Source organism: Amblyomma maculatum, chromosome 1 (assembly GCF_055883805.1).
Source record: "Amblyomma maculatum isolate TAMU_Amacu chromosome 1, ASM5588380v1, whole genome shotgun sequence".
Lineage (NCBI taxonomy): Eukaryota > Metazoa > Arthropoda > Arachnida > Ixodida > Ixodidae > Amblyomma > Amblyomma maculatum.
The window spans coordinates 106,995,131-107,139,309 of NC_139344.1; the positions used below are offsets into that span (position 1 = coordinate 106,995,131).

At 45.7% G+C, this 144,179-nt stretch overlaps 1 protein-coding gene, 2 long non-coding RNA genes and 2 pseudogenes across 7 annotated transcripts; all 5 read left to right on the forward strand.

Moving 5' to 3' along the window:
- The first annotated feature begins 14,632 nt into the window (after positions 1-14,632).
- On the forward strand, positions 14,633-59,884 carry LOC146203449 (uncharacterized). 5 transcript variants are annotated; one of them, XR_014703870.1, is made up of 6 exons: positions 14,633-14,768; positions 27,376-27,414; positions 27,894-28,026; positions 28,595-28,743; positions 29,838-29,982; positions 31,257-32,381. XR_014703870.1 is itself a non-coding variant. In XM_084588776.1 (4 exons), exons 1-4 carry the CDS (start codon positions 14,690-14,692, stop codon positions 59,326-59,328), a joined length of 429 nt encoding a protein of 142 aa, XP_084444902.1. In that variant the 5' UTR covers positions 14,633-14,689; the 3' UTR covers positions 59,329-59,884. The 5 variants fall into 5 exon arrangements, 1 of the variants encoding a protein (XP_084444902.1); XR_014703871.1 differs by lacking the exon at positions 27,376-27,414; XR_014703873.1 differs by lacking the exons at positions 27,376-27,414; positions 27,894-28,026.
- A 3,717-nt stretch (positions 59,885-63,601) lies between these two features.
- Positions 63,602-70,851, forward strand: LOC146203450 (uncharacterized; annotated as a pseudogene).
- A 2,277-nt stretch (positions 70,852-73,128) lies between these two features.
- Positions 73,129-75,016, forward strand: LOC146203451 (uncharacterized). The gene is made up of 3 exons (XR_014702372.1): positions 73,129-73,280; positions 74,141-74,262; positions 74,928-75,016. It is a non-coding gene; the product is annotated as an uncharacterized LOC146203451 (long non-coding RNA).
- Positions 75,017-75,135: 119 nt separating this feature from the next.
- On the forward strand, positions 75,136-82,806 carry LOC146203452 (uncharacterized; annotated as a pseudogene).
- A 2,279-nt stretch (positions 82,807-85,085) lies between these two features.
- LOC146203453 (uncharacterized) lies at positions 85,086-86,974 on the forward strand. The gene is made up of 3 exons (XR_014702379.1): positions 85,086-85,237; positions 86,098-86,219; positions 86,886-86,974. It is a non-coding gene; the product is annotated as an uncharacterized LOC146203453 (long non-coding RNA).
- Positions 86,975-144,179: the final 57,205 nt, after the last annotated feature.

Here is a 144,179-nt window from a genome sequence, read left to right on the forward strand (position 1 = left end):
CAGCTGTGAAGAGAAGCTTGCTTGTATCGCAGTTATCCTACCAGCATCTCGGTACGTGTCAGCGAGCCACAATAAGGGTTAATTTTTGACACTCCATTATACCTGCGCTTATTATTTAATACAACAATAAATTTGAGCACGCTTTCTTGATGCTAGCTCAAGGGATTCACGGACAGCTTGTGGAAGGCGCGGCATGCGGAGGCAGTGCTGCGTTTGGACGACGTTTGAGCGCGCTGTTGCCGCGTGAGCAGCACGGCAACCCAGACACTGCGTTATAAATAATTAATGCAAATGCAGCTTCATTCTACCGATCATATTCATTTCGTTTGCTTTACCTAATTGGTAATTGCTGACGTAGCCGAGAGGGGTGGTGAGCTGTGTATAACAGTGAGCCGCGAAATGCGTTTTAATTCGGTATACTCGGTTAAGTGTAACTGTGGTGAAGCCAGCCGTGCAGCCGTGGTATTAACCTAATCAGGTGCCGGAACGATGACAGAACCACCGCGGACTTCAGTTGTGCTGATTTAATAGAAATCCCAAATGACCGCAATCCCTGCCAAGATTCGAATATACTCATCGGCATGCAAATCATCACTGCAAAACACAGCTGGTTCCAAAGGCAAGATTTTTTTTTTCTTTTCATGACAGAGGCCCACAGCGCCGAAAATTTCTTGTCATCTGGGAGACTATAAAGCACCATGTAGCCTGGGCCACCAAAGTTCACACAACGGAAAGCCGGGCTGATGGCCACCAATTGCTTCACGCACTCACAGGAATGCTTGTTTTCTAATGACGCAGAAAAAAAAAAAAAGAACTTTCGGACATTGAACAACGTTTATTTTACAACTGACCAAACGAAGCTCACTAGCCGGAGGGCGTTGAACAGCGCTGAGCGCCACTCCGCAACGGCTGCGTATCTGCTGGTTGACCTCATGGGATATTTAAACACGCGGAACCTTCAGCACAGAATGATAGAACTGGAGAAAACAAACGGCACCAGCAGCAGACTGCGCTGATCAGTAGATCCCTAAAGCCGGGACGGAGCGAAGCAAGCTTGTAAAACGCGCGGCCATCCTATCCTGCCGGCCGGCATTCCCAAGGTGACGTCACAGCCGCCTGATCCGCAGTTTCAACGCCCCGCCTCCACCGCTCCCGGCAGCGACGAGGGCGTGACCGCAGAGCGTTTTAACAAGCGATTTCTGTTTTTCTTATCAGCAGAACTGAAAAAACATTGACAAACATGATTAACAATACCACTTCTTTTCAACCACCGAATTTCATGCAATTTGAAAACCGCTCCAGCTTCCCTTTAACCACCACCTGAAGAATGACCGGTCAAGAGCTTTGACCTTCTCGAGAGCACGTGGCGTGACAACTCAGCCGACGGCCTGTTTTCTGCGGGATAACCAGGCACAGCATCGACATCGCCTTCAGCGGTGCTGACCCTCGCACTCCTCGGAAAAGCTGCGAGGGGGTTCTAGTGACGCCTCTAGCTGGCACCGGGGTTCTGTTGACCGTGCTTGCCCGCTGATTGCGTTCTCAACTGACCAAATGCGTTTCGTTTTCTTTAGGCGTACTTTGCAACTTGGCGGTGTGTGATGTTTTTGCTGCTTATTTAATTGCGGGTAATAATACCGGGTACACGACCGTGGTTGAACACAGCAAGTTGCCTGTACCCAGAATCATTGTTTATCAATTCGCAGTAAACAGTCGCAGTATCCATCATTATCATTTGCATTGCTTAATACTGATTTTTTTTTTATTTTCTTTCTTTTGAGGTGCCTACCTATACTGGCAGTCTCGCGTGCTTCTTTTTCTGAGGCGTAATGCGAAACAATGTGCGAGGTTTGTTGGACAGGTTTCTCAGCCGTGACGTAAAAAGGAGTCATTGAATGTACCCTTTATTTCGGTGAAAGTCCACAGACGCGAAAATTTGTTCCTCTGAAAATCTTCACCATGAGCGCTGGCCGCGGTCTCCGTTAACTCCGATGCTTAGTTGTGTGCGACTGTCAACGTACGCTTCTCACCACTTTTCATTGTTGCTCTATCAGGTGTTCGTCTGCTCGTTCGGAAAGTACAGCCGTCGTGAAGAATTCGTGTAAGCTAGTATTAATGCCAGATTGTCATTTCGCCATCTCCTATCCATACAGCCTTAAATACGTGCAGCCTAACTGTGATTGTTTGGGTGACCGAGTAAACAATTAAATCTTAGCCATTATATCTTGGAATCATAGAAATGGTAGTAATTGGAAAGGGTCGCTTGTGAGAGATGTGGCCGGGAGATGTGGATATGGGCGAGAAGCCCGCTATGCAGCTGGCTGCACTCGGGTTAAAATATTCTTTGGAAAGTGTGGCATTTGCCAGCAAGAGCGTTTCTCGCTGGGTTATATATAGTAGCATGTGCCAAGCTTGTCAAGGGGACAATTGGGCTTATGGGGAGAGTGGGTCTAAACACGGTGAAACTTTAGAAATCGTCAACTCCTTCTTTTTATTTACCGGTACTAAGAATCAAATACTACTTAATTGTCTCCCATAGCCCTGGCTGCCCCGTGTCACGTGGAAGCTGTGTCCTAGCCTCGGCTTTCAGAAGCACTCACCGAGTCTTCGGGGATCTCTGTGACCATGATTTCGGAGGAAGCCTGCAAAGCCCCAAGTGACGGGAGCTCATCGGTGACGGGACGTAGGGCTCCTCGCTTCTACAGTGAACTGTTGTTTCACCACTCGCCCGAACTCTGTTGGGCCTTTGATCGTAGCAGTTGCAACTCTGCGGGAGCGCGATCATTTTGTAGCTGCTCGGTAAGCAGGGTTGCATTACAGGTGGCTCCGATTCGTGCGGGAAGCGGTCTTTTTCCGGGGGACTAGTTTTTATTACCTAAAATACTGCGCCAAGCAGGCAGGGAAGGTATTTCATTTTTGTCGCCAAAAGCTCTTGGTTTTATTGTGTTGATTTGGTTGCTGATATTGTTCTTTAAAATGTTCGTAATGTCGTCAGCATGTGTTTCATAAGCGCGATACTGGGTGACTCTCAGAAAGACGTGCTTCTCGTTTACAACATCCATAAAAATATGAAATATGCAACTCTTACTGTACGGACGCAGGTAGACCCTAATCACTCAAACAGCAAGGGTGTAAGTTCAAAGCCAAAGTGCGCATCACTGATATCGATGTTCGTTAGAGTGACCTGAACTATAACGTTACCTTTTCTGCTCATAGATACAACCTTTACAAAGCACAAACCCACAGGTAAAGTCAAGCATAACTTCATTTTGGGAAGAACAAGAGAAGGAGGGGGGAGGGTAGGAATGGTGGTAAACACGTACCTCCGAGGCAACCAAGATTTCTGGCGACACAGGCCCACGCCATGGTTCGGGATTGGATGTCCGAGTCCTACGTCGCTTGCCTTTAATTAATTCCAAGTTTCCAGTGAGCGATTAGGTAAGCGACGAATTCTCGGACACCTAAGCGATAACTCGGGTTAATTTATGTATTAAGGAAATATGAAGTGATATAGGCAAATATCGCTTTAAAGTTTTTTCCACACCCTCTGTTCCTCTCTGAATAGTGAGCTGTGCGGTGATGGGTATGCGGTTCTCCCGAGTCTGCAGTGTGTGGTGCAATGGTGCTATGGTCCCCAAGGCGGCGTCCAAAGCTCGGCCGGGTTCTACTCGACCGCATGCGTGGGCACCCGCGTTGCCTGGATTAGTGTGCTGGAGCCCGTAGAAGATTGATTTCTCAGTTGCTCACTATAGGGCCAAGGTTTAGTTTAACCACTGAGAGCCTTCCTCGTATATATATATATCTATCTATCTATATATATATATATATATATATATATATATATATATATATATATATATATATATATATATATATATATATATATATATATATATATATATATAGTAAATCTATGCGGGTAATCTTCGCTTACTTCACAGACCCTCATGCACAATTAAGCAACGCACTAATACATAACAAGCCGCCAAAAATATAACAGATCCTTCAATCGCACTTCACTCAACGCCACAAAAAAAGTTTGATATCGATTTGTTAATGCGGCCTTGATCGAATCCTAATGAATGGAGCCGTATGCAAATATATGGCTCTTCGGTTTCAGTTTTTTTCTTTTTCGTATTTGAGGGAATGGGTTCGGGGAGAGGGGAGGGAGGTGAATGGTATTGGGGTGGAATTGTTGAGATCAAATGTGATGTGGATGAAATTCTGGTCCATTCCAGAAAGCACTCGAGGTGGGTATTTTTTCGCCTCACAGTACGCAGCAAAAGAATTTAGTACAAGCATTCGTCTGGTTGCGGGTCATAAAACGAGCATGACAAAATTGCTTACTTCACAGCGCAACGCACTACGCCATGTTCCAGGGCTTTAACCCTTTACGTTTTGTGTGGTATGCGTGTCCTTGCATGAAGCAATCCATCTTAATCACAAGTGTGAAAACCCTGCAAATATGCTTGTTTTCCCAAAAATTTGCCAATCAGGCACGAACGATTGATGTACTGAAAGATTACATTTGCAGCTTATGTTTACACCTACTGTTGTTCGGGGGTTTAGATATGTTCAAGGCTATTTTAATTGCATTTACAAATAACAGAAATTCAGAAGCTCATAAAACTAGATATACTTTCGTAATCACCGTGTTCGGTAGTGCAACTAAGGGGCTTCGTTCTGCCCAAGAAGTGCCCAGCAACAAAATACTTCAGCGCGTCGACGTAAGACTTGTTTTTAGCCATAGCTGACATGTAGGCTGTATTTGCTATCTCAGATCACTTAATACACTACCTCCTTTTCATAGCTTGCATCCGAAGCTTACCAAGCGAGGACCTGTGGAGCACTGGAAACCACTATGAGCGAGGGGTGAATTATAAGCGTACGGGAGAAATTTCAAGCCATGTCAAGACGAACCGGCCGGGGGTGAAAAAGGAACAAAGAAAAGCGGCCGATTGTTGTTTCCTTACATTCGACAGCTTATACTCAACCTCAACGTGGTGATTAACAGCTGGTGGTGGAGGTCATCATCATCATCATCATCAGCCTGATTATAACCACTGCAGGGCGAAGGCCTCTCCCATATCTCTCCACTTAACCCGGTTCTGTGCTAGCTGCATCCACTTGACCCCTGCGAACTTCTTAATCTCATCCGCCCACCTAACTTTCTGCCGCCCCCTGCTACGCTTTCCTTCCCTTGGAATCCAGTTTGTTACCCTCAGCGACCATCGGTTATCCTCTCTTGGCACTACATGTCCTGCCCATGCCCATTTCTTCTTCTTAATTTCCACTAGAATGTCGTTAACTTGAGTTATTTCTCTGACCCACTCTGCACGATTTCTATCTCTTAATGTTACCCCTACCATTTTTCGTTCCATAGCCCTCTGGGTTGTCCTCAACTTAAGTAGAACTCTCTTGGTTAGCCTCCACGTTTCAGCCCCATAGGTGAGTACAGGCAAGATGCAACTGTTGTATACTTTCCTCTTGAGCGATACCGGTAAGCTGCTAGTCATAATCTGCGAGTGCTTGCCAAATGCGCTCCATCCCAATCTTATTCTTCTTGTTATTTCCTTTTCATGATCCGGATCTGCGGTTACTACCTGTCCTAAGTAGATATATTCGCCTACTACTTCCAGTATTTCGCTACCTAATGTAAACTCCTGTTCCTTCCCGAGGCTGTTGAACATTACCTTAGTCTTCTGCATATTGATTTTCAAGCCTACCTTTCTACTTTTCCTGCCTCGGTCATCAATCATTATTTGCAGTTCATCTCCCGAGTTGCTTAGAAAGGCAATGTCATCAGCAAATCGCAGATTACTGAGGTATTCTCCATCTACCCTTATCCCTAACTGCTCCCATTCCAAGTCTCTGAATACTTCCTCTAAACAAGCTGTGAATAGTACTGGGGAGATTGTGTCTCCTTGCCTAACACCTTTCTTTATGGGAATTTTGTTGCTTTCTTTATGTAGAACTATGGTTGCTGTGCAGCCACTATATATATCTTCCAGCACTTTCACGTACGGCTCGTCTACCCCCTGATTTCGCAATGCCTGCATCACCGCCGAGGTTTCAACTGAGTCAAATGCTTTTTCGTAATCAATGAATGCTATGTATAAGGGCTGGTTATATTCCGAGCATTTTTCTATCACCTGATTGATGGCATGGATATGATCGATAGTAGAGTACCGTTTCCGAAACCCTGCTTGATCCTTTGCTTGATTGCAGTCTAAGGTTGTCCTGATTCTATTAGCGATTACCTTAGTAAATACCTTATACGTAACAGACAGTAAGCTGATTGGTCTGTAATTTTTAAGGTCCTTAGAGTCCCCTTTTTTGTGAATGAGGATAATGTTTGCATTCTTCCATGCTTCCGGTACCGTCGATGACACCAGGCACTGCGTTTACAGGGTGGCCAGTTTTTCTAGCACGATATCCCCCCCGTCCTTCAGCAAATCTGTAGTTATCTGATCCTCTCCAGCTGATTTCCCCCTTTTCATAGTTTCTAGTGGTTTCTTGACCTCGTCCTTCGTCACTGGTGGAACGTCTGACTGTTTTTCCCTACCGCCAATCTCATTACGGTCCTGACTACTTTGGCTACTGTAGAGATCTGTATAGAACTCCTCGGCTACTTTGACTATCTTGTCCATATTAGTGATGACGTTGCCCGCCTTGTCACTTATCGCATACATCTGGTTTTTGCCTATGCCCAATTTCTTCTTTACCGCTTTAAGGCTTCCCCCGTTCTTTACAGCATGCTCAATTTTCTCCATGTTATACTTCCTTATATCGGCCACCTTGCGCTTATTGATTAGCTTTGATATCTCGGCCAATTCGATCTGGTCTGTTGGATTGGAAGCTTTCATACTCTGCCGTTTCTTAATCAAATCTTTCGTCTCCTTAGACAGCTTACCGGTATCCTCTCTAACTATCCTACCGCCTACTTCTACCGCGCACTCAGTAATGATATCTCTGAAATTATTGTTCCTTGCCTCTAGGGTAATGTCGCCATCCTCAGTTAGAGCTGAATACCTATTCTGTAGCGAGATCCTGAACTCTTCTGCCCTCCCCCTCACCGCTAATTCGTTGATGGGTTTCTTTCTTACTAATCTACTGCGTTCCTTCTTCAGATTTAGGCTAATTCGGGACCTCACCATCCTGTGGTCACTACATCGAACTTTCCCGATTACCTCTACATCCTGCACAATGGCGGGGATTGAACACATTATGAAGTCGATTTCATTTTTAGTCTCTCCGTTAGGACTTTTCCATGTCCATTTTCGGTTCTTCCGTTTGCTGAAGAAGGTATTCATGATTCGTAAGTTATTGCGCTCTGCAAACTCAACTAGTAACTCCCCCCTGCTCTTCCTAGAGCCAATGCCATAGTCACCTACTGCCTTGTCTCCTGCCTGTTTTTTCCCTACCTTGGCATTGAAGTCGCCCATTTGTACAGTATACTGCGTCTTTACTTTTCGCATTGCCGATTCTACATCTTCATAGAAGCTTTCAACTGCCTGGTCATCATAACTACATGTAGGTGCATAGGCCTGTACAACCTTCAGTTTATACCGCTTATTAAGCCTAATTACGATGCCTGCAACCCTCTCATTAGTGCTATAGAATTCATCTATATTACCCGCTATATACTTATTGACAAGGAAACCTACTCCTAGTTGTCGCCTCTCTGGTAAACCTCGATAACACAGTACATGCCAATCCTTCAGTACAGTATATGCCTCATTCGGCCTCCTAACCTCACTAAGCCCTATGACATCCCATTTCATGCCCTCTAGTTCCTCTATGGTAGTTCCTCTAGTGGTGGAGGTAGTGGTTGATTTATTTATTTATTTTAAATAAACAAAAAGAAGGAAAAGAGTATTGCCGGCCGCGGCAACTGCTATCTAAAAAACTTAAGCACTTCAGCTGCGGCCGGCGGGAAGGAAAAGGGGATAGGGAGAGGATAGCGAGGGGAAGTAGAGAGGGGAGCGATAGGAAGAAACGACAGGGGAGCTTTGTACATTATTGACAAAGTACAGACGGTCAACGAGTTCTCATCGCTGGCGCGCAAGTGTCCGAGCACTGTGCACAAATGCCTGCGCGCGAGCGGCCACTGCAATTGTTTACGAAATATGTACACACACACACACACACACACACACACATATATATATATATATATATATATATATATATATATATATATATATATATATATATATATATATATATATATATATATATATATATATATATATATATATATATATATATATATAATACCATTGATGTATGCACATAGTCGCGCGCACGTAGCGTCCTGTCGCAGACAGATCGCGCGCGCGACACAATGCACCAGCTGCCGGGGTGGGGCGCCCGGCAGCATACGTCTAAGGTAGCACACACGGAGCGTTCAGGTCACGCACGCACTACCTGGCGAAGAGCAAGCGAGGCTTCAAGCCCGCCTGCTCGATAAACGCACAGAGGCTCACCATTGTCCTGTCACGGGTGCTCGCACTGCCTCGCGGCCACAGGAGCGTCTCGATGCTGTCCGGGATGATTCCGAGCGCCCTATAAGCCGCGAGCATCTCGCGACGTGGCTCTGCGGATGCGGTACAGCGAAGCAGCATGTGCTGCAATATCTCCACTGCACCGCGATCACCACACAGGTCGCTCGACGAAAGTCCGTGGCGCACCCGTCCGACGCGCACTCGAATGAGCATTGCACGCTGTAGGCGCGACAATGAGCGCGCGCCGACAACAGGGATGCGCTCTCCTCGCGTGATGCGTGGGTCCAGGTGTTGCTGACGGAGGTGGTCATAGACTACCGCGCGCACGTCCTCCAAAGCGAGAAGTTCGTCGCTGGGAGGGAGTTGATGTGCGGCGGTGGCGAGTTCATCGGCTTGCTCATTGCCGTGTGTGCCGTGTGTGCCGCAGTGGCCGGGCACCCACTGCGCGCGAATGCTGCACTTTCACTCTGCGAGGTGCTCGAGGCGCTCGCGTATCGCGCACAGCAGCGGTGTGCCACAGCCGGGAGTCTGCAGGCGGCTGAGGGCGGCGCGGGAGTCACACAGCAGTGCACACCTGGGTGGTGGCGGAGCAATGGTGAGCAATAGGTCCAGGCCCAGTAGTTAGGTCGGGGTCGAAGAGCCCAGGTGTGTCACTCTTTGCGGGCGGTGCAACTGCAGAGCAGGGATGGTGGCAGCTGCGGCGAGCGAGCAGCTTTCTCTCGCCAAGGAGCCGTCAGTGAAAACAAGCAGGTGGTCGCTTAGTTGCTCGTGTATGACGGCTCCGGCTAGCTGTTGCACCGCACAGAGTGGTGGGATTAACATCTGCAAAGTCAACGTTGTGCTATCAACCCTCTGGAAGCAGTTCCGCGTATGAACCATCACTACAGAATTATCAAAAGATGTCGCAAGAATCGTGATATATCTATTACTGAAAGCATCGCCGAAGATGGTAGCTATTGCGTTTCGGCTGCGGCCGTGGTTAACAGTAATACGAAGCTCCAATTTTTTTAACGCAGGAAAAATTAACTGAATACTCAAGCAAAAAATGCCCTCCCAGCCATAGGGCAACATATTTTAAAAATTAGGAGGTCGCTTAAATTTCCCGTTAAATGTAGACGTGATAATGCCTGCAATAGAACCCCTTCTTTCAGTGAATTCTTCTCATTGACTGACTGACACCGAGTTTGGTAAACACTTTTATGCCTTTGTATGATTTAATTTCGGGAGAAAGGGTGGCGGTTGACGCTTCTCAATTGACGCGTACACTCTCACTGACCGGAATTGGAGGTACGTATGTTGACCTTTCGAGTCCCTATCATAACTATAATCCAACTTGACTAACGGATGGGTGGTAAATAAGGTCATATATCACTAATGTTATACGTTTCACTTGGTTGCATTCATGCTTATTAACTTAAAAACATTTGGATTATTCGTTTGAATGTACATCAAGTTGTCAATACCAAGAAGAAATAAAAGCCGTATTTTACTTTTAGCTCACTTGCATCTGAGCAACGCCGAAGTGGCACTCTGGTTAAGGCGCTCTACTGCTGACCTGAAGGACGCGGGCCACATTTCCGCATAAAATCTGTGTAATCAAATTGGAATTTTTGTCCCCTTCACTCACAGTGCTCAAAAGGAAAAGTAATGCTGCTGACTTAACTCACGTTGTACAAAAGTGGGCTTCGACGGCCGGAGCGGCTGCAGGGACGCGCTGCAGGGACGCGCTGCGTCGCTGCTATCTTGCGCGGCTCGCTCGCTGCAAGAGTACCCGTCGTGACGCAAGAGTTTCCCTCGCTCTCGGTATGGCTCTTATCATGACTGACAAACTTCTAGTGTGGCATGATAAGCGCCAGTCCGAGAGCGAGGGAAAGAATTGCGTGACGCTGCGCACTCTCCAAGCGAGCGAGCCGCGCGAGATAGCAGCGACGCGGTGCGTCCCCAAAGCCGCTCCGGCTGCCAAAGCCGTGGTCTCCCGACTCTTGCGCATGATGATACATCGCAGGTGTAAAAAATAATGACACGCGATTTATCGTGCTTAGGCCGAATAAAAATTATATGCGTTACCACTTTGGATTTCACTTTGGAATTGGGTCTTATGGCAGTAATCAGATTATTACAGGACGTGGCAGTGCGTGGCAAAGCGAAATTCCCGCTATCTAACGACACGCGCCAGCACCCTCGCCCATCTCATGCTACTCTGTATCCGGGTCCTTGCCGTACATGGGCCGGGTATAGATACAGGAACTGACATCAGGTGAAGGTTCTACTGCTGGCGCACCAAGGTCCTTTAGGGCTAGCGCATGCGCCAATTACTGTGATCACTGTTTGGGCAGTTTCTAAGAACACTAGCAATGTGTTAAATTTATGTGTACGTTTTTTTCCTTCCTTGGCAAAATCCTTGACCTTTTACAACGTATTCCGCCCTGCTTTCAGCCTGAGTGTTGACTGACTGAGGCGCAGCACATCGTTTTTCTTTTTTTTGCCTGAGCTCGGCCTTCATATAACCTACCCGTTTAAACCAAAACTCCTGCAATCAGTGACTACTTCCAAGTCAAAGCCAACTTCGAGAACATAGTTCACAAAGCTATTTTCAAACAATACTTTCGCTCTTCCGTTCATTTTTAAAATAATTCAAATATTTGGTTTTGTTCTTCGGTTTTTCTAGGTACTCGAGGTGTCCTTTTTTTTTTCAGAGCAGTTTACTATCTCGTAATTGGAAGTCTCCTTAACATTTAGTCTAGCGAAAGCGAATCTTGAAAACCACGCCTCTTAAGAGCACGAGAACAAGCTGATAGCGAAAAATACACGCATTCAAGCTGCCTTCTTCCCCTTTGGCCAATAGATAGATAGATGGATTTATTGAAAGGAAAGGCAGTGAGGTTGGCCGGAATGATTAAAATCTGGTTTGCTACTCTGCACTGGGGAAGGGGAGAACAAAAGGGATCATGGTGGGTGACAATGTTGGATAAGGCATATGAAAGAATATACAGACACGACACTTCGCTTTACAAGCGCGAATCGAGTCCGGTGGGCACAAAAAACGATAAAGAGCCCGCACTGCCTGGACACCCTTCACCTTGTCCTGCCAAGCGCCCATCAACAACTCCTCCGACAGATGCCTCTTGTCCAAACGCTTCAAGCAAACGGCTAGCACATTTCTTTCCCGCGCATACAATGGGCACACCAAAAATATATGGTCTACAGTCTCTGGGATGCCACAAATTGAACATTCCGGGGAGTCCACCTGTCCAATTAAATGCAAATACCAGCGCGTGAATGCCACGTTTACACGCAGTTTATGTAACAAGCATGCATGATGGCGCGGAATTATACCAACGCACGTAAGCGTCAAATGGTTTGCATCTACCACTCCGTCTCGTGTGCAATGCACATATTGACCCGCTTTGATGGCATCTGCGGAGACTACCTGCATGCATCTTCAGTCACCATCTCAAATAGAAGATCTGATTACACCCTCTCTCAGTGAGCACTCTCGCTATGTTTGTGTACCTGCGTCAGTGTCTAGCATCGACGTGGAATTCGAGAGGCTTCGCGCTGTCAGTCGGCGGGCTGACAGGAAGTACTGAAGAACGAAATCCGCGTACGATCTCGCACTTTCTCGCCGAGATAAACGACAAGTTTTACGCCACCTGGAGAGGTTAGGATGACAACGTTAGAGACTGTTCTGCTCATCACTGGATTCCCGTAAGCCATTGTCGCGTATTTGGCATGTTGCGAGAATTTTGCGCTCACCTTCGCAAGGAAGGCACCCTTTTCGTGCCCTAGCCCTTCATCAACGCCCCAATGAAGTTGACGTAGCTGATGATTTCTGTAAAATGGTTTTGGGCACAAACCCTTTCGCGAAACTGTCAACCCTACTAAACGCAGCGCGTGGTATGTTTCGGCGATTACACTGGATAGCGCAAACGCTCAACATAGGTTGTCTCGGTGCTCAAATTATCGAAGCGGCACCTGATGCCACTTTCTAGTTGTGAACGGCTGGTTTACGGTGTGAGTGAGGATAAAGAGCTGCCTCGAAGTGACGAGAGAGCGGACGTTTGGCGTTAGGTGGCGTGAAGCGCAGGTATGCCATGCTCTCCCACGACCAGCAGTATTGTATTCGCGACAGTGCACACTCATTAGTGTGCAGTCGTAACTTACCACATTATGTGAAAGGCAAACCGACATCGATATGAGGCCCAATTTTAATCTATGTGTAGCGTTGGAATGGATATCCAAGAATCCCTATGGCTTGAATTCCCGTATCAAACATACTGGCTGTGCTGCCCGCTCCTGCCAATTCGGCCGTGAAACGCGGTTTTATGACGCCACACAAACCGCTGAGACAGGCGTGTCCCACGAGCGCAACTGCTGCGCGAGCTTGTATGGTTCAGGCATCACACAATGGCTAAATGATGTAAACATTTCTCTGATACCTACATTTTTGGAATCGCGAACCTTGAGGTGTTTTGTGTTCGCCCTCGTCTTTGTGTGTGATGTGTTTGCGGGCAGCATTCCACGCTCTTTCCTTTTTTTTAAATTTTGCTTTAGTATTAACACTTCGGAAAGGAAAGTAAATACAAGCTCTGGGTCATCAGAAACGCGGGAGAAGTGCCATAAAAGAGAGCACTTAAATGAGACAAAATAACTATGTACCACATGACCATACCGCGTCCGACGCGGCAAGTGCACATATGGCCTGCCTGTCCTTGTAGCCTCTTTGTAGCTTGTAAGCAATGGTACTGCCGCCACTGTGAGCGCAGGCCCTGTCCAAAATGATCGCACAACTAGGCATTTTAAAAAAATGGTGTCTCACGAGTCAGTGTACGAAATTGTTTCCATCTTTCCTATAAGTCCTGGTGATTCTGTTGCGTCACCGTCAGTGGCCCTGCCGCATTTATTTATGTCTATAACCCAGCGACCCACGACACGGCAGAAGTCTCTCGCGAGACGTCATTCAGCTAGCATAGAACGGGAGATGCGTTTCATAATCAATGCCGGGACAAGGGAACAAGTATCTGCCAATCTGCACGGATTCATGGGTTTTGCTTTGCTTGCCAGGGATTCTGGCTCAGCAGTAATGACCCAAACCAGGGAGCCGACGACCGAGACAACATTGGCCACGCTTTAACACTGACGTTGCTGTGTCGTAACAGTGTGAGTTATAGGAATCCTTCAGACAATTACAACGAGACGGATGACGTTTTTATTGAAAAAAGTTCTCTATCAGCAGCAAGAGTAGGAAGACATTTCTCGACTCTCGCCTTCCTTCTTTACTCCTTTTCGCCTGGTTTGACAACTTTGTGATGCAACCCAACACGGGTAGTTTTCTGCCAAGAAACTAGAACAATCTCTTACCGAATTGGCGGCGCATAACTCCACCTTATCGTACGTCCAAGGCCATTGTAACTATTTTTGACCTCGAAGTATGCGCGCTTGATTCTCCTGCGGCGGCAGGGATGTCAAACAGATCATTTCGTGCATTTCCTTTACTAATTAAGAAAGTTGGCATAGTTTCTGTGCACTTGGCAAAAAAAAATAAAATAAAGCCCAGCAATAGTCTTATGAAACGCCATCTCATCCTTCCCCCCTTCCCTCACCCAACTTTCCTCTACCACTGCTCTGTGTGCGTGTGTATGTATTTTTTAGTCGGTAAATAATGTTCCCTTTGCTATGAACAGGTATTTGTAGGGACAGGTTTCAAACCCACATGTGATTATGTTACTCTACGTTTCCGAACTTGCCACCACTTGTTTCTGCACGAGTAAAAATATCCCTTTACAATATACCGCTTTTTTTTTTTGTCATTAAAGCTACTCATTTTACTTCGCAGATACCTAGCGAGAACAATAAAAATATTTTCTATGAAAAAGGGTAAATTTTTTATAGCTTCTGTGACCACGCTCTCTCAAAATTGTTCAAAGCTTTCGCCGTCAAATTGTGGGGCCCAGCAACCTCTTTTATTGTTTCAAACGGCGCCCGCTTTTTCTTGTTTTGACTGGCCTTTGCCCGCGCAGCACGAGTGCGCATGAGCGAGATGGAAATCGTGGGGGCGCACTTTTATCTGCCGGGAAACGAAGGTAGATAAACGCATCGAAAGCGAGGCTTGTGGCTTTTGCCCGTCAGGAAGCCAGCGAGGAGCGGCCAGAAAGCGTCACAGGCCAGCGGAATAGGCCAGCGGAATGTGCACGGAGGACGGAACCAATACCTGCGAGAAGAAGACGGAAGCAGGGCCAACCAGGATGGCTTCGGCGGATTTGAGTGAGTTGCTTCCACGCGAGGAGCAGTTTCTTGTGCCGCCGTTAGCGCTTTGGCCCTGCTTGCCCAATCCGCGCCGCAGTGAGCTTTGTCTTGCCGCCGTTAAGCCCTGACCGTCGTTTTGTTTATCCGATGTTGTTTCCTTTAGCGCGAAGCGGTTTGGCGCCTGTTCCTACATTTCGCGTCGCCGTTGTACCTGCCACCACCGTTCGCCGCAGCGTGCGAAAAGCAAATTCCTATAAGAAAAGGAGCGGATTTTCATTCAAGTTCATTATTCGTATGCTGACAGGACGTTCACTCCCTGTCGGGTTTAAAGGCGAGTCTACTATGCATTTCTGCCAAAACCAGTTTAATTTCCGCTGCAGCCACTCAATTTCTTAATGTGAATAAGCGAAACCAAAAACAGAAATCTTGCTGGTACGCAAAACCTCACGTATTATATCGACATCATTTTCTTGCTCATGCACGAACAGACAAAATTTCCTTGTCAGTCTTTAGTCATGTAGGCTCTGTAGCCCCCGTCCTCTAGGCCTGCGTTCCGTGGTTGGGGAGTAGGAGGCCTCCATTTTCGGTGGACAAGTTGTTATCTATCCATCCATCCATGCGCTACATACAGTCATTACTATTTTTCCATGCCTGTCCGAGAAACATGATGAAATATCCTCCTGGGTACGTGACCGTATGTGTAGTGCGTGCTCTGCAGTGTCGTGTATAGGTGAACGCTAAAAAAAAAAGAGCTGCATTAATGGTCTACAGGCGAAGCCTGCTGTGTGGGCTCAGCATACCGCAATCTCGCAGGTGCTTTCACTAATTGTTACTGGGATCCAAGGCAATCTTTCGGGCAGCGCCTCAACTACGACGCTATAACGACGTTTGCTCTTAATGATGGAAAGCAACAAATAAAATCTTGGGAGACTCCATGGAGTAAGATAGACAGGAGCGCCGACTCCGCTTTTCGGAAGGGTGAAAGTTTGCTACATCGGAGAAAGCTTACTGACGGATCAGATAGATGGCGCTTGGGCTTATCACCGAAGTCGATGCAGGCGCATTCACTGTTCATGAAGCTCTGGAGTTTAGAGATGCAAGTGGCGGGGTTAATGAACCTGCGGTGGAAGATTTGTGGCTTAAAAGTAGAGAAGTACATAATGTTAGTAATGTAGAAACAAAAGTTCACTAAATAGAATGATGCTATAGTTAACCAATCTAAAACAATAAGATATAAGGGGGAAAATGAGCATAATAGCGACTGCTACCACCCAGTTTCAAAGAGCACGCTCTTGTATTGCATCCATCGATCGACTAATCATAGAAGCTGCTGAAGCGTGCCGCCGCCGCTCCGACGGTTCCGTGCTACCGCCGCGTTTGTCGTCTGCTTCATGTCGTTGTACTTGCAAATCGCCAGCATCGCCGCGGGAATATATCCCTTGAAATCGCGGTGTCTGCACTTAGGTGTCGTCTATTGTCTGCCTCATCGCTGGCATATGTCTTTCAGTCGCGTTGCACTCGCGTGCTTCATTCAGCTCGCCTGACGCGTCCCGCTGACTCCTTCCTATATGCGAAGATCGCCATGCAGACAGCGCGTTTCACGTCTGTTTTTCTCTCGTGTACTGTGGATGGAACTCTTGTGAGTATTACGTATGTGCACCGTCAAACATGCATCAAGGAAATGCACTGATAGCATTTTCTGCTGCCACTGGACCGCTGTCAATTAGGTTTTCCTGGAAGTGCAACAAATTTTGGTGACCCCTTTATCATAAGAATATTGTTTCGTAATTAGCAAGTCTTTCACGCAGCAGGAGGTAGAGGACGCAATTGATCATTTACCGTTCTCAAAAACGCCTGGGCCTGATGGCATTTCCTGTGAATTTTGAAAAGCTTTTGTAATTGTTCTTGCTGCTATCCTGCTAAAAGTCTTCGCGATGAGTATTGATGTAGAATCCCTTCTCGAGACTTTTACAATGTCACGCAGTCTTAATTCCAAACAATACTGGTGAAGAAAAATTATGAAGGCTATAGACCAATCACACTGGCAAATGTAGATTACAAGTTTTCGCCAAAATTGGATCAAATCGCTTACAATCCTCGAATCATGCTCCTGCTCTCATGATCAGGTTTCTTTATTCAGGTCAACCTCGTGAAATCATTTGATCGAGTTCGCCATTCATTCTTGTTTTCTCTTCTGTATCGAGCGAATGTTGGTTCTGTAGTACTAAAGGGGGGTGCAACTTTGCTATAAGAATTCTTCGACTCGCCTGATTGTAAATGGCCACATCTCAAGCCCCATACCAACCAACTGTTGTGTGAAGCAAGCCTGCCCGTTGTCTCAGCTGCTTTTTGCTCTTTTCTTGGAGGCACTTTGAGTGTTTTGCATAACAGTAGTATGCATGGCTTCCCTCTCCTCGGAAATGAGGTTGAAGTGCTTACACATGCGGATGATCTTCCGTTTTTCTGCACTGACAAACCAAGCATAGAAAAAGTGATATCCAGCATAGAACAATTTGGCATTGTTTCTGGTGCTCAGATGAATCGCTCCAAAGAGTTCCGGCCTTTGGTTTGGTTCGTGGGGCTCAACACCGCCCCTATATGCAGAAGTTTAATGGTCATGTGTGCCCCCTAAATATCTGGGCGTTCCACTGCCTGCAATTAAGTCTAGTGCACATTACTGGAAAGAGCGGGTTTCAGTCGTTCAGAGTTATGCTAATAAGTCTGTCCCCCATCGGCTTTCAATCTGCAGTCGTGCTCAGGCCTGCAACACGTTTTTTGCGACAAATATTTATTAGGTGCTTCGGGTCCTCCACTGTGCTAGACATTACATGCAGCGTTTCCATCGAATATTTGCGACGTTTAGTTGCTCATCAAATTTTGAACACATTCGCTGTGATAACCTATTCATACTTGTTTGTTCAGGGGGGCTCGGCTTAGTGCACCTGTACGTGAGGCAGTTAGTCGGCCGTTTCTTCTTCTTTCGTGATTGTTTACATCCGATTATTAGAGCATTCCTGCAAGTTAATTTCATGAATTTGCTTCTCAACTAAGTGGCTTCTTCAAATTTCTCTGACCGCCCACATTAACTACGATGTATGCAGGAAGTTTATGCTTCGGTGCAGTTTTTGACATTACGGTTCTCGAATGAGTACTTATATTCTGTTTTGCGCGAGAGCCTATATAAAGAATTGATAACAACACTTTTCACGCATCATTGTATCGTTCTTTATACTTTGGTATTAAGGGTCATTGTGTGCTAAAGAGGGTGCGCAAAATGCCGGTTTCTCCTTGCGCGAAAACATTTTTCTTTAAATTAAGCACTGAAGCTCTACCTGTTAACACATGGCTCCGTAGGAAAAAGATTTTTGTATCTTCTGCAAACTGTCGTCTGTGTGAATGCCTGAAACAATTGAGCACTGTTTCATTATTTGCTATGATGCAATTATCTTTGGGATGTGCTGCAAGGAACTCTAAAGAAATATTTGGTTCTTAATTCGTACAGCGTCCGGTATCTTGCTGTTACACAATCTGGTTCCGAACCATGACATGCTTTTCCTTATTGGACTTCATAGCTTGTGGAAGACACGCATGTTGGAACGCAACTCTGAACCTGTTGTTTCCCCTACAATCCGTTATTGCACAATGATGCTGCACCAAGGACATTTATGAAGAAAATGAGTTTCAACCTGACTGGTTTCCGCTGGTTACACGTTGTTTATCTATGCCTGCCTTTCAGTTGTTTTCTGGTGTGCAGCTCAGCAACGGCTGAGCGCTTTGTAAACAATATAGCCGCAAACGCGTAGGCATCCGCCGTCACCCACAGGCACAGGGCACGTCAAAACTGCCTCCGGGTAAGTTATTTAGTGCCTACTTAAAATAAACTCGCCGGCACCGAGCTTTGCGGCCGCTCCAGCCCGTATATCGACGGCCCACACGTGTTCAATCTTCGCGCTCCGTAGCCGGTCGACGCATCTCGTCGTGGGGGTGAGTTACAGCGCCACTCTCAACAGTGACGTTTTAGAGAACTAAAAAAAACAGCACAAGCAAAACAAACCTCCGGCGCTAGAGAGGCGGCGCACGCGCAGGTCGCCCATTATACAGTAGGTCGTGGATAGCCCTTTCTGTACATACCCGCGAGTAATACCATGTATGAAGAAAAAATGCGGTTTTGTGGCGGAGTGGTTGCGTGCTCGCCTCGCACTGCGAAGAAGCAGTGCTCGACTCCGCCGGTTTCCGCAGAACGTTTATTGTTTTATTTACTTCGGATTTCCGCGTTACACCCACGACGCCGACACCGGCTTTTCCGCGACACGGAGCCCTCAACAATATCGCTTTAAAATGCACAGCGCATCTTGGCGTAGTTACGGCCGAGGCGTCAAGCGTCCGACGGCGAACATGCTCGCTCCAGGGAAACGTTTTTCCTCCCAATTCTCAGAGTTACAATAGCTTCTCAATGTGAAAGCATTATTAATGTTATGAAAGCAAAAGCTGTCCGGCGTCGTCGCAGTCTGTGTGAAGCCTTCTACCCTGTCACGTGGCAGGTGAAAAAAGAAAACTCCTTCTCCACTTGTCAGGGGAGGGGGCAGAGGCAGGAGCAAGAATGACAGCAAAAAACGAGAATCGCTGATGGTGACTCGGAATAAAAGGAGAGAAGCGATTACGTATACAAATTTAAATTGAATAAGAATAGAATCAGAATAGGGAAAGAAAACGATTTCAATAGAACCAGAACGAGAATATATTGGTGAGTTAGTGACATCAGAATAGGAGTATAGATCACGATTTGTTTACCCGTTTGTCTATTCATTTGCCAGTGTACACTCACCGCCAGTTTGGAATGATGGTGAGAGAGTATATACCAAAAAGAAAAGATGACATAAGCAGTGTCAGCCACGGAAACAAGTAAACTTCGCATCAACAAGCAAGGGCAAAACTAAAGGTCAAAGATTCTCACACCGTCACAGAACTGAGTTTTTATTGTAAAATATAAAAAAATCATCATTAGACATAATACGAGAACTGTCTGAAGACAATTATTTCCCTTCGCGTATTGTTTTTGGCGAAAAAAAAAACAATCGTAATACATCAGTCTTTGATGCAATCTGCCGTATTTTGAAACTCTGATATACACGCTCAGAGATATAGAGAGATGATAAATATATCACCTTTTTAATACTAACAGAACAATGATATTTTTGCAATTGGAAATCACGCACCGATAGGTAATACCATTCTGAATTCGATGGGCACCGCTTAGCCACACAACTCAACACTGAGCTTCGTCTTCGTCCACATACCCAGACACTTCTTTCTTCACTTTCTGAATGCTAGTAGCATGGTATGCCACATAACATCACCCTCGCCGCAGAAGCACTGTCCCGGTGCGCTCTAGGTAAACGAAGCAGGGCGTAAATAATACGGCTTGAGTCATGTCACGTGCACAATGTTGGAAGCTCGTGGTGGAGAAGATTTCGGGTTCAAAGGTTTGATTTCCTATGCGACGTCGGTCTCAACCAAGATACGGTAGGGGCCTGTGTAGCGTAGTAGATGTTTTTCGCACAAGCCCACCCGGCGTGATGGGAGCCAGAGCAGAACGAGAGAGCCTGGGGCGTAGTGCAAATCGCGATGGCGACTGTTATAACGGGATTGCTTGGAGCCTTGGGAGGCAAACAGCCTGTCGCGTGTAATGTGGCGAGCATCATTAGCAGGGGATATATGGCATCACGAGCGTAAGTACTAGTGGCGGCGTCAGTAGTGGGTAGCGATGTATCGGCCAAAGAGCAGGTAAGCGGGAGAGTATAGCCAGCGGCATTATGACGAGAAGAGTTATCGGCAAATGCTACAAAGGGTAGATTAATGTCCCAATCCCGATGGCCGCCGGAGACATACATTGATAAAATATCTGAGTCCGGTTGAGGCGTTCTGTGAGGCTGTTGGTCTGGAGAGGAAGCAGCGACCACGATCCGTGAGCAGTTTACGAGGGGCACCGTGTTGTAGTATCGCGTCGTGGAGAAGGAAATCAGCGACGTCTGAAGCGCAGCTGCAGACATCGCTGATGCGACGCGTAGCATAGTCGATCGCAACGGCGATCATCGGGATTTGGACATTAATCTACCCTTTGTAACATTTGTAACGGTGGCCCCGGGAAGTGTTACGAAGAAGATCGGCAGTGGCGCAAGAGGAGCCCTCGCGCTAGGCCAGACAATAAATCATCGTTCATCCTATCGCCATGTTGTGCCGTCTTCTTGCTTGTCACCACGTAACACTATATTGAAAGGAAACCTTCAGTCGCCATTTACGTCGATGGATTTCTAAATGTTCTCATTGTAGTCTTTCCTTCAATGTTTCCTTTCCGTCAATGGCCGAAATGCTGTCGCCTTTACTCTGCATCAAATCAGTTGATCGCCCTAAAAACGTTCATTCTGCGGTTACCTATTCAGACAAAATTTTCCAACTCCCCGCAGCGGGCACCTGTTAAAGCAGGTATTTGTGTGTACTGTGCGACACCACGGACCCCAGCACCCACGCTTAGCCGTGCGTGGCATCGTCGTGTCTCGGGAAAAGGGGATCCTGGTGGTTGAGCCGATGCCGAGTGTTTGGACCTTTAAGGCTCCTCGATAGAGGCAACACACTACTTTAGCCCACGCTTCCCACAGACTGCTCCTCCGGGCAGACCCACCCGGGGGAAATCGGCAGTCTCCTTTTTCTATCCTCCCCTCCATCTCTCACTTTCCTATTTTCCATCATACAACTCTCCTGTGCTCTACTCCTTCTTGCTTTTCCTTACTTCCTGGCGGCAAGGGTTAACGGTGTGTGGAGTAACTACCCTGTGTTACCCCATATCAGGTTATAGTTACGGTGTACAGCTGGCGGAGGCAGGACTTGTTCGGAGTTTCCTGTCCCGTCCCCTTGTTGGGCTCCATGGTGGGTGGCTGGCACCATGGCCGAACAGCATACCTCTTTATAGATTCCTCCCCAAAACCAAATGGTCGCCTTAAAAAAAAAAGGCGGACCGAAGCAGTATCTGACTTTTTCGGCAAAAAATCAGAAGGGTTCATCTAGTTCCACATAATCCACAGTGAAAAAACAGCCCGTACAATATCCCCATTCCTTGTCTTTAAGACTCTTACTCAAACCCTAGGACGAGGACACAAAGTATCTAAACTAGCCTGTGGAGACCTTCTACTGGAAGTCCGAGACTATGTACAATGCGCGAAAGTTGCACAGCTTGAGAACTTTGGGGAAATCCCCATTGCAGTATCTGCATACAGATTCCTGAACTTTGTCCGTGGAGTGATATCCGAAAGCGTCTTCTTGAACCTCACAGAGGCAGAAATGCTGGAGGGACTACAAGAACAAAATGTGACTAATGTGCACCGAATCAAAATAAGAAAAGACAAGGAAATACTTACCAAACACATTGTCCTGACGTTTGCAACCTCCAAACTTCCTGTATCAATTGAAGTAGGTTACATCAGAGTAAATGTTCGACACTACATACCCAACCCTATACGCTAATTTAACTGCCAACGTTTCGGTCATGGCTCACAGAGTTACCGCGGCCGCAAAACATGTGCTAGATGTGCTGCAAATGACCATGTATCCGAAACAGTGGAGGCTAGGCTAGGCTAGGCTAAAGCTACCTTTCAACACCTTTGTAATCTTAACCTTTAGCGCATGCTCCATGAGTTGCTCATTAATACAGCGGCCAGTCTGCCCGATGACAAAGGTGTTCATCTCGTGTCCCATACTCTTGCTTGCAAGTGTGCACCGCGATTTGATGAGACGACGATTCTTGGCAGAAGCAAAAATTAACACGCGCGGTTGGCAAGTGAAGCCTTTCAAATAAAAAAAAAGGCGAAAACTATATTAGCGATACTTCTCTCTTTGTACGAATCCGAATATGAGTTCCTGTGCGTGCGACGTTACTAACTTGGATCAAACGACTTGCCGGTTCCTTGTCTGCTTGCACAAGTGTGGTCTGAGGACTATATATGCGTTGTTGCCATGAAGAATAAAGTAGTTGTTAGTTAGCGCCTGTCCTTGTTTTCTCTTCTCTGTGGATTGTCTTCTGTTTGCGTTCTTTAGTTCGTAGAAATTGTTGTAGTCCAAGCACTCGGACGCAGACATGCGACTAAAAACACTGAGCGCTTCGCCGCTTAAACACAGACTAAGGGTTGTGGCCCACTGGTTGCGAGGTCAACACTGACTTTCAGCGACGTGCTCGAAACACATGAGGTAAACGTCAAGGTCGTCCCTGTCCTCATTAAACACTGGAATCAGCTTGTGCAGGCTTATGCGTTCCGGCAGAGCAACTTGACCCTCCCCCGTTTCTGACCTTGTCTCTCCGGTGCTGTTAACGTCAGTTGCCGGATTACTCGGTAGATCTCGTCGGAGCATCAGTAACTCAGTTTCTTTCTCCATCTCTGCCATCCATAACTCTTTTTTTTCTCTATCTCCGCCATCCGGAGTTTAGATTCTAGTTCTGCCTCCTCTTTCCGTCGCACACGTTCCTCTTTGCGTTCCTCTCTGCGACGAGCTCGCTCCTGATCTACCCATTTGAGCAGCTCTTGACCTAAAAAGCCAAAAGTTCGGCCATAGTCAACAAGTCGTTCTAACTCTGCTTCAGCCATCTTAGGGGTGCAGAGTTATGCAGTGCTAGGACACAACACTAAAAAAAATTGTCTACTCCTCTCTCTCTCACCGATTTGGTTGACCCATCCTGTTCGCGGACGCCAATTATGTCACAAACTCCCGCCTTTACGGTCAATAGGAGGAGGAGGAAGATGAGGAGGAAAGGCAGGGACGTTAACCGGTAAAGGAACTGGTTTGCTACCCTGCACTGGGGGAAAGGGGTAGATGGGTATAAAAGTTATGGGTGAGAGAGGGATGGATGAAGACAGTACAGTCACATCAGAGATGTCACATCACATCACGTAACAGTCATATCACGTAACATAAAACATCATAACCTTTCGATCAGTCCTGTGCTTTTCATAAAGCGGAGCAGTGCCTGGGAGGCCTTTACCGCAGGCGATCGCCGTGGCCAAGGACCTAAGATCTTAATATCAGTCAGTGGGCATCCATCTAGACGCTCCAGCGCACGGCATAGACACTGTCTTTCCTCGCTGTATATGGGGCAGTCACAAAGAAGGCGGCCTATAGTCTCGTCGCACCCGCAGTTTGTACATGAAGGACTATTTTCCATGCCTATAACAAAACAATAATAGAATGCAAATGCTACACCAACCCACAGGCCGCACAGCAAAGTTTCTTCACATCGGGGTAGGCCAGGTGGAAGCCGGAGCTTCAGGTCAGGGTTCGGGGATTTTAAGCGGCAGTTCGCAAACTTGCCAGAATTCCATAAGGAGAGCGTGTGTTCCCGCGCAAGTGCGCGAAGTCTGCCCGCTTCGTCTGCCCTGGAATAGGGACTCAACACACAATCGCTGTCCTGGTGGGCTGTTCGTGCGACCTCGTCCGCACGTGGACTGCCCGCTATGCCGCTGTGTCCTGGAAGCCATTGGTAGATGATGTGATGTCCTCCATTTATGTCATAGCGATGAAGTTGTCGTATTTCCACGACGAGTAGCTCATGGGCTCCACGGCGAAGAGCCGCTTTTAAGGCTTGCAGAGCTGCTTTTGAATCTCTGAAAATAGACCATCGTTGAGGGCTTTGCTGAGTGATATGCCTAATAGCGAAACGTAGAGCGGTTAGTTCTGCTGCTGTTGAAGTACGGTGAATTGTCCTAACTTTTATTTCTGTTGTAATTGCGGGTATGACTATGGAGCCTGAAGAACTCACGGCATTCACTGAACCGTCAGTGTAGACGTGCATACGATTTGCATGGTACTCATGGAAGTATTCCAGAGTGATTTGTTTTAGTTCGGTCGGCGATAGCTCGACCTTCTTCCTGATGCAGAGTTTTGAAAGAAGCCCGTGTGGTTGATGCAGGCTCCATAGTGGAGAGGGTGGTCTAGATTCGGGTGTAAACTGGGACGGCAGAATAGCGCGATGCGCATCAACGGTCTCTGTAAACGATGTACGTGGCCTGGTAATAGGAAGACTGACCAGATTATGGCAGGGAACCCGGGTGGTGTGCCGGAAATGTGCCCTCAGGACGTCAACTGTTAGGTAGGTAGGTATTGGATGCTCGTGAGCAATCAAAATGGTAGCAGCCGTAGAGGCACATTTCGGCAATCCCAGGCAGGTTCGCATAGCTTGAGCTTGAACGCTCTGTAAAATTCTTAAGTTGGTTTTTCTGACATTTTCAAGTGCAGGTAAGTAGTACCGAGGGTGAAGTACTAAGCCCAATACTCTTCAATCTTACTCTTGTCGGGCTTGTTGACTTAATACCACAGTCGGTGCAACTTTCAATATATGCGGATGACATCTGTATCTGAGCATCAGGAGTTACGCGCCCACAGGTTAGAGCGAGGCTTCAAAAGGCGGCAAGTATAGTTGAGTCCTATCTCCACCTGCAAGGTCTGCAGATATCAACTGAAAAGTGTTCGCTAATTGCATTTAAACGCAAAAACATGTCAACTTACACCGTACGTATTGATGGTAAACCAATACCCTACGAAAGCAGTCATCGCTTTCTGGGAGTGATCATCGACAGAAATCTTTTGTGGACTCCCCATATTTTATTCATAAAAAAGAGGCTGACAGCAACTGCTCACATACTTGCCTTTATTGGGGGAAAGTCATGGGGAGCGTCCGTACGGTCGATGCTCCATGCATTATTTATGGGATTTCCAACTCCTAACTGCCGCGAGAGGTCGCGACGCTAAATGCGGAATTTAAGAGACTGGGATTTTTTTCTTCTCTGGGGTGCTGAAGTAACGGTATTCTCAAGTTGTAGATTTGGAATTTCACTCCCTTTCATTTCGGAGGTACGCAAACGGTACCCCGTTACAAACAGTTAAGCTGGTAGTTTTTCTCGCAAACGTAAGCCGATCCAAACGAAGAACAGGTCCTTGGCAAATTCAAATCATATAAAGCATGTGGCTCACAATTGGAGCTAAGAGCCATTATATAGACACAACCAGAACCAAGTACGGCGAGGCAACCAAGGTTCGGGACAGTAAGGATTTGGACGGGCGGAAAATCTATTGGCTAGTAAGGCGAAGAAGTCAAAACGACTGCCGCACAGGGAAAGAAGGGGAAGAAAGAGGATGGGCGAGGTGAAGAAAGGAGCCGAAGAGAAAACTGAACAGAGAAAAGAGAGAAAAAAAAAACGGGTGGGCAAGACATCGGACTGGGAGCAGCAGGACGAGTTGATAAAGAGGTTTTATATATATTATTTACATGTCAAAACAGGAAGACGAACTCTGATGAGAGGAGCGGAGCGGAGCTGAGCTCTTTAGCTACCAAGCTACTTCTTATCTACTCGTGGATACAGGTCCACGCATTAATAAAGCGACCGCAATCCCCAGTTTGCTAGCTGGGGAAATAAAGTTCAGTTGGGCCAGTGAAGCTTGACTCGACGGCGCTAGTTGGTATAAGACATTGCCGAGTTCGGAAACATAAGTTTTGGCTATCCCTTATTCTCTTCACAGAAAGTGAGAAGTGTACACTGTCTTTAATCGCGACAATAGAGCACCTATCAGTCTGCATATCATCATCCCTGCAGAAGGCCTAAGACCGGATACAGCTTCTCTTGTCGCTGCTAACCTTTCGCAAGCCTCAAAATAGCAGCTCGCCCGGAAGGTAAATTACCCTAAAGGAATAACACATGTTCTTGACTTGCGCAATTATCTTTGTTACTCCGTATATTTACCACACTGCAAGACGGGTATTCTTCAGAAAAATGTATTACTATTTTCAATGACCCGTTATTTTCCTGATATTTTCAAGCCCCTACCTCACGGAAGCGTAGATTTTCATATCGCTGCCCGCATGGCGATGTACGTTCCAGGCCCTTGATCTAAATCTCAGGAAAAATCAATATGAGAGATAGTTGTTCACATCAAAATAAAATAATTACGATCATGCACAAATACGCACAAGCGGGATTTTTGAGGACATAGGCGATGAATATATTTTTTATCATCATCATCATCAGCCTGATTATACCCACTGCAGGGCGAAGGCCTCTCCCATATTTCTCCACTTAACCCGGTTCTGTGCTAGCTGCATCCACTTGACCCCTGCGAACGTCTTAATCTCATCCGCCCACCTAACTTGCTGCCTGCTACGCTTTCCTTCCCTTGGAATCCAGTTTGTTACCCTAAGCGACCATCGGTTATCCTCTCTTCGCACTACATGCCCCGCCCATGCCTATTTCTTCTTCTTAATTTCCACTAGAATGTCAGTAACGAATTTTTTCTCTGACCCGCTCTGCACTCTTTCTATCTCTTAATGTTACCCCTACCAGTTTTCGTTCCATAGCCTTCTGAGTTGTCCTCAACTTACGTAGAACCCACTTGGGTTAGCCTCCACGTTTCAGCCCCATAGGTGAGTACAGGTAAGATGCAACTGTTATATACTTTCCTCTTGAGCGATACCGGTAAGCTACTAGTCATATTCTGCGAGTACTTGCCAAATGCGCTCCATCCCAATCTTATTTGTCTTGTTATTTCCTTTTCATGGTCCGGATCTGCGGTTACTACCTGTCCTAAGTAGACATATTCGCCTACTACTTCTAGTGCTTCGCTACCTAAGGTAAACTGCTGTTCCTTCCCGAGGCTGTTGAACATTATCTTAGTCTTCTGCATATTGATTTTTAAGCCTACCTTTCTACTTTTCCTGTCTAGGAAAAGTTATGTTATGCCTCAATTCGAAAAATACTATGTAAGAAACATAAACTAAATGTTTTAGTAACAAAACATTTTGAACACATTTTAATTGCCGAGGAGGAACCTGCAGACAGAGATCAAGAAAAATTTTCAGTTACGACGCTTAATTCTCAAATTACATCCGGTCTGTAGACTCATATTGAGGCGTTGTAGGTTTATTTCTTCGTGAAGTTTTAATTTGTACCTTGCCCCTCGTAATTATATCATGCTTTTCTTTTCAAAATGTATTTTGGAGTGAATTTCTTCGGGCATAGGGTGATTATTCTGAGCGGAGCGCGGCACGTGTTTCACGGTACGTGCTGCACGTGGTATCAGCATACGACGAAAAAGAAGCGCCGCGTGCAGGGCGGAAGGCGAACGTCCTGCAAAGGCTGCGACGAGCGCTGTCAGAGAATGGAAAAGGTTAGACCCTAGCGACGCAGCAGGGAGCTGAGCTGCGAAGGCCGCCAGGATACCAACTGGAGTCTTCGTGTCTCAGGTAAGGCGCTACTTTAAGCCTCGCTACATCGCAGCATTCTGCGGGAGTATAGAAAGCTCGGAGCATGTAGCTGCTGTTGAATTCAGTCGCAGAGTATACCCAAGTTTCCCGTAGAAGGGATGTTGCTGCAGAAAATTTGAGGCAGACTGAAATTTCTTTGCGCCTTTTATACTCCGCGAATGTGAATCAGGGCTGCGGTGACGATCAGTTGGCAGCGAAGCAAGCGGCCTCAGCAGAGGTCTACGCATCCCCGCTGACTTAACTTATAATGCGAAACTGTCTTCCTTGAAGGAGTACAAGAGTGAAATTTTGTTACATGACGCCGAGTGTGGAGCTATACCGCGCGTGTGCCTGCCATTCGCCCTACAGATCCTGCCATCAGTGCCGGAAGAACCCAATGGAATAAAAATGGCATGCGCAGCGCTTAGCGGGCATTGTATCAGTTCTCGCAGTTTTCAGTAGAGGAGGCCAGCTATGCACTTCTCATTCAACTGGACGGGTTACTTTGGTCCTGCCTGCTAGCTCAGTTCACATCGATATCAGTTCCTTTCATTGGCCTCCGCTGCAGAGCGAGTGCGAGCAGTTATCCGTGGGCTGCCTGTGTTCCGGGGCTGACGCAGCGGCCAGCCTCTCCGAGTGGGCTTTCAGAGAGCCCGTGGTCATCGCCATCGAGACAGGTGGAGCAGCGCGGATACGCCATGCCACTTCACCCTGACTGTGAGTGCGTCTGCGTCTTTGCTAACCCTCCTCCCCTCCCCCTGTATGAAGAAAATAAAAATTAACACGCCTAATTAGGGCTGCCTGCATGTACCTGAAGCCTACTACATGCAGTTTTCCAATTCCGGCGGGCATTTTCCAATTCCCTGTGGCCTTAGTGAATTAGCACTATATATTGTGCATTAGTATGGATGTATTTTCCGGTCTCTTTAAGGGGCCGGAAACGCTGCATAATAATGTTTAGCACAAAATAAAGTTAGTACGAAGAAACCAGGACGAAGCATACAAGCCCGTACTTGCTCCAACTGCAGAATAAGTTGGTTTTTCAGAAAAGGCAGCCTACATCCACGCAGCGAAGTACACGAGCAAAGGAGCAGAGGAGTTTTGCAAGGATAAGATAATATAAAGCCTTTACATGAATAAGGACTAAAATATGGCCGATGATACGCGCAAAAAATCTATTTCTTCAGCACAAGGTCACAGGATGGCTTTTCACGCTTGTAGAGCCCGACTATTTGATATAATATACTACAATTATTGCAAGTGCAATTTCTTTTTTTATTCTGCCGGTGAGTTTTGGTTATCAAACGACAGGGAACACTTTCAACATTCACAACGTGTGGCCGTGCGGCTGGCGATTTCCAATTCCTACCAAACTTTTACGTCACATGCCTGTGTCGTTGAGGCATAGACCTGCATGAGTATGCGATCAAACCTATTCAGCTGGACACGTTACAGCTAGACAAGTTATGTTTCTGTTCAGCGCTTGACTGTAAAGAGTGTTTTTATGGCGAGAGCCTGCCTTTCTAGGCTTATGGTGCGTCGGCAGAAAGTGACCGCCGTTCGTGACCGCCGGACGCGTTATCAGGAAATGTCCGCCGTAGGAAGACAGATTAAATATGAAAAAATGATTGATAGTGACGGTTACTGATTATTGAGGTTATAATAAAGATTGGTAGAGGTTATATTGCCCAATAATAACTAATGACTTGTAATGCCCATATGTCTAATGGCGAATTCTAACGAATACAATTGATTAAAAATTACTAAAATACTTAGTAATTTGTTGTAATGACTAAAATGACCTACTATAGGCACGAGTCCTCAAGCAGGAGCTGATGATCCAGCAGAGTGTGCACAAGGAGCAGCAGGACAGCCCCCCACGGCGAGAGTCCCGACCTTCTGTCTGCATTCCCGGACTGACCGATTCCAACTGATTGGACACCGAGGGAGCAAAGGGTCAGTATACTTCTGAGTCCAGCTAGATGTTTCTTGTTGTATATACGGTCACTGACCGTTGTTTTTGTTTGTTTCTTTTTAAGTCAACGGGACTCTGGAAATGGTGCGAATAATCCAACAGTCTTTTTTCAGAATTCTGGGTTTCGGCGAAGGACACTGTGACGTGTTCCTGATCTAAATAAGTGTTTATGCTTCGGGTGAAAGTCTTACTTCGCTAATTTACCTTCTTCATGAATTATCCATTTAGTTTACTTGTTTGATTTCAAGTGTGGTAAAAGAATGGTTTTCTGGCAAACAAAATCTCTTGGTGTTTGGCATCAGTGTGTTATTATCGTTTATTCGCTGCACGTACATTCCTGTAATGTGTGTGCCTCAAAATAGTTGACTTGCCCAAACCAGCATCTCACTTTATAATATGTACCTGCTGCGACATTTACATTATTCAATAGCTCACCACGGCCGGTTGATTGGCTGTCCCAAAATGCCAGTGGCCACCAAATTCTCAACTGACAAAATTTATTTACACTGTTTAGCACCTGATGATGCAAGTATTTTGATTATTAATTGCCCTTTTTTGCAGACAACAGCCGCAGCATCCATAGCGCTTATGTGTACTAAACAATACTGAATTTTTGTATTTTCTCTACCTTCAGAGGCCTGCAGTACTGAGAGTCCCGCGTAACATTTTCCACACAGAGCGTCCTGAGGACCAATGTCATATGATGAGAAATTTCCTTCCTCCGAAAGTAGTCGACTTGAGCGCTGACCCCAGCCTTCGTGAACCTGCAATCGACATAATTTGCGGGGCAGTGAACATACGCTTGCTGTATCTTTCCATTTTTGTGTGAGGTGTGTTCGCATGCTAAATTGCAACCTACAGCCATAGTCAACCCTCCATGGAAGGCAGTGTTAACGTGAGACTTTCATTTCAGGGTTATCTTTCCTGGCACCCATGCAGGTCTGCGGTTAATGTGTTATTGTGCGGACTATTAAACGAATGTGCCCTGTACAGAAAAAATGAAATTCATAAGACATGGCCATCATTTTTAGAGATGGTCGTTGTATACGCTGGGCGATAACAACTGAGTGTAGCTGGCTGCCATCTGGCTTATACTGCACTTTGGAAAGAGGGACATTTGCCTTCCTTCGCGTCGATCACCGACTTTGCGGTTCAAGTAATTTCACCAAACTTCTCAAGCGACTATAGGGAATATGCGGCAAGTGTGTCTGCAAGCAACAAATGTTGCAAATCACCAACGTCTTTTCATTTACAGCCATCAAGGACCGAGTACTCTCAAAATTCACCGCCCTGGCTCCCCCGTGCGATGAGAAAGCTTCAGAGACTGCCACAGTGTCTTCGACGCTCTTCTGCGGCCCTGTTTATGGAGCAAGCAAAGCTCGAAATGATGAGCTCATCGGTGGCGGGATGCGACACCGCTTCTGTAGTCAATTGCTCCACCGCTGGCCAGAACTCTTCCCAGCCTGTGGTTGTAGCAGCTGCAACTCCGCGGTGGCAGGCCTATTATCCGCGCCACTGAAGGCTGCCTTGCACTGATGGCTTTATTTTATTTTTACTCAATTATCACGGCAGGTAAACGGGCAGGACATTTCAGTTTTGTCATCAGGAGAAGGTTTCTTTGTTTTCCTCCTGAACATTTTACTGCATATGTTCCGCTGAGATAGATGAGCAGAAGTTTTATTTATGTCATTAGGAGAAGGTTTATTGGCTTTTCTCCGTGACTGGTTACTGCAAACGTTCTGCCGAGATAGATGAGCAGACTTGTTATTTTTGTCACCAGGAGAAAGTTTTCTTGTTTTGTTGTTTGATTTGGTTGTTGGCTTTGTTGTTATAAAGTGAGTAATTTTGTCAGCGTGTGTTTCCTTCGAGTGATATTGCATGGCGCACAGACTAAGGTGGTTGTCCTTAAAAATATCCGCGAAATTAGCGCGATTTCATGGAATGCTTACAGAGCGCGTTTGCGCGAACTGTTTAAACAAAAAAATTTTCCCACCAAAAATAACCGCTCCCTGGAAAGGACGAAGAGCTAGCCTGGACCGGGCACGAGAGCACAAGGTTATCGCCGCAAGTGACCGCGCCTCGAATAAAACAGCAAGACAGTCTCGCGCTGTGCAGTAAACTGTCGCGCTGTTCACTGAACATCGTCATCGTCATGAAGTTACATCTGCACACCTCCTACACTTAATCTATGTAAATACGCCATATAAGCTGAGCTCGGCCGAGGTTCGCTAGCTTGACACCCCCAAGCAGTGTGACAAAACACGCAGTGCTTTCGCATTACTGCGCTTAAGCAGACTTCAGCGCAACCGTTGAATTTGTCCCTATGAACGTAAAAACAAAATTCGTTGGCAGGTGAAACGAACAAGAAATAATTTAAGCGTACTTTATCAAGAGGTAGAGTTCGAGCTTCTTGAGCAGGCCATTCTTGCCGATTGGGAAGAAATAGCTGTTTTTATTTTGCGCAGGAGCGTATACTGCTCGTTCAATCGAAGAGACGTCGCGATCGCTGCAACCTCGAATTGAGAAAGACATGTTGAAAAGAGTAGCCATTTTTCCGTATCAAAACTGCGGTGTAACCTTCCTTTGCGCAGCATTCGGTGTTGTGTGGTGCAATTTCGCTCTCCATTTAGCCTCCATGTTCTACACAAGTTCGAGGCTAAATTCCGGCAGGGATTCGAACCTGCGACCAATCATTATCTTCATCATACTTTATTGACCCTTAAGGACCCTGGGCAGGCATCATATGGGGGGGGGGGGGGGGGGGGTCAGAAAATAGTGCTCATGTTCATGAATTTTGATGCAGTAAAAAGGCAACAAAAAACTCATGTTAACGTTGGACATTTTAAGGAGACCGTAACAACTGAACAATGCAAAAAAAAAAATGGAAAACGCATAAGACCCCAATGCATTCAAGTCGGTATATGCTTACACAATATTTGAAATGGATTATTAAACACACACAAAAGAGTATGCAGACACAGAAATAAACGGTAGTGTGTCAGTGAAGTTAAAGAGTAGTAACGAAATGAAAATTCAGTGTGAGACTGGAGCGAAGTAGTGAAAAAAAAATCTGACAAACCAAATGTTGTTTATTTTAATATACCGAACTTAGCCGATATTAACTGTTTCAATTCCGAGTTGTCACACTCACGGACGATAGATTCGGAAATTGGATTCAATTCATCGATATCCAATGGCAGGATAGATATATTGAATGCATTCGTTGAGTCATTTATACGCTGTAGACTAAGGAATTGGAAACGCGACGTGATGATCGCGCGGGTGGTACAATAAGGGTGTCTCGAAGGTTAGGGCGGTTATAATGGAGATTATGAAACAAGCCCAACCACGATGTCTGTCTTGGATGAGCTAATTAGCCGAGATCAATCGACGATTTTAGGGCACTAATACTAACCCGAGTGTTATGCATTGCGCAAATGAAACGAGCCACCTGATTCTCGATGCTTTCAAGTAAATCAATTAGGTAATGTTGATGAGGACTTCATATTGCGCTGCCAAATTCAGGTTTAGGTCTGATGCATACCCCATAGGCGAGTTTTCGGATAACTTGGTGATAAGAGTACGTCTTGTGAAGCAGAGTGTTTTGGATGCATCAGCCACGAGATTTGTTACATGTTCAGACCAGTTCAGTGTGTTCGTAATAACTACACCTAAATATCGCTTTGACTCAAACCGTGAAATTGCCGCGGAGTATAATGAGTACGAATAATTAGGGTGCAATGTTTTCTGGAGACATGCATACTCTGGCACTTGGATATATTCAGTTCATCAGGCAGGTAGCACAGCAGATTTCAATTCCATTTAAATCTGTCTGCAGGTGTGGTTGGTCAAAGTGGAAGCGGTGTCGCGATATAGAACGCAATCATCAGCGAAGAAGCGAATTGTTAATTAAATGCCTGCAGGGAGGTCGTTGATAAAATCTAGAAATAGGGGTGGTCCAATGACAGACCCTTGTTGTACGTCTGAAATAACATTAGAGGTTATAGAATGATGGTTGCCAATAACAGTAAACTGAGTACGGTCTGAGAGGAAGGAAGAAAGACATACATGACAGTATTTAAGGGTCTATGGAGAGAGACGTGAGTTTAGCCCTATGCACTTCCAATCATTGCATCATTCCAAGTGTGGGTGTCCAACGAGAATTGAAACAGATACTCCCACCTTTGTTTCCCCAAAAACAACCGTTGAGCAAAAATGTTGAACATTTTGCCGACCTCTTTGCCATGTTTATCAAACCAAAATTTTGCAGGATGAAAAGGTCGAGTCGAAGGCGCTGGCGCGTATACTCTTAAGGAGAATTTGTGTCCTCTGATTTCTGCATCCATGCTTGCGCAATTTTTATTCTCTGTTCAACTCACTTTGTTTGTTGACATAACGTTTCAGCCTTGACTCTTTCACTTTTTTCTTTTCTTGTGTTGTAAATAATATCTTTTTTAAGTTCACTAACTTGGTATTTGGCTCCCAGGGTTTCATACTCTTTTCTTCACGGCAGTAGCTTTTATGCAAAGGATGTATCGAAACAAATAACTAGATCAGACAAAAGCCTTCCTATAGAATAAATTTGTCTTGCTTCTTTTTCGTTCTTCAAGTAGTCACAATGAATGGTTGTTTGGCAATGCCATAATAGCGTAGGCTACGCTCTCAACTGACCAAATGCGTTTCGTTTTCTTTACGCGTACTCTGCAACCTCGCGATGTGTGATGCTTGGCTGCTCCGTGAATTGTGGGTAATAATACCGCGTACACGACCGCGGTTCAATACAGCAAGTTGCATGTCCCCAGAATTATTATTTATCAATTTGCAGTCAACAGTCGCAGTATCCATCATTATCATTTGCATTTCTTAATGCTGATTTTTTTTATTTCCTCTCTTTTGAGATGCCTACCTATACTGGCACTCTCGCGTACTCCTTAACTTAGACGTAATGCGAAACAATATGCAAGTTTTCTTGCACTGGTTTCACAGCGCTCGCGTAAACTGGGGTTATTGAATGTACCATTTATTTCAGCGAACGTCTACCCACGCGAAAGTTTGTTCCTCCGAAAATCTTCACCAATTGCGCTGGCTGCAGCCTCCATTAACTCCGACGCTTAGTTGTGTGCGGCTGTTAATGTACGGGTCTCACATCTTTGCATTGTTGGTGCATCAGATGTTCCTCTGCTCATTCGGAACGTACAGCCGCAGTGAGGAATTCGAGGAAGCCAGTATGACAGATTTTCATTTCTCCCTCTCTTTTCCATATAGCCCTAAATACGTGCATCCTAACTGCGATTGTTCGCCTGACCAAATACACACCTAAATGTGTGCCAATATATCCTGGAATTATAGAAATGGTAGTAATGGAAAGGGTCGATTGTAAGAGATATGACCGTAGAAAGCTATTGGCGATAAACCCGCAATGCAGCTGGCTGCAGTCTGAGTTAAACTACACCTTGGAAAGTGTGCCATTTGTCCGCATAGACATTGCTCACTGGTTTATACTAGCACTTGCCTAGCTTCTCAAGGGACTAGCGGGCATACGCGGAGAGGGTACCTAAGCGCGGTGAAACTTTACAAGTCGCCACCTCCTTCTTTTTATTTACAGGAGCTAAAAATCGAATACTATTTATTCGTCTCCCATCGCCCTGGCTGCCCCATGTCACGTTGAAGCTGTGTCCTGGCCTCGGCTTTCAGAGGCAGTTACAGAGTCTTAGGTGACCTCTGTGACCATGATTTCGGAGGAAGCCGGAGAAGCCCCAAGTAATGAGCTCATTGGCGACGGGACGTAGGGCTCCCCGCTTCTGCAGTGAACTTTTATTGCGACAGCAACACTGCGCCAGATTTCGGCCGGTCGTGCCGTCCCGGGAAGTGCCACGCTTAACCTTCACGAGCCGCAAAGAAGAAGAACGCTCGATCACCGGCAGTAAATGCTTTCACTCCACGTTCGGTTCAGCAGCGTTGAGCCCTTCTCATTTATATGTGGGCTGGTAGCTTACGCTCTCGCGTCATACTCTTAAAGGATGAGCTTAAGTGTCCTCAATAATGTAGCACCTTACATTATAGGGCATGATAGGGGAATAATGTAGCAGGCAAAAGAACCTTCCGCCCTTGATATCGCAATTCAACTGGGGTTAACAGGAGTTAAAACACAACTTTTTTTTTTTTTCACCATTCGCCCGAACTCTTTTGGGCCTTTGGTCGTAGCCGTTGCAACTCTGCGGGAGTGCGATCAATTTCTATCACTTTTCTCGGCAAGGAGGGTTGCGCTGCTGGTGGCTCCAATTGGTGCAGAAATGCGGTCTTTTTCCGGCGGACTACTTTTAAAATGCTGCGCCAAGATGGCGGGGAAGGTAATTCGTTTTTGGTGCCAGGAGTTTTGTATTTTGTTGTTTTGATTTGGTGGTTGATTATGTTTTTATAAAGTTAGTAATGTCACAATGTCCTTCATTAGCGCGACACTGCATGGCCCACAGAGAGACATGCTTATCGTTAAAACATCCATGAAAATGTGAAATGCGTACCTCTTACTGGATGGAGGCAGGTAGACCCTAATCACTCAAACTGCAAGGGTGTAAGTTCAAAGTGCGCATCACTGATATCGGTGTTCGTTAGAGTGACCTTACCTTTCTGCTCATAGATACAAGCCTTAGGAAGCGCATACCCGCAGGTAAAGTCAAGCATAACTTTATTGTGAGAAGAAAAAAAGAAGGAGGGGGTAGGAATGGTGGTAAGCACGTACCTTAGGGACCACCAAGATTTCTGGTGGCATAGGCCCATTGCCATGGCTTGGGATTGGATGTCCGAGTCTTGCGTCGCTTGCCCTTACTTAATTCCACGTTTCCAGTGAGCGATTAGGTAAGACACGAGTTCTCGGACAGCTAAGCGAACATTCGGGTTAATTTCTGCATTAAAGAACTCTGAAGTGATAAAGGAAAATATCGGTTTCAAATTTTTTCCACACCCTCTGTTCCTCTCTGGATAGTGAACTGTGCTGTGGTGGGTATGTTGTTCTGTCGAGTCTGCAGTGTGTGGTCTAATAGTGCTATGGGGTGAGGGGCTCTCAGAAAGGCTCCAGGTCCAAGGCAGCGTCCAGAGCTCGGCCGGCTTCCACTCGAGCGCGTGCGTGGGTAGCCGCGTTGCCTGGATTCCCTGAGTGTGCTGGCACCCGTAGAAGATTGACTTCTCTCAGCTGCTTACTATAGGGCCGAGCTGTAGATGTATCACGTATGACTATGCATATAATATATAAATATATATATATATATATATATATATATATATATATATATATATATATATATATATATATATATAGCATGTATTATGCGTCGCTCACAATGGTTGCGGCTCGGGTGCTGAGTTTAGTCTTTGCTGGTCTTTCTATCTTGGGTTGTGTGACAATGATCTAGTGAAAATAACGTGAGTGTACTCTGCTGTCCATTCAGCATACCGCTTTAAAAAACGGATTGGAATATTGTCCGGGCCTGAAGATTTTTTACGCTAAGGTTTAAAAGCATGTTTAGTATGCCTGGTTCACTTAACTGAACATCGGGAATAGGTGGCACCGGCAAATCAAAATGTGGCATTGTACCATTATCCTTGGTAAATACGGATTTAAAGTGTGTGTAGAACGCATGTGCTATTTTTTTTTTCATTTTTTCACATAAAATATATCGCATTCCTTCGAGGTTGGAGATATAGAACGGAAAAAATTTTCTGGAGCTGTGGTTATAAATATTGGTAGTGGTTCACCAAAGTAGCGTTGTTTATCGATATCTACTTGACATCTAAGCTCTAAGGAAAGGTCTTCGATCATTCTTTGGAGTGACTGAGATCTATGAGTGTTCAATTGTTTCTTGAGATGTTTTAACTTCCTTTGAAGCCTCAAATCTCACGAGAAATTCAAGGGTGATTACTACGTTTCTTTTTGCTTTTCCACGGGAAAAAGCGGTCAATGCAATGTACAACTAATTTTTTTAACCTGCACCAAAGCGAGTCTACATCTTCCGTACGACTAGCAAAGTCATCAAAGTTTATAGAAAGTGTGTCAGTAATTGATACATCATCGGCTCGAGAAAAGTTTCGGAAAGATGAACTTTTTGTTGTGTTATATAAGGCGGTGTCTGAAATAGTAAGTATTACAGCCTCGTGGTCCGATATTCCAGGTAATATTTCGCTTTTGTTTTCATGGTAATGGAAGAGCTGACAAAAAAATGGTCAAGTACTGACTAAGAGTTGCCTCGAATTCTTGTGTTTTGTTCAACAATTTGAAATAGATCAAAGGAAAAGGCGATGACCAACATCTCTTCTCCAGGGGGATGATGTTTTTTAAGTGACAGCGTTGCCCATTCTATATTAGGCAAATTAAAATCTCCTGATAGTATAATACGATCCTTAGATTTTACATTTCTATTTTACATGTATTGCTTCAGATTGTCTAATACGTAATGGTAGAACTAGGAGGCCTATACATTGCTGCAATAACATATTTAACATTTGCATGTTACGCTGTGCAAAAAATGCATTCATCATCAGGTACATCAGGCATTGGAAAAATTATCGAGTATGATTTGAAAAGAAGGCTGACGCCTCCTCCTCTACCATCACGGTCTTTTTTGTAGGCACTGTAAACAATAGGTACAAACTCACTGTCATGCACAGTGTCGTTTAAGCCAAGTCTCTGTCAAAACCACTGAATCTGGGTCATGCAAAAGCAGAAGAGCCTTCAACTCAGTAGTCTTAGTCAGAACATTCCTACAATTGAAATTTAATATTTTCAGTGCCCGTGGTGTCTTCGTCCTACGTCAGTTTGTTTTTGTTCTTGTTTTAAGCTTGAAAAGCGACCATGGGGTTTCGTCCCGACCATATAGGACACTGTCAATGCTTAGTTTATCGAAGATCAGCTTTGCCTTGGCTTCGTTTGCTCTTTCTTCTTCGCAGCTTTTCCACAATTGTTTACGTATTTCCCGGACTCGCATTATAATAATAACACGCTGTGTGATCTCTATTTCTGATGGTTACATGTGTGACCAATCCCCCTCGTGGGTATGTGTCGTTATCTAAGGGCACAATAGCAACAACAACTTATCGAAATAAAAGAGAGGCTTAAGGTCAAGGTGGCTGGGCGCAATAAGCCCCGTTTTCAAAGGTTCCAAATACTAAATACCCAGAGCCATGAACACCTCCTTGCTGGTGATGGTGCAGAGCCATAACTTCTGAATTTTCATTGGAATATCTGACCTACAGTATTGCAGCTCTCGGCAATGTGAAGTCTCTATCGCACCCTTATGTCGCAGAATTCCTAGTCTCAATCTTTAGTTTTGTCGTTCTGGATTCACGCAGTCCAATCTTTCTGCGTTATGAACGTGGAAACTATAGATCATTACACCAACTCCTGCCGGAGGTACGCGCCTCAGACAAGAAATAATTTGGAAATTCCTCTTGTTCGTTTAAGACTGCCGTTTGCCATTCATTTCTCCTCACCTTAATAGAGTAAACGTCAAAGGGCATGCCCTCAGGTATGTGTGTCAGTTACTTTATAGATATCATAAGGCGACCGGAAGATATTTTTGTTAGCGCTTCTCTTCCTTGAGTTGACTCAGAAGTTGCACCTGCTTTTTTATTTTACTTTTTCTTCCATCACTATCCGTACTATCTTAAATTTTTTTTTCCGAAATTTTCTTTTTCTCAACAGCAATTCCTAATTCAGAGGTTATATATTATGCAGCCTAAGTTCTCATCATATATTCAATTATTTTTGCCAGCACTGAACCCTGGCCAATCCCCCTATTTGGTTTGAGTATAGAAGGGAGAAGAAGAAGATAGACTCGATAAAAATAAGCAAGGTTTTATGCAGACTTTCGAAAATGAAAACGAGATTGTCGACGCAGAGGTCGCCCCAGGATATTAAATGCACTACCACAAATGCATTACAGTGTAAGCGGAGAGCACCGTAATAATACCTATCTACCTATGGCGACACCAAAGCGCCCGCACCACCAGCCGGACATGCTCTGTGCGGTTTTTTGGTGCATCAGTGTCGATAAATGTCCAGACTTAAGTGTCTGTACTGTTAGCCTTAAGAAACCCCTGCATCTCTGCTCCAAGTTGATCTGAGCCCTTGCAAATTAGAGCTGAAGTAAATATTTGTTACGTTTCTGATAATCAAGTAAGTGAAAATTATATTCCCCTTCTGAGGTGAGGCAAACAAAAAATATTTTTTGATTTACCTTCTTCCGGGTCGCCACTTCAGTATCGCAAAGTAATAGTAGGAAATAGAAAATAAGAAAAACTCCTCAAAGGGGCATGATTTTTTTTTTTTCGTCAATGCGAAGGGCGTTTTTTGTCCACACGAAGCATAAGGCATGCATTGGTCACTATGTTTGCCAATCAAGCGTCCTTTCCGGTCCTGAACTTAGCATCGCACGTTCAGCCGCTTGCCCATGGCATGTCGCTCGCCACGCTGTGCCCTGCTTCCGAATGCTTTGCATCAGCTGGTACAAACGGCGTACTCCCTTCGGCGGACTGCCACGTGTCACAGTGACGTCTCATTATATGACAAGTAAGGAAAAATTTCTTCTGACCTCTTACGAGCACTGGCGCACGCACTCAGATGTTTTCTTTGCTATTTTCGCGACATCTTTGACTTCGACAATCGCAATTTGGCTTTGTACCTCTACGGTTAGGCATCACATAAACACCGATGTCACCGGTACTATTCAGAAATGTCCGCATAAGGTGCCCAGTACTGAACGGAACATAATTCAATAGGAGGTGGACAAGATGCTTACTAAATACATCACAGAGCCCTAGTCGAGCCCTTGTGCATAACCACTTGTACTGAAAGAATTCAAAGGTTCGATAAAGCTTTAATTGCCTCCATGAAGCAAAATGTTTCTCTTCCATACACCTTCAATCCGGGCATTTGCAAAATGCTATCAATGACAAAGACCGCGAAAAGACCGCATTGTTCACACCGGACGGATTATATCAGTTTAAAGTTATGCCGTTCGGTCCCTACAATGCGCCAGCTACCTTCAAGCGAATGATTGATTCCTTCTTTCTAGGCTTTAAATGGTTTGCATGATTGTGTATACCTCGCCAACGCTGGGTTTTTTTTTCACCCACATTTCCCACGCACCTCGAAAGATTGACGAGCATTCTTTCTGCCTTGAGAAAGACATGCCTTGTAACTGAAACCATGGTCAGTAAAATGCCCTTTCATCGCTGATGCACTTGCTCACCGCCCCACTTGCATTGGCCCATTTCTAACCATCAGCTACAACTGAAGTTCGCACCGACGCTAGCGAATACGGTAACGGCGCTGTGCTCGCCCAACGTCACCAAGGTAAAGGCCGTGTGATCGCATATGCCAGCTGTCTTCTTTTCATCACCGAGCGCAGCTACTCCGTTAATAAGCGCGAGTGTCTAGCCCTTGTTTGGGTCATATTTAAATTGGCCATTATTTATTGGTTGTGACTGACCACAGAACGCTTTGTTGGCTTTCTTCACTGAACGATCCCACAGGCCAGCTTGATCGTTGGATACTGCGCCTTCAAGAGTTGTCAACAAGTCAGGGCGTCTACAAGAAGACGACGACTGCCAGTCTCGTTATTTTATGAGCCGCCAGATCCTGGTAGCAATGACTTCGACCCATGCTTGTTCACTATCACTGATCGGCTTAACATCACGGACAAGCACCAGCAAGACTCGTTCTTGCGTCTACTCATCGATCGCCTCAGCGGTGCTAACCCAAATCCTTCACTGCAGCTCTTTGTTCTTCAGAATGACATTCTTCACCGCCGCAGGCTTAACTCCACCTTATCGTACGTCCGAGGCCATTGTAACTATTTTTGACCTCGAAGTATGCGCGCTTGATTCTCCTGCGGCGGCAGGGATGTCAAACAGATCATTTCGTGCATTTCCTTTACTAATTAAGAAAGTTGGCATAGTTTCTGTGCACTTGGCAAAAAAATATAAAATAAAGCCCAGCAATAGTCTTATGAAACGCCATCTCATCCTTCCCCCCTTCCCTCACCCAACTTTCCTCTACCACTGCTCTGTGTGCGTGTGTATGTATTTTTTAGTCGGTAAATAATGTTCCCTTTGCTATGAACAGGTATTTGTAGGGACAGGTTTCAAACCCACATGTGATTATGTCACTCTACGTTTCCGAACTTGCCATCACTTGTTTCTGCACGAGTAAAAATATCCCTTTACAATATACTGCTTTTTTTTTGTCATTAAAGCTACTCATTTTACTTCGCAGATACCTAGCGAGAACAATAAAAAAGTTTTCTATGAAAAAGGGTAAATTTTTTATAGCTTCTGTGACCACGCTCTCTCAAAATTGTTCAAAGTTTTCGCCGTCAAATTGTGGGGCCCAGCAGCCTTTTTTATTGTTTCAAACGGCGCCCGCTTTTTCTTGTTTTGACTGGTCTTCGCCCGCTCAGCACGAGTGCGCATGAGCGAGCTGGAAATCGTGGGGGCGCACTTTTATCTGCCGGGAAACGAAGGTAGATAAACGCATCGAAAGCGAGGCTTGTGGCTTTTGCCCGTCAGGAGGCCAGCGAGGAGCGGCCAGAAAGCGTCACAGGCCAGCGGAATAGGCCAGCGGAATGTGCACGGAGGACGGACCAATACCTGCGAGAAGAAGACGGAAGCAGGGCCAACCAGGATGACTTCGGCGGATTTGAGTGAGTTGCTTCCACGCGAGGAGCAGTTTCTTGTGCCGCCGTTAGCGCTTTGGCCCTGCTTGCCCAATCCGCGCCGCAGTGAGTTTTGTCTTGCCGCCGTTAAGCCCTGACCGTCGTTTTGTTTATCCGATGTTGTTTCCTTTAGCGCGAAGCGGTTTGGCGCCTGTTCCTACATTTCGCGTCGCCGTTGTCCCTCATAACCAGCTCCTCAGCCGGGGTACCGCGCGCGCTCCTCGCCCCCCCCCCCCCCTCCCGATCCTCTTCCTCCGTGACTGCTACCGCGCGTATTTTGCTGCGCGAACCTGCCACCACCGTTCGCCGCAGCGTGCGAAAAGCAAATTCCTATAAGAAAAGGAGCGGATTTTCATTCAAGTTCATTATTCGTCTGCTGACAGGACGTTCACTCCCTGTCGGGTTTAAAGGCGAGTCTACTATGCATTTCTGCCAAAACCAGTTTAATTTCCGCTGCAGCCACTCAATTTCTTAATGTGAATAAACGAAACCAAAAACAGAAATCTTGCTGGTACGCAAAACCTCACGTATTATATCGACATCATTTTCTTGCTCATGCACGAGCAGACAAAATTTCCTTGTCAGTCTTTAGTCATGTAGGCTCTGTAGCCCCCGTCCTCTAGGCCTGCGTTCCGTGGTTGGGGAGTAGGAGGCCTCCATTTCCGGTGGACAAGTTGTTATCTATCCATCCTTCCATGCGCTACATACAGTCATTACTATTTTTGCATGCCTGTCCGAGAAACATGATGAAATATCCTCCTGGGTACGTGACCGTATGTGTAGTGCGTGCTCTGCAGTGTCGTGTATAGGTGAACGCTAAAAAAAAAAAGAGCTGCATTAATGGTCTACAGGCGAAGCCTGCTGTGTGGGCTCAGCATACCGCAATCTCGCAGGTGCTTTCACTAATTGTTACTGGGATCCAAGGCAATCTTTCGGGCAGCGCCTCAACTACGACGCTATAACGACGTTTGCTCTTAATGATGGAAAGCAACAAATAAAATCTTGGGAGACTCCATGGAGTAAGATAGACAGGAGCGCCGACTCCGCTTTTCGGAAGGGTGAAAGTTTGCTACATCGGAGAAAGCTTACTGACGGATCAGATAGATGGCGCTTGGGCTTATCACCGAAGTCGATGCAGGCGCATTCACTGTTCATGAAGCTCTGGAGTTTAGAGATGCAAGTGGCGGGGTTAATGAACCTGCGGTGGAAGATTTGTGGCTTAAAAGTAGAGAAGTACATAATGTTAGTAATGTAGAAACAAAAGTTCACTAAATAGAATGATGCTATAGTTAACCAATCTAAAACAATAAGATATAAGGGGGAAAATGAGCATAATAGCGCCTGCTACCACCCAGTTTCAAAGAGCACGCTCTTGTATTGCATCCATCGATCGACTAATCATAGAAGCTGCTGAAGCGTGCCGCCGCCGCTCCGACGGTTCCGTGCTACCACCGCGTTTGTCGTCTGCTTCATGTCGTTGTACTTGCGAATCGCCAGCATCGCCGCGGGAATATATCCCTTGAAATCGCGGTGTCTGCACTTAGGTGTCGTCTATTGTCTGCCTCATCGCTGGCATATGTCTTTCAGTCGCGTTGCACTCGCGTGCTTCATTCAGCTCGCCTGACGCGTCCCGCTGACTCCTTCCTATATGCGAAGATCGCCATGCAGACAGCGCGTTTCACGTCTGTTTTTCTCTCGTGTACTGTGGATGGAACTCTTGTGAGTATTACGTATGTGCACCGTCAAACATGCATCAAGGAAATGCACTGATAGCATTTTCTGCTGCCACTGGACCGCTGTCAATTAGGTTTTCCTGGAAGTGCAACAAATTTTGGTGACCCCTTTATCATAAGAATATTGTTTCGTAATTAGCAAGTCTTTCACGCAGCAGGAGGTAGAGGACGCAATTGATCAGTTACCTTTCTCAAAAACGCCTGGGCCTGATGGCATTTCCTGTGAATTTTGAAAAGCTTTTGTTATTGTTCTTGCTGCTATCCTGCTAAAAGTCTTCGCGATGAGTATTGATGTAGAATCCCTTCTCGAGACTTTTACAATGTCACGCAGTCTTAATTCCAAACAATACTGGTGAAGAAAAATTATGAAGGCTATAGACCAATCACACTGGCAAATGTAGATTACAAGTTTTCGCCAAAATTGGATCAAATCGCTTACAATCCTCGAATCATGCTCCTGCTCTCATGATCAGGTTTCTTTAATTCAGGTCAACCTCGTGAAATCATTTGATCGAGTTCGCAATTCATTCTTGTTTTCTCTTCTGTATCGAGCGAATGTTGGTTCTGTAGTACTAAAGGGGGGTGCAACTTTGCTATAAGAATTCTTCGACTCGCCTGATTGTAAATGGCCACATCTCAAGCCCCATACCAACCAACTGTTGTGTGAAGCAAGCCTGCCCGTTGTCTCAGCTGCTTTTTGCTCTTTTCGTGGAGGCACTTTGAGTGTTTTGCATAACAGTAGTATGCATGGCTTCCCTCTCCTCGGAAATGAGGTTGAAGTGCTTACACATGCGGATGATCTTCCGTTTTTCTGCACTGACAAACCAAGCATAGAAAAAGTGATATCCAGCATAGAACAATTTGGCATTGTTTCTGGTGCTCACATGAATCGCTCCAAAGAGTTCCGGCCTTTGGTTTGGTTCGTGGGGCTCAACACCGCCCCTATATGCAGAAGTTTAATGGTCATGTGTGCCCCCTAAATATCTGGGCGTTCCACTGCCTGCAATTAAGTCTAGTGCACATTACTGGAAAGAGCGGGTTTCAGTCATTCAGAGTTATGCTAATAAGTCTGTCCCCCATCGGCTTTCAATCTGCCGTCGTGCTCAGGCCTGCAACACGTTTTTTGCGACAAATATTTATTAGGTGCTTCGGGTCCTCCACTGTGCTAGACATTACATCCAGCGTTTCCATCGAATATTTGCAACGTTTAGTTGCTCATCAAATTTTGAACACATTCGCTGTGATAACCTATTCAGACTTGTTTGTTCAGGGGGGCTCGACTTAGTGCACCTGTACGTGAGGCAGTTAGTCGGCCGTTTCTTCTTCTTTCATGATTGTTTACATCCGATTATTAGAGCATTCCTGCAAGTTAATTTCATGAATTTGCTTCTCAACTAAGTGGCTTCTTCAGATATCTCTGACCGCCCACATTAACTACGATGTATGCAGGAAGTTTATGCTTCGGTGCAGTTTTTGACATTACGGTTCTCGAATGAGTACTTATATTCTGTTTTGCGCGAGAGCCTATATAAAGAATTGATAACAACACTTTTCACGCATCATTGTATCGTTCTTTATACTTTGGTATTAAGGGTCATTGTGTGCTAAAGAGGGTGCGCAAAATGCCGGTTTCTCCTTGCGCGAAAACATTTTTCTTTAAATTAAGCACTGAAGCTCTACCTGTTAACACATGGCTCCGTAGGAAAAATATTTTTGTATCTTCTGCAAACTGTCGTCTGTGTGAATGCCTGAAACAATTGAGCACTGTTTCATTATTTGCTATGATGCAATTATCTTTGGGATGTGCTGCAAGGGACTCTAAAGAAATATTTGGTTCTTAATTCGTACAGCGTCCGGTATCTTGCTGTTACACAATCTGGTTCCGAACCATGACATGCTTTTCCTTATTGGACTTCATAGCTTGTGGAAGACAGGCATGTTGGAACGCAACTCTGAACCTGTTGTTTCCCCTACAATCCGTTATTGCACAATGATGCTGCACCAAGGACATTTATGAAGAAAATGAGTTTCAACCTGACTGGTTTCCGCTGGTTACACGTTGTTTATGTATGCCTGCCTTTCAGTTGTTTTCTGGTGTGCAGCTCAGCAACGGCTGAGCGCTTTGTAAACAATATAGCCGCAAACGCGTAGGCATCCGCCGTCACCCACAGGCACAGGGCACGTCAAAACTGCCTCCGGGTAAGTTATTTAGTGCCTACTTAAAATAAACTCGCCGGCACCAAGCTTTGCGGCCGCTCCAGCCCGTATATCGACGGCCCACACGTGTTCAATCTTCGCGCTCCGTAGCCGGTCGTCGCATCTCATCGTGGGGGTGAGTTACAGCGCCACTCTCAACAGTGACGTTTTAGAGAACTAAAAAAAAACAGCACAAGCAAAACAAACCTCCGGCGCTGGAGAGGCGGCGCACGCGCAGGTCGCCCATTATACAGTAGGTCGTGGATAGCCCTTTCTGTACATACCCGCGAGTAATACCATGTATGAAGAAAAAATGCGGTTTTGTGGCGGAGTGGTTGCGTGCTCGCCTCGCACTGCGAAGAAGCAGTGCTCGACTCCGCCGGTTTCCGCAGAACGTTTATTGTTTTATTTACTTCGGATTTCCGCGTTACACCCACGACGCCGACACCGGCTTTTCCGCGACACGGAGCCCTTAACAATATCGCTTTAAAATGCACAGCGCATCTTGGCGTAGTTACGGCCGAGGCGTCAAGCGTCCGACGGCGAACATGCTCGCTCCAGGGAAACGTTTTTCCTCCCAATTCTCAGAGTTACAATAGCTTCTCAATGTGAAAGCATTATTAATGTTATGAAAGCAAAAGCTGTCCGGCGTCGTCGCAGTCTGTGTGAAGCCTTCTACCCTGTCACGTGGCAGGTGAAAAAAGAAAACTCCTTCTCCACTTGTCAGGGGAGGGGGCAGAGGCAGGTGCAAGAATGACAGCAAAAAACGAGAATCGCTGATGGTGACTCGGAATAAAAGGAGAGAAGCGATTACGTATACAAATGTAAATTGAATAAGAATAGAATCAGAATAGGGAAAGAAAACGATTTCAATAGAACCAGAACGGGAATATATTGGTGAGTTAGTGATATCAGAATAGGAGTATAGATCACGATTTGTTTAACCGTTTGTCTATTCATTTGCCAGTGTACACTCACCGCTAGTTTGGAATGATGGTGAGAGAGTATATACCAAAAAGAAAAGATGACATAAGCAGTGTCAGCCACGGAAACAAGTAAACTTCGCATCAACAAGCGAGGGCAAAACTAAAGGTCAAAGATTCTCACACCGTCACAGAACTGAGTTTTTATTGTAAAATATAAAAAAATCATCATTAGACATAATACGAGAAGTGTCTGAAGACAATTATTTCCCTTCGCGTATTGTTTTTGGCGAAAAAAAAAACAATCGTAATACATCAGTCTTTGATGCAATCTGCCGTATTTTGAAACTCTGATATACACGCTCAGAAATATAGAGAGATGATAAATATATCACCTTTTTAATACTAACAGAACAATGATATTTTTGCAATTGGAAATCACGCACCGATAGGTAATACCATTCTGAATTCGATGGGCACCGCTTAGCCACACAACTCAACACTGAGCTTCGTCTTCGTGCACATACCCAGACACTTCTTTCTTCACTTTCTGAATGCTAGTAGCATGGTATGCCACATAACATCACCCTCGCCGCAGAAGCACTGTCCCGGTGCGCTCTAGGTAAACGAAGCAGGGCGTGAATAATACGGCTTGAGTCGTGTCACGTGCACAATGTTGGAAGCTCGTGGTGGAGAAGATTTCGGGTTCAAAGGTTTGATTTCCTATGCGACGTCGGTCTCAACCAAGATACGGTAGGGGCCTGTGTAGCGTAGTAGATGTTTTTCGCACAAGCCCACCCGGCGTGATGGGAGCCAGAGCAGAACGAGAGAGCCTGGGGCGTAGTGCAAATCGCGATGGCGACTGTTATAACGGGATTGCTTGGAGCCTTGGGAGGCAAACAGCCTGTCGCGTGTAATGTGGCGAGCATCATTAGCAGGGGATATATGGCATCACGAGCGTAAGTACTAGTGGCGGCGTCAGTAGTGGGTAGCGATGTATCGGCCAAAGAGCAGGTAAGCGGGAGAGTATAGCCAGCGGCATTATGACGAGAAGAGTTATCGGCAAATGCTACAAAGGGTAGATTATAGTCCCAATCCCGATGGCCGCCGGAGACATACATTGATAAAATATCTGAGTCCGGTTGAGGCGTTCTGTGAGGCTGTTGGTCTGGAGAGGAAGCAGCGACCACGATCCGTGAGCAGTTTACGAGGGGCACCGTGTTGTAGTATCGCGTCGTGGAGAAGGAAATCAGCGACGTCTGAAGCGCAGCTGCAGACATCGCTGATGCGACGCGTAGCATAGTCGATCGCGACGGCGATCATCGGGATTTGGACATTAATCTACCCTTTGTAACATTTGTAACGGTGGCCCCGGGAAGTGTTACGAAGAAGATCGGCAGTGGCGCAAGAGGAGTCCTCGCACTAGGCCAGACAATAAATCATCGTTCATCCTATCGCCATGTTGTGCCGTCTTCTTGCTTGTCACCACGTAACACTATATTGAAAGGAAACCTTCAGTCGCCATTTACGTCGATGGATTTCTAAATGTTCTCATTGTAGTCTTTCCTTCAATGTTTCCTTTCCGTCAATGGCCGAAATGCTGTCGCCTTTACTCTGCATCAAATCAGTTGATCGCCCTAAAAACGTTCATTCTGCGGTTACCTATTCAGACAAAATTTTCCAACTCCCCGCAGCGGGCACCTGTTAAAGCAGGTATTTGTGTGTACTGTGCGACACCACGGACCCCAGCACCCACGCTTAGCCGTGCGTGGCATCGTCGTGTCTCGGGAAAAGGGGATCCTGGTGGTTGAGCCGATGCCGAGTGTTTGGACCTTTAAGGCCCCTCGATAGAGGCAACACACTACTTTGGCCCACGCTTCCCACAGACTGCTCCTCCGGGCAGACCCACCCGGGGCAAATCGGCAGTCTCCTTTTTCTATCCTCCCCTCCATCTCTCACTTTCCTATTTTCCATCATACAACTCTCCTGTGCTCTACTCTCTTCTTGCTTTTCCTTACTTCCTGGCGGCAAGGGTTAACGGTGTGTGGAGTAACTACCCTGTGTTACCCCATATCAGGTTATAGTTATGGTGTACAGCTGGCGGTGGCAGGACTTGTTCGGAGTTTCCTGTCCCGTCTCCTTGTTGGGCTCCATGGTGGGTGGCTGGCACCATGGCCGAACAGCATACCTCTTTATAGATTCCTCCCCAAAACCAAATGGTCGCCTTAAAAAAAAAAAGGCGGACCGAAGCAGTATCTGACTTTTTCGGCAAAAAATCAGAAGGGTTCATCTAGTTCCACATAATCCACAGTGAAAAAACAGCCCGTACAATATCCCCATTCCTTGTCTTTAAGACTCTTACTCAAACCCTAGGACGAGGATACAAAGTATCTAAACTAGCCTGTGGAGACCTTCTACTGGAAGTCCGAGACCATGTACAATGCGCGAAAGTTGCACAGCTTGAGAACTTTGGGGAAATCCCCATTGCAGTATCTGCATACAGATTCCTGAACTTTGTCCGTGGAGTGATATCCGAAAGCGTCTTCTTGAACCTCACAGAGGAAGAAATGCTGGAGGGACTACAAGAACAAAATGTGACTAATGTGCACCGAATCAAAATAAGAAAAGACAAGGAAATACTTACCAAACACATTGTCCTGACGTTTGCAACCTCCAAACTTCCTGTATCAATTGAAGTAGGGTACATCAGAGTAAATGTTCGACACTACATACCCAACCCTATACGCTAATTTAACTGCCAACGTTTCGGTCATGGCTCACAGAGTTACCGCGGCCGCAAAACATGTGCTAGATGTGCTGCAAATGACCATGTATCCGAAACAGTGGAGGCTAGGCTAGGCTAGGCTAAAGCTACCTTTCAACACCTTTGTAATCTTAACCTTTAGCGCATGCTCCATGAGTTGCTCATTAATACAGCGGCCAGTCTGCCCGATGACAAAGGTGTTCATCTCGTGTCCCATACTCTTGCTTGCAAGTGTGCACCGCGATTTGATGAGACGACGATTCTTGGCAGAAGCAAAAATTAACACGCGCGGTTGGCACGTGAAGCCTTTCAAATAAAAAAAAAAGGCGAAAACTATATTAGCGATACTTCTCTCTTTGTACGAATCCGAATATGAGTTCCTGTGCGTGCAACGTTACTAACTTGGATCAAACGACTTGCCGGTTCCTTGTCTGCTTGCACAAGTGTGGTCTGAGGACTATATATGCGTTGTTGCCATGAAGAATAAAGTAGTTGTTAGTTAGCGCCTGTCCTTGTTTTCTCTTCTCTGTGGATTGTCTTCTGTTTGCGTTCTTTAGTTCCGTAGAAATTGTTGTAGTCCAAGCACTCGGACGCAGACATGCGACTAAAAACACTGAGCGCTTCGCCGCTTAAACACAGACTAAGGGTTGTGGCCCACTGGTTGCGAGGTCAACACTGACTTTCAGCGACGTGCTCGAAACACATGAGGTAAACGTCAAGGTCGTCCCTGTCCTCATTAAACACTGGAATCAGCTTGTGCAGGCTTATGCGTTCCGGCAGAGCAACTTGACCCTCCCCCGTTTCTGACCTTGTCTCTCCGGTGCTGTTAGCGTCAGTTGCCGGATTACTCGGTAGATCTCGTCGGAGCATCAGTAACTCAGTTTCTTTCTCCATCTCTGCCATCCATAACTCTTTTTTTTTTCTCTATCTCCGCCATCCGGAGTTTAGATTCTAGTTCTGCCTCCTCTTTCCGTCGCACACGTTCCTCTTTGCGTTCCTCTCTGCGACGAGCTCGCTCCTGATCTACCCATTTGAGCAGCTCTTGACCTAAAAAGCCAAAAGTTCGGCCATAGTCAACAAGTCGTTCTAACTCTGCTTCAGCCATCTTAGGGGTGCAGAGTTATGCAGTGCTAGGACACAACATTAAAAAAAATTGCCTACTCCTCTCTCTCTCACCGATTTGGTTGACCCATCCTGTTCGCGGACGCCAATTATGTCACAAACTCCCGCCTTTACGGTCAATAGGAGGAGGAGGAAGATGAGGAGGAAAGGCAGGGACGTTAACCGGTAAAGGAACTGGTTTGCTACCCTGCACTGGGGGAAAGGGGTAGATGGGTATAAAAGTTATGGGTGAGAGAGGGATGGATGAAGACAGTACAGTCACATCAGAGATGTCACATCACATCACGTAACAGTCATATCACGTAACATAAAACATCATAGCCTTTCGATCAGTCCTGTGCTTTTCATAAAGCGGAGCAGTGCCTGGGAGGCCTTTACCGCAGACGATCGCCGTGGCCAAGGACCTAAGATCTTAATATCAGTCAGTGGGCATCCATCTAGACGCTCCAGCGCACGGCATAGACACTGTCTTTCCTCGCTGTATATGGGGCAGTCACAAAGAAGGCGGCCTATAGTCTTGTCGCACCCGCAGTTTGTACATGAAGGACTATTTTCCATGCCTATAACAAAACAATAATAGAATGCAAATGTTACACCAACCCACAGGCCGCACAGCAAAGTCTCTTCACATCGGGGTAGGCCAGGTGGAAGCCGGAGCTTCAGGTCAGGGTTCGGGGATTTTAAGCGGCAGTTCGCAAACTTGCCAGAATTCCATAAGGAGAGCGTGTGTTCCCGCGCAAGTGCGCGAAGTCTGCCCGCTTCGTCTGCCCTGGAATAGGGACTCAACACACAATCGCTGTCCTGGTGGGCTGTTCGTGCGACCTCGTCAGCACGTGGACTGCCCACTATGCCGCTGTGTCCTGGAAGCCATTGGTAGATGATGTGATGTCCTCCATTTATGTCATAGCGATGAAGTTGTCGTATTTCCACGACGAGTAGCTCATGGGCTCCACGGCGAAGAGCCGCTTTTAAGGCTTGCAGAGCTGCTTTTGAATCTCTGAAAATAGACCATCGTTGAGGGCTTTGCTGAGTGATATGCCTAATAGCGAAACGTAGAGCGGTTAGTTCTGCTGCTGTTGAAGTACGGTGAATTGTCCTAACTTTTATTTCTGTTGTAATTGCGGGAATGACTATGGAGCCTGAAGAACTCACGGCATTCACTGAACCGTCAGTGTAGACGTGCATACGATTTGCATGGTACTCATGGAAGTATTCCAGAGTGATTTGTTTTAGTTCGGTCGGCGATAGCTCGACCTTCTTCCTGATGCAGAGTTTTGAAAGAAGCCCGTGTGGTTGATGCAGGCTCCATAGTGGAGAGGGTGGTCTAGATTCGGGTGTAAACTGGGACGGCAGAATAGCGCGATGCGCATCAACGGTCTCTGTAAACGATGTACGTGGCCGGGTAATAGGAAGACTGACCAGATTATGGCAGGGAACCCGGGTGGTGTGCCGGAAATGTGCCCTCAGGACGTCAACTGTTAGGTAGGTAGGTATTGGATGCTCGTGAGCAATCAAAATGGTAGCAGCCGTAGAGGCACATTTCGGCAATCCCAGGCAGGTTCGCATAGCTTGAGCTTGAACGCTCTGTAAAATTCTTAAGTTGGTTTTTCTGACATTTTCAAGTGCAGGTAAGTAGTACCGAGGGTGAAGTACTAAGCCCAATACTCTTCAATCTTACTCTTGTCGGGCTTGTTGACTTAATACCACAGTCGGCGCAACTTTCAATATATGCGGACGACATCTGTATCTGAGCATCAGGAGTTACGCGCCCACAGGTTAGAGCGAGGCTTCAAAAAGCGGCAAGTATAGTTGAGTCCTATCTCCACCTGCAAGGTCTGCAGATATCAACTGAAAAGTGTTCGCTAATTGCATTTAAACGCAAAAACATGTCAACTTACACCGTACGTATTGATGGTAAACCAATACCCTACGAAAGCAGTCATCGCTTTCTGGGAGTGATCATCGACAGAAATCTTTTGTGGACTCCCCATATTTTATTCATAAAAAAGAGGCTGACAGCAACTGCTCACATACTTGCCTTTATTGGGGGAAAGTCATGGGGAGCGTCCGTACGGTCGATGCTCCATGCATTATTTATGGGATTTCCAACTCGTAACTGCTGCGAGAGGTCGCGACACTAAATGCAGAATATAACAGACTGGGATTTTTTTTTTTTTTATCTGGGCGGCTGAAGTAACACTATTCTCAAGTTGTAGATTTGGAATTTCACTCCGTTTCATTCTGGAGCTACGCAAACGGTACCTCGTTACAAACAGTTAAGCTGGTAGTTTTTCTCGCAAACGTAAGCCGATCCAAACGAAGAACAGGTCCTTGGCAAATTCAAATCATATAAAGCATGTGGCTCACAATTTGAGCTAAGAGCCATTATATAGACACAACCAGAACCAAGTACGGCGAGGCAAACAAGGTTCGGGACAGTAAAGATTTGGACGGGCGGAAAACCTATTGGCTAGTAAGGCGAAGAAGTCAAAACGACTGCCGCACAGGGAAAGAAGGGGAAGAAAGAGGATGGGCGAGGTGAAGAAAGGAGCCGAAGAGAAAACTGAACAGAGAAAAGAGAGAAAAAAAAAACGGGTGGGCAAGACATCGGACTGGGAGCAGCAGGACGAGTTGATAAAGAGGTTTTATATATATTATTTACATGTCAAAACAGGAAGACGAACTCTGATGAGAGGAGCGGAGCGGAGCTGAGCTCTTTAGCTACCAAGCTACTTCTTATCTACTCGTGGATACAGGTCCACGCATTAATAAAGCGACCGCAATCCCCAGTTTGCTAGCTGGGGAAATAAAGTTCAGTTGGGCCAGTGAAGCTTGACTCGACGGCGCTAGTTGGTATAAGACATTGCCGAGTTCGGAAACATAAGTTTTGGCTATCCCTTATTCTCTTCACAGAAAGTGAGAAGTGTACACTGTCTTTAATCACGACAATAGAGCACCTATCGGTCTGCATATCATCATCCCTGCAGAAGGCCTAAGACCGGATACAGCTTCTCTTGTCGCTGCTAACCTTTGGCAAGCCTCAAAATAGCAGCTCGCCCGGAAGGTAAATTACCCTAAAGGAATAACACATGTTCTTGACTTGCGCAATTATCTTTGTTACTCCGTATATTTACCACACTGCAAGACGGGTATTCTTCAGAAAAATGTATTACTATTTTCAATGACCCGTTATATTCCTGATATTTTCAAGCCCCTACCTCACGGAAGCGTAGATTTTCATATCGCTGCCCGCATGGCGATGTACGTTCCAGGCCCTTGATCTAAATCTCAGGAAAAATCAATATGAGAGATAGTTGTTCACATCACAATAAAATAATTACGATCATGCGCAAATACGCACAAGCGGGATTTTTGAGGACATAGGCGATGAATATATTTTTTATCATCATCATCATCAGCCTGATTATACCCACTGCAGGGCGAAGGCCTCTCCCATATTTCTCCACTTAACCCGGTTCTGTGCTAGCTGCATCCACTTGACCCCTGCGAACGTCTTAATCTCATCCGCCCACCTAACTTGCTGCCGCCCCCTGCTACGCTTTCCTTCCCTTGGAATCCAGTTTCTTACCCTAAGCGACCATCGGTTATCCTCTCTTCGCACTACATGCCCCGCCCATGCCTATTTCTTCTTCTTAATTTCCACTAGAATGTCAGTAACGAATTTTTTCTCTGACCCGCTCTGCACTCTTTCTATCTCTTAATGTTACCCCTACCAGTTTTCGTTCCATAGCCTTCTGAGTTGTCCTCAACTTACGTAGAACCCACTTGGGTTAGCCTCCACGTTTCAGCCCCATAGGTGAGTACAGGTAAGATGCAACTGTTATATACTTTCCTCTTGAGCGATACCGGTAAGCTACTAGTCATATTCTGCGAGTGCTTGCCAAATGCGCTCCATCCCAATCTTATTTGTCTTGTTATTTCCTTTTCATGGTCCGGATCTGCGGTTACTACCTGTCCTAAGTAGACATATTCGGCTACTACTTCTAGTGCTTCGCTACCTAAGGTAAACTGCTGTTCCTTCCCGAGGCTGTTGAACATTATCTTAGTCTTCTGCATATTGATTTTTAAGCCTACTTTTCTACTTTTCCTGTCTAGGAAATGTTATGTTATGCCTCAATTCGGAAAATACTATGTAAGAAACATAAACTAAATGTTTTAGTAACAAAACATTTTGAACACATTTTAATTGCCGAGGAGGAACCTGCAGACAGAGATCAAGAAACATTTTCAGTTACGACGCTTAATTCTCAAATTACATCCGGTCTGTAGGCTCATATTGAGGCGTTGTAGGTTTATTTCTTTGTGAAGTTTTAATTTGTACCTTGCCCCTCGTAATTATATCATGCTTTTCTTTTCAAAATGTATTTTGGAGTGAATTTCTTCGGGCATAGGGTGATTATTCTGAGCGGAGCGCGGCACGTGTTTCACGGTACGTGCTGCACGTGGTATCAGCATACGACGAAAAAGAAGCGCCGCGTGCAGGGCGGAAGGCGAACGTCCTGCAAAGGCTGCGACGAGCGCTGTCAGAGAATGGAAAAGGTTAGACCCTAGCGACGCAGCAGGGAGCTGAGCTGCGAAGGCCGCCAGGATACCAACTGAAGTCTTCGTGTCTCAGGTAAAGGCGCTACTATAAGCCATGCTACAACGCTGCACTCTGCGGGAGGATAGAAAGCTCGGAGCATGTAGCTGCTGTTGAATTCAGTCGCAGTGTATACCCAAGTTTCCCGTAGAAGGGATGTTGCTGCAGAAAATTTGAGGCAGACTGAAATTTCTCTGCGCCTTTTATACTCCGCGAATGTGAATCAAGGCTGCGGTGACGATCAGTTGGCAGCGAAGCAAGCGGCCTCAGCAGAGGTCTATGCATCCCCGCTGACTTAACTTATAATGCGAAACTGTCTTCCTTGAAGGAGTACAAGAGTGAAATTTTGTTACTTGACGCCGAGTGTGGAGCTATACCGCGCGTGTGCCTGCCATTCGCCCTACAGATCCTGCCATCAGTGCCGGAAGAACCCAATGGAATAAAAATGGCATGCGCAGCGCTTAGCGAGCATTGTATCAGTTCTCGCAGTTTTCAGTAGAGGAGGCCAGCTATGCACTTCTCATTCGACTGGACGGGCTACTTTGGTCCTGCCTGCTAGCTCAGTTCACTTCGATATCAGTTCCTTTCATTGGCCTCCGCTGCAGAGCGAGTGCGAGCAGTTATCCGTGGGCTGCCCTGTGTTCCGGGGCTGACGCAGCGGCCAACCTCTCCGAGTGGGCTTTCAGAGAGCCCGTGCTCATCGCCATCGAGACAGGTGGAGCAGCGCGAATACGCCATGCCACTTCACCCTGACTGTGAGTGCGTCTGCGTCTTTGCTAACCCTCCTCCCCTCCCCCTGTATGAAGAAAATAAAAATTAACACGCCTAATTAGGGCTGCCTGCATGTACCTGAAGCCTACTACATGCAGTTTTCCAATTCCGGCGGGCATTTTCCAATTCCCTGTGGCCTTAGTGAATTAGCACTATATATTGTGCATTAGTATGGATGTATTTTCCGGTCTCTTTAAGGGGCCGGAAACGCTGCATAATAATGTTTAGCACAAAATAAAGTTAGTACGAAGAAACCAGGACGAAGCATACAAGCCCGTACTTGCTCCAACTGCAGAATAAGTTGGTTTTTCAGAAAAGGCAGCATCCACGCAGCGAAGTACACGAGCAAAGGAGCAGAGGAGTTTTGCAAGGATAAGATAATATAAAGCCTTTACATGAATAAGGACTAAAATATGGCCGATGATACGCGCAAAAAATCTATTTCTTCAGCACAAGGTCACAGGATGGCTTTTCACGCTTGTAGAGCCCGACTATTTGATATAATATACTACAATTATTGCATTGCAATTTCTTTTTTTATTCTGCCGGTGAGTTTTGGTTATCAAACGACAGGGAACACTTTCAACATTCACAACGTGTGGCCGTGCGGCTGGCGATTTCCAATTCCTACCAAACTTTTACGTCACATGCCTGTGTCGTTGAGGCATAGACCTGCATGAGTATGCGATCAAACCTATTCAGCTGGACACGTTACAGCCAGACAAGTTATGTTTCTGTTCAGCGCTTGACTGTAAAGAGTGTTTTTATGGCGAGAGCCTGCCTTTCTAGGCTTATGGTGCGTCGGCAGAAAGTGACCGCCGTTCGTGACCGCCGGACGCGTTATCAGGAAATGTCCGCCGTAGGAAGACAGATTAAATATGAAAAAATGATTGATAGTGACGGTTACTGATTATTGAGGTTATAATAAAGATTGGTAGAGGTTATATTGCCCAATAATAACTAATGACTTGTAATGCCCATATGTCTAATGGCGAATTCTAACGAATACAATTGATTAAAAATTACTAAAATGCTTAGTAATGTGTTGTAATGACTAAAATGACCTACTATAGGCACGAGTCTTCAAGCAGGAGCTGATGATCCAGCAGAGTGTGCACAAGGAGCAGCAGGACAGCCCCCCACGGCGAGAGTCCCGACCTTCTGTCTGCATTCCCGGACTGACCGATTCCAACTGATTGGACACCGAGGGAGCAAAGGGTCAGTATACTTCTGAGTCCAGCTAGATGTTTCTTGTTTTATATACGATCAATGACCGTTGTTTTTGTTTGTTTCTTTTTAAGTCAACGGGACTCTGGAAATGGTGCGAATAATCCAACAGTCTTTTTTCAGAATTCTGGGTTCCGGCGAAGGACACTGTGACGTGTTCCTGATCTAAATAAGTGTTTATGCTTCGGGTGAAAGTCTTACTTCGCTAATTTACCTTCTTCATGAATTATCCATTTAGTTTACTTGTTTGATTTCAAGTGTGGTAAAAGAGTGGTTTTCTGGCAAACAAAATCTCTTGGTATTTGGCATCAGTGTATTATTCTCGTTTATTCGCTGCACGTACATTCCTGTAATGTGTGTGCCTCAAAATAGTTGACTTGCCCAAACCAGCATCTCACTTTATAATATGTACCTGCTGCGACATTTACATTATTCAATAGCTCACCACGGCCGGTTGATTGGCTGTCCCAAAATGCCAGTGGCCACCAAAATCTCAACTGACAAAATTTATTTACACTGTTTAGCACCTGATGATGCAAGTATTTTTATTATTAATTGCTCTTTTTTGCAGACAACAGCCGCAGCATCCATTGCGCTTATGTGTACTAAACAATACTGAATTTTTGTCTTTTCTCTACCTTCAGAGACCTGCAGTACGGAGAGTCCCGCGTAACATTTTCCACACAGAGCGTCCTGAGGACCAATGTCATATGATGAGAAATTTCCTTCCTCCGAAAGTCGACTTGAGCGCTGACCCCAGCCTTCGTGAACCTGCAATCGACATAATTTGCGGGGCAGTGAACATACGCTTCCTGTATCATTCCATTTTTGTGTGAGGTGTGTTCGCATGCTAAATTGCAACCTACAGCCGTAGTCAACCCTCCATGGAAGGCAGTGTTAACATGAGACTTTCATTTCAGAGTTATCTTTCCTGGCAGCCATGCAGGCCTGCGGTTAATGTGTTATTGTGCGGACTATTAAACGAATGTGCCCTGTACGGAAAAAATGAAATTCATAAGACATGGCCATCATTTTTATGGATGGTCGGTGTATACGCTGGACGATAACAACTGAGTGCAGCTGGTTGCCATCTGGCTTCCTTGGCGTCGATCACAGACTTTGCGGTTAAAGAAATTTTGCCAATCTTATCAAGCGATTACCGGGAATATGCGGCAAGTGTGTCTGCAAGCAACAAATGTTGCAAATCACCAACTTCTTTTCATTTACAGCCATCAAGAACCGAGTACTCTCAAAATTCACCGCCCTGGCTCCCCCGTGCGATGAGAAAGCTTCAGAGACTGCCACAGTGTCTTCGACGCTCTTCTGCGACCCTGTTTATGGAGCAAGCAAAGCTCGAAATGATGAGCTCATCGGTGGCGGGATGCGACACCGCTTCTGTAGTCAATTGCTCCACCGCTGGCCAGAACTCTTCCCAGCCTGTGGTTGTAGCAGCTGCAACTCCGCGGTGGCAGGCCTATTATCCGCGCCACTGAAGGCTGCCTTGCACTGATGGCTTTATTTTATTTTTACTCAATTATCACGGCAGGTAAACGGGCAGGACATTTCAGTTTTGTCATCAGGAGAAGGTTTCTTTGTTTTCCTCCTGAACATTTTACTGCATATGTTCCGCTGAGATAGATGAGCAGAAGTTTTATTTATGTCATTAGGAGAAGGTTTATTGGCTTTTCTCCCTGACTGGTTACAGCAAACGTTCTGCCGAGATAGATGAGCAGACTTGTTATTTTTGTCACCAGGAGAAAGTTTTCTTGTTTTGTTGTTTGATTTGGTTGTTGGCTTTGTTGTTATAAAGTGAGTAATTTTGTCAGCGTGTGTTTCCTTCGAGTGATATTGCATGGCGCGCAGACTAAGGTGGTTGTCCTTAAAAATATCCGCGAAATTAGCGCGATTTCATGGAATGCTTACAGAGCGCGTTTGCGCGAACTGTTTAAACAAAAAAATTTTCCCACCAAAAATAACCGCTCCCTGGAAAGGACGAAGAGCTAGCCTGGACCGGGCACGAGAGCACAAGGTTATCGCCGCAAGTGACCGCGCCTCGAATAAAACAGCAAGACAGTCTCGCGCTGTGCAGTAAACTGTCGCGCTGTTCACTGAACATCGTCATCGTCATAAAGTTACATCTGCACACCTCCTACACTTAATCTATGTAAATACGCCATATAAGCTGAGCTCGGCCGAGGTTCGCTAGCTTGACACCCCCAAGCAGTGTGACAAAACACGCAGTGCTTTCGCATTACTGCGCTTAAGCAGACTTCAGCGCAACCGTTGAATTTGTCCCTATGAACGTAAAAACAAAATTCGTTGGCAGGTGAAACGAACAAGAAATAATTTAAGCGTACTTTATCAAGAGGTAGAGTTCGAGCTTCTTGAGCAGGCCATTCTTGCCGATTGGGAAGAAATAGCTTTTTTTATTTTGCGCAGGAGCGTATACTGCTCGTTCAATCGAAGAGACGTCGCGATCGCTGCAACCTCGAATTGAGAAAGACATGTTGAAAAGAGTAGCCATTTTTCCGTATCAAAACTGCGGTGTAACCTTCCTTTGCGCAGCATTCGGTGTTGTGTGGTGCAATTTCGCTCTCCATTTAGCCTCCATGTTCTACACAAGTTCGAGGCTAAATTCCGGCAGGGATTCGAACCTGCGACCAATCATTATCTTCATCATACTTTATTGACCCTTAAGGACCCTGGGCAGGCATCATATGGGGGGGGGGGGGGTCAGAAAATAGTGCTCATGTTCATGAATTTTGATACAGTAAAAAGGCAACAAAAAACTCATGTTAACGTTGGACATTTCAAGGAGACCGTAACAACTGAACAATGAAAAAAAAAGAATGGAAAACGCGTAAGAACCCAATGCATTCAAGTCGGTATATGCTTACACAATATTTGAAATGGATTATTAAACACACACAAAAGAGTATGCAGACACAGAAATAAACGGTAGTGTGTCAGTGAAGTTAAAGAGTAGTAACGAAATGAAAATTCAGTGTGAGACTGGAGCGAACTAGTGAAAAAAAAATCTGACAAACCAAATGTTGTTTATTTTAATATACCGAACTTAGCCGATATTAACTGTTTCAATTCCGAGTTGTCACACTCACGGACGATAGATTCGGAAATTGGATTCAATTCATCGATATCCAATGGCAGGATAGATATATTGAATGCATTCGTTGAGTCATTTATACGCTGTAGACTAAGGAATTGGAAACGCGACGTGATGATCGCGCGGGTGGTACAATAAGGGTGTCTCGAAGGTTAGGGCGGTTATAATGGAGATTATGAAACAAGCCCAACCACGATGTCTGTCTTGGATGAGCTAATTAGCCGAGATCAATCGACGATTTTAGGGCACTAATACTAACCCGAGTGTTATGCATTGCGCAAATGAAACGAGCCACCTGATTCTCGATGCTTTCAAGTAAATCAATTAGGTAATGTTGATGAGGACTTCATATTGCGCTGCCAAATTCAGGTTTAGGTCTGATGCATACCCCATAGGCGAGTTTTCGGATATAACTTGGTGATAAGAGTACGTCTTGTGAAGCAGAGTGTTTTGGATGCATCAGCCACGAGATTTGTTACATGTTCAGACCAGTTCAGTGTGTTCGTAATAACTACACCTAAATATCGCTTTGACTCAAACCGTGAAATTGCCGCGGAGTATAATGAGTACGAATAATTAGGGTGCAATGTTTTCTGGAGACATGCATACTCTGGCACTTGGATATATTCAGTTCATCAGGCAGGTAGCACAGCAGATTTCAATTCCATTTAAATCTGTCTGCAGGTGTGGTTGGTCAAAGTGGAAGCGGTGTCGCGATATAGAACGCAATCATCAGCGAAGAAGCGAATTGTGAATTAAATGCCTGCAGGGAGGTCGTTGATAAAATCTAGAAATAGGGGTGGTCCAATGACAGACCCTTGTTGTACGTCTGAAATAACATTAGAGGTTATAGAATGATGGTTGCCAATAACAGTAAACTGAGTACGGTCTGAGAGGAAGGAAGAAAGACATACATGACAGTATTTAAGGGTCTATGGAGAGAGACGTGAGTTTAGCCCTATGCACTTCCAATCATTGCATCATTCCAAGTGTGGGTGTCCAACGAGAATTGAAACAGATACTCCCACCTTTGTTTCCCCAAAAACAACCGTTGAGCAAAAATGTTGAACATTTTGCCGACCTCTTTGCCATGTTTATCAAACCAAAATTTTGCAGGATGAAAAGGTCGAGTCGAAGGCGCTGGCGCGTATACTCTTAAGGAGAATTTGTGTCCTCTGATTTCTGCATCCATGCTTGCGCAATTTTTATTCTCTGTTCAACTCACTTTGTTTGTTGACATAACGTTTCAGCCTTGACTCTTTCACTTTTTTCTTTTCTTGTGGTGTAAATAATATCTTTTTTAAGTTCACTAACTTGGTATTTGGCTCCCAGGGTTTCATACTCTTTTCTTCACGGCAGTAGCTTTTATGCAAAGGATGTATCGAAACAAATAACTAGATCAGACAAAAGCCTTCCTATAGAATAAATTTGTCTTGCTTCTTTTTCGTTCTTCAAGTAGTCACAATGAATGATTGTTTGGCAATGCCATAATAGCGTAGGCTACGCTCTCAACTGACCAAATGCGTTTCGTTTTCTTTACGCGTACTCTGCAACCTCGCGATGTGTGATGCTTGGCTGCTCCGTGAATTGTGGGTAATAATACCGCGTACACGACCGCGGTTCAATACAGCAAGTTGCATGTCCCCAGAATTATTATTTATCAATTTGCAGTCAACAGTCGCAGTATCCATCATTATCATTTGCATTTCTTAATGCTGATTTTTTTTATTTCCTCTCTTTTGAGATGCCTACCTATACTGGCACTCTCGCGTACTCCTTAACTTAGACGTAATGCGAAACAATATGCAAGTTTTCTTGCACTGTCACAATGTCCTTCATTAGCGCGACACTGCATGGCCCACAGAGAGACATGCTTATCGTTAAAACATCCATGAAAATGTGAAATGCGTACCTCTTACTGGATGGAGGCAGGTAGACCCTAATCACTCAAACTGCAAGGGTGTAAGTTCAAAGTGCGCATCACTGATATCGGTGTTCGTTAGAGTGACCTTACCTTTCTGCTCATAGATACAAGCCTTAGGAAGCGCATACCCGCAGGTAAAGTCAAGCATAACTTTATTGTGAGAAGAAAAAAGAAGGAGGAGGTAGGAATGGTGGTAAGCACGTACCTTAGGGACCACCAAGATTTCTGGTGGCTAGGCCCATTGCCATGACTTGGGATTGGATGTCCGAGTCTTGCGTCGCTTGCCCTTACCTAATTCCACGTTTCCAGTGAGCGATTAGGTAAGACACGAGTTCTCGGACAGCTAAGCGAACATTCGGGTTATTTTCTGCATTAAAGAACTCTGAAGTGATAAAGGAAAATATCGGTTTCAAATTTTTTCCACACCCTCTGTTCCTCTCTGGATAGTGAACTGTGCGGTGGTGGGTATGTTGTTCTGTCGAGTCTGCAGTGTGTGGTCTAATAGTGCTATGGGGTAAGGGGCTCTCAGAAAGGCTCCAAGTCCAAGGCAGCGTCCACAGCTCGGCCGGCTTCCACTCGAGCGCGTGCGTGGGTAGCCGCGTTGCCTGGATTGCCTGAGTGTGCTGGCACCCGTAGAAGAATGACTTCTCTCAGCTGCTTACTATAGGGCCAAGCTGTAGATGTATCACGTATGACTATGCATATAAAGATATATATATATAGCATGTATTATGCGTCGCTCACAATGGTTGCGGCTCGGGTGCTGAGTTTAGTCTTTGCTGGTCTTTCTATCTTGGGTTGTGCGACAATGATCTAGTGAAAATAACGTGAGTGTACTCTGCTGTCCATTCAGCATACCGCTTTAAAAAACGGATTGGAATATTGTCCGGGCCTGAAGATTTTTTACGCTAAGGTTTAAAAGCATGTTTAGTTCCCTTAACTGAACATCGGGAATAGGTGGCACCGGCGAATCAAAATGTGGCATTGTACCATTATCCTTGGTAAATACGGATTTAAAGTGTGTGTAGAACGCACGTGCTATTTTTTTTTTTTCATTTTTTCACATAAAATAGATCGCATTCCTTCGAGGTTGGAGATATAGAACGGAAAAAATTTTCTGGAGCTGTGGTTATAAATATTGGTAGTGATTCACCAAAGTAGCGTTGTTTATCGATATCTACTTGACATCTAAGCTGTAAGGAAAGGTCTTCGATCATTCTTTGGAGTGACTGAGATCTATGAGTGTTCAATTGTTTCTTGAGACGTTTTAATTTCCTTTGAAGCCTCAAAGCCTCACGAGAAATCCAAGGGTGATTACTACGTTTCTTTTTGCTTTTCCACGGGAAAAAGCGGTCAATGCAATGTACAACTAATTTTTTTAACCTGCACCAAAGCGAGTCTACATCTTCCGTACGACTAGCAAAGTCATCAAAGTTTATAGAAAGTGTGTCAGTAATTGATACATCATCGGCTCGAGAAAGTTTCGGAAAGATGAACTTTTTGTTGTGTTATATAAGGCGGTGTCTGAAATAGTAAGTATTACAGCCTCGTGGTCCAATATTCCAGGTAATATTTCGCTTTTGTTTTCATGGTAATGGAAGAGCTGACAAAAAATGGTCAAGTACTGACTAAGAGTTGCCTTGAATTCTTGCGTTTTGTTCAACAATTTGAAATAGATCAAATGAAAAGGCGATGACCAACATCTCTTCTCCAGGGGGGTGATGTTTTTTAAGTGACAGCGTTGCCCATTCTATATTAGGCAAATTAAAATCTCCTGATAGTATAATACGATCATTAGATTTTACATTTCTATTTTACATATATTGCTTCAGATTGTCTAATACGTAATGGTAGAACTAGGAGGCCTATACATTGCTGCAATAACATATTTAACATTTGCATGTTACGCTGTGCAAAAAATGCATTCATCATCAGGTACATCAGGCATTGGAAAAATTATCGAGTATGATTTGAAAAGAAGGCTGACGCCTCCTCCTCTACCGTCACGGTCTTTTTTGTAGGCACTGTAAACAATAGGTACAAACTCACTGTCATGCACAGTGTCGTTTAAGCCAAGTCTCTGTCAAAACCACGGCATCTGGGTCATGCAAAAGCAGAAGAGCCTTCAACTCAGTAGTCTTAGTCAGAACATTCCTACAATTGAAATTTAATATTTTCAGTGCCCGTGGTGTCTTCGTCCTACGCCAGTTTGTTTTTGTTCTTGTTTTAAGCTTGAAACGCGACCATGGGGTTTCGTCCCGACCATATAGGACACTGTCAATGCTTAGTTTACAGAAGATCAGCTTTGCCTTGGCTTCGTTTGCTCTTTCTTCTTCGCAGCTTTTCCACAATTGTTTACGTATTTCCCGGACTCGCATTATAATAATAACACGCTGTGTGATCTCTATTTCTGATGGTTACATGTGTGACCAATCGCCCTCGTGGGTATGTGTCGTTATCTAAGGGCACAATAGCAACAACAACTTATCGAAATAAAGAGAGGCTTAAGGTCAAGGTGGCTGGGCGCAATAAGCCCCGTTTTTAAAGGTTCCAAATACTAAATACCCTGAGCCATGAACACCTCCTTGATGGTGATGGTGCAGAGCTATAACTTCTGAATTTTCATTGGAATATCTGACCTACAGTATTGCAGCTCTCGGCAATGTGAAGTCTCTATCGCACCCTTATGTCGCAGAATTCCTAGTCTCAATATTTAGTTTTATCGTTCTGGATTCACGCAGTCCAATCTTTCTGCGTTATGAACGTGGAAACTATAGATCATTACATCAACTCCTGCCGGACGTACGCGCCTCAGAAAAGAAATAATTTGGAAATTCCTCTTGTTCGACTAAGACTGCCGTTTGCCATTCATTTCTCCTCACCTTAATAGAGTAAACGTCAAAGGGCATGCCCTCAGATAAGTGTGTCAGTTACTTTATAGATATCATATGGCGACCGGAAGATATTTTTGTTAGCGCTTCTCTTCCTTGAGTTGACTCAAAAGTTGCATCTGCTTTTTTATTTTATTTTTTCTTCCATCACTATCCGTACTATTTTAAATTTTTTTTTTCCGAAATTTTCTTTTTCTCAACAGCAATTCCTAATTCAGAGGTTATATATTATGCAGCCTAAGTTCTCAACATATATTCAATTATTTTTGCCAGCACTGAACCCTGGCCAATCCCCCTATTTGGTTTGAGTATAGAAGGGAGAAGAAGAAGATAGACTCGATAAAAATAAGCAAGGTTTTATGCAGACTTTCGAAAATGAAAACGAGATTGTCGACGCAGAGGTCGCCCCAGGATATTAAATCCACTACCACTAATGCATTACAGTGTAAGCGGAGAGCACCGTAATAATACCTATCTACCTATGGCGACACCAAAGCGCCCACACCACCAGCCGGACATGCTCTGTGCGGTTTTTTGGTGCATCGGTGTCGATAAATGTCCAGACTTAAGTGTCTGTACTGTTAGCCTTAAGAAACCCCTGTATCTCTGCTCCAAGTTGATCTGAGCCCTTGCAATTTAGAGCTGAAGTAAATATTTGTTACGTTTCTGATAATCAAGTAAGTGAAAATTATATTCCTCTTCTGAGGTGAGGCAAACAAAAAATATTTTTTGATTTACCTTCTTCCGGGTCGCCACTTCAGTATCACAAAGTAATAGGAGGAAATAGAAAATAAGAAAAACTCCTCAAAGGGCATGATTTTTTTTTTAATCGTCAATGCGAAGGGCGTTTTTTGTCCACACGAAGCATAAGGCATGCATTGGTCACTATGTTTGCCAATCAAGCGTCCTTTCCGGTCCTGAACTTAGCATCGCACGTTCAGCCGCTTGCACATGGCATGTCGCTCGCCACGCTGTGCGCTGTTTCCGAATGCTTTGCATCAGCTGGTACAAACGGCGTACTCCCTTCGGCGGACTGCCACGTGTCACAGTGACGTCTCATTATATGACAAGTAAGGAAAAATGATTTCTTCTGACCTCTTACGAGCACTGGCGCACGCACTCAGATGTTTTCTTTGCTATTTTCGCGACATCTTTGACTTCGACAATCGCAATTTGGCTTTGTACCTCTACGGTTAGGCATCACATAAACACCGATGTCACCGGTACTATTCAGAAATGTCCGCATAGGGTGCCCAGTACTTAATGGAACATAATTCAACAGGAGGTGGACAAGATGCTTACTAAATACATCACAGAGCCCTAGTCGAGCCCTTGTGCATCACCACTTCTACTGAAAGAATTCAAAGGTTCGATAAAGCTTTAATTGCCTTCATGAAGCAAAATGTTTCTCTTCCATACACCTTCAATCCGGGCATTTGCAAAATGCTATCAATGACAAAGACCGCGAAAAGACCGCATTGTTCACACCGGACGGATTATATCAGTTTAAAGTTATGCCGTTCGGTCCCTACGATGCGCCAGCTACCTTCAAGCGAATGATTGATTCCTTCTTTCTAGGCTTTAAATGGTTTGCATGCTTGTGTATACCTCGACAACGCTGGGTTTTGTTTTTTTTTTGTCACCCACATTTCCCACGCACCTCGAAAGATTGACGAGCATTCTTTCTGCCTTGAGAAAGACATGCCTTGTAACTGGAGCCATGATCAGTAAAATGCCCATCCCTGATGCACTTGCTCACCGCCCCACTTGCATTGGCCCATTTCTAACCATCAGCTACAACTGAAGTTCGCACCGACGCTAGCGAATACGGTAACGGCGCTGTGCTCGCCCAACGTCACCAAGGTAAAGGCCGTGTGATCGCATATGCCAGCTGTCTTCTTTCCACCACCGAGCGCAGCTACTCCATTAATAAGTGCGAGTGTCTAGCCCTTGTTTGGGCCATGTTTAAATTGGCCATTATTTATTGGTTGTGACTGACCACAGAACACTTTGTTGGCTTTCTTCACTGAACGATCCCACAGGCCAGCTTGATCGTCGGATACTGCGCCTTCAAGAGCTGTCAACAAGTCAGGGCGTCTACAAGAAGACGACAACTGCCAGTCTCGTTATTTTATGAGCCGCCAGATCCTGGTAGCAATGACTTCGACCCATGCTTGTTCACTATCACTGATCGGCTTAACATCACGGACAAGCACCAGCAAGACTCGTTCTTGCGTCTACTCATCGATCGCCTCAGCGGTGCTAACCCAGATCCTTCACTGCAGCTCTTTGTTCTTCAGAATGACATTCTTCACCGCCGCAGGCTTCGCCCTGACGGGCCTCCGCTCCTGGTCGTCGTTCCCCAGCGTCTGCGCTCATCTGTCCTAACGGAACTATACAACCTGCCCATCGCAGGCCACCTCAGTGTCTCCCGAATATACGATCGGGCCTGAAGCCGCTTATTTTGGTCCGGTCTATACCGCACCGTTCGGCGTTACCTTGCCAGCTACCACAACTGTAAATACAAGGAACTGCCATCCACATTGGCTGCTGGCCTTCTGCAGCCTATGACGTGTCCCTCGAACCTTTGAATTGTGTAGGGCTAGACCTTCTTGGACCATTTCCGATGTCCAGATCCGGCACTGCGTTGAATCGATGTCGCGACTGACTATGCCACTCGGTACACTATCACGTGCGCTTTGATAACGAACTAGTTAGGATTAATGTCGCTGGTTTTCTGTTGGAAAATTCCATCTTTCACCATGGTGCACCACGCCAATTGTTGACGGATTGCAGCCGCTACTTTTGTGGTCCTGTTCCACGCAGCATAAGCTCACTACAGCGTACCATCTCTGCTAACATGCATGTGTATTCGAGTCGCGTGATAACCGTGACGTCATCGTGCCTGTATATCATCATCATCCTCATCATCAGCCTGACTATACCCACTGCAGGGCGAAAGCCTCTCCCATATTTCTCCACTTAACCCGGTTCTGTGCTAGCTGCATCCACTTGACCCCTGCGAACTTCTTAATCTCATCCGCCCACCTAACTTTCTGCCGCCCCCTGCTACGCTTTCCTTCCCTTGAAATCCAGTTTGTTACCCTCAGCGACCATCGGTTATCCTCTCTTCGCACTACATGTCCTGCCCATGTCCATTTCTTCTTCTTAATTTCTACTAGAATGTCGGTAACTTGAGTTATTTCTCTGACCCACTCTGCACGCTTTCTATCTCATAATGTTACCCCTACCATTTTTCGTTCCATAGCCATAGTCTGTATATATTTGGCTGCAATAAACAGACAGGCATATCTCGCTCTGCGCTTGCACACGGACCTCGCTGCTTGTCGATGCGTCTCCGCTCCGTTGGAACGCTCAAGCTGATAGCGGCCGGACGCCGCTACGACATGGTGTCAGAAGTTTAAAGCTGTGACCTGGGATAGAAGCGAAAGATCGAAAGATGGACGGAGCCAAAATCTTCACGGCACCGGGCCTCAACAACCGCCACCGCTGGACTTTGGCAATACATCGGAATGGCCGACATAGATTCAGCATTTTGAAGACTATTGCTTTGCGTCGGGCCTCAACGAACGCTCAGAAGAAGCGCAGGCAGGAACGCTTCTCTACACTATGAGACGGGGAGCTCGGGGCATTTTTGCCGCCTTCGATTTCTCGGACGAGGACTCGAAGAAGTTCGACCCGTATTTCATAAAGGAGGTCAACGTCGTGTATGAGAGCGATTGCTTTCACAAGCGGCATCAAATGCCCGGTGATTCAGTAGACCAGTTTATGACTGTATGACTTAAGACCGATGCGATTTTGGTGAATTTAAGCAATGACTTATCAGAGACAGGTTCGTCATCGGACTGAGAGACGAAGAACTCTCAGAGTCGCTACAGATGAACTCCAAGCTGTCTCTAGCGTCCGCCCTTTCAAACGCACGCCTTAAAGAGACGGTTCGTTAGCAGCAGGTACTCCTTCTGAACTTCATGGCTGACCAAGCCTCAAGGATACATCTTCCGTGCTAAAATGTGACAGTTGGCTTCACAGCAACAGTAGACACCATGGGACGTCACAAAAAGCCTCAATGTGGGAACGCCACCTCTTAACTGCGTCATGACGGATGCTGCATCTACTGCGGTGGCTCCCTGCATCCGCGAACAGTTTGCCCAGCGATGAAAGTTATGTGCAATTACTGCGGCGTAAAGGGACACTTTGCTGAAGCATACATCAAAAAGACTTCGCCAGACAACCAACGCAAGGTACGAGTTTCATCCTTGCAAGCAGACACGGGACAAATATTTGTGGGAGAGATTGGAACGCCAGGTGCAAAAGTACGGTACATACAAGTGTGTGTCAACTCTGTTCCAGTGTTTGCAAAAGTTGATACATGGGGCCAAAGTTACGGTGGTTCCGTCATATTTTCCCAGTCTCCCTGTGAACTTAACGAGAGCCGACGAGGTTTTGAAAGACGTGAGTGGTTCACGTCTCAATGTTTTGGGCAACTTTGAGGCAGAAATAACATTGAAGCGGAAACGTTCTCCTCAAGCATGTTATATGGTCAGCCCGCTACGACATGTTCTTCTCGGTTTGCCCGCTCTGGAGGCACTAGGAGCCGCCAAGTTAGCCGACTCAGTCGCACAGAAGGGGTCTACTGGCAGCGTTCCGGGTCCCGAAGTTTGGAGTAACCTGGGCGCCATGACAGGAAAGTATCACATATGGCTTCGCCCAGACGCGGTTAATTGCACCACGCACATTTCCAATTCCACTCAGGGAACGCGTCCGCCTTGAACTCGAAAAAATAGAGCAAATAGGCGTTATTTGTAAGGTTGACGGGCCTACAGAGTGGTGTGCCGTCATTGTACTAGTGGTAAAGCCGAGTGGGCATGTCAGCATCTGTGTAGACCTTACACAACTGAATAAGTGCGTTCTACGAGAGACGTTCACCCTCGCCACAGTGGATCAAGCTGAGTTTTATAGCCGATGCAAAACATTTTTCTAAACTGGACGCAAATTCTGGTTTCTATCAAGTACGCCTAAGCAAGGCTTCGGAGGAATGTATTACCTTCATTACTGCTTTCGGGCGGCACTGTTTCACCAGGTTACCTTTCGAAATTATTTCAGCACCTGAGTATTTCCAGAAAAGAATGTCCGAAATCCTGACAGATATGCTTGCTGTCGTAAACGTAGTTGACAATATTTCAGTCTTTGGAAACAACCACCAACAACATGATTCTAGACCTGCTAACGTCTTGACCAGGTTGGCAGGATCTAATGTAACGTTAAAGGTCCCCAGAAAGGGGTCACCAAGAAGGGTAAACAACGCCATAACACTGATAGTTATTGAACCACACATCATTCTCCCGCAAAAATTTTCGATCTAGCTTCTGCAACACCAGAGATATCGGCGATTAAAAATGACCCTTCCAATTTTCCCCCTCAACTCGTACGCCGAAGGGAGCCATAAAAAAAAAACAAAGAATACAAGCAAGTTCAAAGCTCCGCCCAGATATACGTCACTTCGACGAACTTCCGGTTGCCGCGCGCTCGCTCGCTGGCGTACTCGCGCCAACCCGTCCTCGCTCGCACACGCCTGAGGAGTTCGCCAGTTCGCGCAGCGACGGTTAGTGTAACCGCGAACCCGTGGTTATCCTATGTTACACGGCGGACCAAACCATGGTTGCACCACTAACCGCGGTTACCGCAAACCGAGCGAGCTTGACGACCTCGGTTTGCGTCGTTAACCGAGGTTATGACGGCGTCTGTTGACGGAAGCTACTCGTCGGCGCCCGAGTGCGCGAAACGTACGAGCGGGTCTGCTTCACAAAGTTATTCATTTGCCCACTGTATCACGTTTAAAGATCGGTGTATAGATTATGGTGCCGCCCGACGTCTTCGATTACGGCCGACAGCGCAGCGACTGCGTACTGAAGCCTTGTCGTGCCTACAGTATCGTTTGAACGGCTTGTTGCTGAGCAGAACGCCAAAAAATACGCGGCCTTAGCTATGAAAGTACACGAGTTTGCAACGCTTGCAGCACGGGATGCCGCGAGCAGGCTGAGGTACGTTACACAATTACCGCGGGGGTGGAACGTGCGAGCGCGGCGAACGCCGGCGCCGTGCGTGACCGTCCCTACCCACACAACCAGCAATATCCATAGGATCTTCACAAAAGGTCTCAATATCAAACGTCATTTTTGTACACCCATGCGATGTCCATGCGTCCATTATTAAAAGATCATCTTTTAGTGGATATCCTCATGACCTTACCTTTGTGTGGTCGTGAAGATATCACACAGTGTACATAACTTCGATGTTATAATTTGACTTTCATTGGACATGCATAGTCCAGCATATTTCTGCTTTAAATTTTGATTCGGACAAAGTGGAAAGGCAGACAGTGTCTTCAAGTAAAGCCCCTCAATTTCATCTTCAAGACCTTGTTGTCCCTTCTCTGCCCCCCCCCCCCCCCCCCCCCGCGAGCGAGAAGACGCGGTCCGCAGATGACTCATGCCGTAGTGCATGATAAAAACGTGGGCAGCTCGTGTGCTGAAGAGGTTGAGAACTGTTGGAGAGACTCGCTGCCTACATTCGCGATCAAGAAATAGTGCATTCTTTGTGGCGAGCGAAAAATAATAAATGCTTTGCCTGCAGGCTTGTTGTATGAAACATTTGTTATGAACATGAATAATGCGTTTATTGGGCGACGCACTGTCACTTTCATGATATCTTCGGCAACTCTACCACAAAATTAGCGCGGAGTAGCACGCCTTTTTTTTTTTTCTTTCATGGCGTCCGCGGCGTTCGTCTCGTTCCCTTCCCTGCCTCCGCTGCGCAGCCACCACAACACAATAACACAATGCACGTGTTGTCCCTGCGAGCGAGAAGACGCGGTCAATTAACGTGTGTCCACAGATGACTCATGCCGTAGTACATGCCTATTTCAATACACTCAGCGGTCGAGTGGTGTCGTCGTATTTTGGGAACGTCTGCTAATCTTGGCGCTTCCGAGTATTGCAGCTTGCGCTTGGTGTAAGAGTTCTGCACCCTACCAGCACATTCCTGTACAACCGGAAGCGATCCCCGGAAGCCGGAAGTGTCATTGTGCCTGACATGCATATGTTGCATAACTGACACAAGCTCACATCGCCTCAACCGCTCTCCGAGTTGCTGGCAGCCGCATATCGTCGCACGCGCGTCACATGGCCACATCTTCGCTGACGAAGTTGACAGCAGCAGTCATTTCAAGTTGATCGCCCTGTGCATTGCCTTGTTCGTGGAGTACGTTTCTTCAAAGGTACGTACGTTTCAGCATCACCGAAGAGCACGACTTTTTCTGCTATGCCTAAAGCAAGAGCGAAGACATGGGCAGCTGCGAGGAATACTCGTGCCACGTTTTCTGCTCTTGGTGAACCCGGCGAGTGTGCGGAAGTGCATAAACCAGAAATGGTAGTTGGAGAGCTAGCCCGCAATGACAGCCCGGAGCCCAGCTCTGTCATGTTTGACCCAGAGTTTATTCCCGCCCAGCCCGGAGCCCACCTCTGTCATGTTTGACCCGAGTTTATTCCCGCCGCGCAAGGATCACCTGCGTCATCGGAACCTCTAGCTTTTTCTTTAAGCGGCGAGCCATTTTGTGCGCGTCGCCTAGCAAATGTGCGAGCGACATTGCTGATATTGACATAAAGTGCATTTTGCGGGAGTGGATATAAAAGAGAACATTATGCAGAAGGCTGCGACCTCCCTGCTATATAATTTTTTTTTAACATCACTTTTTGCATGCCTTCATCGCAGAATGGGTTGCTGCTTTGCCATTTTTTGTGCAAGTTTTTTTTTTGTGAAAAGCTAGGCTGGCTTTTATTACCTCACTTCAGAGAATGAGATTGTTGTCTTGCCATGCGTGCGGTGCTAGCTTGTTCGCACTGTATATTTTTCTGGATATTATATGAAGAGTGTATGAAACTCTTTTCCTTTCTTGCTGTCATTACGCTCTACTTGTCCTTGTTTTCCTCTCCCTGTTCCTTTATTTCCACTGGCTGCAGCTCATTACTCAAGTGCTTAAGTTATTAAATAGCAATTGCAGCGGCTGGCAACAATTTTTCCTTCTTTTTGGTATTTTAATAATGAACCACAGCTACTATACTGCTGTATTTGTTTCAGTGGCTGCAAGGTCAAACATGCGGTATGTTGCAACCGTGGATGATGTGCAAGCAGTTATAAAGAAATGGCTCCAACATGCTCATGCCGTCATAAACAGCAACAGGAAAGGCTTGCAAAACAAGGTATGAAAATTTAGCCACTATTTTGTACACAACTGTGAGGGTACATACCAGTTAGATGCCTGTTTAAGCATGGCTTGAACAAATTTAAATGAGCGAAAGCTCAAGCGTGATTTTTCATGGTTTACCAAGGCTCGGTTTGAATTAGGGGGGTGCTGAAGCTTCTCATTAAAAGTAGATGCGAGAGTGCCTTAACACCACCTTTTCATTCCGCTATATTTTTAAAATTTTTTTTGTTGTTTTTTCGGGAAAGGAAGGCACAGTATGTCTCACTTTTTAGTGGGCACCTATGCTTAATTAGGGTGAAGTCATTCAGTCCCAGCGAGGTGAAATCTGAAGTTGCAGCCTGAATAGCGCAGCTTACACTCTAAAACAACTTACAACCTTAACTGAAAAAGAAGTGAACACAAATTATTAACTATCCTTGTTACAGAGACAACAGGTTGTGAAATTGTTACATTCCTTTAACTACGGGCATGTTAATAGGCTTATTTTCTTCGCACGTAAAGGTTTTACATCCATTTTTTTTCACTGTAGCTGTAAGTTCTGTTGCCAGCTTTCAGACAAGTTTGTTTGTGCATGCGGCCTTTTTTTGTGACTATTTTCTGTTGCCTGTCAATCTCTTAATGCCCCACTTTATTGTTCACTTCACTTTTCATATTTTCCAGGAGGCACAAGCACGGACGCAAACTGAAACCCATGAAGAGGGGAAGGTGTTTGAAAGCTTGCAGTCGTTTTGTGAATAAAACTATAATTCACGCTATGTGTTTTGCTCAACAGCTATCCCTAGCTCTGCTAAAAGTGCATGCTTGTACATCTTGGCAATGTTCATGCAATGTCCAGAGACTGATCTGGCAACGTCCTCTAGACATCATAATGAATGTCCATGTGGACGTCCACTGTGAGGCAATAGGGACATCTCTGGAATATCCACTGGACCAATTGTGGGTATTTATGGAGATCCTCTGAATATTAAATATTTTGAGGGGTACATTTTATGCACATCTCCTGGATCTGATATGGTTGTCTGGGTAGTCGTCGCTAGGCCTATTGTTTCGCTTCGAAGCCGCGGCGGTCGACGCTTTGGAACATGATCAACGCTGTCGTAAATCGTCTACTTATGAAACTGCCTTATAGTGATTCCTATCCTGCCATAGTAAAATAATTATAGGATTAACTCTGCCGACGCATTAATCGCAGAGCTAGTACGAGCAGATCGGATCAGCCGAAATGCACCAGCGGCAGCTGGCTTGAGCAGAAACTAGCTTGTATCACGGCTATCGCCCTTACCAGCAATTTGCTGCTGGTCAGCGATCCTCACGAGGGCTTCATACTTGATATTCGGCTCAGTATTCAGACGCCAACAAATTTTAGCACGCTTTATTTCGGACATCGGTGCTAACGATCCGCAGTGTGGTTCGCTAACGGTATGCGGGAGGAGGGGCCACAGCGGCGATGTTTACGGCGGTCAAGGAGGTGCTGCCATCGTGCGGTGCTTGACCGTGCTGTTGACGCCTCGTCGGACGACACTCCGATACTCCTGAAACCACGTTATATAAATAAGATATTTGTAAATGCAGCTTCGTTCTGCCGATCCCTGCGTCGCTTCGGTTGTTGCACTTAATGGGCAATGGCCACCTAACCGATAAGGGCGGCGAGCTGTAACAGCCCTGAAGATTTTTTACGCTAAGGTTTAAAAGCATGTTTAGTATGCCTGGTTCACTTAACTGAACATCGGGAATAGGTGGCACCGGCGAATCAAAATGTGGCATTGTACCATTATCCTTGGTAAATACGGATTTAAAGTGTGTGTAGAACGCACGTGCTATTTTTTTTTTTCATTTTTTCACATAAAATAGATCGCATTCCTTCGAGGTTGGAGATATAGAACGGAAAAAATTTTCTGGAGCTGTGGTTATAAATATTGGTAGTGATTCACCAAAGTAGCGTTGTTTATCGATATCTACTTGACATCTAAGCTGTAAGGAAAGGTCTTCGATCATTCTTTGGAGTGACTGAGATCTATGAGTGTTCAATTGTTTCTTGAGACGTTTTAATTTCCTTTGAAGCCTCAAAGCCTCACGAGAAATCCAAGGGTGATTACTACGTTTCTTTTTGCTTTTCCACGGGAAAAAGCGGTCAATGCAATGTACAACTAATTTTTTTAACCTGCACCAAAGCGAGTCTACATCTTCCGTACGACTAGCAAAGTCATCAAAGTTTATAGAAAGTGTGTCAGTAATTGATACATCATCGGCTCGAGAAAAGTTTCGGAAAGATGAACTTTTTGTTGTGTTATATAAGGCGGTGTCTGAAATAGTAAGTATTACAGCCTCGTGGTCCAATATTCCAGGTAATATTTCGCTTTTGTTTTCATGGTAATGGAAGAGCTGACAAAAAATGGTCAAGTACTGACTAAGAGTTGCCTTGAATTCTTGCGTTTTGTTCAACAATTTGAAATAGATCAAATGAAAAGGCGATGACCAACATCTCTTCTCCAGGGGGGTGATGTTTTTTAAGTGACAGCGTTGCCCATTCTATATTAGGCAAATTAAAATCTCCTGATAGTATAATACGATCATTAGATTTTACATTTCTATTTTACATATATTGCTTCAGATTGTCTAATACGTAATGGTAGAACTAGGAGGCCTATACATTGCTGCAATAACATATTTAACATTTGCATGTTACGCTGTGCAAAAAATGCATTCATCATCAGGTACATCAGGCATTGGAAAAATTATCGAGTATGATTTGAAAAGAAGGCTGACGCCTCCTCCTCTACCGTCACGGTCTTTTTTGTAGGCACTGTAAACAATAGGTACAAACTCACTGTCATGCACAGTGTCGTTTAAGCCAAGTCTCTGTCAAAACCACGGCATCTGGGTCATGCAAAAGCAGAAGAGCCTTCAACTCAGTAGTCTTAGTCAGAACATTCCTACAATTGAAATTTAATATTTTCAGTGCCCGTGGTGTCTTCGTCCTACGCCAGTTTGTTTTTGTTCTTGTTTTAAGCTTGAAACGCGACCATGGGGTTTCGTCCCGACCATATAGGACACTGTCAATGCTTAGTTTACAGAAGATCAGCTTTGCCTTGGCTTCGTTTGCTCTTTCTTCTTCGCAGCTTTTCCACAATTGTTTACGTATTTCCCGGACTCGCATTATAATAATAACACGCTGTGTGATCTCTATTTCTGATGGTTACATGTGTGACCAATCGCCCTCGTGGGTATGTGTCGTTATCTAAGGGCACAATAGCAACAACAACTTATCGAAATAAAGAGAGGCTTAAGGTCAAGGTGGCTGGGCGCAATAAGCCCCGTTTTTAAAGGTTCCAAATACTAAATACCCTGAGCCATGAACACCTCCGTGATGGTGATGGTGCAGAGCTATAACTTCTGAATTTTCATTGGAATATCTGACCTACAGTATTGCAGCTCTCGGCAATGTGAAGTCTCTATCGCACCCTTATGTCGCAGAATTTCTAGTCTCAATATTTAGTTTTATCGTTCTGGATTCACGCAGTCCAATCTTTCTGCGTTATGAACGTGGAAACTATAGATCATTACATCAACTCCTGCCGGACGTACGCGCCTCAGAAAAGAAATAATTTGGAAATTCCTCTTGTTCGACTAAGACTGCCGTTTGCCATTCATTTCTCCTCACCTTAATAGAGTAAACGTCAAAGGGCATGCCCTCAGATAAGTGTGTCAGTTACTTTATAGATATCATATGGCGACCGGAAGATATTTTTGTTAGCGCTTCTCTTCCTTGAGTTGACTCAAAAGTTGCATCTGCTTTTTTATTTTATTTTTTCTTCCATCACTATCCGTACTATTTTAAATTTTTTTTTTCCGAAATTTTCTTTTTCTCAACAGCAATTCCTAATTCAGAGGTTATATATTATGCAGCCTAAGTTCTCAACATATATTCAATTATTTTTGCCAGCACTGAACCCTGGCCAATCCCCCTATTTGGTTTGAGTATAGAAGGGAGAAGAAGAAGATAGACTCGATAAAAATAAGCAAGGTTTTATGCAGACTTTCGAAAATGAAAACGAGATTGTCGACGCAGAGGTCGCCCCAGGATATTAAATCCACTACCACTAATGCATTACAGTGTAAGCGGAGAGCACCGTAATAATACCTATCTACCTATGGCGACACCAAAGCGCCCACACCACCAGCCGGACATGCTCTGTGCGGTTTTTTGGTGCATCGGTGTCGATAAATGTCCAGACTTAAGTGTCTGTACTGTTAGCCTTAAGAAACCCCTGTATCTCTGCTCCAAGTTGATCTGAGCCCTTGCAATTTAGAGCTGAAGTAAATATTTGTTACGTTTCTGATAATCAAGTAAGTGAAAATTATATTCCTCTTCTGAGGTGAGGCAAACAAAAAATATTTTTTGATTTACCTTCTTCCGGGTCGCCACTTCAGTATCACAAAGTAATAGGAGGAAATAGAAAATAAGAAAAACTCCTCAAAGGGCATGATTTTTTTTTTAATCGTCAATGCGAAGGGCGTTTTTTGTCCACACGAAGCATAAGGCATGCATTGGTCACTATGTTTGCCAATCAAGCGTCCTTTCCGGTCCTGAACTTAGCATCGCACGTTCAGCCGCTTGCACATGGCATGTCGCTCGCCACGCTGTGCGCTGTTTCCGAATGCTTTGCATCAGCTGGTACAAACGGCGTACTCCCTTCGGCGGACTGCCACGTGTCACAGTGACGTCTCATTATATGACAAGTAAGGAAAAATGATTTCTTCTGACCTCTTACGAGCACTGGCGCACGCACTCAGATGTTTTCTTTGCTATTTTCGCGACATCTTTGACTTCGACAATCGCAATTTGGCTTTGTACCTCTACGGTTAGGCATCACATAAACACCGATGTCACCGGTACTATTCAGAAATGTCCGCATAGGGTGCCCAGTACTTAATGGAACATAATTCAACAGGAGGTGGACAAGATGCTTACTAAATACATCACAGAGCCCTAGTCGAGCCCTTGTGCATCACCACTTCTACTGAAAGAATTCAAAGGTTCGATAAAGCTTTAATTGCCTTCATGAAGCAAAATGTTTCTCTTCCATACACCTTCAATCCGGGCATTTGCAAAATGCTATCAATGACAAAGACCGCGAAAAGACCGCATTGTTCACACCGGACGGATTATATCAGTTTAAAGTTATGCCGTTCGGTCCCTACGATGCGCCAGCTACCTTCAAGCGAATGATTGATTCCTTCTTTCTAGGCTTTAAATGGTTTGCATGCTTGTGTATACCTCGACAACGCTGGGTTTAGTTTTTTTTTTTGTCACCCACATTTCCCACGCACCTCGAAAGATTGACGAGCATTCTTTCTGCCTTGAGAAAGACATGCCTTGTAACTGGAGCCATGATCAGTAAAATGCCCATCCCTGATGCACTTGCTCACCGCCCCACTTGCATTGGCCCATTTCTAACCATCAGCTACAACTGAAGTTCGCACCGACGCTAGCGAATACGGTAACGGCGCTGTGCTCGCCCAACGTCACCAAGGTAAAGGCCGTGTGATCGCATATGCCAGCTGTCTTCTTTCCACCACCGAGCGCAGCTACTCCATTAATAAGTGCGAGTGTCTAGCCCTTGTTTGGGCCATGTTTAAATTGGCCATTATTTATTGGTTGTGACTGACCACAGAACACTTTGTTGGCTTTCTTCACTGAACGATCCCACAGGCCAGCTTGATCGTCGGATACTGCGCCTTCAAGAGCTGTCAACAAGTCAGGGCGTCTACAAGAAGACGACAACTGCCAGTCTCGTTATTTTATGAGCCGCCAGATCCTGGTAGCAATGACTTCGACCCATGCTTGTTCACTATCACTGATCGGCTTAACATCACGGACAAGCACCAGCAAGACTCGTTCTTGCGTCTACTCATCGATCGCCTCAGCGGTGCTAACCCAGATCCTTCACTGCAGCTCTTTGTTCTTCAGAATGACATTCTTCACCGCCGCAGGCTTCGCCCTGACGGGCCTCCGCTCCTGGTCGTCGTTCCCCAGCGTCTGCGCTCATCTGTCCTAACGGAACTATACAACCTGCCCATCGCAGGCCACCTCAGTGTCTCCCGAATATACGATCGGGCCTGAAGCCGCTTATTTTGGTCCGGTCTATACCGCACCGTTCGGCGTTACCTTGCCAGCTACCACAACTGTAAATACAAGGAACTGCCATCCACATTGGCTGCTGGCCTTCTGCAGCCTATGACGTGTCCCTCGAACCTTTGAATTGTGTAGGGCTAGACCTTCTTGGACCATTTCCGATGTCCAGATCCGGCACTGCGTTGAATCGATGTCGCGACTGACTATGCCACTCGGTACACTATCACGTGCGCTTTGATAACGAACTAGTTAGGATTAATGTCGCTGGTTTTCTGTTGGAAAATTCCATCTTTCACCATGGTGCACCACGCCAATTGTTGACGGATTGCAGCCGCTACTTTTGTGGTCCTGTTCCACGCAGCATAAGCTCACTACAGCGTACCATCTCTGCTAACATGCATGTGTATTCGAGTCGCGTGATAACCGTGACGTCATCGTGCCTGTATATCATCATCATCCTCATCATCAGCCTGACTATACCCACTGCAGGGCGAAAGCCTCTCCCATATTTCTCCACTTAACCCGGTTCTGTGCTAGCTGCATCCACTTGACCCCTGCGAACTTCTTAATCTCATCCGCCCACCTAACTTTCTGCCGCCCCCTGCTACGCTTTCCTTCCCTTGAAATCCAGTTTGTTACCCTCAGCGACCATCGGTTATCCTCTCTTCGCACTACATGTCCTGCCCATGTCCATTTCTTCTTCTTAATTTCTACTAGAATGTCGGTAACTTGAGTTATTTCTCTGACCCACTCTGCACGCTTTCTATCTCATAATGTTACCCCTACCATTTTTCGTTCCATAGCCATAGTCTGTATATATTTGGCTGCAATAAACAGACAGGCATATCTCGCTCTGCGCTTGCACACGGACCTCGCTGCTTGTCGATGCGTCTCCGCTCCGTTGGAACGCTCAAGCTGATAGCGGCCGGACGCCGCTACGACATGGTGTCAGAAGTTTAAAGCTGTGACCTGGGATAGAAGCGAAAGATCGAAAGATGGACGGAGCCAAAATCTTCACGGCACCGGGCCTCAACAACCGCCACCGCTGGACTTTGGCAATACATCGGAATGGCCGACATAGATTCAGCATTTTGAAGACTATTGCTTTGCGTCGGGCCTCAACGAACGCTCAGAAGAAGCGCAGGCAGGAACGCTTCTCTACACTATGAGACGGGGAGCTCGGGGCATTTTTGCCGCCTTCGATTTCTCGGACGAGGACTCGAAGAAGTTCGACCCGTATTTCATAAAGGAGGTCAACGTCGTGTATGAGAGCGATTGCTTTCACAAGCGGCATCAAATGCCCGGTGATTCAGTAGACCAGTTTATGACTGTATGACTTAAGACCGATGCGATTTTGGTGAATTTAAGCAATGACTTATCAGAGACAGGTTCGTCATCGGACTGAGAGACGAAGAACTCTCAGAGTCGCTACAGATGAACTCCAAGCTGTCTCTAGCGTCCGCCCTTTCAAACGCACGCCTTAAAGAGACGGTTCGTTAGCAGCAGGTACTCCTTCTGAACTTCATGGCTGACCAAGCCTCAAGGATACATCTTCCGTGCTAAAATGTGACAGTTGGCTTCACAGCAACAGTAGACACCATGGGACGTCACAAAAAGCCTCAATGTGGGAACGCCACCTCTTAACTGCGTCATGACGGATGCTGCATCTACTGCGGTGGCTCCCTGCATCCGCGAACAGTTTGCCCAGCGATGAAAGTTATGTGCAATTACTGCGGCGTAAAGGGACACTTTGCTGAAGCATACATCAAAAAGACTTCGCCAGACAACCAACGCAAGGTACGAGTTTCATCCTTGCAAGCAGACACGGGACAAATATTTGTGGGAGAGATTGGAACGCCAGGTGCAAAAGTACGGTACATACAAGTGTGTGTCAACTCTGTTCCAGTGTTTGCAAAAGTTGATACATGGGGCCAAAGTTACGGTGGTTCCGTCATATTTTCCCAGTCTCCCTGTGAACTTAACGAGAGCCGACGAGGTTTTGAAAGACGTGAGTGGTTCACGTCTCAATGTTTTGGGCAACTTTGAGGCAGAAATAACATTGAAGCGGAAACGTTCTCCTCAAGCATGTTATATGGTCAGCCCGCTACGACATGTTCTTCTCGGTTTGCCCGCTGTGGAGGCACTAGGAGCCGCCAAGTTAGCCGACTCAGTCGCACAGAAGGGGTCTACTGGCAGCGTTCCGGGTCCCGAAGTTTGGAGTAACCTGGGCGCCATGACAGGAAAGTATCACATATAGCTTCGCCCAGACGCGGTTAATTTCACCACGCACATTTCCAATTCCACTCAGGGAACGCGTCCGCCTTGAACTCGAAAAAATAGAGCAAATGGGCGTTATTTGTAAGGTTGACGGGCCTACAGAGTGGTGTGCCGTCATTGTACTAGTGGTAAAGCCGAGTGGGCATGTCAGCATCTGTGTAGACCTTACACAACTGAATAAGTGCGTTCTACGAGAGACGTTCACCCTCGCCACAGTGGATCAAGCTGAGTTTTATAGCCGATGCAAAACATTTTTCTAAACTGGACGCAAATTCTGGTTTCTATCAAGTACGCCTAAGCAAGGCTTCGGAGGAATGTATTACCTTCATTACTGCTTTCGGGCGGCACTGTTTCACCAGGTTACCTTTCGAAATTATTTCAGCACCTGAGTATTTCCAGAAAAGAATGTCCGAAATCCTGACAGATATGCTTGCTGTCGTAAACGTAGTTGACAATATTTCAGTCTTTGGAAACAACCACCAACAACATGATTCTAGACCTGCTAACGTCTTGACCAGGTTGGCAGGATCTAATGTAACGTTAAAGGTCCCCAGAAAGGGGTCACCAAGAAGGGTAAACAACGCCATAACACTGATAGTTATTGAACCACACATCATTCTCCCGCAAAAATTTTCGATCTATCTTCTGCAACACCAGAGATATCGGCGATTAAAAATGACCCTTCCAATTTTCCCCCTCAACTCGTACGCCGAAGGGAGCCATAAAAAAAAAAACAAAGAATACAAGCAAGTTCAAAGCTCCGCCCAGATATACGTCACTTCGACGAACTTCCGGTTGCCGCGCGCTCGCTCGCTGGCGTACTCGCGCCAACCCGTCCTCGCTCGCACACGCCTGAGGAGTTCGCCAGTTCGCGCAGCGACGGTTAGTGTAACCGCGAACCCGTGGTTATCCTATGTTACACGGCGGACCAAACCATGGTTGCACCACTAACCGCGGTTACCGCAAACCGAGCGAGCTTGACGACCTCGGTTTGCGTCGTTAACCGAGGTTATGACGGCGTCTGTTGACGGAAGCTACTCGTCGGCGCCCGAGTGCGCGAAACGTACGAGCGGGTCTGCTTCACAAAGTTATTCATTTGCCCACTGTATCACGTTTAAAGATCGGTGTATAGATTATGGTGCCGCCCGACGTCTTCGATTACGGCCGACAGCGCAGCGACTGCGTACTGAAGCCTTGTCGTGCCTACAGTATCGTTTGAACGGCTTGTTGCTGAGCAGAACGCCAAAAAATACGCGGCCTTAGCTATGAAAGTACACGAGTTTGCAACGCTTGCAGCACGGGATGCCGCGAGCAGGCTGAGGTACGTTACACAATTACCGCGGGGGTGGAACGTGCGAGCGCGGCGAACGCCGGCGCCGTGCGTGACCGTCCCTACCCACACAACCAGCAATATCCATAGGATCTTCACAAAAGGTCTCAATATCAAACGTCATTTTTGTACACCCATGCGATGTCCATGCGTCCATTATTAAAAGATCATCTTTTAGTGGATATCCTCATGACCTTACCTTTGTGTGGTCGTGAAGATATCACACAGTGTACATAACTTCGATGTTATAATTTGACTTTCATTGGACATGCATAGTCCAGCATATTTCTGCTTTAAATTTTGATTCGGACAAAGTGGAAAGGCAGACAGTGTCTTCAAGTAAAGCCCCTCAATTTCATCTTCAAGACCTTGTTGTCCCTTCTCTGCCCCCCCCCCCCCCCCCCCCCCCGCGAGCGAGAAGACGCGGTCCGCAGATGACTCATGCCGTAGTGCATGATAAAAACGTGGGCAGCTCGTGTGCTGAAGAGGTTGAGAACTGTTGGAGAGACTCGCTGCCTACATTCGCGATCAAGAAATAGTGCATTCTTTGTGGCGAGCGAAAAATAATAAATGCTTTGCCTGCAGGCTTGTTGTATGAAACATTTGTTATGAACATGAATAATGCGTTTATTGGGCGACGCACTGTCACTTTCATGATATCTTCGGCAACTCTACCACAAAATTAGCGCGGAGTAGCACGCCTTTTTTTTTTTCTTTCATGGCGTCCGCGGCGTTCGTCTCGTTCCCTTCCCTGCCTCCGCTGCGCAGCCACCACAACACAATAACACAATGCACGTGTTGTCCCTGCGAGCGAGAAGACGCGGTCAATTAACGTGTGTCCACAGATGACTCATGCCGTAGTACATGCCTATTTCAATACACTCAGCGGTCGAGTGGTGTCGTCGTATTTTGGGAACGTCTGCTAATCTTGGCGCTTCCGAGTATTGCAGCTTGCGCTTGGTGTAAGAGTTCTGCACCCTACCAGCACATTCCTGTACAACCGGAAGCGATCCCCGGAAGCCGGAAGTGTCATTGTGCCTGACGTGCATATGTTGCATAACTGACACAAGCTCACATCGCCTCAACCGCTCTCCGAGTTGCTGGCAGCCGCATATCGTCGCACGCGCGTCACATGGCCACATCTTCGCTGACGAAGTTGACAGCAGCAGTCATTTCAAGTTGATCGCCCTGTGCATTGCCTTGTTCGTGGAGTACGTTTCTTCAAAGGTACGTACGTTTCAGCATCACCGAAGAGCACGACTTTTTCTGCTATGCCTAAAGCAAGAGCGAAGACATGGGCAGCTGCGAGGAATACTCGTGCCACGTTTTCTGCTCTTGGTGAACCCGGCGAGTGTGCGGAAGTGCATAAACCAGAAATGGTAGTTGGAGAGCTAGCCCGCAATGACAGCCCGGAGCCCAGCTCTGTCATGTTTGACCCAGAGTTTATTCCCGCCCAGCCCGGAGCCCACCTCTGTCATGTTTGACCCGAGTTTATTCCCGCCGCGCAAGGATCACCTGCGTCATCGGAACCTCTAGCTTTTTCTTTAAGCGGCGAGCCATTTTGTGCGCGTCGCCTAGCAAATGTGCGAGCGACATTGCTGATATTGACATAAAGTGCATTTTGCGGGAGTGGATATAAAAGAGAACATTATGCAGAAGGCTGCGACCTCCCTGCTATATAATTTTTTTTAACATCACTTTTTGCATGCCTTCATCGCAGAATGGGTTGCTGCTTTGCCATTTTTTGTGCAAGTTTTTTTTTTTGTGAAAAGCTAGGCTGGCTTTTATTACCTCACTTCAGAGAATGAGATTGTTGTCTTGCCATGCGTGCGGTGCTAGCTTGTTCGCACTGTATATTTTTCTGGATATTATATGAAGAGTGTATGAAACTCTTTTCCTTTCTTGCTGTCATTACGCTCTACTTGTCCTTGTTTTCCTCTCCCTGTTCCTTTATTTCCACTGGCTGCAGCTCATTACTCAAGTGCTTAAGTTATTAAATAGCAATTGCAGCGGCTGGCAACAATTTTTCCTTCTTTTTGGTATTTTAATAATGAACCACAGCTACTATACTGCTGTATTTGTTTCAGTGGCTGCAAGGTCAAACATGCGGTATGTTGCAACCGTGGATGATGTGCAAGCAGTTATAAAGAAATGGCTCCAACATGCTCATGCCGTCATAAACAGCAACAGGAAAGGCTTGCAAAACAAGGTATGAAAATTTAGCCACTATTTTGTACACAACTGTGAGGGTACATACCAGTTAGATGCCTGTTTAAGCATGGCTTGAACAAATTTAAATGAGCGAAAGCTCAAGCGTGATTTTGCATGGTTTACCAAGGCTCGGTTTGAATTAGGGGGGTGCTGAAGCTTCTCATTAAAAGTAGATGCGAGAGTGCCTTAACACCACCTTTTCATTCCGCTATATTTTTAAAATTTTTTTTTGTTGTTTTTTCGGGAAAGGAAGGCACAGTATGTCTCACTTTTTAGTGGGCACCTATGCTTAATTAGGGTGAAGTCATTCAGTCCCAGCGAGGTGAAATCTGAAGTTGCAGCCTGAATAGCGCAGCTTACACTCTAAAACAACTTACAACCTTAACTGAAAAAGAAGTGAACACAAATTATTAACTATCCTTGTTACAGAGACAACAGGTTGTGAAATTGTTACATTCCTTTAACTACGGGCATGTTAATAGGCTTATTTTCTTCGCACGTAAAGGTTTTACATCCATTTTTTTTCACTGTAGCTGTAAGTTCTGTTGCCAGCTTTCAGACAAGTTTGTTTGTGCATGCGGCCTTTTTTTGTGACTATTTTCTGTTGCCTGTCAATCTCTTAATGCCCCACTTTATTGTTCACTTCACTTTTCATATTTTCCAGGAGGCACAAGCACGGACGCAAACTGAAACCCATGAAGAGGGGAAGGTGTTTGAAAGCTTGCAGTCGTTTTGTGAATAAAACTATAATTCACGCTATGTGTTTTGCTCAACAGCTATCCCTAGCTCTGCTAAAAGTGCATGCTTGTACATCTTGGCAATGTTCATGCAATGTCCAGAGACTGATCTGGCAACGTCCTCTAGACATCATAATGAATGTCCATGTGGACGTCCACTGTGAGGCAATAGGGACATCTCTGGAATATCCACTGGACCAATTGTGGGTATTTATGGAGATCCTCTGAATATTAAATATTTTGAGGGGTACATTTTATGCACATCTCCTGGATCTGATATGGTTGTCTGGGTAGTCGTCGCTAGGCCTATTGTTTCGCTTCGAAGCCGCGGCGGTCGACGCTTTGGAACATGATCAACGCTGTCGTAAATCGTCTACTTATGAAACTGCCTTATAGTGATTCCTATCCTGCCATAGTAAAATAATTATAGGATTAACTCTGCCGACGCATTAATCGCAGAGCTAGTACGAGCAGATCGGATCAGCCGAAATGCACCAGCGGCAGCTGGCTTGAGCAGAAACTAGCTTGTATCACGGCTATCGCCCTTACCAGCAATTTGCTGCTGGTCAGCGATCCTCACGAGGGCTTCATACTTGATATTCGGCTCAGTATTCCAGACGCCAACAAATTTTAGCACGCTTTATTTCGGACATCGGTGCTAACGATCCGCAGTGTGGTTCGCTAACGGTATGCGGGAGGAGGGGCCACAGCGGCGATGTTTACGGCGGTCAAGGAGGTGCTGCCATCGTGCGGTGCTTGACCGTGCTGTTGACGCCTCGTCGGACGACACTCCGATACTCCTGAAACCACGTTATATAAATAAGATATTTGTAAATGCAGCTTCGTTCTGCCGATCCCTGCGTCGCTTCGGTTGTTGCACTTAATGGGCAATGGCCACCTAACCGATAAGGGCGGCGAGCTGTAACAGCCCGCACAGAGTTCGAGCAGCGCACGAGCAGACGACTTTCGCAGCTACCGGAAGTGTGTTCGTGACGTCATGGTTGCAGTGACCGCAGCGAATGGCAGCTTCTAGCAAGCCTTGCCAGTCAACCGACCCGTGACGTCACGGGATTAGGAAATAGTTCCATGCGACACCGCCAAGCGACATTTCCTCTGCCCGCGAATTTCAAAAAACGCTGTTTTTAAAAATTAATAATAAATCGCTGGCTTTGTTCCAAGGAGTTATACTTTGCCTTAATGCTCAAAAGGATGTGTTCTACACACTGAACACGTTTATCAGTGGTTTCTTGGGGGCCGTTTCCGTGGACCTTTAAACAAATCCGAGTGCGTCTTCGGTATTAAAATGATTACTTTTTGGGTCATGTTCTAAGTGAGGAAGGCGTACAAGCCGATCTAGCTAAAGTAAATGCTGTGAAAGAAGTGGAGCCACCGAGCAATTAGCGGAATCACGCAGCGTTCTGGGTATGGCAAACCATTGGGGGCCCTTCATGCCACACCTGGCTCACACTACCGCTCCAGTGGAAGAGCTTTTGCGTAATGATAGGGCCTTGATAAGGGGTCCAGCGCAAAAAGCTGCCTTCGAAAGTGGGAAATCTCTTATCTGCTCCACGAAATGCACGGCTTTCTACGATTCTTGCCTTCCCACGATTCTTTCGGCAGACACTTCAAATTTCGGCCTGGGTGCAGTCTTTTCCCAAACGGAATGTAAGGGTAAGCGACGCTCGGTAGCATTCACCTTGCGTTCCCTCACGAAAACTGAGGAGCGCTTTCCGCACATAGAAAAGATTGCGTTAGCCCTCACATGGGCTGCCGAAAGACTCGATGAATACCTCAGAGGTCTGGACGTACTCTTCGAAACGGACCATAAACATCTTGATTCCTTACTAGGAAAAATGCCCGTTGATATGGTCCCGCGAAGAATTCAGGGGTTCAGATTGCGTCTCATGCGCTATCGTTTTGTGGTAATCTATGTTCTGGGAAAACACCTAGTCACTGCGGACGCTCTTCCGCGATCGCCAATAACTGGAGATAAGCGAATAGCCAGAAAATTGACTGTGTCTGGAGTTTCTTCCTATGCAAAATCGTGCACTGAGGGACTTGAAACCGGATATAATTTTCTGTCGACACGCAAATGCAGTGATATGCATGTCGTCCGAAAGACAAGAATTCATGGAACGAAGATAGAGAGAGATGGGGCGGACAGGCGCTCCATACCCATCGTTCAGTCCCCAACAAAACAGTACAGGGCGACGTCGGGTGATCCTGCTTCGATGCAAAGAAAGCTTGGCTAAGATTAGCTTCCAGAGGCGATCTTGGACTCTTGGAGGACGACAGTGGGTACATTGAGTGCAACAGTGCCTTCCCTGCTTTGGTGTACGCGTTGGAAAAGGAGTATGTGCATGGGAACCAAATACGGGACGCCGTTGCCAGCGATAATAAATACTAAAGAAACTGCTGGACTAAAGTGAAGATGCATAGGTATACGAATACAGATACGGAGACTAAGTGATGGAAAGTAATGAGAAGCTGGTTATCCAATAGCTGGATTTCAATATAGCACAGGAATAATGAACGGCTTGTTAACGTGCAGTGAACTGAAACTGTTGATCGTAATGCTTGCCGAGCTGGGACGAGTAAAAATCTCCGGCCCACTTTTGATAGCTTTCGAACCCAATTCAAGGAAAAAAATATTGCTGGAGATGGCCCGTAGTTTGTCACAGTGTATTGGCAGCGGATGCTGTTTATACAATGATTTGTGCAGTGTTGAAGCATGGGTAAAACGCAGCCGCGTTAGCTGAGGCACAAGAAGACTGCATTGGGGGAGCCGGCGGTCGCTGAAATTTTGCTCGCGGCTGCGCCGCTTGAGTTCAATCTTCCCCAGCAGCCGGCTGCCGTCATTCGAAGCCATACTAACCGTCCGTCGCGTTTGTTGTTGCCCTCATAAAAAATATTTTCGATTTCAGGTATAATAGGATTAGTTTGGTTTGTGGAGTTTGACGTATCAAAGCAATGCTGGCTATGAGATACGCCGCAGTGGAGGACTCCGGAAATGTCGGCCACCGGGGGTTCTTTAACGTGCACTGGCATCGCACAGCACACGGGCGCCTTGCTTTTCGCCTCCATTGAAAACCGGCCGCCGTGGCCGGATGTTTCTTTAAGTACACTGGAAAGGTTTTTTGGTAAGGATCCCAAACAGCCCATGCGTATTCTGGTTTGGGACGAATAAATGTTAGATAAGCAAGTAACTTAACAGATGGGGGAGGTTGTCCGCCGAAAATAGCCGAGTACGCGATTAGCTTCGTTTGTTACCTGCGTTATATGATGCGACCAATTTAGATCGCGGGCTAAATAAATGCCTAGGTATTTTTATGTTGATACAGCGACGATTTCAGAGTTGGAGATAAGTGTTTTGATGGTGACAGGGAGCGACGACGATTGAAAGACAGTAATGATGTTTTCTTCTTGTTTAATGACATTACCCGTTTATTGCACCAGGTTCCTACGCTTTCGATGTCCAGTTCAAGAGTTCTGGGGTCGTTGCTATTATTTAAAGGACGGTAAATAACGCAGTCATCTGCAAACATCCGGACCTTAGAACGTATGTCAGATTGTAAGTCATTTATATAAATAGGCCGTTCAGAGTGCGAGCAAAAGAATCCGTGGGCTCCCCTGTGTTCTGGCGCCGACTGCGATACATGCATACAGAGCAGGCACAGTGGACAGCGGACAGTTGCCAGCCGCACTCCGAGTGGGCTTTCAGGGAGCCCGGTGTCGCCGCTACCGATTCGCTGGTTCAGCTGCGCGGATGCGGCTTGCCTTGTAACCTTGGCTATGATTGTATCCGCGTTTTTTTTTTTAACTTTGCTTAAGTGGGAGCTGCTTCCCCGTGAAAACAACATAAAAAATCGGAAGAGATACCTTAGCCTGGTAATGTGCATGAACGTGAAGGCTCGCTAGCGCGGTGCTCTGCCGTGAAGACTGCCCCCACGACTACTTCTATGGCGCGTTTCAGCCCCGAAAGCATCATGCCCAGTGGGCTCTTTCAGCATCTTGGAAGGCGCCCTCTCCCCCTATTCCTCTGACAACACCATATCCCCTATGCCACGTGGCGAATCGAGGTGTACAAGGCATACAATTAAAGCTACAGACGTTCTTGCTTCAAATCCTTATCGCAAACTGGCCTTCAACTGCACTAACAGATGCATGATAAATTGGGAGCGAAATGATACCGCACCAAGCGGAACGCTGCACGTAAAATAGTTGCAGATGACCACAGGAGGAAGGACAGGGGGCTGCCGCAAGGTATACGTGTTATGGCTGGCATTATCTCACCAGCTATTTCGGTGGATAGACAAAGCGCTGTTGCGAAATCATTTCTATATGTACGATCCAGTATTCACAACAGCAATGACCGACATATTTTGCGAGTAATGGGGCTTTCGTCCTACACCTTAAAACCATGCGAAAAACTCCACAGACCGTTTGCATTCCTATTGCATTGCCTCCTCCTACCATGTTCCACCTTAACACGAATTCGTATTGGAAGGAGTCATGGCGTAGGGTGTGAAACGCGAGCGCTATAGATCAGCGAAATTTTGCGAATGCTGCGAATAAATAATAATTCCTGCGACACATGTACCTATATGTGCGTTGGTCCTCACATTCCCGATGTGTCGTTCCATGGGCTGATTCTACGAAATTGTGGCACTTAAATGTGAAATGTTAATCGTTGAGTAAAAGTATTAACTCAGTAGGAAAAAGCTACAGAAACTTTTTTGATGTTTTGACAGAATTTCTGTTCGGTTTTAGGCAGGAAACTTGTGACAATAGAACTGCATATTGCAACATAAAATTTTCTGTAGTTACAATAGACAATGTTGCAGAACTAAAGACATTGGATTGGATTGGTAAAACGTTTATTCGGGGCCTGCAGTAGAACGTGCGCTCCGGACGGGGCTTACGTCGTCCTCTGGGCACCGGCCGCGCGGCCTGGGTACCCGCTCGCCGTGGCCGGCTCGCTGGTTCCCTGCCGGGCCAGCGCCTTGATGACCTGCTGGACGGCCCAGAGTTGCTCCTCTTGATTGTCGCTCCCTGCGGCTGCTTCCAGTCGCGGCGGGATCCTCCCAGACTTAGCTTCTTCCTGGTACTGGGTACAATTCCACAGCATGTGTGCGAAGCCGGCAGAACTACAGAATATTTGGTCGTTTCTGACACGGTTCTGTAGTTTTTTTTTTTTTTTTTTTTTTTTTTTTTTACTGAAACGAGGCACCCGTGGCTATATAATCAATCTGATATATAATCCATTCTATGCTCATATGTCATTTGCAGGGCTGCTTTTGAGGAATTTGAGAAATTGTCACAATTCCTTGCTTTCGTAAGCTTCGGATAGAAAATAAATGTGATTAAGTGTTAAAACCACAGTACATTTCGATCCTAGTTAAAACAGCCTTATATGAAGACACAGTCGGTCTTTATTATTGGGCACTTCTTGGACGGAACGATGCCTGTTAGATGTGCTAGAAACATGGGCACGATGTCTTTCTCGTAAATGAAATTAAAGAGTCATGCACGTATCAAAACTGCTTAACAACAATAAATATCAACTGTAGCTGGTCCATAATATCGTCGTCTAATGTCGATAAATAAAAAAAGTGTTAGCTTAGAGTGGAAGCAAGAGATAAGTTAATGAAGACATTGTCACGCTGAACACAAAACTGGTCGTTGCCTGTTTTGGCTTAGTTTGGTTTGGTTTGTCGGGCTAGATGTCCCAAAGCCACTCAGGTTATAGAGAGACGCTGCAGAGGTGTGGTGTGGAGATTATGACCGACTGCGGTTATTCAACGGGCACAATATCGCACAGGACATGGGCGTCTTGCTTTCCGCCTCCATTCAAAAGTGGACGCCGCCGCGGGTTTGATTACGCGTTCTTGGATTCACCAGTCAAGCACCATAACCACTGTGCCACCGAAGTGGGTCAAAAGAGGTTGCGAAAAATAGCAGTCGAAGAAAAGTAAAATTCCTCTAGTGCTAAAAATATGTTCAGAAAAAATGCAACTCGCGATATGAAATAAAAATTGCCTTATCAGGCTATCTTTTTGCAAAGCCATAAAATATTTCATAATTAATGATTGAGAATCGCTGTCATCCGTTAATAATTACAGTTTATGAACAATGCGTCAATATTGGTGCGTGCACTCCCAGGCACAGTTAGAGTGAGGGGGGGGGGGGGGGGGGTAGCTGTTCTGGTCTCAAAGAAGATGCCTTCGAACTGTGTGGCCAGCTCAGCCGGAAGTCAGCTACCTCAAGTGACAGAAGGCGGTGGCCGTTTGGTGCCCAGCTTTCGCCAGTTCAAGACATAGTGTGGGTCGGAGTCAGAATTAACAAACAAAACAAACTTTATAAAAGAGCATACGATGCACAGGAATCCACACAAACACTTGAAATACACTCACAAGAGGTTCATAAAGAGCAATACAAAACATGCAACTAAGGGTGTTCTAATACAACACTGAGACTTCACATCAATGAACAATGCACGAGAGAGTCAGAACAAATAAAAACCAAATTGTTCATCGAGCACTGTCGCTGACCGACGTCTGGAGAGTCACGATGTGGACGGGCTGTAGACGAGCGCCACTCCCTCGTTGATCAGTGGGCTTGCCGAACAGCGCGCGGGTTTACCCCGAGAGCCGAGCAGTAGTACGCTGATTCACTGCAAGACTGGCTCAAACACTGTCTAGCTTGGCGAACGACGCAACCTCCATAAATATGGCGCACCGCGTCTGTCTGTTACAACGCGCCAAGGCATGCGTCGAGAGGCGCGTCGTCATTGGTCAGCTTTAGTCGAACCTTCTGGAGACATCCAGTTGATTCTCCAGCTGAGTGAGTTATCGTCGCCTCCAAGTGAAGAGGAGGGGGTGACTCCGATGCACGCAAGCCTATGCACTCTCATCGCGCGGAAAAGGAGTTTCTCCAATCTTCTAGAACCATCTACGCGACGCCACGCGAGCGCTTCCTCCGCGCTGCAGTGACTCATCAAAAATGTACGATGATTTCGTGACAATCGCACACATCAGTCAAGAAGGCCAAAGAGTGAAAAACAATACTAGCCTCAGTTCCTCGATTTACAACTTCTTGTTAACCAGTATTGACGAAGGATGCTGGTTTTGCATTCCCAGATTATGCAAAGTACTTCCTTTTCTTTTTTTTTTTGTACAGAGCACATTCCAAGCTATTTAAGCTGGGAAGGTGGATGCCAGCTTAATTACTGCATTGGAATAGACATCTGAGCGTTGCGTGGTGCAGAGCGCCGGGTTCTCAAACCAAATATTTTCGGCAAACCGTTGCCAAGCTGACATGACTGTTAGCGTTTGTAAAAACCTTCTAAAGAAATTCAAGTGAATGCCCCATGTGAACGATGGCGAAAAAACAAAGAAAAGCAATCGGTTGTTTTGATTCCATTCGATCGCAAAATTATACACAACCTCATTATTGTAGGTAACAGCTACAAGGTCAAGGATTTCCTGCCAGCATTTTGAGAACTACGGCGCGTATGTGCCATCACAAACAAGGGCACTCGTAAGATGTCGCAAGAGTAACGAGATATCTATTACAGAGCGCACGTACGGCGAATGATGTACATCCCCTGTAGGCAGCGAGAAACTGATTGCTAGATTTTGATAAAAAGTTGGCGGTGTTTCATGATTTTTGCAAAAACAAAATTGGTCGGCAAGCCAAAGGAGCAAAACGAAAACAACTGAAGCATATTTTATCAAGAGGAAAGGTCCTATGGGCTTGGGCAGGTTCAGCCTGCCTCATAAGAATGAAAAAATTGCCTTTATACGAGAAAGCATATATGCTGTTCGTTGTGTGTTGAAAAGGCTTTACCGCCTCCTTCGTTTAACCCAAAATTGAGAAAAATGTGTCGGATAAATTACTCACGTGATTAAAATCCAAGGTTCGGCGAAAACTCGTCTGTCTGGGTTAATTCATGTTAAAAATAAGGTCCACGGACGAAGACGGTTAAAGTAAAAAAAAAAAATAAAAAGACGTTTCGCCTTCCACACGAAAGCCTCGCCCACTATTTTAACGCAGTGCACATATTCACGTGATTATATAACAAAATATTGACACAACCATTCTTTGAGCTTCATTCAGAGTGGTGTCATACAATATCGCTTCCCATTTAGGCTACTGTGCAATATAGCTTCGAACCGATGACATAAGTGCCTTCAGTTGTATATGATTCATTATATAAGGTGTCCACCGAGAACTGCGGCAGATACAGCGGCTTTCCCAAAAACCAAACGGCGTTTAAACCTCTGCCAAGCGTTTTGGCAGCCTTGTGAATGCCAAACACTTGTGCAATCAAATGCCGATGCTTAAGGTACTATCACATCTACTCTTAAAGTCAGCCTGAAACGGTATTTGGGGTCATAAGGCAACAAATGCCTGGAAGGGGTCGTTTTGAGCATTCTAGTCAAATTTGAAAGCTCTTTGTGGACGCTATAATTTGCAAACAATTATGAAAAGTGCGCCTGGAGACCGCTCGAAACCGATTAGGACGGCACTTCATTGCGCTTTCGTGGCCACCTCCCTTCCCATCGATATTAAGCAGGCTTTCTGGGTGCGTCCTCTCATTGGGCCGTCCTAAGTAATGTGGGTCAACTTTGTTTCGCATGGCTGTCAACGTAAGGCCGTTTGTCTTTCGACTTTTGCCTTATGTGTTCACACGCTCGCTCGCAGCATACATCCAAAGTCAACACTTTATGGAAAGCATTATTAGTGCAAGATTTTCATTTCACCCTTTTTCTATGCAGCCCCGTACATATGCATCCTTATTGTGATAACGCTGATGGAGAAGTACACCATTAAATTTCAGTTAATCAGTTATAGAGATGGGCGCAAAGAAAGAAAAATCCTTGGACAGGATCTCCTGAAGTGGCTGGAGTATACAGTGGGCCAGGACAAAGCGATGCATCTGGCTGTCATCTTGCTTAATTGGAAGTTTTTAAAGAGTGGCACTTTGCCTGTCAATGTGTCGTTCACTGATTTGTGGTAGCAGTTAATTAAATTTTGCATATTATGCCAAATCTCACCGTCGGTTATATTCGTAGAGTGGGTTTAAACGCCATAATATTTTGTAAATCACCAATGTGTCTTTATTTTCAGGTCTCTGCAACCAAGTACTGCCGAACTGTCTCCCCCTGCCCTGGTTGCCCCATTCTACGGGATAGCTGTGCTGAGTCCTGACTACCGCGCTGTCCGGCCTCGGCTTTCGGAAGAGTTCACCATTGCTTCGATCATCTTCTGTTATCATGATTTCGGCGAAAGCAAAGCTCAAAATTATATTTGTGGACAGGTGTTTAGTTTTCAGAGCTATTCCCGGCAAGCAGACTTACATTGCAGCGTGCTACGGTTCATGCATGAAGTGGCGCATTTGGTAGGGGATTTGTTATATTTTGCCGAAAGTCAGCGCCAGCCTAGCGGCCAAGACATAAGTTTTGTTACCAGGAAAAGGTTTCTTTATTTTTCTCCTGGAGTTGTTACCGTTGTTATGTTGGGACGTAGCCGACTGGGCGTTTTATTTTTGCCACTGGAAGAAGGTGTCCTGGTTTTGTTGTTTGAATTGGTTGTTGCCCTTGCTATAAAGTTAGTTATGTTGTCAGCGTGTGTTTCATGAGAGCCATATTGCGTGACTGGCCGAAGTACATGGTTATCCTTCAAAACAGCCAATGCAATAGCTTCAGTTTCATGGATACTGCGGAAATATACGGTTTGCTTACTGGAGGGATGCATGAACACCCTAATCACTTGCTCTTGCGAGGGCGCATTTCTGTCACAAACCCCCACCTTTGCGGTCAACAGAGGCGCGAGATCCTCTGTACGCTTACCAGCCATACATGTGTGAGGTCTGAGGACACAGTTAAACGTTAGGCCGGTCAACCCGTGAAGTACGTGTGTCGGTGGGCATTCAAGGAATAAGTTCAAGAAAGTCGCTTATTTTTTTTTGCAAACAATTGGATATTTATAGCTAGCAGTCCAAATTACACAGCATAATATTTGAACAAAAAAAAAAAAAAAAAAACGCCACGACATGGTAGTGATAAAAGACGACTCGGTTAATGACAGGATGGAAAACCAACAATGAACAAACACTGCGATAAAAGACTACTATAAAGATAGCAAAGCAAGTATTCCGGATATAGTAAGTAGGGGCAACAGTTACACAGAAAACACAGCGTAAAATACTAAGCCAGATCAAGGTTTAAGCAGAGGCAAAAACAACATTCAATTAACCGAGAGTCTGTGGAAAAAACGATATTATCACGGCTTTCTCATTCGGTGAGGCGTCGTAGTCGCAGAGTTGATCGCTAGCGGCGGCGGTATAAGTTGAAGAAGAAAAAAAGTTTATCGCGGGCTCGGTAAAAAAAAAAAAAAAAAAAAAAGAAAAAAAAAAAAAAACCACTTTCCCAGATCGAGCGGCCGCAAGAATGGGACGAGAGACTTCATCTCCCCAGAGCGCCCTATCGTGGTCGTGCAGCGGTCTGCTCAAATACTACTTTGATTTGGGCTGGTTGGTGGTTTGGGCTACTTGAAAGTTGGCGCCTGTCCTGTTGTTCTCGTGTTCCTTCTTTGTCCTCGTCCCTTCTACGCCATTCTCAGAATCAACATCAGTTGCGGTCTGCCTTTTGATCCCTTTGGCTGGTTGCGCTGCGGAACATCGTCAAAGGCGCGCGCTGGCCGGTCGCTGCCCCGGAGAGTCATGTCGAAGCATCATGGGAGAAGCGAGGAGATCCCCTAATTTCGGCTATATATGTGAGGCAGATAGTGGCAATTTCCAAAGTGCGCATCCTGACACTGCCTGTTTGTCAGCGCGGCCTGAATCTCGAGGTTTATCTTTACTCTTATGGCTTCAAGCTGTATACACACAGACGCACCCAGGGAAAAGTTAAGCACCCATAGTAAACCAGGAAGCAAAAATTAATGGCGATCTTTCTATCGCGGTTCAGGGGTGCAAGAAAATAACTTCTGGTTCCTGTTAGTCCGACCCCGAGCGTTCCCCTTCGCATGGACGTATGTAAATATACGACTCTTCGCTTTCGGGTGTTATTTCTCTCTCCATCTCTTTTGTTTTTTTCTTTTATTTTTTTATTTCCGCTGCTCGGAGGAGGGGTAGTAACCTTGCCGCCAATTTTTTTAGCTCAAATGCTCGTCAAAGCCTTGTCGATATGAGGAAAGCTCTATAATATGAGTATGTTTTTGCACCATGTCTTGTAGCAAAATTATTTCATGTAATATAATAGCAACTACAGATAACAGCGCTGACAGACCGGCTGCGAGCGAAAAAAAAACACATGGCTGACTAAGAAGCAAATAATTTATTGGAGAAAAAGAATGTAGCAATAAAAGCAGTAGGGAAAGCAAAAACACAGAATAGAAATATTTCCAACACACTCATGAACACCGCATATACAGTTGACAAGAAAGCCTATCTCTTGTGGGAATAGCTAGAGACAACGACTGTCGACTGACACACGAGTCGACAAATTTGTGTACACGTGAAACACCCCTGGTATAACACTCATGATGTCTGACCTTTACACTTGGTGATTAATGTGGTCTTGTTCAAAATCGCCTCAAAGTTTTCGCAATCTGCGGAATGGGTGACTGTTATTTGGGTGTGACTGAGTTTCTATGTATTTCTTGCCTTAATGCAGTCACTTATTGATGTAGCGTCCGGCCTGTCCGATTTAGAATCGGCCGCATGGCGGTGGAATCTTACAGACGCTACCCCAACAGCAATTGAAAATTTTCTTTCGGTGGCTCTTCTGAAAGGCGTTTCTAATTTCTTGGTTGATTCTCTTGCCCAGCCCTCATAACATACTTCGGCCTGAAAAGCCAGCATCACGCCGGATTTGCTCACTATCGTCTTTAGGTTGTGCGGGGTTAGCGACACTTTGGAAGCATAGAGTATACACGGATGCTCTTATTATTAATTTTTGCGCAACCTTGAGAATTCTGCTTTCGGCAAGTGTTTATCATGCCACGCTCGATAGGAACTTATTGGTTGTCCGGCAGTGGTAAGCCTATTGACTTCAGCGTTGAGCTGGGTTGAGTTTTATTCACGCATCACCTGTACAGAGCGGCTTTCATATATGTTTTCACTGTATCGCACTTAACTAACTTCGATTCGGCCGACTGGAAGGCCAGGAGGCCCTCCTGGGAGCGGTGGCGCACATGCAACAATATAAGGGGCTGTGATGCTTCATGGTCGTCCGACACATAAAAAAACATCGCTTTCCGTGTGGTTGCGTCCGAGCTTGTTACGTTGCAGCTCAAAAAGGCGATATGTTCTTGGAGAGGTGCCTTTCGCACCTAGTCGTCGAATACTCGGTCTCTCATCAAAAAGCCTGAGATATTGTCAGAGTTCCTTCAGAATGACAGTCCAACCAATGTAACCGGCTTTTCTGTCGCTGCTACAGAGTCATATTATTTCTTGCTGCAGAGCGCGCGCTGAGCTGGACTAATAAGCGATTGCACTGATCGTCATGGAGTCGAAATGTTCCATAATTCTTGCAGTATGAATGTTAGCATGTATCTAGATATCTTCAGCTTTTATTTACAGTCGATGCGTGCTTGAGTAGGCGACAAGGTTTTCGATTTTTCATTCCAAAATAATGTGTTTAAATTTGGATCCAGACTCACTTCCGTTCTCAGTGGCTTGTTTTTAGCCTAGTGAGATAGACGACTTTATAGCAAGGTTGGTGACGCTACCATTGCTTAAGGTATGCGTTAGGTGGATGACGTATTAGTATTTTAGCGCAAAGGTGATTCCCAGCAAACTGTCGCTCAGATTCTTATGTGTTCAGTACAGAAAGGAATGACCTTCGATTACCTTTCTTTTTTCGCTCTAAATGATTTGGTAGTTGTTAGAAAGCGCATGTGTTTTTCTATTCCTTCCCGTAGCATTTGTCAGTGCACGTGGTTTTCTTCCTTCCGTCGAACACGAACCAAACAGCCCGGTTCAGCCCTCTTGGGACTTGAAGCATTCCTCCTTTTGATTGAACTCAAACGTATATGATAAGATTGATTTCTTTACAGCGCCCTACAAAACGCTCAAGCCAGGGGACTATCCACTCCTAATAACTGCTTATATTGCAGCGTGCCATACAATCTCTTGTGCGGTCCTTGTAAAGAGAGTAGGTAATGCGCAGGCTGGCGGTCTCGGTTTCAACAGACAAGGGATACACGAAGCGTTTCATCTTGCTGAAAACCATCCGCGAAGAACCGAAGCCAATGAAACCAGTCCGTAAGGTACGGCTGTCTCAAATTCCTACTGGTGCCTACTGCATCACGTGCTACGCAGTACTTTGCACTCTGTGGAACCGATCCGTCCAACAGCCATGTATACCTGTTCAGCCGTAAGTTCAAGGAGCCCAAATCAAAGGCCTCAACTTCATCCATGTTGCCTTATTATTTATCTTTTTCAGTAAGTTTTATCACCCATGTTCTGGTGACTTTCATTCTATATACAACGCGTGACTCATCGACCCGCCTACTTAATTTCCCGACACAAACCCCATTCACAGGATCTAGCGATGGAGAATAAAATGTATATTGAAAACACTAGGAAAAGGTGCATGCAAGAAAGCACTGCACATTAGGTAGAGCAATAATGTTATGAATGAATGAATGAATGAATGAATGAATGAATGAATGAATGAATGAATGAATGAATGAATGAATGAATGAATGAATGAATGAATGAATGAATGAATGAATGAAAGTTTTTTAAGAGTCTGATAAAAAAAGCAGATATGCCTGAAGAGTGTCAGCCTCTTAATACATACGATGCACCGAAAAATAAATAGACACGAAAACGGTTCCACTCACTGTAGGGTAGAAAAAATCGATCAACAGACATCGATGCTGGACACCTTTCAAATATGAGAAATTGACATTCAGATAAAGCTGAGAATGTATGAAGTGGACTCCTTTCTACTTTAACAATAAATATAGGTTCAAATACTTTTTAAAAACCCTGTGGACGATGATTCGTTTTCAGTTGTCATGATGGCTTGGTGCCGATTTAACAAATCTGGTATAACAATGGGATGTTTTTGCATGCCGTAATTTGTGCGTATTTTCCCCTCTTTGTATGTTGTGTGCCTTGTGTTATAGTCGTGTTCTTTCAGCAGATATTTTACGGAAAAGTTCAGTTTCATTAAATTTGACTGCGCGGAATATGACAATTGCTGTTTTTCTTTTGACCAGGTTTTCGATTGTTAGTACATTGTTCTTCTTGAAAATCGGGGCAGAATAAATCCTCTAAATTCAATTCTTAGTACTGCATACCATCCTAGAATCCATTTCTGTAATGTATATAACCTATCTAAATAGGTTTTCGTTGTAGTTCCCCGAACGAATAAATAATATTAAATGCGTGAATGCACTAGACTATAGTACAGCTACTCTTTCCGTTGTTGGGGTAGCAGGTTTCTTAGGTTATTAATAACACCGATGGATCTCACAATACTAGTTTTTATGCAGTCGATATGATTTAACCAGTGTTAGCTTTCTTCAAAGACAACACCAAGAACTCTGAGATTCGGAGCTCTGAATGGTCTCACCATGAAGTTTGGCGCTATATTTTCATCAATATACTTCCCGTGAGGGCGAAAAACGGCGTACTTTGTTTTTTTAACGTCTTATTTATTTATTCTTGGCCATTCGAAAAGGTTCTTTAGCCAAATACTAGCTTCGCGCTGAACAGTATATACGGTTGTATCAGAAAAATATACGTTAGTGTCAACAGCATATGGTATGTTGTCTACTGTTAAGGGCACGTTAATAATGCCTTTTATGTACAGAAGAAAAAGAAGCGGACCGAAAGTGGACCGTCGTGGGACACCACATTTGATTTCTCCTAGTGCGGATCTCGAACTAAGCTTTTCTTTGCGCTGTAGTCAATTACTTAAATAGCTTTTCACTAGGTTAAGAGCAATTACCCTTATGCCATACTTACTTAACTTTAGCAATAAGATGTCGTGTTTGGTAGAGTCGAAACCTTTGCAAAGTCAAGAAAAATTCCTATTGTAAACAGCTTATTCTTAAAGTTGTTGACAATATTTTCCTTAATGTGTAGTAGTGCTGTTTCGGTACATTGTTGTTTTCGAAACCGTACTGTTTATTGGTTATAATATTATTTACATTGAAGAAATTTAGAATACGTTCATGTATTAACTTTTCGACTACTGTTGAAAAACTGGCACGATAGAAATTGGTCTATGGTCGTTAATGTCATTCCTGTCACCCCCTTTAAATATTACAGATACTTTTGCGAATTTTAGTTCGTCTGGAAAAATACCAGATGGCAATATCAGATTGCAGACGGTATGAAAAGTCTTTACTAATGTACGTGGCAGCTCTGTTTTGACAGGCTGCGCTTTTATGCCGTCGATACCTGAAGCTGCCGAGGTCTTGAGTAGAGCAGAGCAGATGGTCGCCTATTTCTGTGTCATCTGTAGGTGCGGAAAATAAAGATCTACTTACACCAGCGGAAATATACGATCTATACGTAGAGCTGCAAGTGTCGCAAGTGCTTGGAGGTCTGCTTTTCAAGAAATGGTGATTACATTTATTCGCGAGGGAAACAATGATGTAAATTGTTCGTCCATTGCTTATCTCAGAGACAGGGCTTTCTTTTTTATTAGGAACCAATTCATGTAAGAGTTTTGCAGGCTTTTTCGGGGTCATTATAATAATGCTGAATTTTTTCTCATAATAACTTTAGCGTGCTACCTTTATATCCCGGGCCATCCTGTTCCTTACCATTATAAATTTTATTAATTGCTCAGGATCCCCTGTCCGTACAAAAGCAGCAAATGTCGTTCTCGCTTGTTTATTCTTTTTAACAGCTCGTTGATAATTCATGGCCTCCTGTATTTCGTATTGCATTTAGTCTCTCTTAAAGGAAATGCCTCCACATAAAGCTCTTTGAACACTGCAGCAAACGGCAAAAAGATTCTGCAGGATCTGTCATGGTGTAAATAAAAGACCTGCCTAGTTTGCTTATATCGATATTTCTAAAATAGCCATCGTACTCTTATTTGTTGCTCTGTACGCTTTTCGCGTGTCATGTTCTCGTTATCGGTGTAATTTTTTTTTTGTCAGAAACAAAAAATACAAATATCGGCATGTGAAAAATTACTTCTAATATGTATGAATTGCTGAACTCCACCCTAACAGAGTTGATATAAACTGAAGCCGGTCTATAGCATAGTCGTCTAATGGCGATAAAAAGAACAACAGATGCGTTTAGTTTGGCAGCACGGAATACCTAAATGCAGGCACTGTCATGCTGAACATATAACTGGTCCTTGTCTCGTTTGGTTTGTAGAGATAGATACCCCAAAGCGACTCAGCCTATATGAGGACATCACAGAGGCGGGCTTCGCAGATTTTGACCGACTGCGGTTCTTCAGTCGGCACTCACATCGCACAGAACGCGGGCGAATTGTATTCCGCCCCCATTGAAAAGCGGCCGCCGCCCCGGATTTTCATACCGAGTTCATGTATTCAGTACCAGAGAGTTGTAACCACTGTGCCATCGCGGTGGGTCAAAAGAGATTGTGAAAAATAGCAGTCGCAGAAAGCTAAAATTTCTTGTAGTGCTAAAAATATATTCAGAAGGAATACCTCTTGCGTCCTAAAATAAGAATTCGACTTGTGAGGCTATCTGCTTGCAGAAACATAAACAATTTCGTAATTCAGAATTAAGAATTGAGAATAGCACACGTCTGTCAAAAAGGCCAAACAGTGAAAAGCATACCAGCCTTCAGTTCCTTGGTTAAAAGTTGCCATTGACCAATATTTAGGAATGTGGAAATGTGCTGGTTTCGCAGTCCTGCACTATGAAAAGTGTTTCTTTCTCTTTAGCGTAACGCACATTTCAAGCTGTTAATTCAAGCTGAGGAACAGTGTGACCAACTTATTTACTCCATTGGAACAGATATGTGAGCGCAACATAGGGCATAGCGCCTACTAGTCAAACCAAATCTTTTTGCCAAGCTGGTGCCCATGAAAATATGATTCTTCGAATTTGTGAGAAAACCTTCTAAGAAACCCCAAGTCAGCGTCACCGGCGAACGAGGGGGAAAGGAACAAAGAAAAGCAATGAGTTGTTCGGATTCCTTACATTACATTACCTCAAGAGGGCGGCCAAAACAGATGCAGGGTCGTGGTTGTGCTATAAGCCCGACGAGAACTATTGCGTGTATGTAGCATTACAAACAAAGACATTACTGAGCGCACGTACGGCTGATGATGTGTGCTGTCACCTCCAGGCTGCGAGAAAAACAACTCTCTCTTTTGGTAAGAAATGGCTATCCCCGCTACATGGCCATAGGTTGCAAAAGTTGCCCGTGTTTCCTAATGTTGGCAAAAACAATCTTGGTAGGCAAGTCATAGGAGCAAAATGAAAATAACTCAAGCATATTATATCGAAATGAAGGGGCCCATCTGCTTGAGCAGGCCCAGCCTGCCCCTTTCGGATAAGTAATTGCCATTTTACACTAAAGCGCATACAGTTAGTTTTGTCGAAAAAAACGTCACCATCTCTGTCGTGATAAACCAGTATTGAGAAAAATTTGTCTGGTAAAATACTCAAATTATTGAATCATAACTTTTGACCAAAACTCGCTTGGTCGGGTAAAGTAATCTAAAAAATAAGGATCACCCTCCAAAAAGGTAGAAATATAAATAAATTAATCAGAAGAAGTTTCAGTTTCCACTCGAATGCCTTGTTCACTCAACACATTTTAAATATTGACGTGTTTAGACATCAAAATGTGGCGCAGCCATTCTTTCTGCTTCATTGATTGTGGTGTCATACACTTTCGCTTCCAATTAGCATCCATTTGCCATTGATCGGAGGCTAAGGCTACTTTGTAATAGGGATATGTGAACCAATGAGATAAGTACATTTATTTATATGTCATTCATTATATGAGGTGTCCAGCGAGAACTGCGGCATATACAGCGCCTTTTCCCAAACACCAAAGAAACTAAAGATGTTTAACACTTCGTCAAGCTCTATGCCATTCTCTGAATGCCAAAACATGCAGAATGAATTGCCGATGTTAATGTCGCTATCGCATCTCGCTTAAAGAGACCCTGAAAGGATATTAACCTGATATTCAGTGCAACATATATCCCTGGAAGGGATCTTTGGGAGTATTTGACTCAAATTTGAAAGCTGTGTTTTTACGCTATAATTTGCAAACAATTATAAAAATGTGCGCCTGGCGACCGACCGCAGCCTACTAGGACGACACTTCACTGGACGTTTCTAACCACCTCCCTTTCCACTGATGTTAAGCGGGCTTTCTGCGTGCGTCCTATCATTGGGCGCTCCCAAGTTATGCAGCTGAACTTCGTTTCTCGTGGCTGTCAACATAAGGCATTTTTTCGTTCCACTTTTGTCTGATGCGTGCACATGCTCGCTTGCAGCGTACAGTCACAGTCAACACTTCATGTAAAGCAGTATTAATGTAAAATTTTCATTTCCCCTCCTTTCCATGCAGCCTAAATGTGATAACGCGGATTGCGAACTACAGCATTTCATTTCAGCTAATAGAGATGGGCGCAAAGAAATAAAACTCCTGTAACACGGTCTCCTGAAATGGCTGGCGTATACAGTGAGCGAGGACAAAGTAGTGCAGCTGGCTGCCATCTTGCTTAAAATACACTTTGGAAGGAGCACTCCGGCTGTCTAGGTGTCGCTCTCTCACTTCAGGTAGAAGTAATTAAATTTTGCTACTGTGCCAAATGCTGCCGTCTGGTATATGCGGAGAGAGGTTTCAACGCCATAATGATTTGCAAATCACCAATGTCTCCTTATTTGCAAGTCTCCGCAACTAACTTCTGCCAACTGTCTCCCCCTGCCCATGGTTGCCCCAAAAACGTGCCGAGTCCTGACCACCACGTTCTCCGGCCTCGGTTTTCCGAAGAGGTCGCCGTTGCTTAGATCATATTCTGTTACCATGGTTTCGGTGGAATCAAAGCTCAAAATTATCATCTCTGCGGTCAGGTGTTTAGTTCGCAGAGCTATTCCCGGGAAGCAGACTTACATTGAAGCATGCTCCGGTTTGTGCCTGAAGGAGCGCTTTTGGTGGTGGATTTGTTATTTTTTACCGAAAGTCTCCGCCAGCCTAGCGGGCAAGACACTTTATTTTTGTTACGAGAAGAACGGATTTTGTATGCTTCTCCTGAACTTGTTACCGTTATTATTTTACGATGCAGTCGACCGGACGTGTTATTTTTGTCACCAGAAGGGGTTCTTGTTTTGTTGTTTTAATTGGTTATTGACCTTGTTGTTATAAAGTTAGCTGTGTTGTCAGCGTGTGTTTCATTAGGGTCATACTGCGTGTCTCGGCGAAAGACATTGTTCGTCTTCAAAACAGCCAGCGCAATAGTTTCAATTTCGGGGACACTGTTGAAATACCGGTTACTTAGTGGAGGGATGCATGCACACCCTAATCACTTGCAAGGGCGTATTTCCAAAGTGCGCATTACTGACACTGGCTGTTTATCAGCGCGGGCTGAAACTCGAGCCTTATCCTTACTGCTCATGGCGTCAAGCTGTATACAAAGCAGAGACACACTGAGGAACAAGTGAAGCGCCCATAGTAAACCACGAAGCAAAAATTAATGGCGATCGTTCTATCGCGGTTCAGGGTTCATTTCTGGCTCTTGTCAGTCCGACACCGAACGCTCACAACGCATGCAGTTATGTACATGTACAACTAGTCGTTGTGGGTGTTATCTCTCCGTTTCGTTTATGTTTTTTGTTATCTCTCTGTTTTCTTTTTTTTTTTTTCGAATTGTGGGGTTGGGAAGAGGTGTAATAAACTTGATTCTAATTTTCCAGCTGAAATGCTCGCCAAAACCTTGTCATTCTGCGGAAAGCTCTGTGATAGCGATATTTTTTCACACCATATTTTTCAGCAAACTTACTTCATTTGCTGTGATTGGAAACAACTAAAATTAGCGCTGACAGACCCAACGCGAACGAAAAGCCACACATATGCGGTGACTATCAAGCAAGTTATATATTGGCGAAAAAAGGGAGCAATAAAAAGCAGCAGGGGAAACAAAAACACAAAAATATTTCCGACAGTCTCAAGATCGCCACATATACTCTTGACAAGTAAGGTCATATTCATGTGGATATGGAGCCACTGACTACTGACTCACACACGAGTCACCAAATTTGTGTACGCATGAAAAGACCCTGATATATCAGACATCAGGTGTGAGTTATTTATACTCGGCGATGAATGTGGCCTTTTTCAAAAACGCCTCAATGGTTTCGCAATCTGCGGAATGGGTGAATATGTTATTTCGGTGTGATAAAAATTTTTATGTATTTCGTGTGTCCATGCAGTCGCCCATTGATGTAGCGTCCGGTCTACCCGATTTAGACTCGGCCACATGGCGGTGGAATCTTACAGACGACACACCAACAACAGTTGGAATTGGATTTTTTTTTTTCTTCTGAAAGACGTTTTTAATTTTTTGGCTGACTTTATTGCCCTGTCCACATAACGTACTCCTGGCTGAGAAGCCAGCTTCACGCCGAATGTGCTCACTAACATCATTAGGTTTTGCGAGACTTTGTGAACATAAGATGTACACGCGATGTTGTTTTTATTTAGTTTAGCGCAACCTTCTGAATTCATTTCCACAAGGAGGCTCAGCGCGAGACAGGCAACGAGAAGACAGGGACGTATGACCTGCGCTAACTTATGGAACTGAAATTGGAAGCTAAAAAGAAATCGTACGAACTCGAGGAACTATGTACGCATGCTTAGCTGTGCTCTGAATGTGGATGAAAGGGATAGATAAGCCAAACTGAACCAAGATAATCTAATGGTACACCAACGCAGATAAAACATGGAAAAATTAGCGAAGTATACGAAAGTATACACAGCGGTTAGAAACAAAGCTTCTTTTTGCAACGGTACGTAGTTCGTCGAGCTCGTACAATTCTTTTCCTTTCCAATCTCATTTGCAAGTCAGCGCTCTTCCTGTGTACCTCTTCTCTTCGTCTGTCTCCAAAGCCTAACTGTAAATCATGACTTACCAACTGGCCGAGAACTCATCTTTACTTCTGAATTCTGCTTTCGGAAAGTATTTATTACGGTATACGCTCGATAGGAACTTCGTCCGTAACTTGCAGTGCTAAACTTATTGAGTTCAGCGCCAAGCTGGCTTAAGTTTTATTCGCGCATAACCTGTACAGAGCGGCTTTCATATAAGTTTTCACTATCTCGCACTTAACTAATTTCGATTCGGCCGACTGGAAGGCCAGGACGCCCTCCTGGGAGCACGGCCGCACATGCAACAATATAGGGGGCTGAGATGACCCATGATCGTCCAAAACACAAACAACTGCCCTTTTCTTGTGGTTGCGGCCGAACTTCTGACGTGGCAGCTCAAGACGGCGATATTCTTGCAGATGTGCCTTACGCGCCTAGTGGTCGAAGTCCTGGTCTATCATCAAAAAGGCTGAGAAAATGTCACGCGTTTCTTCAGAATGAGTGTTCATTCAAAGTTAGCGGCTTTTCTGTACATGCTACAGTCATATTATTCCTTGCTGAAAAGTGCTGGGATTGAGCAAAAAGCAATGGCATTGATCATCATGGTGTCAAAATGTTCCATAATTCTTGCAGTATGAATGTTAGCATGTTTCTAGATATATTCAGCTTTTACTTACAGTCGATGCGTGCTTGAGTAGGCGACAGGTTTTTCGGTTTTTCATTCCAGAATAATGTGTTTAAATTTGGATCCAGACTCACTTCCGTTCGCAGTGGCTTGTTTTTAACCCAGTGATATAGACGACTTTATGGCAAAGTTGACGGCGCTACCATTGCATCCACCTAACGCATACCATAAGGTATGCGTTAGGTGGATGACGTATTAGTATTTTAATTCAAAGGTGATTCCCACCAAACTGTTGCTTAGATTCTTACGTGTCCAGTACAGAAAGGAATGACCTTTGATTACCTTTCTTTTTTCGCAGTAAACCATTTGGTGGTTGTTAGAAAGCGCATGTGTTTTTCTCTTCCTTCCCATCTCATCTGCCGTTGCTGTTTCCGTCCTTTTGTCGAACACGAACCAAACAGCCTGGCTCAGCCGTCTTCGAACCAGAAGCATTGGCCTTTTTGATTGAACAGGGATATATATGATAAGATTGATTTCTTTCTAGCGCCCTACAAAACGCACAAACCAGGGAACTACCCACTCCTAATTACTGCCTATATTGCAGCGTGTGCTACGATCTTTTTTTTTTTTTTTTTTTTTTGCAGCCCTTGTAAAGATGGCTTGGTTTGGTTTGTTGGGTTTTACGTCCCAAAGCGACTCAGGCTATGAGAAACGCCGTAGTAGAGGACTCCGGAAATTTCGACCGCTGGGGTTCTTTAACGTGCACTGAAATCGCACTGTGCACGGGAGCCTTGCCCTCCTTCCGCCATCGAAAAGCGGCCACCGACGCCGGGAATCGATCCCGCGTCCTTGGCAATAAGAGTCGAGCGCGTAAACACTGCACCCTCTCGGCGGGGCCCCTTGTAAAGAGGGTATACGGTAATGTAAAAAGGGTGTGATGTACCAGATTCCGCTATCGTATGGCAAACATGCAATGTGTAGAGTAAACTGGTCAGTTTGTAAATTATCGCCTCCGAGAGCACTCACATAACGTAAAAAACCAAAATAACAAGATGGGTGGCTTGTAGCCCATTGGAATAAATGAAATTGGTGTACACCTTTCAGTGATAAGATAGTTCTAATCGACAAAAACGAGGGAAACCGTGCCACGCGAAATAATTGAAGAGCATAAGGTATATCGATTAGGAAGTGCTCGCGTTAGACCCCCTTCTGTTATTCTGTTCCAAGAAGATGCAGGCGAAACTAAGCGGCGTCCGTGTGCTGTGCGATATCAGCACACGTTAAAGATCCCCAGATGGTCGAAATTATTCCTGAGCCCTCCACTACCCTACCCCTTTCTCTCTTCCCCCTTTCTCTCCCACTTTCCCCCCTTTTCTTGAGGCGCGGTTCAGGTGGTCCACAGATCAAGTGGGACAAATATTGCTGCTTTCTATTCCGATAAACCAATTATTATAACACTTGTTATTAATTATTCGGGCCCGTTTATATGATGTATGTCTGATGTGATATCCACGCAATGTAGCGCGTATATATAGATGTGTTTCTTCAGAATAAAGTTGTTGTTAGCGCTGTGTGTGTGTCCTCTTGTTCTGTGTCCTTGTCGCGTGTTGCGCTACAACAAGGTTTGTAAAACAGAGAGAGATGTTACGGGGAAGATTCAAAGTCCAACAGCTGTCCGCACCACTAAGGAAGATCACAGCACAGATTTTCAGCACTAGTCTGCCTCGTCTTCTTCTGGGAGTCTGTCGCACTTCATTATCCTCAGCACGACCAGCGAATACCGCTCAGTAACAATATGAAGGCGGGTAACAGAGGCGCCGTTCTTTTCCGTCTTGTCTAATCAATAAGTCCGTAGCAGTAGCTTATTAATTTCATACAGCTGGGTTCTTTGAAACTTCACGCCATGTGACGCATATTATAGCGACCAAGTCAATGGTAGGCTCAGCGACTGACTGTTCTCTCTTGGAGAATGTGAGTGCAAACGAAATACTGTTTTGCGGTGAGCTTTTTCTGGCACACGGACTGAATCTTTTCTTGCACACGGCGTGCATCTACACATCGGAACATACCCCAACTGGTTATGAGGCTCTGACTTATGTGCAATGTTTTCTTTACGAAGCAGGCGGGAGCCGCGCACTGCAAACTTCATCATTACTGTATAACGTCGGCACCTCGACTGTGGATGCACAAATCGGCCAGGCAAATGACAGTGTTTCAATTTCGACGACAGTGTTTCAATTTCGACGCTACATTCGGCCGTCACTGGCATTTTCGAGAGCATATATAAGTGCGACCTCCTATTCTCTTTTTTATTTGTTCGCAGAAAAAGAAAGGCGCAGTATTTATCGCACTTCATTTGTTAACACCTAAACGACGCCGTAAGGGAAGGGAGTAAAGTGGCAGTGATAGTGAAAAAAACTAAACGAATGCCGCAAGAACGTGAGGTAGTTGCAGGTTGAGATCCATGGCAATCCATGCTCTTGTAGAAGCAACTTTGATTCCACGCACGGTGAACTTGACGTGTGACCAGCACAGTACTGCACTCTCCCTCGTGCTCATGTGTAGGCTCAACTGAGCTGCCTACATGGTGCATACATCCAAACGCTTCTGGAGAACCGCCTCCGAACCAGCAAGAAGAGCAATGTCGCTGGCGTAGAACAGCCCTGTTAGTATCTATCGTATTACCCGCCCAAAATCATATGAAGCCACCATACAAGATACCTTCGAGCCCGGGGCTCTCGGCGACCTTATGGGCCCACTTAATGACCTGGGTCATAATTTCAAGCACGACTCATGATGTGCTTAAATTTTCTGGTATCCAAGGTAATATTTATTCATTAAGATTTCTTCAGTTGTGAAATTTAAAAATGCATATGGCCACTGGTGATTTATTTTATTCTCTCTGCGTTTGCTTCAAATATATTTTAGAGTAAAATGTTTCAGGCATGGGCAGATTATTATAAGCCTGGCACGCGCCTCTCGGCACGCGCTGAGCCTCTGGCATCAGACGATGATGACAAAGAAATAGTGTCGTGCCCAGGGCGGAAGGGGAAAATCCTGGAATAGCTGAGAATGGTGACGGCCGGCGACTGGAAAAGGGTGAACCCTAGCGAGGAGACAGGAAGCACAGGTACGATGGCCGCCAGCGTTCCTTATAGAGCTTTCGGTTGTCTCAGGTAAAGGGGCTAGCTGCTTTAACCCGTGCTCGAACGCTACGCAATGGGTAGAATAGAAAGCTCGGAGCAGCTAGCGACTCATGAATTTACTCCCAAAGTATACCACGTTTTACCTCGGGAGCTTTCTGGTGTTGGTATGGGCGAGGAAGGCACAGACGATGTGGAAGGCTTGGTGTGACGGTGCCAAATGATTTATACCACCACTACCACCATCTTTTTAAGGGCTTGGTAGGCGCTCTCCGTGGGTGCCGCAAGAAATAGGTCTCGCACCTCGCTGGTTGTCGCAGGCAGGAGGCTGCTCACCCGTTGGTGGTATTTCGTGCGGTCGACAGTGATGCTGTTTTCAGCGAACTGCGACTCCACTTGCGCAAGCCAATGTTCTGGTTCACCGGTCCAAAGCAGAGGCAGTTTGACCTCCAGTACATCTACTGGAGAACTGGCGTCGTTACCTTGCTGGTCCATGTCGATCACGTCCAGGTCACAACTTGTTGGCATGCGCGAGGAACGCAGAGACGAGGCGGAAGGCTTGGTACCTCGGAGCCAACTGATTTCTTTTCTTTTATGAGCCGGCCATTTCACCTGAAGCCGGTCGACTTCGGCTGGCTACTTTTCGCTAGCAGCGCCGTGGCCTAGCTGTCGCGCATTTCGGGCTCACCACAGTGCTACAAGGCAGGAGGCAAAGTGTAATATTCGTTCTCCTCTTATTCGGTGCAACTGTGAATCACATTGCTGAGATCGCGAAGAGTTGGTGGCGAAGCAAGTGGCCTCAGCTGTTGTTCACGGTGCCGTCTTGGCCTAACATATAGCATAAAAAGCTCTTTCCGGAACGTGGCGCTCGTACCGAGAGCTGAAAAAGCTATCTAGATGTAAAATATTCTGTGACTGAGAAGTCGTCGCTACTGGCGCTGTACCGCCCGCGTGACCATCATGCGCCCAACATATCTCATTTTAAATGCGGAAGACCACAATGGGGATAAAATGGCATTTAAAGCGCGTTAAGACCACGGCACCATAATAATTGGGTCACAGGAAGGGGAAGTCACAGTATCTTGCACACTTGTTTCTAGGGACATCTATGTTTCCAATTTTGAACACATCAGAACCGTGCACTCCTTATTCAACTAGACCCGTTACATTTGCCTTCCCTGCTTGCTGGTAAAGAATGTCTTTCTAAGTTTAATTGAATTTGTGCTTGTTGAGTTCTAAGAAGGGATGTCCCGAAGCCCTGGTAAAAGCCACAGATAAGTATATATTGCTTGTTTACTGCTACCTTGTGTCTTATGGGCAATGATAGGTGATTTAATAAAAAATGTCGAAGATCACGCACAAAAACAGAGTCCTCACGTCATATGTATATATATATATATATATATATATATATATATATATATATATATATATATATATATATATATATATATATATATATATATTGTTACAGCCTAAGACATCGTCACTAACAGTGGGGAGCTCTCCTATTTCTACCAGCCTTCTAAATTATCCCGTTATTCTGATATCTTAATATGCTGCATATGAGCCATCATTTCTTCCCATAAGATTGTCTTTGCCACTTTTTTGATAAAGTTGTCTTATATTTATAATTTTCAGTTCTTGCTGATGGAAGGCAGAGTGAAATGTGTAGCTCTCCGTACATTGGCAGACTGATAATCAATATGTTTCATTGCAAACCCTTTCAGCAAGATCTCTGTATTCTGATCAATGGCGCATTATGAGAGTAGTTCAGCTCGCTGGTTTACTCTTAGCAAATTTAGTCTGATTATTCAGCTCGTCTGTGGTCCAACCGCTCATATTACAGCATCCGATAAGCGACCCAAATTGCGTAGCAGTGTCTTCTAATCATACAGGGAATGGTAAACAGAGGTCAGTAATGTGCCTGCCAGTGTTTTATAGGTTGGCCCGAAGTCACTGCACCGACACGTGCGCTCTCGTCACCCCATTGTCATCTATAATCCCTTAACTAACCTCTGTTGCAGATTGTGTGCGAGCATGAACCCGTGGGCTCCCATGTGTTGCGGTGCCGGCTGCTAGGCTTACAGGCACCTGCTCGGGACATACAGAACCGGTCATCTAGCCAATGCCACTTGATACATGGCTGCGAGTGCCCGAGCAGGTGAAGTGGCCAGCTTCGCTCCATGTGGCGTTTCTGAGAGCCCCGGTCGGCGCCGCCGAGTTGCTAGCGAGCAGCGCGGATACGTCTCGCTCCGTCATATTGAATGTGAGTGTGTCCGAATCTGTGTTAAATTCTGCTACGGTGGAAGCTGTGTCCATTACATACAAATGAAAGTACTTATATGGAAGTAAAAAAAAAATATCTTCTGCCCTTTGTCTGGCCTCGCCGGCTGTTGGCTTCTTTAATTCTTAAACCAAACGAGCCTCTCATTTTCCTTTCCATTTCCTGCTAATAATTATATATATATATATATATATATATATATATATATATATATATATATATATATATATATATATATATATATATATATATTGTTGTGGGACGCTGTGCCCGCCTAGAGATAGACACAGAAGAACGGAGGACATCAGGCAAACACCAATTGCCCCGGCGCTCTTCTTTTGTTCGCTAACCCTCGCGCTGGCACCGCACCTCGGCGCGCGCCGTAATATATATATATATATATATATATATATATATATATATATATATATATATATATATATATATATATATATATATAGAGAGAGAGAGAGAGAGAGAGAGAGAGAGGGAGGGAGATTATATGCAACCATCTATACCTGCAGAGGGCACTGCATTTTCAAGTGAGAGAGAGTGGAGAGGGGTCTGGCACACGAGATGACGCACACGCGTGCGTCATCTCACTCGGCGCTTCGGTTTCTATAGAACAGCTGTTGCAACGCGATCTTTATAGGTGCCCTCGATTGTTGGCAAAACAGAGACCAACTCAATTTCGAGTTTTGGACTTGAAAAGGTTCTGGCTTAAAATTGTGCGCAAAACTCCTCTGGGCAGTTTGCCTTTCCCTTGTATCGCCTCCCATGTTACCATGACTCTTCCGCCTTTGCCGTGTCTTTGTAGTGCAAGCGTTCATGCTCAAGGTATGTAATACCAATGCCGGTTTTAGGTCAGTGATTTTGTCTAATTGGCGCGAATAGTTATCCACCTCCCCCCTTGCTTCCACCTGTACCTACTCAAAGGATAAGGTTGCTCACTGTTGCTTCTAGCATTTCTCAAGAGCGCCTCCATGGGATGTGTCCACGGGTTGTGACACTTAAGCACTATGCTTTGAAAACCGTCGGATAGAAAGCCTATGTGGCAATGCAGTGCCCCCTCTCCCACCGGTCTGCCCACCACAGGTATAGTTTGTCTATGCGTCTCTGTCTAAACCCCTGTTCCGGATAGGCCAGCCAGCTGATGCACCAGTGTGGGTGGTGGTGGTGAAAACGTTTATAAAAATAAAGAGTTACATAAAGGTTGCTCTGGGGTACGGCTTAGTGCCCTTCCCTTCACAAACACTTGGTGGAGTCCCTAGTACGGGACCCCAGTGGTTTCCGCTGCCGCCACTGCTCATTTGAAAAAGGCCTTTTGGGCTTTCAGGTCGGAGCAGGCGAGTATGGTCGCCTCCCAGTAATCACGGGTGGTGTTTGTGTTAGGGTTGGAGGGCACACCCACACCATGTGGAAAAGGTCCGAGAACATTTCCCCTCAGTGCGGGGCTCCCCGGAGAAGGCACTGTCAAAGTGTTTAAGTGACCCCGGGCACATCATGGTATTCGTAAGGAGTCGAAGAAAGGCGTTCTCCTCCGCTGTTGTTAACCCTTTACACGGGTGGTGGTCAATATTGTGTCTGTTTTGGTACAGCTGCGTAATTTCCCTGAAAGTGTAGGTTGGTGTGAACTTCTGCGGAGGAAGGAGACGAGGTTGCCTCGTTAGAAAGCGCGTTGGCGGCCGCATCTGCTGCCTCGTTTCCTCCTAGCCCCGAATGGGCCGGTCCCCAAGCTATGAAGCGGCGGGATGGACTTTCCACTTACGAGCTGATTGCAGTAGTTTGGGAGCAACTGTATTTCTGTTCGGCTTTACACGTCTCCCTAGAGAGTGCTTGTGCGTTAGTAATATACGAATTTGCATTATCCGAACAATAGTGCTCAATATGACCTAATACGCCCAGCTGTAAGCCACAAAACATCCCGGAAATGCGGTGAAGTAGGTAAGTGGAGTCACTGAAAACGAAGGGAAATGATTTCGCTGCTCCAGATATGAGCGTTCTCCCCCGCCGCGTCGTTTGCTCTTGGTAATACGAAAGTGTTGCATACGGTTCAAGGATTATCGCATCACTGGCGACTCCATAACAATGTTTTTGACACCGCAAAGCGAGTTGCGCAATTGAGCCAGTTTACAATCTGGGCATTTATCACTGTAACCTCTAGCGCCGTTGATGTACAGGGTTGTGGCGGGCGGCAGGGGGGGGGGGGGAGGGGTTGAGGGGGCAGGGCACCTCAGTTTCGACACGTGACACGACTTTTGGGCGCAATAAGCTCTTCATTCGGTCCAGGCTTTACTGTCTTTATGCTTTCCAACTACGTTGAGCAGACGATGCTTGAGATGCGCTCGTCTAGCAGAGCAGAGTACTGTCGGAAAGAGTTCTCTTATCAACTAGGAGTTAGAAAAATGTTGAACGTGACGAAACAACAGCGCTAACAGACTGGACGACTGGAAAGACGAGACAGACACATGCGCTCTGTCTATTTTTGCATATAAAAATGCCGAGTATATAGAACCCCTATACATTGCATTCATTAATTACGCAGTTGATTTAGTCGAAATTGCGGCACTCATGCAGGCATTTCGAAATCAGGGTATGAGGAATATGTGAAACTTCGGGAGGGTATCTATAGTGGCAGCATAGCAGCCATATAGTTCTGCATAAAGGTAGTAATAAAATTCGCATAAAGAATGGCGTTACGCGAGGGACAATGTCTCAATGCAGATGTGATTGCCAAATTGCTTCTCGAATAAGAAACCCGGGCACCATGCATGACATTCTTGCAGCTGAGCAAGACTACCGGCAACAATTCGACGACGAACATTCGTTCAGTGTTGCATGCAGAAAATAAAACATGGTCCAATCGTGCAACTTCTGTTGTGGAACTGCCCTGGATACCACATCAGACGAAAATACCTCCCAGAACATATATACCATATATGTCACGACATTCAGTGCTTCGGCTACACCGAGCAAGCACACCGCTAGACCGACACGCGCTACCATCCCTTGGTGATAGAGGCACTGACGTACGAATATGATTTCCGTGTCCGTACCCTCTCTAGTTCGTTTGAATAGGCATTCATACCAGCTCCATTTGTTGTTGTTGTTGTTGCTGTTATCCCTCCAACCGACGGCAAACATCCACAAAATAGAATCGAATATATATATATATATATATATATATATATATATATATATATATATATATATATATATATATTCGATTCGAAGGTTTTAAAAAATACGGAGAGCCACACCACAGTGAAAAACCAACTCAGAGCTGTTCAGAGTCAGCTATGTTAACCTGCAGTGTTTTTCGTTCACCAATGTTAGTTTATTAGTGGACTAACTAGCTCATTTAAATATTGTCTTGAGAAAACATGTGTGAAAGTGAATGTTGTAGAACTCCTTTTAAAAGGGCTAACTGTCTTCCTTCGGTAACGCTATTGTGCTTACTTATAGTGAATTTTAGCAAGAGAAAACGGTACAGGGGAGAATAACTTTCTCGTGACATTGCCGCCACTTTAAAATAACGAGACGCGTCCCAGAAATAAAAGATTTGCTTTTCTCTGTAGTGCTCTCTTTGATGAAGCCAGGTGTAAGCCCTTGGAGAATGACTTAATATAACGACTGGCCAGATCACAGCATTTATTCAGTGCCTATAAATTGAGCTGCGTATGTTGCAACTTCATGGAAACAACGTATCTATACATTTCTCGATGCGGTCTACAATTTTCTCTTGGACACTTTTTTTTCAAGGCAAAATAAAAACATTACTGAAATCATCATCATCATCATCATCAGCCTGATTATACCCACTGCAGGGCGAAGGCCTCTCCCATATCTCTCCACTTAACCCGGTTCTGTGCTAGCTGCATCCACTTGACCCCTGCGAATTTCTTAATCTCATCCGCCCACCTAACTTTCTGCCGCCCCCTGCTACGCTTTCCTTCCCTTGGAATCCAGTTTGTTACCCTCAGCGACCATCGGTTATCCTCTCTTCGCACTACATGTCCTGCCCATGTCCATTTCTTCTTCTTAATTTCCACTAGAATGTCGTTAATTTGAGTTATTTCTCTGACCCACTCTGCACGCTTTCTATCTCTTAATGTCACCCCTACCATTTTTCGTTCCATAGCCCTCTGGGTTGTCCTCAACTTAAGTAGAACTCTCTTGGTTAGCCTCCAAGTTTCAGCCCCATAGGTGAGTACAGGCAAGATGCAACTGTTGTATACTTTCCTCTTGAGCGATACCGGTAAGCTGCTAGTCATAATCTGCGAGTGCTTGCCAAATGCGCTCCATCCCAATCTTATTCTTCTTGTTATTTCCTTTTCATGGTCCGGATCTGCGGTTACTACCTGTCCTAAGTAGATATATTCGCCTACTACTTCCAGTATTTTGCTACCTAATGTAAACTCCTGTTCCTTCCCAAGGCTGTTGAACATTACCTTAGTCTTCTGCATATTGATTTTCAAGCCTACCTTTCTACTTTTCCTGTCTAGGTCATCAATCATTATTTGCAGTTCATCTCCCGAGTTGCTTAGCAAGGCAATGTCATCAGCAAATCGCAGATTACTGAGGTATTCTCCATCTAGCCTTATCCCTAACTGCTCCCATTCCAAGTCTCTGAATACTTCCTCTAAACAAGCTGTGAATAGTACTGGCGAGATTGTGTCTCCTTGCCTAACACCTTTCTTTATGGAATTTTGTTACTTTCTTTATGCAGAACTATGGTTGCTGTGCAGCCACTATATATATCTTCCAGCACTTTCACGTACGGCTCGTCTACCCCCTGATTTCGCAATGCGTGCATCACCGCCGAGGTTTCAACTGAGTCAAATGCTTTTTCGTAATCAATGAATGCTATGTATAAGGGCTGGTTATATTCCGCGCATTTTTGTATCACCTGATTGATGGTATGGATATGATCGATAGTAGAGTACCGTTTCCGAAACCCTGCTTGATCCTTTGCTTGATTGCAGTCTAAGGTTGTCCTGATTCTATTAGCGATTACCTTAGTAAATACCTTATACGTAACAGACAGTAAGCTGATGGGTCTGTAATTTTTAAGGTCCTTAGAGTCCCCTTTCTTGTGAATGAGGATAATGTTTGCATTCTTCCATGCTTCGGGTACCGTCGATGACACCAGGCACTGCGTATACAGGGTGGCCAGTTTTTCTAGCACGATATCCCCCCCGTCCTTCAGCAAATCTGTAGTTATCTGATCCTCTCCAGCTGATTTCCCCCTTTTCATAGTTTCTAGTGCTTTTTTGACCTCGTCCTTCGTCACTGGTGGAACGTCTGACTGTTTTTCCCTACCGCCAATCTCATTACGGTCCTGACTACTTTGGCTACTGTAGAGATCTGTATAGAACTCCTCGGCTACTTTGACTATCTTGTCCATATTAGTGATGACGTTGCCCGCCTTGTCCCTTATCGCATACATCTGGTTTTTGCCTATGCCCAATTTCTTCTTTACCGCTTTAAGGCTTCCCCCGTTCTTTACAGCATGCTCAATTTTCTCCATATTATACTTCCTTATATCGGCCACCTTGCGCTTATTGATTAGCTTTGATATCTCGGCCAATTCGATCTGGTCTGTTGGATTGGAAGCTTTCATACTCTGCCGTTTCTTAATCAAATCTTTCGTCTCCTTAGACAGCTTACCGGTATCCTTTCTAACTATCCTACCGCCTACTTCTACCGCGCACTCAGTAATGATATCTCTGAAATTATTGTTCCTTGCCTCTAGGGTAATGTCGCCATCCTCAGTTAGAGCTGAATACCTACTCTGTAGAGAGATCCTTAACTCTTCTGCCCTCCCCCTCACCGCTAATTCGTTGATGGGTTTCTTTCTTACTAATCTATTGCGTTCCTTCTTCAGATTTAGGATAATTCGAGACCTCACCATCCTGTGGTCACTACATCGAACTTTCCCGATTACCTCTACATCCTGCACAATGGCGGGGGTTGAACACATTATGAAGTCGATTTCATTTTTAGTCTCTCCGTTAGGACTTTTCCATGTCCATTTTCGGTTCTTCCGCTTGCTGAAGAAGGTATTCATGATTCGTAAGTTATTGCGCTCTGCAAACTCAACTAGTAACTCCCCCCTGCTATTCCTAGAACCAATGCCATAGTCACCTACTGCCTTGCCTCCTGCCTGTTTTTTCCCTACCTTGGCATTGAAGTCGCCCATTAGTACAGTATACTGCGTCTTTACTTTTCGCATTGCCGAACTCCCCCCTGCTATTCCTAGAACCAATGCCATAGTCACCTACTGCCTTGCCTCCTGCCTGTTTTTTCCCTACCTTGGCATTGAAGTCGCCCATTAGTACAGTATACTGCGTCTTTACTTTTCGCATTGCCGATTCTACATCTTCATAGAAGCTTTCAACTGCCTGGTCATCATAACTACATGTAGGTGCATAGGCCTGTACAACCTTCAGTTTATATCGCTTATTAGGCCTAATTACGATGCCTGCAACCCTCTCATTAATACTATAGAATTCATCTATATTACCCGCTATATACTTATTGACAAGGAAACCTACTCCTAGTTGTCGCCTCTCTGGTAAACCTCGATAACACAGTACATGCCCATCCTTCAGTACAGTATATGCCTCATTCGGCCTCCTAACCTCACTAAGCCCTATGACATCCCATTTCATGCCCTCTAGTTCCTCTAACAGCACTGCTAAACTAGCTTCACTAGCTAGGGTTCTAGCATTAAACGTTGCCAGGGTCAGTTTCCAATGGCGGCCTGTCCAGCGGAGCCAGGCTTTCTTAGCACCCCCTGCTGCGTCACAGGTCTGACCGCCGCCGTGGTCAGTTGTTCCGCAGCCGCTGGTGACTGAGGGCCGGGGTTTTATGGAGCTTATCATAGGAGGTTGTGGCCAATTACTGCACCAGGGTGGCCAACTCCTGTTCTGGTGAGGGAGTGCGTTGCCGGAGGTGTTCACCGGCATCAGGTCGCACCCCTAACCTGTATATGCAATTCCATCGACACGCGGATTTTTTTTTTTTTTTTGTCATCCGGTGGAGAATTGCGCGGCACCGGGATTTGAACCCCGGTCCTCTTGCATGCGAGGCGGATGTTCTACCGCTACGCCACCGCTGCACTTTTTTATTACTGAAATAGTCTTTATTAAATACGGAAACTTGAACCAAAAAAACAAAAAACGCGGATTAGCATAGGTTACTCTCAACCGCTCTGAAACTGTTTCACTGGGCTGGGGCTCCACGTAGCTTTCAAGAATTTGATCACATTTAACTGGGACACCGGGTCCATATATATATATATATATATATATATATATATATATATATATATATATATATATATATATATATATTGTGAAGAGGAAGAAGTGCACAAGGAACATGCCAGTCAGTGGCATCGTGATCGCTGCGCGTGCTGGATCTGACTGTGTTCGCTGCCGCTGTGTTCGCCGTTGATCTGCTCAGTCCTGCTGATCAAGTCCTGTTGATCTGCTGAATAAACCCTCATTCTTACATATGGTGGAGGTGCCGGTCAAGATCTATCCTCTCGCCCTGGAACTCCGCAGCCGTACATTACCACCTCCTGCGATGCCTGAGGACGTCAACCACCAAGCCGTACAAGTTGGCTCGGCCATCATCTGTCCCGGCTTCCTCCGCCAGCGAGACCCCGCCATCTTTAGCGGCACTGACGACCACGATGTCGAGGACTGGCCCACATCCTATGAACGAGTGAGCGTATACAACAAATGGGACGCAGAAACAATGTTAAGCAACGTCATTTTCTATCTCACCGGCGTAGCAAACCTATGGTTTCGAAACCATGAAGCGGACATTCCATCATGGTCCACGTTTAAAGCCAGCTTCTCTGAAGTTTTCGGCCGACCAGCTGTGAGGAAACTCCGCGCTGAACAGCGCTTGCCTACGCGGTCTCAGCAAGTTGGCGAAATTTTCACGAGCTGTATCGAGGACGTCGTCGACTTGTGCAAGCGCGTTAACGCACACATGTCAGAGGCCGAGAAGATCAAGCACATTCTGCAAGGCATCGATGACGATGCCCTCGAGATATCCGCACCGTCGCGGAAGGGGTCACACTGTGTCAAAGTTATGATGAACTGCGGAAACAAAGGGTCATAACTCGCGCGAACACCATGCACTCTGAGTGCCTTGCTGGCCTGACAGATGCAGGCGAACATTCTGCGCTCCTGCCACAAATTAAGAGCTTCATTCGGGAAGAAGTTGCTCGACAGCTCTCCCTTATATCCTGCCATCAAGAACCTTCCTCACACCTAGCTCCCAGTTTGCGCCACATTATTCAAGAACAGGTAGCTGAATCTCTTCCTCCAGCCCCTCAACCCATGCCTGTTACAGCGCCGTTAACATATGCGGCTGTTGCGGCCCGACCGCCACCTACATATGCTCCACCGCCACCTGCCTACGTTCAGCCGCCTCCTGCGCCTGCGCGAGAACCTGCGCAGTTTATGTGACCGGCTCCAAGACCACGTAATCCCTGGCGCACGACGGATAACCTGCCAATTTGTTACACTTGCGGGCTTGCTGTACACATTTCTCGTTATTGCCACAACCGTCTTCCGGTGTCGGCACCACCTACTCATGGTTCTGCATACTGGTCTCCGACGCCTCAGTATTCCGCGTCTACTGAGCCTCCAGCCCGCCCTCATTTCTCCCCAGACCGCTCAGCCATGTCCGACGGCCGTTCACTGTCGCCGCGACGCCGCTCTATCTCTCCGATGCGACGTCGACAGAACGCTTCACATGAGGAAAACTAGAGGCCGCAGTTCCTGAGGCGAGAATTGCGACCCAGTCGAACTTCCCAAGTCCTCACCTGTCGCCGACAACCTAAATGAAGTTTTCGTCGAGGGTGTTGCTGTCATGGCTCTAATTGACACTGGTGCTGCGATTTCGGTAATGGACGCAAAACCATGTCGCACTTTATAGAAAGTGAAGACGCCAATTGCGGGACTTTCGTTGCGAACGGCCAGCGCTCAGCATATCAAGCCTTTAGCAGCGTGCACCGCTCGAGTAGTTATCCAGAATTCCCTTTATACGATTGAGTTCGTCGTGCTGCCAAGTTGCTCGCACGCTGTAATTTTAGTCTGGGATTTCCTGTCGCGTCATGCTGCTATTATCGATTGTGCTCGAGCTGAAGTGGGGTTCTCCACTGTGCCCGATGCCTTACCAGACGCTGATCAATCAAATTCCGGTGCTAAAGCCCTCGTCGTCGAAGATATCGACCTTCCTCCCTGCTCTTCAGTGCTTGTTCGTGTCGCTTGCGCATCTATTAGCCACGACACCGTTCTCTTCACACCAATACATACTTTCCTGCGCCGCAAGTGCCTTCCATTGCTCTACGCAGTGCTCGCTATTTCCGCTGGCCTTTCCATGTTATGGGTCTCTAACCCATTTAGCTCCCCTACTGCTTTGCGCCATGGCGAATGCCTCGGAAGTATCCAGCCAATCGCATGTCTTTTGATCTCTGAGGAACCTGACGACGCGCGGCACTGTGCCGTGACTGCGCACAGCCCCCCTTCACCTGCGCCCGCTCCCCCCTCTACAGACCTGTTCCTCCGTTTCATCGATGCCGATCTTCCTCCAGAGCAGCGCACTCAGCTTTTGAACCTACTACATCACTTTCGCTCCTCATTCGACTCTCATCAAAGTTCTTTTAGGTCAAACTTCTACAGTCACTCATCGCATCGACACCGGCACCCACGCACCACTACGACAGCGCCCCTATCGTGTGTCTTCAACCGAACGCCAGGCTACTGAAGAGCAAGTCGACCTAATGATCCAGAATGGCGTGATTCAGCCCTCAAGCAGCCCTTGGGCCTCGCCTGTTGTCCTTGTAAAAAAGAAAGATGGTTCCATCCGCTTCTGTGTCGATTATCGCCGCCTTAATAAGATTACGCGAAAGGACGTCTATCCTCTCCCACGCATCGACGACGCTCTCGATTCTTTGCAAGGCACCGAACTCTCTTCTTCCCTAGATTTACGTTCCGGGTACTGGCAAGTCCTTTTGGAAGCGGCTGATCGCCCCAAAACTGCCTTTGTAACTCCCGACGGCTTGTACGAATTCACAGTTATGCCGTTTGGCCTTTGTAATGCTCCCGCAACATTTGAGCGGATGATGGACACCATTTTGCGTGGCCTAAAGTGGAAGACATGCCTCTGCTACCTCGATGACATTGTCGTCTTTTCTCGTGACTTTGACACACACCTCTACCGTCTGAAGCACGTTTTGACCTGCCTATCTGATGCCGGACTGCAGCTGAATTTGAAAAAAATGTCGTTTTGCCGCCCGCCAGCTCACCATTCTCGGTCACGTTGTTTCCAAAGAAGGTGTATCTCCAGACCCTGCCAAACTTCGTTCCGTAACAGCTTTTCCCAAACCAACTTCCATCAAAGATCTACGTAGCTTCCTCGGGCTGTGATCTTACTTTCGCCGCTTTATTAAGAATTTTGCTTCCATTGCTGCTCCCTTGACAGAACTTCTGTCCGGCAGTTCCGACCTTTCGTCGTGGTCACCAGCGTGCGACGATGCCTTCAATGCTTTACGACACATCCTCACGGCACCGCCTGTCCTACGTCACTTCGACCCCACAGCGCCTACTGAGGTCCACACAGACGCCAGTGGCATTGGTCTCGGCGCTGTGCTCGCTCAGCGCAAAGCAGATTATACTGAATACGTGGTCGCCTATGCTAGCCGTACACTCACGAAGGCTGAATGCAATTACTCCGTCACTGAAAAAGAATGCTTAGCGATTATTTGGGCTCTTACTAAATTCCGCCCTTACCTCTATCGTCGCCCTTTTGACGTAGTGACGGACCACCATGCGCTTTGCTGGCTGTCCTCACTGAAAGACCCGTCCGGCAGACTGGCAAGATGGGCTCTTCGCCTTCAGGAATATGATGTCCGCGTTGTTTACCGCTCTGGCCGCAAACATCACGACGCCGATGCACTTTCCCCCTGCCCCCTTACAGCTGAGGTCGCGAGCCTTTCCCTTCCGACGATTCCCCGCCATCGCTTCACATCAATGACATGCCGTCAGCGCAGCGGCAAGATCCTTGGATAAACTCTATCCTCGATTTTATCTCCAATCCTACAGCTGCTTCTCCATCGCGTGCTCTCCGCCGCCATGCTTCCCACTTCGCCATTCGTGAAAACCTCCTCTACCGCCGCAACTACTGCGCAGATGGCCGCAAGTGGTTGCTAGTTATTCCCCGGCAGCTACGTTCGCAAATCTGTGACTATTTCCACGCTGACCCGCAATCCGATCATGCGGGCGTCTTCAAGACATACACTCGTCTCCGGCTGCGTTACTACTGGCGGGGTATGTACACCTTTGTACTCAAGTACGTTCACTCATGCCTCACCTGTCAACGTCGCAAGCCATCTTCTCAACGTTCGGCTGGAGAGTTGCTGCCGTTACCCAGCCCACCACGCCCTTTCGACCGCGTCGGCATTGATTTGTACGGGCCGCTTCCCTACACTGCGGCCGGCAACCGCTGGGCTATCGTAGCCGTTGATCATCTGACGAGGTATGCAGAAACCGCTGCACTTCCATCTGCCACAGCGTCAGAAGTAGCTTCCTTCATTTTGCAACGATTTGTTTTCGCCATGGCGCACCTCGAGAGCTGCTCAGCGACAGAGGACGCGTTTTCTTGAGTGACGTTGTGAAAGCCTTGCTCACCAAGTGCAACATTATTCATAGAACCACCTCCGCCTATCATCCCCAGACTAATGGCCTCACTGAGCGTTTCAATCGTACCCTTGGCGACATGCTCTCTATGTACGTCTCCTCCAACCACTCAAACTGGGACCTCGTCCTTCCGTATGTAACGTACGCATACAATACCGCAACGCACTCTACTACTGGCTTCTCTCCTTTTTTTCTCCTCTACGGCCGTCACCCCTCTGCTACAATCGACACCATACTCCCGTATCAGCCAGACATATCAGAGCATACACCTGCGTCTCAAGCAGCCCAGCATGCGGAAGACTGTCGACAAATCACCCGCGCATTCACGGCTAACACCCAGTACCGCCATAAATCCAACCATGACAGCCAACACTCGACACCGCACTTCTCGTCTGGCGCTCTTGTGTGGTTATGGATACCTTCCAATGCCCCTGGACTGTGTTCAAAATTTCTTGCTAAATACCATGGCCCATACCGTGTTCTGGAGCGCACCTCTCCAGTTAATTATGTGGTGGAACCTGTTACGCCGTCCCATGATCTACGCCGGCGCGGACGCGAGATTGTTCACGTCCAGCGCCTCAAACCCTATTACGACCCTGCCGTCTTGCTCACGCCGAAAGTCGCCAGGATGTCTCCTCTTCGTCCCGCGGGTAATTGTGAAGAGGAAGAAGTGCACAAGGAACATGCCAGTCAGTGGCATCGTGATCGCTGCGCGTGCTAGATCTGACTGTGTTCGCTGCCGCTGTGTTCGCCGCTGATCTGCTCAGTCCTGCTGATCAATTCCTGTTGATCTGCTGAATAAACCCCCCATTCTTACAATATATATATATATATGTAGGGACAGCAGGTCAGCAGCAGCGGCAATGTAGGGACAGCAGGTATGTTTACGGCTTGTACAGCGTCCTTCCTGCCGTGCACTGATTGTGGAAGCGGCGCCTTCTTTTCTGCGCAGCTTGCAGCACACTGGATGCTAAGGCGTGTATTGTTCTTCTTTCGTGTACGTAGCCTAAAATCTGGCTTTTATTTAAACCTTCACTGATGCCTAATTCATAATTGTCTCTTACCGTCTTCTGCACGTTACTAAAACGTTGCAACCCTGGTACAAACGTGCCTCCCGCATCTGTTTATTTTTTCGGTTTGCAGAACGGTAATGACCCGGATTGTGCTTGTCTTTTCGCCGCCTTGGAAAATTATTCATGAAAACGCAAAAAAAGCCGAGGTGCCTATTCTGCTGCAGCAGCCATTTATTGGGTCACTGCAAGTCACCTCAGTGAATTACGTTGGGTCGCGAGCCTGTACATCACCTGAAGATTACTGAACCTTACCAACACCGACCGCTCCGTGGAACTCAGCACTGCGCGTTCCAAGAGCTTTAAAGACAAACCAGGGTTCTACAGACTTCTACGCGGGCAGCACCAGCTCGTCTCTGTCTTCTGAAGAGCCCATGGCAGTCTGACTTCGAGCAGGCTGACCGTCTCGGTTTTAACAGACAAGGGATACAAGAATCGCTTCATCTTGCTTGGAACCATCCGCGAAGAACCGAAGGCAATGTAACCAGCTCGTAAGGTACGGCTGTCTTAAATTCCTACGTGAGCCTACTGCATCACGTGCTACGCAATACTTTGTACACTGTGGTACCGACCCGTTGAACAGCCATGTATTATTTTCTAGGTTGATACCTGTTCATCCGTAAAATTCAATTAGCCCAAATCAAAGGCCTCATCTTCATCCATGTTGTCTTATTATTTATCTTTTTCAGTGTGCTTTATCACTCAAGTTCTGGTGACTTTCACTCTGTATAAGACACGTGTCTCAACATTCTGCCTACTTAATTTCTCCACAGTAACCCCATTCACTGAATCTGGCAGACGGGGAATAGGATATGTGTTAAAGCACTAGCAAAATGTGCATGCAAGAAAGTGCGGCACACCAAGGACGGCAATAATAACATAAACGAAAGAACGTTTATTTCGGGCAGCAGAAATAAAAAGGGCAGATGTATGCAAGAGGCTGACAAAATGGCCGGGATGCCTGACGAGTGCAAGCCTCTCAATATACACAACATCGCGTATGCGGTGAAAAAAAATGTTGACAAGGAAACGGTTGGCCGCATGGATTAGTAGATATAAAAAAAAATATTAAGAGGCATTGATGTAGAACGCGTTACACAGATGAAAACAACCCCCCCCCCCCCAAAAAAAAAAAAAAAAAAAAAAACGAAAATGTATCAAGTGTTTTCTACTATAACAATAAATATGCATTCAACTTCTTTTTAAATATCGCTATATACGATGATTCACTTACATTTGTCATGATGGTTGAAGGACGATTTAACAAATCTGTTACAGCAAAGCATTGCTTTTTCATGCAGTAATTTGTGTGTATTTCACCCTTATTGTAAGAGTTGTGCCTTGTGTTATAGTCGTGTTCCTTCGGCAGATATCTTCGGGAAAATTTCAGTTTCATTAAGTTTGATTGCACGGAATATGGCAATTTCTGTTGTTCCTTTTACCAGGTTTCCGGTTGTTAGTACATTGTTCTTCTTGAAAAGCGGGGAAAAGGAGTCCTGTAAAATGCATTCTCGATAATGCGTTCTATACGTTTCTGTAATGTAATGTAACTTATATAATAGGTTTTCGTTGTAGTTCCCCGAACGAATAAACAATATTAAATGCGTGAATGCACAAGACTATAGTACAGCTACTCTTTCAGTTGTTGGTGTAGCAGGTTTCTTAGTTTATTAATAACACCGATGGATTTCACAATACTGATTATTATGCTGTCGATATGATTTAACAAGCGTTAGTTTTCTTCAATGAAACACCAAGAACTCTGAGATTCGGAGCTCTGGATGATCTCACCATTATGTTTAGCGCTATATTTTCATCAATATGCTTGCCGTGAGGGCGAAAAACGGCGTACTTTGTTTAACGTCTTATTTATTTGTTCTTGGCCATTCGAAAATGTTCTTTAGCCAAATATTAGCTTCGCGCTGAACAGTACATATGTTTGCATCAGAAAAATATACGTTATTGTGATCAAGATATAGTATGATCTCTGCGGTTAGGGGCACGTTAATAATGCTATTTATGTACAGAAGAAAAAAGAAGCGTACAGAGAATAGACCCTTCCGGGACACTACAGCTGATTTCACCTAGTACGGATATCGAACTAAGTATTTCTGTCCACTTTAGTCGATTACTTAAATGACTTTTCACTAGGTTTAGAGCAATTCTTCTTATGCCATAATTATTTACCTTTTGCAGTAAGCTGTCGTGTTTGAAAGAGTCGAACGCCTTTTTAAAGTCGAGAAATATTACTATTGTAAACTATTTATTCTCAAAGTTGTTCACTGTTTTTTTCTTAATGTGTAGTATGCTGTTTCCGCGCGTTGTTGTTTTCGAAACTCGTAATGCTTACCAGTTATAATATTGTTTACATTGTAGAAATGTAGTACACGTTCATTAAGGACCTATTCGACTACTTTTGAAAAAAACAGGCAAGATATAGACTGATCTGATGTTAATATTGTAGAGATCGCCAGGCAGGGGCGACCACGTCCACATTTATTTGAGGAGAAGCTGAAGAGGTGACGACAGTAGCGTCCATCCCGGAGGCCAAAAAGATCCGCGTCCTTCGCCTCTTCATACACCACCAACGCTCAGTTGACACCACTCTGGCGAAACTTCGCATGGTGGGAGACCAGGTGGGCCGTATGGTGTGCCGGGTCTCCAACAAGCGGGGCGGATTACGAAGCAAGGATGCACTGCGGCTTGCCCATGCTTTTGTACCGGCGTATCAGTGGTGCCTCCACCACTGCCCGCTTCTTCTTCCTTGATCGCCCGTAACATGACCCGAGACCTCCGAGCGATCGTCCCGATCGTAGACGAGGAAGTTTACCGATGTTGGTGATTCCATGGCATGATGATGGGCGTGTCTGGATACTTGAATACGAAGAGGAAGAAGGAACAATGAACGGCTTGCCGGCACGATGATTCCCGACGAACCTTGCCCAGGAAAATCTCGGGCCGCACGTTACCACGACTCTATGAAGGAGGCCAAGGCGCTCACCGCATGGCATAGGCAGGGGAGGATGTCTTCAAGTATAGAGGTGTCTTGTGTCGTGGGGTTTTTTGTCGCCACATCTGGTCAGAGGGGTCACACATGGTCGTTCGGGTCTGTCCTTGTGTCTTGTGGTCATGTGTGGCGTCTCGGGCCAGCCTCTCCTTCGTCGTGTCTTGTGGTCGGGGCGACGGGATGAGGAGGTGGAACGGCAAGATCCTGCTGGGTACGGCAGGCTGGGGAGCAGCCATGTGATCCCTCCTGACCTTCAACCGACGGCGCAAAAAGTCGCATGACGGCGAAGCTCCGGGCCCAGACGAGGGGTGATAGTGGCATACCCCGCACCTCCAACCGCTAACGATTGAAAGTGCTGAATTGCACCCTAACAGCGTTAATATTAACTCAAGCTGGTCTATAATATCGTCGCCTAATGGTGATAAAACAAATTCGCTCAGTATGGGAGCAAAAGATTTCTTAATGTAGGCACTGTCACACTGAACATAAAATGCTTGTTGTCTGGCTTGGCTTAGTTTGGTTTGGTTTGCAGTGCTAGGTGTCCCAAAGCGACTCAGCTTATATGAGGACACCGCAGCAGCGGCGGGTTCCCCAAATTTGACCCACTGTCGGTTCTTGAACTTGCACAGACATCGCAGAGAACATGGGCGAATTGCAATCCGCCTCCATTGAAAAGCGTCCGCCGCCCCGGATTTTCATACCGCGTTTTGGGATTCAATACTCCAGAGCTGTAACTACTGTGCCATCGTGGTAGGTCAAAAGAGATTGTGAAAGTCGGAAAAAGCTAAAATCGCTGCAGGGCTAAACACGATTTCGGAGGGAATACGTCTTGCGTCTTAAAATAAAAATTCGACTTTTGGCGCTATCTTCTTGCAAAGACAAAAAATATTTGAAATTCCGAATTAAGTATCGCACACATCTGTCAGAAAGGCCAAAGAGTGAAAGGCATACCAGCCTTCAGTTCTTGGGTTAAAAATTGTTATTGACCAGTATTTAGGGATGTGTACATGAGCTGGTTTCACAGTCCTGCACTATGAAAAGTACTTCTTTTTCTTTTGCACAACGCACATTCCAGGCCGTTCATGCTAGGAACAGGGTTATCAACCTAATTACTCCATTGAAACAGATATGTGAGCGTAACATAGGACATAGCGCCTACTAGTCAAAACAAATCTTTTTGCCAAGCTGGTGCCCATGATGATATGATTCTTGGAATTTGTGAAAAAACCTTCCAGGAAAACTGAAGCCAGTGTCACCGGCGAACGAGGGGGAAAGGAACAAAGAAAAGCAACCGGTTTTTCGTATTCCTTCAATTCGCTTACTTATACTTACCTCAAGAGGGTGGCTAAAACAGACGCAGGGTAGTGGTTGTGCTTTAAACCCGATGAGACCTATCGCGTGTATGTAGCATCCCAAAGAGATTACTAACCGCACGTACGGCTGAAACAAATCTCTATTTTGGTAAGAAATCGCTATCCCCGCTAGATGGCCATAGGTTGAAAAAGTTGCCCGTGTTTCCCAATGTCCGCAAAAACAATCTTAGAAGGCAAGTCATAGTAACAAAATGAAAATAACTGAGCCATAATTTATCGAGATGAAGGGCCCCATCGTCTTGAGTAGGCCCAGCCTGCCGGTTTCGGATAAATAAATTACCGTTCCACGCGAAAGCGTATACCGTTACCTTTGTCGAAAAAGCGTCGCCATCTCCGTCGCGGTAACCGAGAGCTGAGAAAAAATTTGTCAGGTAAAATACTCACATGATGGAAGCCCAAGGTTCGACGAAAACTCACTTGGTCGAGTAAATTCATGTAAAAAATAAAGATCCCCGACCAAGAAGGCTGAAACAAAAAACAAATAAGAAACCGTTTTAGCTTCCACACGAAAGCCTTGTGAACTCTTTTAACACATTTAACATATTCTCGTGATTACACATCATAATTGTGACGCAACCATTCTTTCTGCTTCACTTAGTGGGATGTCATAAAAGTTCGCTTGCAATTAGCATCCATTTGCTATTCATTTGAGAGTATACTTTGTAATAGCGATGGGAGTCGATGACATGCCAGTGTCTTTATATGTCATTCATTATATCAGGTGTCCACCGAGTACAGCGGCAGATACAGCGCCTGTCCCCGAAAACCAAACGAAGTAAAGAAGTTCAGCGCTCAGCGAAACTCTGTGCCAGACTGTGAATGTCAAATTTGGGGAATGAAATGTTGATCTTAACTTTGCTATTCCATCTACTCTTATAGGGACCCTGAGAAAAAATTTATGGTTATATTCTAGTGTAACAAATTCCTGGAAGGGGTCTTTGTCAGTATCTGACACAAATTTGAAAGCTCTTTGTGGACGCTATAATTCGCAAATAATTACGAAAAAGTGCGTCTTGCGACCACTTGCATCCGATTACGACGACACTTCACAGCGCGTTTGTGGCCACGCCCTTTCCTATTGCCATCATATGGTCTTTCTATGTGCAACCTCCCATTGGGCGCTCCCAAGTAATGCATCTCCAATTTTTTCGCGTGGCTATCAATGTATGGTAGTTGTGCAGTTCCACTTCCGTCTCATGTGTTCAAATCTTAGCTTGCCACGTAAGCCACAGTCAGCGAATTATGGTAAACAGTGTTGACATTGTATTTTCATTTCACCGTCTTTTTTCCGTACCGGCTCGCACACACAGTGCCTAATTGGGAATGCTCGGATTGCGAAGCGAACCATTGAACCTATGCCAATGTAGGAGTAGGTGAAAAAAGGAAATTTCTTCGACAGGGTGTCCTAAAATAGCCCTTATATACACTGCGCGAGAACAACGCATAGCAGCTGGCTGCCATGTTGCTTAAATTACAGTTTGGAAAGAGGAGCAATAGGCTTGGATAGGCATCGTTCAGCTGACTTATGGTAACAGTTAATGTTTGCCTATTACGCCAAACGTTGTCGCCGCCCCTATGAAAAGAGTGGACTTAAACATCACTCTGTCTTGAAAATCACAGACATCTTTATTTCGCAGGTGTCAACATTCATCTACTGCCGAATTGCCTTCCCCTGCCCTGGCTGATCCGTACCACGTGAACGCGTTGCTGACTCGTGACCACCAAGTTCTTCAGCCTCGCCTTTCAGGAGAGGTCACCTTCGGTCATCTTCACTATGATGTTGATTCAAAATTGTCAGCTCAAAATTGTCAGCTCATCGTTGGCAGAACATGTACCGGGTCGCCGGGCCAGCAATCAACTGTTTCACGACTTGCAAGTAACATGCATCGCAGGGTGCTCCGGTTCGTGCGTAAAGTGGCGCTTTTCGGTGGGGAACTTGTTATTTGTTACCTAAAGTGCCGCGCCAGCCTAGCGAGCAAGACACTTTATTTTTGTTACCAGGAGAAGGTTGTTCGGTTTTTCTCCTGAAGGTGTTACCGTTATTATTTGACGACGCAGTGGACCAGACGTTTTATTTTTGTCACCAGGAGGAGGTGTTCTTGTTTTGTTGTTTTAGTTGGTTGTTGATCGGGTTGTCATAAAAGTAGTTTTGTTTTCAGCGTGTGTTTCATTAGGGTCATACTGCGTGGCTCGGCGAAAGACATTGTTCGTCTTCAAAAAAGCCAACGCAATAGTTTCAATTTCGGGGGCACTGTTGAAATACCGATTGCTTAATGGAGGGATGCATACACACCCTAATCATTTGCAAGGGCGCATTTCCAAAGTGCGCATTACTGACACTGGCTGTTTATCAACGCGGGCTGAAACACGAGTCTTATCCTTACTGCTCATGGTTTCAAGCTGTATACAAAGTAGAGACACACTGAAGGACAAGTGAAGCGCCCATAGTAAATCATGAAGCAGAAATTAATGGCGATCGTTCTCTCGCGGTTCAGGGTTCCAAGAAAACAATTTCTGGCTTTTGCAGTCCGACACCGAACGTTCCCAACGCATGGAGCTATGTACATGTACAACTCTTCGTTGTGTGTGTTATCTCTCCGTTTTGTTTCTGTTTCTTGTTATCTCTCTGGTTTTTTTTTTTTTTTGTTTGTTTTCAAATTGCGCGGTTGGGAAGAGGTGTAATAACTTTGACTCTAATTCTCCATCTCAAATGCTCGCCAAAACTTCTCGTTTTGCGGAAAGCTCCGCGACAGCGGTATTTTTTCACACCATAGCTTTCAGCAAACTTACTTCGTTTGCTGTGATTGGATACAGCTAAAATTAGCGCTGACAGACCCAACGCGAACGAAAAGGCACACATATGCGCTGACAATCAAGCAAGTTATATATTGGAGAAAAAAGGGAGCAATAAAAAGCAGCAGGGGAAGCAAGCACAAAAATATATTCCCCACTGTCTCAAGATCGTCACAAGGAAGGTCATATACATGTGGTTATGGAGCCACTGACTATTGACTCACAGACGAGTCACCAAATTTGTGTACACATGAAAAGACGCTGATATATCAGGCATGAGGTGTGAGTTATACTCGGTGATGAATGTGGCTTCTTTCAAAAACGCCCCAAAGGTTTCGCAATCTGCGGAATGCGTGAATATGTTATTTCGGTGTTCAGATTTTCTATGCATTTCGTGTGTCCATGCAGTCGCCCATTGATGTAGAGTCCGGTCTACCCGATTGAGACTCGGCCACATGGCGGTGGAATATTACAGACGACACACCAACAACAGTTGAATTGCATTCTTTTTTTTTTTTTTTTGCTGTTTCTTCTGAAAGACGATTCTAATTTCTGGGCTGACACTCTTGCCCTGTCCTCATAACGTACTCCTGGCTGAGAAGCCAGCTTTACGCCGAATGTGCTCACTAACATCATTAGGTTTTGCGAGACTTTGTGAACTTAAGATGTACACTCGATGTTGTTTTTATTTAGTTTAGCGCAACCTTCTGAATTCATTTCTGCAAGGAGGCGCAGCGCGATACAGGCAACGACAAGACAGGGACGTAGGACGTGCGCAAACTCATGGAACTGAAATTTTTAAGCCAAAAATAAATCGTACGATCTCGAGGAACTATGTACGCATGCTTTGCTGTGCTCTGAATATGGATTAAGGGGATTGATAAACCAAACTGAACCAAGATAAACTAATGGTACACCAACGCAGATATAACATGAAAAAATTCCCGAAGTATACAAACGAAATCACACAGTTACCACGTAGTTAGTAGAGCTCGTACAATTGTTTCCCCATTTGCTAGTTAGCCCTCTTCCTGTGTACCTCTGGTCTTCGTCAGTCTCCTAAGCCTCCCTGTTATTCATGACTTACCGACTGGCCCAGAACCCTTTACTTCTGAATTCTGTTTTCGGCAAGTATTTATTACGCTACGCTCGATAGGAACTTCGTCCATATTTTGCAGTGCTAAGCTTATTGACTTCAGTGCCAAGCTGGCTTGGGTTTTATTCGCGCATAACCTGCACAGGGCGGCTTTCATATAAGTTTTCACAATCTCGCACTTAACTAATTTCGATTCGGCCGACTGGAAGGCCAGGACGCCCTCCTGGGAGCACAGCCGCACATGCAACAATATAGGGGGCTGTGATGACCCATGATCGTCCAACACACAAACAACTGCCCTTTTCGTGTGGTTGCGGCCGAACATGTAACGCGGCAACTCAAGACAGCGATATTCTTGCACAGGTGCCTTTCGCACCTAGTCGTCGAAGTCCTGGTCTCTCATCAAAAAGCCTGAGAAAATATCAGAGTTTCTTCATAATGAGTGTTCATCCAATGTAAGCGGCTTTTCTGTACATGTTACAGCAATATTATTCCTTGCTGAAGAGTGCTGGGATCGAGTAATAAGCAATGGCATTGATCGTCATGGAGTCAAAATGTTCCATAATTCTTGCAGCATGAATGTTAGCATGTTTCTAGATATCTTTTGCTTTTATTTACAGTCAATGCGTGCTTGAGGAGTCGACAAGGTTTTCGGTTTTTCATTCCAATATAATGCGTTTAAATTTGGATCCAGACTCACTTCCGTTCTCAGTGGCTTGTTTTTAGTCTAGCGAGACAGAAGACTATACGGCAAGGTTGTTGACGCTACCATTGCTTAAGGTATGCGTTAGGTGGATGACGTATTAGTATTTTAGCGCAAAGGTGATTCCCAGCACACTGTCGCTCAGATTCTTATGTGTTCAGTGCAGAAAGGAATGACCTTCGATTACCTTTCTTTTTTCGCTGCAAACCTTTGGTGGTTGTTAGAAAGCGCATGTGTTTTTCTATTCCTTCCCATCGCATTTGCCGTTGCTGTTTCCGTCCTTCTGTCGAACACGAACCAAACAGCCTGGCTCAGCCGTCTTCAGACCAGAAGCATTGGTCTTTTTGATTGAACTGGGATATATATGATAAGATTGATTTCTTTCTAGCGCCCTACAAAACGCACAAACCAGGGAACTACCCACTCTTATCTACTACCTATATTGCCGCGTCTGCTACGATCTTTTGTGCAGCCCTTGTAAAGATGGTTTGGTTTGGTTAGTTGGGTTTTACGTCCCAAAGCGGCTCAGGCTATGAAAAACGCCGTAGTATGGACGGCGCAAATTTCTACCACCTGGGGTTCTTTAACGTGCACTGACGTCGCGCAGTACACGGGCGCCTTGCCCTCCTCCCGCCATCAAAAAGCGGCCACCGAGGCCGGGAATCGATCCCGCGTCCTTGGGAATAGTAGTCGAGCGCCGTAAACACTGCGCCCGCTCGGCGGGGCCCCTTGTAAAGAGGGTATACTGTAATGTAAAAAGGGTGTGGTGTACCAGATTCCGCTATCGTATGGCAAGCATGCAATGTGTAGAGTAAACTCGTCATTTTGTAAATTATCGTCTCCGAGAGCACTCACACAATGTAAAAAACAAAAATAACAAGATGGGTTGCTTGTAACCCATGGGAATAAATGCAAATGGTGTACACCCTTCTGTAATAAGATAGTTCCAATCGGCAAAAACAAGGGAAACCGTGAGCGCGAAATAATTGAAGCGGATAAAGTATATCGATTAGGAAGTGCTCACGTTAGCCCCCTTTCTGTTAATCTGTTCCAAGGAGATGCAGGCGAAACTAAGTGGCGTGCGTGTGCTGTGCGATGTCAGCGCACGTTAAAGATCCCCAGATGGTCGAAATTATTTCTGACGCCTCCAATACCCCACCCCTTTATCTCGTCCCCCTTTCTCTCGTCCCCGTTTTCTTAAGGCGCGGTTCAGGCGTCCACAGGTCAAGTGGGACAAATATTGCCCCTTTCCATTCCGACCAACCAATTATTATATTTATTATTATTAATTATTCGGGCCCGATTATATCATGTATCTCTTGTGATATCCAGGCAATGTAGCGCGTATACTATAGAGACGTGCTTCTTCAGAATAAAGTTGTTGTTTGTGCTGTGTGTGTGTGTCATCTTGTTCTGTGTCCTTGTCGCGTGTTTCACTACAACGGGGGTTGTAAGACAGAAAGAGATGTTACGGGGAAGATTCAAAGTCCAACGGCTGTCCGCACCACTGAGGAAGATCACAGCACAGATCTCAGCAATCGTCTGCATCGTCGTCTTCAGGGAGTCTGTCGCACTTCATTATCCTCAGCACGACCAGCGAATACCGCTCAGTAAGAATATGAAGGCGGTTGACAGAGGCGCCGTTCTTTTCCGTCTTTTCTAATCAATAAGTCCGTAGCAGTAGCTTCTGAATTTCATACAGCTGGGTTCTTTAAAAATTCACGTCATGTGACGCATGTTATAGCGACCAAGTCAATGGTAGGCTCAGCGACTGACTGTTCTCTCTTGGAGATTGTGAGTGCAAACGAAATAAAGTTTTGCGGAGAGCTTTTTCTGGCACACGGACTGAAAAAAAAAGAAGAAAAAGCAGACTCCGGAGCTCAATTCTCGCGGTGCCGGCCTGAACATATACTCAATGGGGCGCGTGTATCTACACATCGGAGCATGCCCCAACAGATTATGAGGCTCTGACTTATATGCAATGTTTTCTTTCCGAAGCAGGCGAGAGCCGCTCGTTCCAAACTTCATCATTACTGTATAACGTCGGCACCTCGACTGTGGATGCATGTATCGGCCTGACGAATGGCAGTGTTTCAACCTCGACGGCAGCAAGCTACATTCGGCCGTCACTGGCATTTTCGAGAGCATAAACTAGTGCAACCTCCTATTTCTTTTTTTAATTTGTTCGCAGGAAAGGAAAGGCGCAGTATTTATCGCACTTCTTTTGTTAAGATCTAAACCGCGCCGTAAGGGAAGGGAGTAAAGCAGGAGTGATAGTGAAAAAAGAAACAAATGCCGTAAGTACGCTTTGTTGCGGGTCTACCCTGAGGTATTTGTAGGTTGAGATCCGTGGAAATCCATGCTCTTCTAGGAGCAGCTTCGATTCCACGTTGAACTTGACGTGTGACCAGCACAGTACTGCACTCTTCCACGTGCTCATGTGTACGCCCAGCTGAGCTGCACGCATGGTGCATACATCCAATAGCTTCTAGAGAGCCGCCTCCGTGCCAGCAAGAAGAGCAATGTCGCTGGCGTAGAACAGCCCTGTTAGTATCTGTCGTATTACCCACCCACAATCCATGTAGTCAGGTAAAATATGTCCCCACACATCTCACTGTCTGCATGCGATGTCACTTACGGAGCAGTTAAGGATAATAATGAGGATAATCAAGCTGCATTTCTAATGATATTGATCGTAGATGCGAGAAAATGGAAGCGCATTTAGTTAATAGTGAGGGTGAGTAACAAGAGCGCACATACCTGAAGGATATTTTCGGTTCGTCTAGATTTAGCAGGGTTAAACCACAACAGTTTTGGTGATGCCTGAATTCGGGATAATATTATATATAAAAAAATGAAATTATTTGCTCGCAAACCTTTGTTTTTCTTCATTTATTCGTCAAGATGCATATACATGCACCGACCCAACATATTCGACTGTATGGGAAAACATTTATTGTCAGCATAGAACCATATGAAGCCACCAACAAGATACCTTCGAGCCTGGGGCTCTCGGCGACCTTATGACTCCACTTAGTGACCCGAGCCATAATTTCAGGCACTACTCTTGATGTGCTAAGGTTTTCTGGTATGCAAGGTGAAATTTAAAATTGCATATCACCACTAGTGATTTATTTTATTCCCTCTGCTTTTGCTTCAAATATATTTTAGAGTGAAATGTTTCAGGCATGGGCAGAATATTATGAGCCTGGCACGCACCTCTTGGCACGCGCTGATCCCCTGGCAGCAGGCGATGATGACAAAGAAATATTGTCGTGCCGAGGGCGGAAGGGGGAAATCCTGGAATGGCTGAGAATGGTGACTGCCGGCGACTGGAAAAGGTAGAACCCTAGCGAGGAGACGGGAAGCACAGGTACGATGGCCGCCACTCCGTATAGAGCCTTCGGTTGTCTCAGGTAAAGGGGCTCGCTGCCTTCACCCGTGCTCGAACGCTACGCAATGGGTAGGATAGAAAGCTCGATGCAGCTAGCAACTTATGAATTTAATCCCAAAGTATACCACGTTTTAACTCGGGAGGTTTGTGGTGTTGGTATGAGCGAGGAACGCACAGCCGAGGTGGAAGGCTTGGTGTGACGGTGCGAACTGATTTATACCGCCTTCACATTCGTGTCTTCAAGGGTTTGGTAGGCGGTCTCCGCGGGTGCCGCAAGAAATAGGTCTCGCCCCTCACTGGCTGTCGCAGGCGGGCCGCTGCTCACCCCGTGATGGCATTTCCTGCGGTCGGCAGTGATGCTGTGTGCAGCGAACTGCGACTTCACTTGCGCAAACCAAAGTTCTGGTTCGCCGGTCCAAAACGGAGGCAGTTTGACCTCCAGTATATCTACTGGAGAGCTGGTGACGTTACCTTGCTGGTCCATGTCGATCACGTCCAGGTCACAACTTGTTGGCATGCGCGAGGAACGCGCAGAGACGAGGCGGAAGGCTTGGTAGCTCGGAGCCAACTGATTTATTTTCTTTTATGAGCCGGCCACTTCTCCAGAAGGCGGTCGACTTCGGTGGGCTACTATTTGCTACCAGTGCCGTGGCCTAGCTGTCGCGCATTTCGGGCTCACCACAGTGGTACAAGGCAGGAGGCAAAGTGTAATATTCGTTCTCCTCTTGTTCGGTGCAGCTGTGAATCACAGAGCTGAGGTCGCCAAGAATTGGCGGCGAAGCAAGTGGCCTCAGCTGTTCACGCTGCCGTCTTGGCTCAACATATAACATAAAAAGCTCTTTCCGGAACGTGGCGCTCGTGCCGAGAGCTAAATAAGCTATCTAGATGTAAAATGTTCTGTGATTGAGAAGTCGCCGGGAGTGGCGCTGTACCGCCTGCGTGGCTGTCATGTGCCCAACACATCTCATTTTAAATGGCGGAAGAACCCAATGGTGATGAAATGGTATTTGAAACGAGTTAAGACCACTGCACCATAATAACTGAGTCACAGGAAGGGACAGTCGCAGTATCTGGCAGACTTGTTTCTGTGGACACGTATGTTTCAAATTTTGGACTCAGAGAAACTGTGCACTCATTATTCAACTAGACCCGTTACATTTGCCTTCCCGGCTTGCTGATAAAAAAATGTATTTCTAATTTTATTTCAATTTGTGCTTGTTCAGTTCTATGAAGGGATGTTTTGAAGCCCTGGTAAAAGCCACAGATAAGTAGATTTTGCTTGTTTAACTGCTACCTTGTGTCTTACGGACAATGATAGGTGATTTAAGAAAAAATTTGTAAGCTCACGCATAAAAACAGAGTCCTCACGACATATTGTTTGTTATAGTAAAATACAACGCCGCTAACAATGGGGAGCTCTCCGATTTCTACCAGCCTTCTAAATAATCCTTTTATTCTGATATCTTAATATGCTGCATATGACCCATCATTTCTCCCCATAAGATTGTCTTTGCCACTTTTTTGATAAAGTTGTTTCGTATTATTAATTTTCAGTTCTTGCAGATGCAAGGCGGAATGAAATGCGTCGCTCTCCGTACCTTGGCAGACTGATAATCAATATGTTTCATTGGAAGCCCTTTCTGCAAGATTACTGTATTCTGATCAATGGCACATGATGAGAGAAGTTCAGCTGGCTGGTATACTGCTAGCAAATTCAGTCCGATTATTCAGCTCGTCGGTGGTCCAACCGCTCATATTACAGCACCTGATAAGCGACCCAAATTGCGGAGCAGTTTCTTCTAATCATACATGGAGGGTGAACAAAGGTCAGTAATGTACCTGCCAATGTTTTATAGGTTGGCCCGAAGTCACTGCACCGACACGTGCGCTCTCGTCACCCCATTGTCATCTATCATCCCTTAACTAACCTCTGTTGCAGATTGTGTGCGAGCATCAACCCGTGGGCTTCCATGTGTTGCGGTGCAGGCTGCTAGGCTTACAGGCACCTGCTCGGGACATACAGAACCGGTGATCTAGCGAATGCCACTTGATCCATGGCTGCGAGCGCACGAGCAGGTGAAGCGGCCAGCTTCGCTCCGAGTGGCATTTCAGAGAGCCCCCGGTCGGCGCCGCCGAGTTGCTAGCGAGCAGCGCGGATTCGTCTTGCTCCGTCACATTGAATGTGAGTGCGTCCGAATCTGTGTTAAATTCTGCTACGGTGGAAGCTGTGTCCGTTACATACAGATGAAAGTACTTATGTGGAAGTAAAAAAAAATATCTGCTGCACATTGTTTGGCCTCGCCGGCTGTTGGCTTCTTTAATTCTTAAATCAAACAAGCCTCTCATATTCATTTCCATTTCCTGCCAATAATACATATATATCTTTATAGGTGCCCTCGATTGTTGACATAACAGAGACCGGCTCATTTACGAGTTTTGGACTTGAAAAGGTTCTGGCTTAAAATTGTGCGCAAAACTCGGCAGGGCAGTTTGGCCTCCCGTGGTATCGCCTCCCATGCTACCATGACTCTTCCGCCTTTACCGTGTCTTCGTAGTGCAAACGTTCATGCTTCAAGGTATGTAATACCAGTGCCGGGTTTAGGTCCGTGATTTTGTGTAATTGGCGCGAATAGTTATCCACCTCCTCCCTTGCTTCACCTGTACCTACTCAAAGGATAAGGTTACTCACTGTTGCTTCTAGCATTTCTCAAGAGCGCCTCCATGGGATGTGTCCACGGGTTGTGACACTTAAGCACTATGCTTTGAAAACCGTCGGATAGAGAGCCTATGTGGCAAGGCGGTGCCCCCTCTCCCACCGGTCTGCCCACCACAGGTATAGTTTGTCTATGCGTCTCTGTCTAAACCCCCGTTCCGGATAGGCCAGCCAGCTGATGCATCAGTGTGGGTGGTGGTGGCGAAAACGTTTAATAAAAATAGAGAGTTACATGAAGGTTGCTCTGTGGTCAGGCTTACTGCCCTTCCCCTCACAACCACTTGGTTGTGTCCCTAGTGCGGGACCCCAGTGGCTTCCGCTGCCGCCATTGCTCGTTTGACCAAGGCCTTTTGGGCTTTCAGGTCGGAGCAGGCGAGTATGCTCGCCTCCCAGTCCTCCCGGCTGGTGTTTAGGTTAGGGTTGGAGGGGCACGCCCACACCATGTGGAAAAAGTCCAATGACATTTCCCCGCAGTGCGGGCACTCCCCGGAGAAGGCACTGTCAAAGTGTTTAAGTGACGCCGGGCACTTCATGGTATTCGTAAAGAGGCGAAGAAACACGCCTTCCTCCGCTCTTTTTACACGGGTGGGGGTAAATATTGTGTCTGTTTTGGTACAGCTGCGTAATTTCTCTGAAAGGGTAGGCTGGTGTGAATTCTTCTGCGGAGGAAAGAGACGAGGTTGCCTGGTTAGAAAGCACGCTGGCGGCGGCATCTGCTGCCTCGTTTCCTCCTAGCCCCGAATGGGCCGGAGCCCATACTATGAAGCGGGGGGATGGACTTTCCACTTACGAGCTGTTTTGCAGTATTTTGGGAGCAACTGTATTTCTGTTCTGCTTTACACGTCTCCCGAGAGAGTGCCTGTGCGTTATTAATATACGAATTTGCATTATCCATAAAATCGTGCTCAATATGACTTAATACGCCCAGATGTATAGCCACAGAACATGCCGGAAATGCGGTAAAGTAGAGAAGCTGAGTCACTGAAAACGAAGGGAAAGGATTTTGCTGCTCCAGATATCAGCGATCTCTGCTCTTCGTAATACGAAAGTGTTGCATACGGTTCAAGGATTATCGCATCCCAGTGATGCGATAATCCCGTGATGCGATAATCCCGTGATGCGATAATCCTTGAACAATGTTTGTTTCACCGGAAAGCGAGTTGCGCAATTGAGCCAGTTTACAATTTGGGCATTTAATTATCACTGTACCCTCTAGCGCCGTCGATGTACAGTGTTGGGGCAGGCGGCAGGAGGGGAGGGGGGGTGGGCGTTGAGGGGGCAAGGCACCTTAGTTTTGACACGTGACACGATTTTGCGCGCAATAAGCTCTCCGTTCGGTTCAGGCTTTACTGTCTTTATGCTTTCCAACTACGTTGAGCAGACGATGCCTGGGATGCGCTCGTCTAGCAGAGCAGGGTACTGTCGGAAAGGGTACTCTTATCAACTAGGAGTTAGAAAAATGTTGAACGTAACGAAACAACAGCGCTAACAGACGGGACGAGTGGGAAGACGAGAAAGGCCGATGCGCTGTGTCTATTTTTGAGTAGAAAAATGCTGGGAATATAGAACCCCTATTTATTAATTACGCAGTTGATTTAGTCGAAATTGCGGCACTCATGCAGGCATTTCGATATTAGGGTATGAGGAATATGTGAAACTGCTGGAGGGTATCTATAATGGCAGCACAACATCCACATAGTTCTACATAAAGGTGGTAGTCAAGTTCGCATAAAGAATGGCGTTACGCATGTGACAATGTCTCACTGCCGATGTGATTGCCAAATGGCTTCTGGAATAAGAAACCCGGGCACCATGCATGGCCTTCTTGCAGCTGAGCAAGACTACGATGAAAATTCGTTCAGTGTTGCATGCAGAAAATAAAACATGGTCCCACGGTGCAACTTCTGTTGTGGAACTGCCCTGGATACCACATCAGACGAAAATACCTCCCAAAACGACATTCAGTGCTTCGACTACACCGAGCAAGCACACCGCTAGGCCGACACGCGCTAGCATCCCTTGGTGATAGACGCACTGACGTCCGAATATAATTTCCGTGTCCCTACCCTCTCTATTCCGTTTGAATAGGCATTCATACCAGCTCCATTTGTTGTTGGTGCTGTTATCCCTCCAACCGACGGCAAACATCCACAAAAGTTAATAGAATATATATATATATATATATATATATATATATATATATATTGTTAGCTGTATTCGCTGTTCGTG

What these genes read in the sequence shown, in the direction of transcription:
- LOC146203449 (XM_084588776.1), top strand. Translation starts at nt 14,690, where the DNA reads ATGTGCACGGAGGACGGAACCAATACCTGCGAGAAGAAGACGGAAGCA. An exon ending in CATGCCACTTCACCCTGACT is followed by an intron (nt 56,802 to 57,890) that starts GTGAGTGCGTCT and finishes GACCTACTATAG; the next exon opens with GCACGAGTCTTCAAGCAGGA. An exon ending in GGACACCGAGGGAGCAAAGG is followed by an intron (nt 58,036 to 59,273) that starts GTCAGTATACTT and finishes TTTCATTTACAG; the next exon opens with CCATCAAGAACCGAGTACTC.